We start from the raw sequence: 131,898 nt of genomic DNA, 5'->3' as shown, positions 1-131,898 counted from the left end.
AAAAGAGTGATAGTATATTTGCTTTTATCTTAAAGATGCTTAAGCCTATTTTCTTCATATCTGATAATCTCTAAGGTGCAGGAAAGGTAAGTTTATATATATACACATATGTTTATGTATGTTTATATCAGCAACCATGATATATAATTTACTACAGTAAAATGTTAAAAATTCACACCTTATCAATAAATCCCAAACTGGAAAATTTTTCTTCAGGAAATGCGAAGAAACACAAAAGCAAAGCTTCTGTTTTTACACATATAAATGATTTAGAAGTCCTTATGTTCAGATCTGACACCTTTAAAAACTGAAGTTTTCTCTTGTTTCTCATGTTCTATTCAAAATTTTTGATGCAAGTAGCTAGGAAAAACAAAAACTTATGAATCTTAGAAGCATGGAATCACCTTTGGTATCTGTAGTGAGATGAAAGCAAATATCCTTTTTGGATGCCAATTACCTTTCTATCTCATAAGGACTCAGGAGAAGGCAACAGTCTCTTGTAGAGCATTTTGAAACATTAATCATGACAGAGCTGCAGCAGAGCTATGTCCTTGAACTCAACACTGATGTTGGACTGTAAAGGACCAGACTGAAGCATGTTTTATCTCAGACATTGAGTATTGCTGCAGGAAGTGTGTGATCAGAGAGGGTCCTGCAGAGATAGGGCAGTGCTGCTCTGATCCAGCCTCCTGCTGCTCCTGGAGACTGGTGCTCAGTCCACTTCCTCACTGCTTGGAGAATTGCTGGCTGTGAAAGCACGAACAAAATGTGTGAGAAGTCTAATTTACATAGAGCCAATCACCAGGCTAACTATAAAAGGGAGCAGATCAGGCCCCTTCACTCTCTTTTTCTCCCTCTTTTCCCTGGCTCTCTGACTTTTTCCTCTTTCTCTTTCTTTGTTGCAACCCCAGCTACAGACCATCCACACAGTGCAGCCAATGCAAGAGCTAAATACTGGTCATATTATTTGTTTTCTTCCCTTGCTTTGCCTGAGTAAAGTGCAGCTACCATATTCCATATTCCATATTCCACCCCCTACTCCCTAGGGGACTTTATTGTGGGAGGGGGGACATTGTGGCAGGGTGCTGTGGCTTGTGAGCCAGCAGCGTTTGAGGAGTTTACTGCAGGAACTGAGAACTTACTGAAGTGTACTTAATTAAGGACTTGTTTGCCTCCACTCTTGTGGAAGTGTATTGTAAGAATTTTAGTGCCTGTTAACCAACATCTTTTCAGCCTAAATAACAGGCTGGTTGCTGAAGTTATGGCAACAACATAATAAAACATAAGTGTTCCCTGACACGTGTCCAGTGTCCTTGTTCAGCCTGGTGAGAATTTATATGGAACACCTCAACCCCTGCCTACGGGTCACAAAACCAACAAAGGAAGTGTTTCTATTAGAATTGGTTAAAATTGTTCCTGAATTAAGATTAAAGGTAACTGTGAAAGGAGAACATTTCTAAAATGAAACCTATCTACAAACAATATTTTTCCCCCAACACTTTCTAATGAGCAGCCTTTAATTTCCATTTTGAAACAAAGTCTGTCCTTTAGAAGTTAAAAAAATTCAGTTGAAAAAAAGGTAAGTGTTGAAAAACTTAGTGAACGGGGTAAAGGTGTGGAGGATCTGTCATATCAAACAAAGTAATTCAGGTTGACTGACTCCTCTTCACAGACACAAAACTTTGATCACAGCAGAAAGGACCATCAGAAACTTTCTTCTTAGTTTGGTAATAATAAACGAGGGAAAGAAGATATTATAAGTATGTAAAAATAAAGAAGAAATGTTGTCATGGTGCTGGCAGGGCTGGTGGGTCCATGTGCCAGGGGCTGGGAGCGTCGGGGCAGCCAAGGCAAGGCAGGGCAGGCAGTGGGACCTCTGTGGGAATGAGGGCAGGCTGTGGCTGTGATGAGCCAGGACGAGTGGAGACAGAATCCTACAACCTCCCTGGGACAAGATCTGACAGTTCCTGGGACTGGAGTGGGGTCCTGAGCAGGATGAGGGGAGATGGTCTGTGCCAGGGACACGCAGGGATAGTAGGGTTCCTGAGCACACTCAGGGTCTCAACAGACTTTCAAAAATAACGTAAATCTTGAAAAGTCAGAGACAAAGACAAAAACTGGATACAACTCTAATAAATTCTAGTTTAATCATTAAAAGGAATTAAATTCTAATAGTAATAAAATCGATGCATATATTGATTGCAAAGAACTATTTCTGAACTGATTCTTCCTCTAGAGAGGAGCATGTCCTCAAGTTCTTCCATGTGACGCTTGTCATTAGCATTTGGTTTTAATCCACAAATCTTCCATGTTAGTCTCAAAGCAATTGCCTTGTTCATGGAATTGAGCTTTACTAAATGACATAGAATAACTTCTTGAATATGATTCAGTTGGCTTTATCAAACAATTTATATGACTTAGCTATTTGTACTATATCAAAAAATGCTTTTTGAGTCTTTTTTAATCTTTCAATCCTTCTGAGAATAGACCTGATTTTAATTTATGTAAAAAAAGTTTGGAAAGCCGAGATATGGTGCTTTTGCACATATACAGATATATTGTATTCTCTGATGTAATCATAAAGGGGTGTTGACCCTGCCACTTGTGAATGTTTTGGGCTTCATTCTGATCTTAGATGAAGCACGTATCAGATACAGTTATCATCATATTATAAATATATCTCTATATTCAATCACATAAATGTCAGGCCTGGTATACAATCTGTCATTTGTAATTCTGAATCCTAAGAGATGTGTCTAGACAAGTAATATAGATGCTGAAGAGATATAAAATCTAAATACAGCTCCAGAGCACAGGCCAGTTATAGGTGTTCCCCACAGATTCTGAAGTAATTGGATGGAATGCATTAAAATGCAACTGTATTAAAATGTTCCCTGCATTACCTTTCAACTGCACAAAGACATGAAATAAGACATCTAATAAGGCTCTGAAGACTAAACCATGGCACTACATCATTTTTCACAGAAGTCACACAAACTGTGGTTAAATCAGAAGTAAATTCCAATGTGTTCTCTCCCATATAGCTGCCATCGTTGGGCCTTTGAATGTCATTTTACATTTTACTTCAAAAAGAGAAGAGGAATTAAAGGGAGCCATTAACATTTTTAATGTCAGTTTTGGAAGCCCTTTTTTTTTAATGTTTATGGTGTTCCTGTCTTAGACACTGTATAAACAAGTCTCATCTCTAACTGGAGTCCTTGCCCACATTCAGCCAAAGTCACAATCCTTTATAAATTCACTGGATTATTTGCATCTTCAAAGGCAGGCACTTGTCAATGGGTCTTAAGTTTATGCTTGAAGTTAAACATATGTTTAAATATGGTTCCAAATGAGGACCCAAATGCTTTGTTGCAGCATAATCTGTTCATGCTCCTATTATGGTGCTAAATAAATAGTAAGTTACAGTCTACCTGTTCACACTGATTTTCCATTGGTATATTCAGTGTTTAAGAGTAATGTGTATGCAAGAGATTCTTTCTCAGCACTTTGAACATTATGACAGAATTTGAAGAGCTTACAAAACCACAGTGAAACTTGTTGATGTGATACGTGGTGGTAACATGTGCAGATTCATCTCTTGCTACAAATATGATGGTTCCTGCTGTGCATTTTTAAACATGGGCAAAACCTAATGTGCTGTTTATCTGGTGGAGCTATCTTGCACACTATAAACTGTCTGATTTCCCTCATGCAACTACCCTAAAAAGAGTTATGTTAAAATTCACATCAAAGATACCCTGTTACGGTAAATATCCATGGTTAGGGAAAAAATCCATTTAATTCTTGCCCTCTTACAGCTATCAAAGCTTTACCCAACTAGCAGTCTCTAGGAAAAACATCTTAATTTTTTATTTATCTTCATGGTTTGACAGACTGCACTGCATCTGCCCAGACAGAAGAATTAATCAAATGAAGTATCTGTGAAAAGATTTGCCATCTGGTTTTGACTGCTACATGGCAGGGGAAAAGTTCTGTATAAATACATTAATTGAAGACATTTATTGCAGCTCTGCATCATCAGAGCCATGTAACAATGACAAAATCCACTGCTGAGCCTGACCTTGGAATATTTCATACTATTTTTATTCTTCATATCATCATGAAACTGTTTTTTACAAAGATCTGACTGTAGAGATCACATTATTATCACATTGGTGGTAGCCCCCACTCTATGATTCAATTCATTTAGCATTCATTACAAGAAGTCCAAAATTGTTTTGAGAGAATTTTATAGATCAACAAGTCTTAAGCAAGGTGACAGAATCAGATCCATTATATTTCATGTTATTTATTTCAATGCAACAAAAATTAATTTTGGAGGGAAAACCAGTCCCAATGAGTCATATTCTAGGTTGCCTGTCCTTCTTTGCAGATGCAGTTTTGTACCATGAAATCTATTTCCAAAAAGATTTACAAAATTATGATTCTCAATAATGTGCACTGTTGAGCAATGTCCTTTAGGCAATAAGGTGAAATGTTAGGTACATAAAGATCTTTTTAGTTTCTGTAATTTGTGAAATGTTTTCTTTTCCTCAGAGCTCATATTTTATTTGTTTTGAATGTGAGACAAAACATTAGGAAAGGCCTGGAGGGAAGTCTAGCACACAAGTGACTAGTAACAGTTTAATCTCCTTTTACTATTGGAGGAAAATATGTTTTGGTTTCTTTCTTCTTAGTCAAGTAAACAGATAAATATATTTCCCCTGGCTTCCATTACAGCAAGTTGGCAGTTACAGAAGAATCCTTTCAGTTTTGATTTCCTGTCAGCTTTACTAACAAATGACCACAGAGTACTGTATTCTCTTGGTGTGGTTTTTATAGACTGTGCCTTAAAAGAAGCATTTTTGAATGAAATTACTATATGTTCTCACTTGGAGGGCTTGGTTTGTTTTCTGCATGAGTACATTTCTTCTTTTTAATGAATGTGTGAAATTGGGAAAATGATAAGAAGGATGTGGCCTGAAAAAGAACATTTAAAAAAAAAAACCAAACATTTCTTCCCTTCATCTTCTGAGCTGGATTCAAAAGACTGGCTGAATTCAGATACAGACATAAACTGGTTCAGTCTACTTTTGCAGTTTGCCCATAGCAAACAGAAAAACCAAACCAAACCAAACCAAACCAGCTCCATGTGCAAAGGGCTGATCTCAGAGAAGTCAGTGGTGTGCTGCTGGGTTTTTTCAGCAAAGCTTGCTGAAATTTTTCCCTCAAAGTTTCATTTTTTCTCTTAGATTTATCTTTCATAGAAAGAGACCTGAAAACAGTATGGCTCATGGGTTGTGGTCAGAAGCTGTGTGGTTCCCAAGATCCTCAGTAGCCATTCTTATGGGCTGGGACCTAAAATTATTGTGCTGCTTTCTCTCACCTGAGATTCTCAGAGGGTGGCCCCTGACCTTTGCATTTGTGTCTGCAGAGCGTCTTTGTTTCACACCAGGCTTCTATTCACTATGCATGTGCAGGCAGACAGGCATCTTGAAGAGCAGTCAAAAGCCTCCTATATGAGAAACAATTCTTTTTTGAGTCTAACAATTCTTCTCTTTTCCAGAATGAGTTTTCTTTGTCTCCTCTCACACACCATAGTTGTCTTTACAGGCATGGTCTCTGGAGAGAATGTTTCAAATGTAGAAATGCCACTCTGCTCCCTTCCTTTGCTGTATTTTGTTCTCTGATACAAGTTTTCTCAAGTATCCCGTCAGTCAGGATTTTGCAGAGGGAAGATGTGCTGCAGTGAGTGCTCCGTGCTGTTGCTGAATCAGCACCGAGGGACACAGATAGCAGCACGGGAAGAGGGGAGACAAAGTGACTTCATCACTTCCACCCTTACAGGGAAGATAATGAGCAAAGCCCTTTCCAAACAGAGAAAGTGAAGTGTCTTCAAACAGCAAAGAAGGCCAAAAAAACTGCCAAAAAGGATTGAAGAGAACTTTCCAAAAAGCTGTCCTTAGCAGACCATAAATCTCACCCAGAAGACAGTTCAAACACAACACTTCCACCAGCCCTACTCTTCCCTGTTTATTTTCTTCCTGTCACCATTAAAATAGAATAATAAAGTATCAGACAAACAAACAAGACAAACAAGAAAATAAGCAAGAAAAGCCACTAGAGAAGAAAGCATCTTGGAGACCTTGTTTGTCAGCAGTGCAGAGAAGTCTCTTGGATCACTCTTTGCAGCAGCCTGTGCAGACACCCCTGCCTCACCATGTCCAATCCAAGAAAGGAATTCACAAACTCTTCTTAAATGTCAGAAATAACAATTCAGAGAACTATGGGAATGCCAAGACTATATTTAAATATTTAACAGGGAAGCACATCCAGAGGTTTTGCTTTATGCTCAAGTGAGATGTTTCCCTGTAAGCTTTGGCTGTCCAAGACCACATCAGCTTCAGCGATTCCTTCCTGCATTTAGTTGGAAATCGCTTTAAAGGTAAGCAGTATTTTACTCTTCTGAAGAATTTAACAAGGAAATGGGATAAAAAGTCCACCCTCCACAGGGTAATTTGGGAAAGATAGGAAACTCTGCTGCCAGTTTTGAAAGGCAATATACAATACATACCCAAACAGGCAGGGAAATACCTCTTTGGAGGAAGCCACACAGAGAGTGAGCCTGGGGAGGTGAGCAAGCATGCTGGAGGGAAAACAAATGGATTTCAGTTGGAAACCAGCCTGGTCTCTGTCAAACATACCAATAAAACTGACATGTTCTTGCAGACTGACTTGGTAAGATTTGCATGTCGTGATGGGAAAAAGTACCGATAAGAAAATTTAACAGCATTCATGCAAAGGCCAGTTAAAGAAAACTGAAAAGCCTATTTTTTCTTTTTTTTTCTTCCTTCTTTTATTTTCCAGGCATATGTATAAAAACTTACACAGAGAGCTAAAGGAATTAATGCTCAGGGATTAGTGCTCTGGAGTTATATGAAGTAAAAAGTGGCTAACACTAACTAAATAACATCAGAGGGGATTATAAAACAATGTTTACAAGTACAGCCTGGTGTCTCTTTTAAAATAAAAAAAATAAAATAAAGTGAGAAGTCAGCCTGAGAAAACAGGGCTTTAAAAGAGACTGCTAACCAAGTTAATTAAGATAACAGCCCAGAACGAGCTCTGGTAAGGACGGAGGTTTCTACAGGAAGAGCATTAGCTTTTAAGACAGCTTTAAAACTAAGGCCAGCCTCTGCTGATACCTACCAAAAATTAAAGTGGAGTAAAGCAAAAAAAGAAACCATCTAGAAGGATCTCCAAAGGCTTATGCACTCTTTCAGTTAGCAGTGTGGATACAAGTCAGGTAGCACTGATTCTGTTAAATGTTTGAGCATCTTAAGGGCCAAGGCTGAACTTAATTTCTAAATGTTGGGCTTTCACATGCAGGTTATAGTTACACCAAAGTGTAAAAACTAGAACACAGATGGCTGAAAATTATCCAGGTCTACTTTGCTTCCAAAACAATAAAAAGAAATCCTAGAGCTTGTACATTTTGCCAGGAAGAACAGATACATGTGTTTCTGCACACATGCTCACGCACACACACCCACAAAAACATGTGCAAACATGCAATCTCTACAGAACTAAGTGGATTGGTTTTGATCCAGCTAATCCAGAGCATGGCCAAAGGATAAAAGGTACATAAGATTTTATTCCAGCTCAGGCTTACACTGCAAATGTTTGTTATCACAAATGTGCCAAATCAGGATATCAGAGGTTCATATGTCTGGCTGGCACTATTAGGCTTCCCCTTGTTATTCTTGGTAAGTTTGAAAGTGAGATAAGTTGTCTGGTAGGACAACCTCTCTTCTCACGCTGTCCTGTTCTTTTACTAAGGCATTTGAGTTAGCACCACAAGAAGGAAACCCCCAGGTTATAATCCTTTTCCTGAAGTATGTGTGTAGACTGAGAATTGTTAATTAACTTGTTAATTAGTCAGCTAGATACCACTGTAAAGACATTTATGTGTGTTTGGATGTGTGTGATGTGCACTTGTTTCTGCATCCATGTGTAATTTGTGTCCAGTTGGTTCCAGTGTTCAGCCACCCGAGACCTCTGGCAATGTATGGCTGCTTTGGTACAGATGGCTGATGGAGCACCTCCCCAGGCTTTGCTGATGTGGGATGTGTAGAAGCCATCTAGCCCACTAGAATATTCCTTTCCATGAGTTAATGTACTTGACGGCAAGCTGGGAACATCAGGACAGATAGCTGAAGGGTGAGCTGCAATGAATTTTCACCTCCTAAAGGTATTTTGAGGACTTTTTCTGATTATTTACAAAAGAAAAACTGATGTGGGGACTTGGCCAACAGGAACATAGGCTTCAAAGAACGGAAGGATCAGGCAATAATTGGGACTCATCTGCCTTGTGAGGATGCGGAGAAATGGAAAGCAGAGGCTTTCAAGTGAATGCTTAATGAAAATCTTCCACAACTTACAGGCTGTGATCAGCAAATTTTCTCTGATTTAATTTTAAAAATTAAAAAAAAATAAATAAAAAAAAATAATAAGAAGTCCAGTGATTGCAGTTGTGTAACTGCTCTGTGAAGTGAGAGCCCTGTTAAACACAAGGCTGAACAGCAGATGGCATATTTACACCCAAGACATGAGACTGTTGTTGACATGGTTTGTAATAGCAATGTTGATGTAAATGCATATTTGCTCATTGTGTGTATAATGCTGACATTAATCCTCAAGAAAAGAAAACCATCTGGAATTTTTTTAGTCAGTATAATATGAACTGAATTAAATACTAGAAACTCATATACTGCTGAAGGCAAAACTTCTCTCTGTGGAGGAGAAGGACTAAATCCTTTTTTGTGTTTTACACTAACCTCATCTAATCCAGTGTATACCTCTAATGTTGTGTTTCTTGCCTAATTTTTTATAAATTGTTGTGAATTGAATTGTCCTCTATATAATTTTATATAGAGGTCAATACTAGCTTCAACAGACAAAACTTGAGATATCTCAAGCAAATGACATCTCTTGGACTCTGAAGTTGTATATTTTTTTTTCCCTCTGGTGAGGAGTTTTTCCCTAAAGAATTTATTCTTTTGTATATAAAAGCTACATTAATAGTAACTGTATTCATCATGGGTTTTAAGACTGTTGTTGCTGTTCTTCTCATTTTTCTTAACAATTTGTTATAATAAAATTACTGTTGTTATTGTTATTATTTAACAAAAGCATATTTGAATAGTAAATTAATTAACCAGTTCTCATCTTGAATCAGACTCTGAAACTATTTGATAGTCTGCACTTGAACTTTGATGCCCAGATTTGAAACAGAATATAAACTTTCTCCCTCTGACACTCATTAAGAGTCTCAAACACACCCTCAGCACTTCCTTAAGTCAGGATCTGAAACAATGTCAATGACAAGGTCCAAGGAGTCCAGAAGGAAGCTTTGAGACATATCCATTAGCCCTAGATTGGGCTAAATAGTGTTGTAAAATAGTGTTGTGACAGTGATTTCCATGCAAGTAGGATCAGGACCTCAGACACAGAAGCACAACTTGTCCTTTATCTTCTGTGACCATGTGGAGAAGTCATTGCATCTTCCCAAGTGTTCTCAACAAAGTGAAGTAGATTTAGTTATTAAGCTATTGTATTGCAGCTTTTCATATCATATATCCTATGCTTTAAAAACTGAGACAATATAAGAAAAAAATCTTTTTATTTTAGGGCTTATTTTGTTATTAATCTTTTTATGGTCTGCCTTTTCCCTCCCAGCTGTTTTCTTTCCTATTTATTGCACGTGGGTTTTATTGGAGCATAGCTGTCCAGAAATCAGTGCTTTTGTAGGAAGAGTAGATACACAACTGAACCCTACTAAATGGCCTGCTCTGTTTACATGAGGCTTTTTAAATAACACAGAGCAGAACACAAGCAGTGAGCATCAGTGTGGGTTTCCATCATTTATCATCTGCAGATTAGTGTTCCTGCAGCTACAAAAGATAAAGCCACAACAGAATGTAATATGAAGGCTACATCCCTTTAGAGATCTTTGTGGTGCAAATTTCTGTACAAGCAGTTAATTCTCATGACTCCCAGAAGACACACAGGTCACCTGAACATACTGAAAACTGAATGTAAAACTATAGCAAAGTATTGTTTTGACATATGGAGTGTTTATAGATTTTTAGAACTTTGGAAGCACTCCTGCATGGTTGAAGTTATTGTAAGCTTCACACTGATTTCAGGAATTCCTGATAAAATCCATTGATTTTACAGATTGATTAGAAAACCATATTTTTGGGAAACAAAAAAAAAAAAAGATGATGTTTGCCATTGAAAACCTCAGAACAAGACTTCAGACAGTCTGCGTATGATATTATTTGAAAAATTATTCACTGTGGATATAGCTGGAGCAAATATATATTTAAATCATAAAAATCACAGTGTAACCAGAAATCCTTACAACTTTGACATTTCAGCTGGATAATGACAAAGAAGAATGAACTTACTGTCCCTTATTTGAACTCACCAGAATGCTCTGATATTGCAGGAGTCTGACAATACTTGGCACTGATCTGGTGGGCTTAGTAAGGGTGTTGCTTTATTTCCTTTTCTAGTAGCTGCTGGCTGGTTGTGGTATTAATGGCAGGAGCAGCACCAAGGTTTCTTTCAAGTTATTGCTCTCCTTTGTATCATCTTCTGTACATCAGCAGTATTAAGTGATAGACAGGGGAGCCCTTTCCAGAAGTGTAAAGTGCATTTATACAAATAAGTAAAATTCAAAGCCTCTCGTACTGAAATTGTAAGGAACTAAGAACTCCTGGAAAATATTTATGTTTAGCTTGAGAAAATCCTTTCCACTGCAAATACACTGTCACTGTAATATGCTTAGACCATTCTCAGTGCAGGAATCATTCCAGAAAGGTCTTGGGAAGACTCAACAAGATCACCATGTATTCAACTCTTTCTTTCATTTTGTTTTTAATTCTGCAATTGGACACAAGAGGATCTTTAAAGCACCAGTCCTCCTTACTTTGCACATTAATTCCCTCACTGGAATTGAAACTGAGAGACTTGCAGTGGGGTTCTGACCTTGTTCTTTCAATAAGAAATGTAATGCTAATTAAGTTGTTGTTTTTTATAAAATACTTTATTAAGAATAATAAGAGTAAACAAGGTTACAAAAATACCAACTTTATTAACTAATGAAGATGTTAATTACAGAAAATTTGTATTACAAGTTATAACCACAGTGTTCCCTTTTCATTAGGCATTCAGCAAGTTGTACTTAATGGGAGCATTATTTTTCCCACTTAAATAAGAAAAAAATACTTTTATCATACACTAAACTCCACAGGCAGCTCCCTGAAGTTAGATCCCATGCAAGAAAACACCATACATAAATGCCCAAGGATATGTTTAAAAAGGAACACTGGAAACTTTTAAGGTGAAAAGCCATGTCAGTTCCTGCCAGCAGCCCCAACATTCAAAAACAGTAATATACCAGTGCACATGAGGGAGGAAGAAAATAATTGATAAGGACACAAGGCTAAATAACCAATCCAATAGGCTTCATACAGTCTCCATGGGGGTCAGATGGTTTACAACTAGCTTTGCACAAGGATGATGACAAAGCTTCAGCTCCTGCTGAGGCTGCCTTGGAGCTGAGAATCTGTGTACAAGGATCCATGTGGAAAAGCACTGAACAATTCTTAGGCCCTGCTCTTTTGACAATCATGTTCACTGAATTCAAGGGACATTTTGCCTGAGTAGATTTTGACCCCCAGAAATACATTTGGACCCTCGTCTGAAAAGCTCTGACTCAAGTGAGTAGCTCTGTCAAGTACATTGGCATTACCTGCAGGAAGGGATTGCAGAATGCCTCAGAGGATTTTAATCTTAAACTAGAGAAGGAGATTTCAGCAGTAGCAGCAAAATATGGACCAGTACATTCCCAATCAGAGCTACGTTTTTCTCTGAGGGTCATGAGATTTATGAGAGAAAAAGAGATAGGGGAAAAACTTTTTTAATGGAAAAATGTTTTCTTTAATAAGAGGAAGAAGTGATAGACAGTTCCAATGCCCAAAGAAAATAATGATTAAGTTAGACTAACTTCAGTTGCACAAGATCAGCTTTTAGGATTTAGTTCCAGAATTTTATATCCAGATATTTCACCTTTAGGACATAAAGGATTAGTTACAACAAGGAGAATAAGAATGAAATTCAGTGGAGTTTAAGAGTACTCTTAGATAAAAATTTAGGTTCTGCAGCTCTTATTCTAATCTGATTAAAATCACATTTATGAAGTAAAGTTCAAATCCCAGTTATTTAGAGGCTTTTCAGCAATTTAGATGGGCACTAGATCAGGTTCCCCTGTTATAACAGAGATAAAAATACTAGAACAATGAAAAAATATCTATAGAGTGTCCTTTCTTAAGAGAGTCCTGTCGTTATAACAGTTGCCTGGTACGGTACCATTGGTACCAACAAGAAATATTCACAGGAATAAATGAAGTACAGATTCATTACCACATATCATTATTCTTCTCTTCCCTTGCTCCTCAGGATCTCAGGTGCCCTCCATTCTGAGATAGGGAGAGCAAAAGTACCTGGTAAGCAAGTGCATACGAACTTGTTAAGTTCTGGAGCATCTACTCTGCACAATTTATTTTACTGAGGCACTGCCCAGAACAAACAGGTAAAAATCCTTACACATTGTATAACAAAACCAAATATTTTTATCATATATGTGTGTGTGTGTGTGTGTGTGTGTGTGTGTGTGTGTGATATATATATATATATATATATATATAAATCACAGTCTTCTGCACAGCAGAAGCTTATAACTAAAATATTTTAGGATTCTATTTTTTTAGATAGACATAACAAAATGCCTGCAAATATAATACAGTGAGCACATAACAATTTTTAGAATACAAAGAGTGAACATGGAATTGTATATTTTATCCACGTTCTACTTGTGGCTGAGAACAAAACTCACTTGGAGTTTCTTAAAAGTTTTTTTAAAAAATGTAATCCTTTCAATAAGATATGGTCAGTATATGATACTTAGTATGAATACACTCTTCACCTACATGACAATAATTAAGTGTAAATACAACAGGCTAATTCCTGCCCTCTTTAAGCCTGGTAAGTAAGGGAGGCCAAAGGGAGCATAAAGCCTTCAGAGGTGGCCAGAATAGATTGAGACAGACTGTCTGTGTAGCATCCACAACCTTGAATCTGCTGTACAGAGAAGTCACATCTTGTCCAAAGAGACTATTTACATCAGGAGGAATTTCAGAAGCTGAAAGACTTCTTCCTATGTGCCAGTAGAATCTGCTGCATGTGTGACACAAATCTCAGCAAGACAAACCATTTAAGCAAGGGCTGAAACTCATCCCAGCTCACCAGATGTAAGCATGCTTGAGTCCCATTGAAGTCAAAGTGCACTGCTGAAGAAAATTTGGTGAGTCAAGACGAGGCCTATCTCCCAAGACACCTCCCCTGAAGTGGTTGCTTTGTGACAGGGCAGAATTCAACTCTGCATCTTCTGCATCAAGTGTCCTTTTATATGTCTACATCATGGTGTCAGCCTCATGACTGTGCAGTTAGATATGATACACAGACCAAACACTACTGCAAACATTTACAATTTACACAGTCACAAGTGAAGCAACAGTGCTGTTACTTATGCAATTACATGTACAGTAGTAAAAATAACAATTGGATATATGTTGTATCAATTTTCCAGAAATTAAAGGGTAATCAGTGCCACCTATAACAATATATTTGTACAATATTTCCAGATATAAAACTAAATACCTACAGATGAACAAGAACTTTTCTGTGATTTTTTTTGTTCCCTTTCCCTATGAGCATAAAGGAAAAAGATTGTCCTATATATAGGCAGGAAACAAGCAACTAAACTATCAGTGATGTTGTCCATATTAAATACAAGATCATATCAATCTCTGCAATTGTTTTATTATCCTGAAAGGAATTATACAAAGGACAGAATTTTGTCCAAATCTAGTTAAGGTTTTATTAAATTTCTCAAGTCTCTGAAAAAACTATTAATGTATAACTTACTTTTTCCAGTCTTAAATCTCTCAGCCAGGTGCTAGATTCAACTGTTCTTTTTCTTGATATAAATTCAGAATTTCATGAAATAACCAGAACCAAATGAATTTTTAATACTTCTCTGTTTAGAAAAAATTGGGCATATTTGATTTAAATTTCTTTTAATGCCTAAAGTATTCCAACAGCTAATCAGGATTACTTTTTGAAATTGCATGATATGCTGTCTTTTGCATTGCAAATCCACAGTTATTTCTGGGTCAGACTTTGAAGAAATTATCAATAGCTTGCTAACCAAAATGGGGTTTGAGATATCTGTTAGATATATACAGTGAAGGAACCAAGTGCAGAACTGAAGTCTGTAAGCGCTGTGTAAAACAACATGGTAGTGACTTCTGTGAGAATTCTGCTTACAGCAGGCTTGTCAAAGCCCATCAATAATGAAAAGATTACTTACCAAAGATATTATTTTTTAACAAAATACTGAAATCTTGGACCTCTCAGAAGGGGAAAAGAGAAATATGATCGTAAATGCTGTCCTTGACAGATGCATATATCTCTCAGTAGGGCTTTTGTTATATATGAAGAGAAATATATGGCTCATAGAAAGAATAAGCTGTGTTAAGTAGAACTATAATTTGTTTCTCCTTCTAAAATAATCTGAAGAGCAGCTTTAAGGAGGTCATTTGTTCTATTTCTACAAAACCATTTATCGTCCAGTAATGTCTTAGCAAAATTGTTTATCCATTCAAGTTTCTTCAGGAGATATGTCACCATACTTGCATATACTGTAAGTCACTCCAACATTATAAAACAACACTGATAGACAAAAACACCAAAAACACCCATAAATATTAAAAGAAGCTCAACAAACTTGACTATCAAGTACTTAAAAAATTGTTGATCTTTACATTGTACATTAATTACATGCTGTCCAAAATCTTTCAGTGGGAGTTGTTGACTTTTTCAGGGTTTTCTGTAGGTCATCATAATCTTGTGTATCCACCGGGAGTAATAAGAGACACGAACAAAGATTCCAGGACGATTTCGAATGGCACATCCTCGGCCAGGAACAATGACACCAATTACTATCTTCAACCTGTTTTGTTCACAGACCAAAGGACCACCATAATCTCGCTAGGAAAAAATAAACAGCATGAGTGTCACTTCTCAAAATGCTTCAAGACACGGTTCTCACCTCTCTACTACTGAATGGTTTCTTTTGGGCTGGCAGGATGCACCAGGCAATAGTGTTCCTGCCACAGGACATAAACCAACTTCCAGTCTCTTTTCTTTCATAACCAGAACTTATGAGAAACAATGTCAGAGTTAGTCTCTGACTTTTTTGTTCCTTTCTGTGCAAATTAAGCTCTATAATCCGTCTTTAGATGTCATTCTAGTGACTTCAGACTACCAGATTTAATTCACCTCTTTCAGCTACCTGCAAGCCTAATAATTTTTTTCTGTGAATATAAACCAGATGAACAGAATTTGAGTTGACAGATAAACATCTTTGTTATGATGACAGGCTTTGCATCAAACACTGCTGACAAAGTCAGGTTAGTATCTTCCTTTCAGTCAATCTCTTGCAAGGCCCTAGGATGACAATCTGTATGTACTAAAAGGCGGGGGGAGGGGATAATAACCATAATAAAAGGTAATATTTTTAAGCATTATTTTAAGACATAATTTTTTAAACTTATATTTTTTGTTATTCTGAATGAATGAGACAGCTATGAGACACCTATTCTATGAAAATTTGGAGTATGACACACCAAGATCAGAGTTAGATACAATCACATAGATCTGGGACTTGAACACAGATGCTGCATTTTCTACCCAGGCTAAAGGTAGACTGGACTGAGGAAATCTGCTGCAAAACTAGACAGCAAATGTTTATATCAGATAGTGAGCCATTGTTTCAAAAAATGAAAGCTGACAATTAGCATTTCATTCTCCCTGGATCACCAGAGAAACAACAATGCTTGACCTTTATTTGGTTTGGGATTTTTTCTGACTGACAGCAGACTAGTTCCCACATGATCAATGAACTATGTCAATGCCATCAGAGTGGCTCATACAACACTTTCAGGAGTGGAGTTTTACCTGCCAATCTGATTTTGTTCCTCTGCCTGTTCTCTGCTGAGGAAAGTAGCTTCAAAGGAGAACTTAGGGAGCAGGAAACTGCTCAGTGATTAAGACTGATTGCTAATATTAATTCATTCCATTTCTTCTTGCAGGGGAAAACAAAGCGCAGGATCCCCAGCAGACTTCCATGCAGATGTTTCATTTATAAGCCTTGACAAGTCTAAGACCTCATTTACAATTAAATATTTTATTTTGAAGAAAATACTTTGCAATAAGAAATGATCCCATGGAATATTAATAACAAAAGGAAGAGGCCCCAGCTTTATGAAGATGACCTCTGTTCCTCCTAGTTTGGTACTAGCCTTGGGTAGAGAAAATTTTACTACATGGTTAACATTGGTGTTAGGAAATCAACAGTTATATTCCAGATAATAAATACTTAATAATATTCCTGTCTTCCCTCTTTCTAGATATCCGCAGTCAGATTTTCCAAAAATAAAATTAAAAAAAATAAAAATTGTATTTTCCTGTAATAAATTATTTACAGCTCTTCTCCTCAAATGTCTTTTCTCCATCATCAAAACCAATGCTAATCAAATCAACTGTACCAAACTACACGACCACTGAAATAGTTCTTCTGTCCAATATGGTGCTCAGACTCAGGAGACCAAAAATGCTCCAGCCTTCTGACTTGTAAAAACCTCAGTACATTTTTGGATCTTTCCTTTATAATTTTATCAGCTCTGTTGAGTACTGACTGTTATGCATTTTGCATGCAATGCCTCATCTAAATAAGGAAGTAAACTTGCTCCAGCCTTTGATTTCTACTCAATCAAAATACACAGGTATTGACACCAGAGAGTCCACTTTTGTCCTTAGTATACAGAACACAAGTTTGTCTCAGTCTAGTGAAGTGTTTTACTATATGAGTATATTTAGTATATGATTCCTGTAAATCTTTCAATGGTGTGATATCGCAGTGAAATCAATTTCTGCACTCTGACATAAAATAAAACACTAATCATTTTGTAACACTAATCATTTTCCAGTGCAAAATATTAGTGCAATGAGAATAATTATATAGAACCTCCAGTAATTAATTTTTTGGGGAAAGAAACAGCCAGGGTCCAAAATATATTAGGAAACGCAATATTTACCTCACAAGGCCCAGCACCTATGGTTTCAGCCACAGCACAGATTTCAGACTCATTCACAGTAATCTTCCCTTTGAGATATTGGTTGCATTTCTCATTTCCCAAAATAAACAGGTTTGCTACTTGGAGGAGGCCATCATAGTTAACTACTACAATTGAAAAGAAAATTTAAAAAAAATAAATTATTGTATTTTAGGGGAAAAAGTGTTTCAAGATACAGTCTAGATAAACTTATTAATGTAATTTCAGTTATTGTACTTTCTCTCCGAAACTCATATTTTTTGTCTATCACTGCTGCTATCATGGTTTAGTATTTTTGATTTCTTGTATTTTTTGCTAATGGGATCTTCCAGATGTTTGGTTTTCATGTCTGTTCATTTCTCTGAAAATATCTGGATAAGTTTTTGGTACTAGGATAAAGAACAGGTTAACTGGGCTTCCTCTACAGCACGCCACCAGCTTGCCCAGTCACCAAAGAAATCAGAAAAAGAGCCTGAAATTGTTATCACTCCCATCAGTGGAGGGAGGATTAAACATGAGTTAATGTGTAACAGTGCCAGCCATGGCCTAGGGAAGGACGTGTGACTTGAAAAACACTAGCAGAGTGGAGTTTTTCTCATTCTGTGCTGGCTCAGCTACCCTGAATGACTTTGTGCCTGCAAGGGCAGAGCCACAGCCTTGTGCAATCTCCATTCACCAGTGTGAAGGTCAGGAAGCAGGAGCCCTGTGGAGCTTACTCTTGTTCTACATGTCGAAAGACAAGCCTCTACAAGCTGTAAAGATAAATAAAGGGTCTGGACCTGCCTATTCTCAGCACAGCCATCAAAAGAAAATGCCAAGCTTGCCCTTCACTGACTTATTATCCTGTTTTCTTGAAAAAAAATAAAAATGGATGTAACACTTCTTCCTTCCCTGGCCAGGATTCTGTGAGGATTATAATAAGTAGTGCAAAAAATATAGTACAAAGTCCTTGGATGACAGATGTTATGTATTTACTGTATTACATAACTCCAGAACATTGCAAATTCCTTATCAGTTCTCTTAAGCTAAGCTTTCCTGTGATGCTGTACTGTGCTCCAGCCTGATGTCCCTGTCCCCCAGACAGCCCATGCCCCAGAGGATGGCTAATATGGACATGCTGGGAACATCAAAGCAGTCATTTGGGAGAGGGCTGGTACAGATTAATTGCCACCCACAAAGAAATGGCAGAGCAGTGGCTACGAGGAAGACAGTCTCAGAATTCCAGCCCAGCTTCTGCTCTGCTTCCAGGACAGTGTGAGCATATTAGTGCTGCTTACTCAGGGTCTGTGGCAAAACAACATTTGAGCACAGTAAATATTGGAGTAATTATTGTCAACTGGCAGCTATTAACTTTTTATCAACACATAATTAGCCAGATATAGCATTTACTAGACTAAATAAATGTCTGTTCTCCCACATATTTGTATTTTCTTCACACAAAACTGTGTTTAATAAACATTAGAATGGTTGCAAAGTCAAGTACTCAAAAGTTAGGAAATGCCAGACTTAGGGTTGCCTGTGCATCCCTAGTTCACTGTTATTGTGCATGTTAATAAAGTCTTTGATTACATGTTTCTGTATTAGTTTTTCCACAGGGACCTGCTTTGGATTACAGAAAGAGACTGTTCAAGTAGATGAACAAAGATTTGTCAAAAAACCCTGCTAACATTCTGTAAATCAATTTTGCTATTTTATTTAACATGTAGATTGGTATTTTTCTCTAATTCACTCCTTGAAATGCTTGAATCATTATGCCTGTTCCTTAAACGACAACAACAACAAAAAAGAGAGACTAGTGGAAAATATTTAATATTAAATTAACTTGGATAAAAGGCTCAGAGATTGACAAAATTAGAAAAGAAAACAACAACTCTATTTTTGAACAAGAAGTGTTGGACAACCATGGCATCAGGCAATACCCGCAGCCTCACCTATAATGACAAGAGGAAGTAAGTTCTCAACGTATTCATTTAGTTTTTAAAAATAGTTTCTTACATCCAGTGTATCCCCATCCATAAACACTGCAGCTGGTCTTCTCTGGAATGGTACATCCAGAAATGGGCAGTCGGATTATTTCTACAAAATTTGTCAATATAGCAGGTCTGAAAAGAGGAAAAAAGTAATAGATATAATGGATTTTACTTAACTTTCTAAAATGTATTTTTAAAATTACATTAAGTTTATTATAGACCACCGCAATTAAAATCTGTGCCAATTCTTTTCCTTTCATTTTCTGTCTTTGAAGAATATGATGGATTCTTCTACCTATTTTTTGTACTACAGCTGCCAACTGTCAAAAAATTCTTGAAATGCTGTCACCACAGCATATTTAACTTGGGTTTTATTCTTAAAAGTAAGCAGTGATGGCATTTCATTTGGATATATAGGTTTGTTAATATGGAGAAATTTTGAGAGCTTGTATATACACAAGGATTTCAGCTACAATCTGGTGCTTATTCTATAAATTAAAACCATATACTAGTCCATGTGGGTACTTTGTGGGCTTTCTTTAAATTTCCCAACAAACCTAAACATGGTTAACAGGAAGAATAATGTCAGTATGATTTCACAGGAGTATCATCTGTTTTCTGAGTAATGTCGATGGACCTGTATTTCTGTGTATACCAAGTCAAAATTCCTTTCAGTTGGAAGTTTACCCCATGGAGACAGCATCTGTAGTACTGGAGATAGTAGAGCAATGAAATTCCAAATCCCATTTAGGAAGACTCTCACCCAGCAGATGAAATTCTCAAAATTCACAATCACCTCTACTAACCTGCTAAGTTTCAGCAAGACCAAATCTGACCCTGCGGGGCCATATACCAACTGGGAGATATTCCGGACCTGTCTACGCTTCTCCTCTCCCTTTCCCTTGATGTTATGGACTCCAAGCCAGGCTTTGTAGTCTTTCAAATCCTTGTACCTAAATGAGGCAAAGTTGGTTATGATTTTTTTGACTGTAATAAAATAACTAAAAAACTCTGCTTAATATGATTATGCTGGAAAATCTTAACTGACGCTCCTTAGCAGAAATGGCTTCATGCTGCCAACTGCTATTCCAAAATCAACATGCTTGGATGTAAGATTTTGGCCTGAAGCCATTACATAATTTTATCTTTAACTGTTACTAAAATCTATTTTTTTTTCATAATAGTATCCAAACATTTAAATCATTGGACAGTATGAACCTTTGAACTTTTTTAGATTTACCCAAGTTTTCTATTTTATTTTGTCCAGTTAAGCAGAAGCATGAGATTATTCTCATAAAGAGGCAATTGTCTAACCGCAACACTTGGAAAATCTATTTATGCTTCTATGTAAAATAGCCAGAGCTATTTAGATTTATAGCAATAATAACAGAAAATATCAAGGTCCCACAGGCCTTTTATATCAGAAAAGCAGTGTTAAAGCCAAACAGGAGGAAAAACTGCTGCATTCAAGTTGAAGAAGAGTTGTGCTGATAAATTCCTGAAAATAGATGTATTTTAATACTGCAAAGTTACAGACTACTGTACCGAGAAGGGAAACACTGCCTTGCTGTAAGAACCCACTCTTCTTTTATTAGAGTACCACCACAGATATGCTTATTCCTGGTGGGAAAAAGAAAAGAAAAAAGGTTAAAATAAAACCCAGAACCAGTAGTAGTTTCTACATAGTCAAAAAGTTTAGTGTTTTGCTCCCCACACATTTGCTGGTGAAAAGTGGCAGACTGAAAACATATGGAAACTTGTCTCTGTCCCTTTGCTCTACAGTTTCAACACTTACAGTAACATAACATTGCAGAGCTTTACTCCAATGTGCAAAAATCAGAAAGACAAGTTCAGTTACCTTGTTCATTTAGTGGTTTCAAAGCTGAATTTGAAATAAGACACCTAATTTACTTTTTTTTTTTTAATAAAAGGGTCAATTCTTTGTAAGAGGAACTGGACTGAAACTTTCAAGCAAGTCCCCAAACTGCCACCAGATGTAAACAACATTTGGTCATTACTCATGTAAGTATTATTCAAAGCATTGACCTCAAGGTGGAGAGTTCCTATTTGATTACAAGCCCTAGGAGATTTGTGTCCCCACATACTTCAGTTGGAAACAATCTGCAGTGTATGACATCCTACATGTGATTATAGAAAACCTGAAGCATAATATATCAAGTAAAATTAAAGCAATTAGGCATGACAGTTCTTAAAAAAAAAATACTGTGGAATGTAAATTAATTAGTTTCCTTCTCTGTGCCTCCAAAATCACATTTATTTTCTGTAGCTCTCTGGAAAGTGAGTCAGAATTGTCAGCAATTTGGGAAAAACTTAAAATCTCAAAATTTATAAATTCAAATCACACAAATGTTCAAAGCTTTGCAAAGAGCTACTGGATGGATAATAGATTATCTGTGGAGTTCACAGACAGCAAGATAACACAGAGCTTTGACTTTTATTATTTTTTAATCATATTTTGTTTGAGGAGAAAAATATCTGGTCCAAAAGACTGGAGTCTTCTACATGTAGGTTCTAGCTTGTTTTATTATAAAAATATCACAGGAATATAACTATGTTCTTCCATGTTATGTTTGCATAACTTATTATCTTATACTGAATTTCATTATCTGCATTTGAAGACTCAATAGTACACATAGAAAGGTAAATTCCTCATTTAAGTGTGGGGAAAAATTAGAGCTGGTTCCATGAAACAGATGAAATCCATTTAAATACATTTAAATACACTTGGTTACAGAATCTCAGTTGGAAATACAAGACAATTTCATTGATCAGTTTAAGATTTAGAGGTGAGTTTTGGTTACCAAATACTTAGTAGTTTCTAAGTTTCACTGGACCTTCACCATTCAGACAAAGCAGTTCCATTTTGGAGTGTACAGTTAAGCTTTCTTGCAGAAAGGTCAGAAGTTATTAAGATTTTTGTTTCTGACAATGTTCTATTTGCTTCCTTGGTAACAATGCAAAATAAAACCACATTTTTATGCCTACATGTAATACTTCAAGATACATTTTGCTGCTGGAGTATTCCAAGAATCGCCTATTCATAGGAGGATCTGCAATCATTTAGGTACTCATGTTTCATAGAATTTTATTGCATATCAGAAAATCCAGGTTCAACTATCCTAAAAATAGCTATTTAAATTATAGGCACAGAGATGTGATTCACCTTACCTGCCTAAAAGTTCATCAAGTATCGTGGCTTCTTTTAAAACAGTACAAAGATAAACTTTTCCAGGGAGTGATTTAGCCCACCTGTTTGGTTACTTATCTAGGAATTTAGTGATATTCCTCTAGAAAAGTCGCCCTAAAGCATCCAATGCACTCCCAAAAAGGTCGAGATCTGATGGAACTCAGAAAATGCAAAGGTTACCAGGGATGGGTAGAACCCCCCGCCCTGAACTTCTCTAGCAATGAAGAGATGTAGAGAATATATTTTTTTATCTTTACTCCCATTTTTCATTTAATACCTCTTTTACAACATAGTTTTAAAACAGATGATGAATCATAAGCTAATAGAATTGAAATTAGTCTGGTCCAGCCAACAAAAGACCTTATTTTGGTTTTTTTGGTTTGTTTGGGTTTTTTTTCATGATAGAATATCCAGGGCCAATGCATGAGATTCCTGTTATAAACTAATGACTCACACTTCCAGCTGATGAGTTATGAACCAGAGTAAAGAACATAGGAAACAACCATTCTGTGTTCTGGCCTTTATGCTGCAGTAAAGATCTGCCATAATGTAATATGTGTGTTATACACAAGTTGTGCATGTTAGGGTCTTGTTTCACAGAATGAAAAGCATTTCCTTATAGCTCCTACTTTTTTTTTTATTGCCAAATAAATATTAACTGCAATTAAAATAAATTTTAATCCCCTATGCAATGACATAGGGAAAAGCTTAATTTGGCACAGGTGTAAATCCTGAATCCTACATTCACAATTAAAGGCTCTGCCATCAAAGTGAAAATATGGATCTGAAATTCATTTTTTTCTAACAGTCTCTAAAACAAACAGTTTAATGCTGAATGTGAAGCCAATGTTATGAAAAGGCCTGCAGTAGCTAATAGAAATTATTATTTTTTTATTATTATTATGATTGCTGTGCAGGTTCATGTGTATAAGTTAGTGATAATGAACATATAAAGTATTTCACTAGCAGAGTGAATACTATGGCATCACCTGACATTAGAGGAATGTTATTCTCTGCTTTCACAGAACTTAACTTTAATGTAGAAATATTCTTATTATGGTCACTATTTTCTACAGTTCTAAAATGAATATTCTAGTAATTGTATTGTCCTTCTAATTAAAGTGATAGTTACCTGTATGTCAAACTAACCACCCATCCTTCGTTAGTTTGTGTTGGGATTCCATTTACAACTCTCAAATGTTTTGTTGAGGCACAAGGAATGGCAGTATCTGAAAGCAGGTCCAGAGATCATATTTTACTAAAAACAGTGGTAGGAAACCATCACAGTTGCATATAAGAACCACAGGAAGGTCAATATTTCTTATATATTAGCTTTCCTATGCTAATTGAATGTATTTCTAGGCCATCAAAACTACTTCAGTACAGCTGAGTAGATCTATTTAAATATCCATAGGGAATATAAAATACATAAATTTAAATAGTTTCTTGAGATTTACATACTTAAAAACCAAACATTGACACTCATTACCAATTCACACCACTGGCAAAACATGACAGTGAAAATAGACAAAGAGTATATAATAAAGCTATTCCCCATTTTTGTCTTATAAAATTAATTTTGCTCAGTCTATATGGTGGGGTTTTTTATAAGCTTAAATAATCTATTTTTGTTTCCCAATTGGAAAAAAATGTCTAGATTGAGAAGATAGTCATGCACTGTTCATACACAAACTTACTTACCATCGAAGCTGGTTGTAGTGGGAGTTGTATCACCTTCACCTAGACAGACACATAAAATAGCCATAATATAAAATTAAAATATATTTAAAAATTAATAAAACTCAACAGCAAGTGTCATATCATTAACTTTAATGGCTCCCAAATTTTTAAACTTCAATGATTTTTTCAATACACTGTAAAATCAGTGTTCAGTAAGGCTTAACAAAAGGGCAAAATTGTATTCCAATAGAATGAAATAAGAAATAAACATTTTGTAACAGGAATGTCAAACAAGCAAATGCTGAAAAATAAAGTTATCACTTTTATATAAGCTTTAGGGAACTTTAGAAGTCATGTGATTAATTCCAAAGAAGACTGAAAGTAATTCTCAACTCCTTAAAAAACTTTGAGAGACATTTTATGTTCCTGTCAGCAAAAACTTTTTCATATCAACACATTTTCCCGTAAATTTGGTTCAGCTCTTCCATCTAGTCCAATTCAAAAAATAGTTCCAACAAATTTGCTTAAACTTGTTTCTAAATGTTTACCTTCAGTGACACATACAGAGTGACCCAGCATTATGACCTAGAGGTACAGGGGAAACTGCTGAAAACTTGCACAAGGAAAATTCAAAGTCTCATCCAATTAGATTTCCATCATTAAGAAAATATGTGTGTGTATACACACACACACACATATATAGGTATATTCATATATATATTCATACAGTTATACCCACAGTTAAATTCTTATGTGCATTTATACACAACAGCATAAATATGTGTGTATATGTGTATGCATTTGTGTGCATACCTGCATGTGTTTCTATGTATGACTGTATGTATGTGCATATATATTTATATAATATTGTAATGCTGGTCCATATGAGTTACAATTGTAAAACTGGCATATTCCCTCTCTGGTGTTTATTGCAGAAATGTACTACACACCAATTCTGGATACCCTACACATGTTTGCTGAGAATACATCCTTAGGAATTCACAGATCCAAATAATGAACTCAGAATACGTGAATAAAAAGTATATTTCTTCTGCTGTTATTCTTAATTTATATTTACACAAATAACCTTTTTCACAGTTTTGTTTACTCTTCACATAGATGCCAAAATATCACCTGAGACTTCAAATACCACTTTTTAGAGATGCTGGAGCTTGGGCTGTGAGGAAATGCAGCAGATTGCCGCTAGGAATGAGTGTAACATTATCCTTAACCTCTAGAGATCACAGACATGCATTCAAAAGTCTGATTTACCATTTAAGTGTTCTCCCAGGACATACAGCAAAGTAACTCAGAAATAAGAATTGAAGAGAAAGATTTTGAACATAAATGTGAATTGCACATTTTTCAGCATAAAACTATCTTTTTCTACTTGTCATCAGTTTATTGCTGAATTCCCTAGGATTCTTAATTCTGTTTATTTAAGCTATTTAGATTTAAACATTCAGCTTCAGAGGCATGATTTTTCTAATTCTTGCCAGGAGTTAAATCATCTCATAAACATCCAAAAGCAAAATCTAATCTTTACAGCACATATACACTTCAGCATATATATAGTGAGTTATCCTAACATTACAAAGACATCACACAAAGAGTCTCTGAAGCTTTTAGACCAGAAGATAACTCTTCCTGGGTTTCTTGAGGCCACAGCCAGCATTCTGACCACTAGACAATTCTTTGTCTCCATCCAGCCCTCATTCAATAGCTAGATCTGTTGGAAAATGTTTGACCATCTGTAATAGCCCCTTTGTGCTCCTGCTGCATAAATAAGTCTTGAAATCTCCAAGCTGGTCAAGGAAAAGAACCCCTTGTTCATATGTTGCACAAGCAGCTTCTGTCTGCTCCTTCTCAGTCACGCACAATTGATTCCTGATAGAATCACACATTTCTGCTGCCACAAGTGCCAGCAGGAAGGTGTGCATAGGCATGTGACACCGTGCCTTCACTGGGACTGCACAGCCGACAACGCCAGCGGCGTACCGAGTACTCACATCGAGAAATAGGGCAGTAATCCCAGGGAACAAGAGGATCATCTGTGTAACACCAGGGACCGTGAAAATCATCATCTGGATTGCGGCAATAGTTTTTCTTCAGTTTACTAACATCTGGTTCTCTGAATATTTGTATATGCCTACAGGGAAAAAAAAATTCAAAGTGTTGAAAAGCTTTATACTATAGCCCAATTTTTCAAAGGTTAAATGTTGCTTTGCTCCACATTGTATTATTAGCTGATTGAGAAGCCTACAGGTCAGGGTTTAGGGCTGGTTAAAATCAAAGGGAAGATGAGACCCAAGTATTTTCTGGATCTGGGTCCAACTTTCCTCTGGTTAGTATTTTAAGCACTGTGTCCACTGGGCAGCTGGGAGACTTCCAGATCTCCCACTCAAGCTAAAATCTCTAGATACCCTCAGGAGGGATCATTATACTGATTAGAAGAGTGCCTGTGATGCCCTCAGCAAATCTGCAGGCCTCTCTGGGGAGCACAGGTACCTTCTCCTGCAGGTTAACAGCACAGGGGAGCATTGAATCTACAATGCTGAATCAAAGGCAAAAGAAAGGCAGACTAAGAAAGTTAGAAAGGATGAGCAGCAGGCAAGGAGAAAGATGAATGGCTCAGACAAACTTCAGTGATAGATCACTAAGTCGCAAGCCTATGCGAAGCACTTTAGAGGTGAAATTTTGAGGCCAAAATCTGAAGTGGAGGAAGATGTTTATTTTTGGCTTGTCAGATACAAGGATACAAGCTTACTTAGCTGTACAGCTGTACCACTCCTTCGGTTCATAACCAGCCATACACGCTGCCATTAGAACATCCATAACCAGAGAAACTTGGAGTGAGACAGAAAACTCCCCAAAGAAGTTCCCAGGTGGAAAATGTGTGGGAGTAAGAAACAAAAGGCTGATCTGTGCTCTATTAGATCAATGCAATTGCATCAAGTATCCAGTAGGTTTATATTGCCTCACTCACAGCAAACTAAGACTTATCATGCTTCTCATAAAGCATGAATTTAAACCTCTGCTGCCCTTACATGGACAGCACACTGGAACATGTGTCCCCTCTCTCACCATCTGTGGGAAGAAACACGCGTTCCAGGTGATGGTAGCAGACAGGGCCACTGAAGTCTTTTGCAACATAGCCTCCCCAAAGGCTGACTTCCTGACTCACACAGCCCTTCCAAAGGAAAATGGCTTATATGTTCAGCATTGTGAATCTAAAACAAGTACCAAAGCTAATAGTGACACATTTGCATCAGCTTCAGAAACTAAAGGAAAATGGAGATATTATTTTCATCACAGCCACTAGTGTGTGATACATAGCAAAACATTTTATGAATCTCTCCTGATAATTCATTTTACTTCAATAAATAAATTAACTTGCCATTTCTACTACTTGAATATGAAGCCAAAGTAATGATGAACAATGGAAATTGCTGGTCTGTTTATTGGCATTTGACACCAATGTCACTAGATTGTAGACTAAAGAGTCAATTTCAGGCTGAAAGGAACATTAGGTGGTTTCAAGTTCAACCTCCTCCTTGAAGCAGCATGAGCTATGAGACGAGGCTGATGAGACCATTTCCTCTCATTTCTGATATCCTCTCATTGTACCAAAGTTTCAAGGACTAGAATGGGGTAAAATAGGCCAGTAAACTAAACATTAAGAAACATCCCAAAGCCCGCAATTAGTGGTTAGCCCAAAACAAAGTTATGTTGTGCAATATATTTAAACATGAAGGAAAAAAAGAAGAAGATAAAAATAAAGATTAGGAAAACAAAGATATTAAAAGCTCCAGGGCATAAGGGGCTACTTTAAAATCAATGCAGATGAAAAAGAGTTGCCATCTGGAGGCAGTATTTATTCAGGACTCACTGAACCATCTCTTTCTGTTTAATATGTACACACCTACGCAAGTCTTCAATATTTTTGTCCCATGTGGAGCAAGTTAGCCCAAATCTTGTCTTGGACAGATTCCCCATATAACTCTTGCCATTGCCACGATAGCAATCTGAAAAAAGAGTGTTGAGACAAAAAAGTAGAATGATAGTGCAACATTAAGAAGAAAACTCTTCCTTTCCATCAGTAATCCAAATTATTAAAGACAAGTGCTGTTTAGCAAATGCTATACACCATTAATCAGACAATTGTATAAGTCAGACCAGAAGAAAAATGGAAAATAATTTTCAAATTTACATACATATTCTCCTGCTTAAAACCTTCATTCCCAACACAGCAGTATTTTAAATTTTGTCTTACTTGCATATACTTGGAAAATTTATTTCATAAATAGTTGGTTTATGATTAATTTAGAGGGGTCACACAGAATATCCTAGAAGCTGTCAAAACTAAATTATACAAAACCAAGAAAAAGTGGTCCTCTATTTCTCCCTCCACAAAAAATAGGCATTCAGTTTAGTTTTGTGTAATTTCCAGATATTAGCAATGGTGTATAGTTCTAGAGTCAAGTAATTCTTCAGAAAAATGAAAAAAATCATCATGATTTAAATTTTAATGTAATTCAAAACTTACCTGTTCACTCCATCAGAAGTCATGTTTAATTCATAAGCTTTTATCACAAGCCTTTTTGAGAATTTTCAAGAGAATTGTTTAAAATGATCAGAACTATAAAGACATTTTGTATAAAGCACTTAATTTCATATTCATCAGTATTTTTACTTTTTGATAATTGATACTTTACAAGAAACACAGAATGACTATAAAAGTTTAATCCTTTCTCTGACATAAATCTTGGAACTGAAACTTTTTCAAATTTACAGAAAAATCATCTAAAATTTAAAGATGGAGGTGTTAATGTAGCCTGATGTAGGGTTATAGGTCTGAGGTGTTAGCCTCAGTTGATGCTGTGATTGACATCCATTTAGGATGCAACATTGTTCCTTACAGTAATATCAAAATCTCATGGGAAAAACATTTGTGTGAAGACTCAGAATGAACCTCACTGGCAGAGGTAGGTAAGAGCTCAGAAAATCAATCCCTTCTAGACAAGGAGGCATGTACAAGAAAATAAAATGGGGAAAAAATCACTTTTGGTAGTCTGAAATGCATTTATAAAAAGACTATGAACCAAGGCAGTCATCTCAGCTGTGGAAAAAGGCCTTTCAAACTAAGAGAAGTAAAGACAGTAGAGCCGATGCATAGATTGGCCTTGTCTAAAAATCAGATCCATTCTAATCTTTGCTGCAGCTTTCCCTGCTGGACTCACAAATTAACCTGAGAAAGGAATCTCATTTACACCACAATTAATCCCAAGCATGCCAATAAAGCCAAAGTGGAGCTACATAGGTGCAACACAGACACAACTTCTCCAGTTTTCAAGGCTTTCTATTTGATGTTTGGGACAGTACAGCATTCACTTAAAATCACACTATCACCCTTTCCTCTGTTACCTTGTTCATTTGATACATCACACTTAGGAATCTGGGAGCAATAACCAACACGGATGTTTGGGTCAGTGGTAAAGCACCAGGGTGATTCAGATCCATCTGGATTTCGGCAGTAGTTCTCCCTCAAATCCCTATAAAAATAAATATGTTAGCTCACAGCAGGGATAACCTAAGCTCACCAACATGGTTTATTGTTTTTTGTTATGAATTAACAAAAATACAGGCTCATTCAAGTCTCTGTGATACTGATCAATGTCAAGTGCAAGGAGATGAGGAGAAAGTAAGAACTCAGTGTCCAGAAAAAAATATTAATTGTAATAAGACTATGTTTGTGGAAATTCATTTCCAGCAGACACATGTTTTGATGGGATATAAGATTTCATTTGAAGATTAACAATATTTTCATTCAGGATCCTCCATCAAAATTTGCATTCAGCTGACATTGGATACACCTGCAATACATTACAAGTGCTTTTAAATACAAACATTTGCCAGAGTGCTTAAAACTCCCTGTACTTTGAATGGTTCTACTGACTTTGGAGAAACAGAAGTAGACTATCAGTAACTCATTTAAGAAACTGAATCATGGAAAATAAAAAAAGTGTATGTTGAAATTCTACACAGCTGTTACCTTTAAAGTAAAAGTTAGTCACAAGGGAGCATCTTTAAATGTCTTTTTCAGCTTGCATGAAATATTCAAAGCTCTTAAATGTAAGTTTTATTTCCCAGTCTCCTGACAGTTGTTGCCATGTTCTGTGCATCTCCATATTTCACTGTATTTTTTACATCTTCAGCACTTACTGATAACAGTAAGTTATCAGTAAGTGCTTCCATTCTATGGAAAGAATGGGCCTAATACTGTAATTCTTACCGATATTTACCCATCAATAAAGATATTTAATACAAACTGGGTTGTGGCTCCAATCTGAGCAACAAGGCTTCCCCTAAGCTTAGTTAAAAAAGGACTGAACAAACATTATTAAGGTAACTGCCTAAAATTAGTAGATTATTCACACCTTAGAAGTTTATGAACCATACAGAAAGGTTTGATGACCAGTGGTTAGTCAAGTAAAAGCAGTCATATTGATGTATCTATATTTAGTAATTAGAAAGAAAAAGGATTTAAAATGTGAAAAATTAAAGTTTAAAGTATTATAAATGTTAATTATAACAAAGAAGATTGCATTCAGATAATATTTACTGCTTATTAAATTAAAGTCAGCAATCAAGCTGCGAAGAAGTTTTCAGTTCCATTAAAAAAGCCAGTGCCAATGTATCAGCACTGCCGGGATTCAGGTCCCTGCCTGGAACACATCCAGACACTTCACAATCAAATTGGTCAATACATGCTTGAAGGAAAAGTACATAAAAATCCTAGGATTTCACCCAACTTCATCTAGAACTACTGCTTTGAGATCTGAAGGACTGATTTTTCCCAGGCTCAAATGGTTTTGAGCCTCAGCAGGTAGAGTGGATGTATCAGAACATGGGGCAGGGACAAGGGCCCTGTGGTCTGCTCCAGAGGCGTGAATTGTTAAACATTTTAAACGTTTTAAAACTCAGCTCTTTTCCCACTGCAGTAAAAATACCCACATGTCTCTACTCACTTGCATTTGAAGTTCTCAGGAGTGATGTTGTGCTGGTGAGGATGCTGGGAGTCCCACCTCTGGCACTGGACTCCGCTCCATATGGTGCTGACGGTGCCACGGTAGCCCTCGCCCTGTCCCCGAACACACGTCGTGGTCTCAGCTGCCGCCTCTGTGCTGTTCACGGAGCTTTCCTCTGCAGACCCAGACAAGAAGTGCTGGTTCATTCTCCCAAGTAGGGCTCAGGATGTCAGGTTTGAACTCCACATTACTGATGGAGTCATGGATTACATGATGTTGAAATCATGGCAATTGCAGTTCTTTGGTGAAATTGCCAATGTGGTTATGGAATAAATTTCTCCTTTTCACATTTACAACATCCACCAAAAATCCAAAATCAAAATAAATGCCAGACTTTATGCTAGTTTATCCACTTGTATGCAGAGTCTGCAATATTTTCTTGCATGAGACACCTGGCCTATGCTGTACCTTGGAGGTTAGAAGATATTCCCACTTTTTCAAGTTCAGCAAATATCATTCCCTCAGCTTTAATAAACTGAGTGATCACCCACATGCGCACTGTTAAACATGGTAACACATATTTATATAGGATTAAAATACAATTGGGTTTCTCGAAAGAATTCCCAGAATATTGGCTCACTGGAAAAAAAAAAGATGCAGATAAAAAGTAATAAAAAAATAGATCATATAAATTATTTTGCTAATTTCTCCTAGAAAGTTTGGGTGGTTTTTTTATGGTTAAAAGAGGGGGGAAAAGGCCCGGCTTTTGAAATCAAAGATCAGTATTCTCTACAGAGAGAAAAATGTTTTAACAACTAACAAATTCATCAGACTCAAGATCTCTTACAGATGTTGATATACTCTGCACTCACCCTGGTGTGGGCTGTCTTGAACTAAAGTCAGAAAAACAGTGGTTTTTAAATGACTCATCCACATAACTTTAAAGTCTCTTTTTATTTCTTATGCAATTTTCATAATTGCAAATTAATGGCACAGATATTGCATCAGATATATACAAAGTACTACAAAACTAAATACACTGCAGTAAAAGCAATTCTTCTGCAATATCCTCAAAAGTTCCCAATACAATATTTTAAAAGCAACTGCATATCTGTTGGTAATTGCTATTGTTTACAAGACTAATTTTATTAATTCCCTTAAAAGTATTTGTTGCCAGCAAAAAAGTATGTTAATAAGGTTCTTTAATTAGTTTTCTTCAAATGGTCCAGTGAATAGAACAGTATTTGTGTGTTACTCATAATGTATTTCACTCCTGGTAACTTGAGCCAGTTCCTTGAACTCGGAGAAAATATGGATCTTAAGGAAACCAAATGTCGTAACAGATGGTTTTGGCTGATTTGCTGACTGATCTTTGACGTTAAAGATCATTTCCCTGTCAGATGATAACATCAAGTTGTGCAGTTGAATTTTACATTTATCCATGCATCCCTTTTGCTCTTCATCTGGTTGATGTTTTTAAATCAGTGTCTCATGGTCAAATTAATTTCCTGTCCCTCCTTCCCTAGGCAAATGTTGTCCTATTTCAACGGGATTTTGAGTTCCAAGGTCACTCCCAAGTCAAAAGGATATGGCACTGCAAGTATCACAAGGAGGTTTTTGCAGGCTGACAAATGCACTCTTTCTAGGGGACTCATCAAACAGTCCTGCAGCTAGTAAAATATATAGACTTTTGTCTATATATAATTTTTTAAATAATTAAACTACTAAAAGATGAATTCATACAACTTAAAGTAATAAATAGTTGCAATATTTATGTTTTCCATCATAAATAATATATGAAAACAAATGCCAATATATTCTAATATAGCATCTAAGCTGATTAGAGTGAACATAACTATGCCAGATTCAAATACATATTAGTCTTTTTCAAAAATACATGCATTTCTTTTATACAGATGAAAGTGATTTGGGGAAAAACCTTGGAGGGCAGGGGAAAAGAGTTCCCTGAGATAAATTTGAGCATACACCCTGCCTTCATAATATTTCCTATGTAAATGAATAAATTAAAAGTATGTAACTCTAGCAAAAAGTCTTAAACAATACTAATAATGTACAAAAAATCAATCCCTTATAAGCTGTTGCAAAGACCTTTTTTATGCACAAAAAAGTTACTATTTCAACTGTAATGACTTGTATCAGCACCTACTGTATACTCAGTCATGCTGAAGAAAAAATAATTAGGTTAGTGTTTATATATCATTATGTGGGATTGGGTTTTTTTTCAATCACGTGCCTGAAATGAAATCAGTAATGCCTCAATTGATTTAAGCAAGGTCATGGTAAATTTGTAGAGCATTCCTTCTTGTACATCTGCAGACATATGAGTCTGGACAGTGACCTCTACCTGTAGATCAGATTTTACAACTTGGCCATGTCAAAATACACAACGTAAAGGCAACAGAAGAATTTAACTTTGACATTGTCATGAACACCTGCACAGCCAAGCAAGCCCCTTTCTGGAAAGACTTGCACTATAATGACTAAGAGAGAAATTATTTCAAATATGCAACGTGTTTATCTGCTACTACTTTGCAGCAGGTCTCATTAAGAATTCTAGTAATGAGAGGGATCACTAAAATATTCTTATTTTAACTAATAAAACAGTTCCATTGTTTCAAAAGATCCACAGAACCCTCCCCAAATTCTTCTTGCTCTATCACCTGCATCTACTACAAATATCTCATTTTGAAACATGAAAAATAAGATGCCAAAATATTTCTGAAATTTAATTCTGAATTAATTCTGAGGGCTCATGGCCTCAGAACCCATTCCCATTCTGGCTATTGAGTCTCACAGAAAACTCAAAACTTACCAATAAAGGCTTGAGAAATCCTTCATTCATCTGTCGATTCCACAAACAGGCATGATGGGAACAGTCTCCCTATTCCTGTTAATGAAAGTTGGGCTGGATGTGCACAGGAACAGGCAAGAGCTTGAGGAGCAGTGCCTGCCTCACCAGACACTGCAGATTACACAGCACTTGCCAAAATAAGAAGTGCCCAGGCTGTCCAAGCCTACAACTTACATAGATATCTCCATTCTGTACTGGTCTTGTTGTTGAGGCTAATTACTCATCACCCACATACCAAATTAACTAAATCTAATAACTCTGAGCATGAACATCAGATGTGCAGAGCAGTGGTGAAAGAGCCCTAAGACCACACTCACCAAGTTCTCTTATAAGGCAAAATCAAGATCAAGATCAAAATCTATAAAATTGAATTCCCATTCTTTTCCCAATAAAAGCTCTAAATATAAATTAAGATCTAAAAATCCAAGGGAATGTTCCAATGAGGAAAACAATATTAATTTAATTATATTCATTTAAAATCAGCAAACAACCCTTACTTTGCAGTACTTACTGATATTTCATAATGGAAGTTCCCAGGATTTTTTTGCTTCAGTTCATGTTTTTTTTAGTTTTGAACTGAGATTGCAAGCACTTTTAAGGAAAGATGACACAAAATACCACCTTGAAAAAGACCACTATTTATAATTTATGGATAAAATATCACTTGTTACTCCTGTAGGAAGGTTCATTATAAACAGAAGAATTTGGTAATTGTTGGCAACATTTTCCTTCTTTTGAACTTTGTGGGTTTTTGTTTTCTTTTTTAAATTCTGGATGGCTAAGATTAAACGTAATTCAGACAACCACATGAGGGGATTTCCCACTAGTAGAATTTCTACCTTATGTTCACTCTAAAGTCCTCAATCTAAGGGCAATAACGCAAAGATACCCTTTTTTCCCATAAAACCTCCCTTTTTTTGATACTTTAAAATACTTAACTTTATTAATTTGGGCCAGCTCATGCATTCATAAATGCTTAAGTAAAAAGATGAAACATTATCCTGAGCCTTATATGTAAAGCCACAGATAGTCTTCTCAGTTCTGGTTCTCACAGCAACGCCAGCATGAGGGAATCAGCAGGGGCCTTGAGTCATTCGACAGCTGAAGTAAGCAGCTAGATACTATTTCTGACTTTAATCCCAATGACCCAGAAGAAAATCCTGTAAAAATTTTAGGTCAGTGGTGAGAATCACACTGACTTAAAAGAAGTTAGAGATTTTGCTGGAGAATTCATGTTCTTTCATGACAACACAACCTCTGTATTTGTGGAAAAAGACACAGTTGGAAAAGAGGCAAAGTCCTAAATTATATCGTGAGGAGAATACCTGTTCTTGCTTATATTCATGCAATGTCTTTTCTACAGCGCCAGTCAACAGAAGGAAAATGTGCCCTGATTTGTAACAAAACAATTTTAAAAGTTGATTCTAAATGCGATCCATGCGATTCTGCAAATGTTAGTAAGAGAGCTGAGAGATGTTTTGAAGCTGCTCATGCTCAGTTACACTGCTTTCAGGCATCCCTTCCTTTAGCAATGGCATTTACAGTTCTGGCACTAGTTTAGTGGCAGCTCCTTCCTTTCCACATTTTCTTCAATGTACCATGACACAGTACAAGAATGGAAAAAAAACCTCACTGATTTTCAGCGTTTTGCTTTTCTTTTTCAGTAAAAACATATGAGAAAGTGAAGAAATCAATTATAGCCAAGCTCAAGAATCACAGTATGGAAGAACTCATTGTCACCTACAACCTTCACACATACAATTCATTTGTCCATGAGCACAGAGAGATCTTTCCAGGCTGTTCCAGTATCTACAACAAGGCTTTAAATTTAAACAATTTTTATTTTAAATCTATTAGAAAAAATAAAATTAGTCTCCTCACATTTAGAGTTCTCAAATTTCACTTTCAAATTATCATAGAAATTGTGAAAATTATTTGAGAAGGATCCTTTTTGAGGAAATATGGATTAAGCTGTTACATAAAGACTGAACACTGGACCTATTCTTTGTCTCCTTTTAAAGCAAGATGGAAGATAACACTTTATCAGCTACTAATTATCAGTCTCTTTTCACTGCCTTCTTTCTATAAACTTCTTTATCTTACACAAATATTAACCTTAAACAAGTCTTACTTTTATTTGTTTGCATACAATGATTCAACAAATAACTCTTTAATCAGAACTGTGCATTCAAATGGAAAATATCTATTTCTAAAGAATCAGTAATTCAATATTGGTGGGGTTTTGCCTTCCCACAGGCTGTGAGCACACTGCAACAGTTCATTTTAGATCTAGATTCTCAATTTTGGTGTTTCATTACTTGTTCTTTCCCAACAAACCAAGGCCTTTACTGAACTTCCTCAAGGCTTTTCAGGCTCTGGTCACCCCTGACTACTGTCAGTGACTACTGGGGGAAAGGCTAAATCCATAGTAAAGGCACCCAGGTTGGCTGGACATCAGGTAGGCATCAATGAAACACTGTCCTTAACACAGTAAGTCCAAAAAGCTCTGCAGTTCTCAAATGACTGATACATGTAACTTCCTTTATGGGCCTCAGCACCTCTCTAAAGCTCTTCTATAGAGGAGCTGCTACCTCTTTGAGGTTTTTTTAAAGCATTATAAGTCCCCTACTCCTGTCTTCCCTGTAGCCAGTGCTCTCATTCATGCCAAAACAACAGTAATTTTCCTTTTTCATGTTTGCTGGAACTGCTTCCATTTCTTCATTTCATCTTACACTTCTTCATTGCTGTTAGTTGTCCTTTTATCCTCTCTTCTAAATAAAAATTGTCTCAAGCCAAAACCACAGACACATATGTGAGCAACTTCAAACCAGTCCTGGGGTCCCCAAAGTCTTAATCCAAATCCAGTTTTTGCAGCTTGAGCCATCTCTAATTCCTAATTGCTCCTGTCATCTCTTTCTCACAGCCCTGGCTGTAAGCCACAATGTTTTATGCTGCATTCTGTGCTTGGAAATAAAATTACAATGCCCTCTCTCTCTTCAGTCTTAAAACCATATTTATTTTCTAAAAGCTTCCTTCCACCAACTTTTTTGCCGAAAATTTTGTATATGAGCTGTTGTCAGCATTTTGGCTATAGAGCACTCACAACATGTAGCAAAAGCCACAGGCAGCATGCTGCCTTGTGGTCACTCCCCAAAGAGAGGACACCTACATTTTTGTATATGGTCCAAGGACTTGGATTTGCAAGCATTTTTCCTAATTAGTATTTCTTGTAAATTAAATAAACAGTCCTCAGCATAGGAATTAAAAACCTGTGTGGGAATCCAAACCACAAAGCTATAAAGACCTATAACTCATGATGTTCTCTTTTTAGTGCTCTGAGATTGCAAACAGCCCCAGCTTCAGAAACACAGAGCAGCCACCGAAACCCAGAATAGCCAAGTGTTTTGGGCTCCCTGCTAGGAGGTGGGAAAACAGTTTTTTATGAGTCTCAAGAAAGATAGAAAACTGAAAGCAGAATTTTGATATTTTCTGTTAGTATTCTGGCCATCAAGATGGTGAATTAACAGTAGCATCAGCAATAAATTCCCTCACTAGGTTATAAAGGAAAGCACTGAACACTGCATAGAGGGCAATGTCATATGCCTGTGAGAAAAACCTTTTGAAAGTATCTGCTGGATTAAACTTCCAAGACCCCTACACTTTGTATTTTTTTCTCATATGAATTGCTTTATTAATTTCAAAAGAGATACAGTATACAAAGGTATTTCAAGAGATACAGGGAAAATTAATGTTTTACAAGTTTTACATGCGAAATTTCCACTGATTTTAATATAGTTTCTAACTGAAGGAAAGAATTTCTGGTTCCTTCAGTGAACTTTTGCCTAGAAATGAGACAAAAGGCTTTCATCACAATATGAAAATCATTACACTGTGTTTTGGATTTTTTTAATTTCATTTTGATCTTTACCTTTTCTTGAGGGCTCTACTATTACTTTGTAGACAAAGGTTGGCAATTCAGTAGTTTTCAGGAGATCTCCCACCTAACTATTTTATAAGGCTGAGGCCAGACTGTAGATGCTGGAAGCTGCATGGAGCGTAAGCTTACGTGACCAGCAAAGCCAGATGTGAATCCTCAGAACACTGACACATCAGCTCAGGAAATGCCAAAGGATAAAGGTTTATAAAAGTTGCATTTGTGAAACAGTCAGCTGTAACTTAGGAATACTTTTTTTCATAATAGTAACATATTTACCAGGGGAAAAGAACAGTTCTAGTATGTTACTCATGATTCATAAGTTATCTAATAATTGGAGAAGTGTAGGAAGCACAGTTTAGTTTAAAAAAACAAACCACAAACCAAAACAAAACCCAAACCAACACAGGCCAAAAGTCCAAAGCAACAGCTCCTTACTTAATGGAGCAATGAAACAATTGAGAGATGATTCAGTTGCACAGCTAAGAAATCTGTGTTCACAAAGGAGAAAGTCTGAGCTTTCCCCTTAATCAAAGATTATCAGTAAGCCTAGATACAAATACAGGAATTAGTCCTGTAGTTCACAGGTAAGACTTCCACCATGGGTGTGACTTAGTGGGTGCCTGACCCAAAACAAGCAGCAATCCTGCCAAGTTTCTTCAGTCTCTGGAGAGCCTCATTAGATATTGGCTTAAGTATTGAAATGATTTTGACTTTTTTACAGTGGAATAATTTTGATATTTTAACTACCTTATACTGGAATTACAATTACATGAAATAGAGTAAGTTAAATTACCCTACATAAGGAGGTACATAATATTCTTACTCAATCCTTGAATTTCAGAAATTGACAGATTTATTAGACCAGACTGAATCTCCAAGTAGAACTTGCCTAAGATATGAGCAGCCAAGGAGAGAAACTTCTGAATTATTGGTGATTCAGGCAGAAAGCATGGCATAATATGTTTGATAAGAATTCTAAGTGAAGGTGGGGAATCTCTCTCTAGGAGAGAATAAAGTTTCATGCCAGAGCTATTACCTCTTTCCCACTACTCATCCTAATATTTAGATCATGTCTCAATGAAACTGATTCTACCATCTGCCTTAGCCCCAGTATTACCATGAATGTCTAGAAAAATCACTTTGTGCAAGTTTTCAAGGAACGTCCAAGAGTTTTACTTTCCTCATTGTCCCCTTACTTCTCATTTAAGACTTCTAATTATCAGTGAAACAGAGTTGTCAAAGCTGTCACCAAAGTTAAGATGATCTGAGCTTTGTAGACACAACATGCTGCAGCAAGCTCTAAAATGCTAAACAAGAGCATCTCAAAGTGAGCATCCAATAAGTGTACACCTTAATGTCACTTTGATTCAGTTCCCTGTCTCTAAAGTGTGGTTAACAAACCCTTGTAGCTGATGGATGAAAAGAAATTCATTGCCTGCGGACTGCTTTGGAGTGCTGAGTAACACAGAGACACCCATGAGGAAATTAATAACTCTTATCTTCAGCACAAGACTGAATGATTTGCAGGGCCCAAGGCCTAGAACTGCAAAGCAGTGAAGAGTTGTCAGCAGAGGACACTGAAGAGGCATTGTGTATGTGCAACAAATGATATTTGGTACTCTCAAGTGATAATGCAAATGTTCAATATGGCCAAACTAATGCTGCACATGAGATCCTCATGTCATTGATTTTCCTACATTTTAATGCAATTTACAGTACATGAGACATATACATATTCCAGTTGTAAGTTGTACTTGCTCTCCAGATTAAATATAAAGTGTTTAGAGGAGACCTTCTTTGAAAGCCATGTTTTAAAAGCCAATGAAGGGCAATGAATGAACTAGAGGTGGTCCTACACTGCTTGAAATATCCGTGTCCAGATTTTGGAAAGGAAAAGGAAGTAATAAATTTTGCTTGAACTCACCACACGTTTTAATTGCACAGAACTCCCAGGGGGTGTTAGGGTCAAGAGTGTAGCACCATGGTCTCAGCTTGCCGTCAGGATTGCGGCAGTAATTATCATCAAAGCCCTTGTCAGGATATCTGCAAACCACAATGAGAAACGTGTCAGGGAAGTCTTCCTGGCAACACTGCCCTGCCTTCTACAAGGTACTTAAAGGACAGATTTCAGCAGAGGAAAACAAGAACCGGTTCCTATTAACCTTGGGTCTGATCCTGTAGGATGGATGCAAATACACTTTTAACGCTGTTAGAAGTTAATAACATATAAACACTTTCCAAATCTGCAGCAGAATCAGACCTCCACTGAGGGGACTCCCTGCTGGGCTAATGCACAGGGTACCGGATAGACTAACTCTGCTAATTGCTAAATTCTTGCTCTTGTGTCTGTCAACCGATGACCAGACACTTAAGCCACTCTTTTATTTTTTAAACAGACCAATTAAATGTGGATTATCTAAATACTGCCTGCCATTCTGGACTCATTAAGAAAACAGGTTGTTCAGTGCAAAAGCCCTGGGTTCAAACTGGAAGTTATTTTGAGTGGCTATGCTAATAATGATAGCTCCATTTTTGTAACAGAGCTCATTTTTGGTCATGCCCTCATTTCAAGCACTGGGAGAAAGAAGGATAAAAAAAGGAAATAACTTCTGTCTCACTTTATCTCATTAAGGATTGATAATATTGTGATATTTTGTTATATTTAAATGTTTCCACATTCCTACAGCCATCACTGATGATGAGATAAATATCCAACATAGGCAGGGGTTTTTTGTATAAATACGTGATATTAACATCTACAAACTTGAAGGAGCTAAATACATCAGTTTTTTTTTCTTTCTCTAGTGAGTACAAATTGTCTGGGCCTTCCAGTTTTATTGAAATGTGTTTGCAAAAGAAACAAAAATGTAGGTTTGCCTCTGAGGGAAACATATAAAGTATATAAGAGAACAATAAAGTTAACTACCTGGGAACCTGAATCCATTTACAACTAAACAGATGTGCTTCACACAAGCAGAGGAAAATATGATTTACAAGTGTATGTTTTTGCTACAATACCTTTTCTTTCAAATGATCATGCTATTGCAACCTGATCTCCTGTTTCTTAGGAAAAGTCAGATTCCTTCAACTATACAAGGGACAAGGATAAGATTTAAGTAGAATTTAAAAAACCAAAAACAAACAACAAAACAAAATGACAACAAAACCACCAAGGAGAAACCTCACAAAACTGCGAATTCAATGGTAGTGAGGAATGTGGTAATTTCCACAAGAACTAGCAGCACTAACTTGTTTTCTGCTAGGTATAAAACAAACTGTAGAGAGCAAGTTGTGTCCAAGGATTTCCCAAAAAAATAGTGGGCTAATAATACAGCAGAAAACTACATGGGTTTGGCCTCTCAGTAGGTGCAGTGATTAGCCTGGATGCTGCTGGAGCATGTTCCATGTCAAATAGCATGGAAAGTGCATGTTACCACCCAAGAACAAAGGTGAGCCCAGGAATGGTAAAATATCTGTAGTCACGTCTCACAAAAAGCATTTGAAATAGCTCTTGATGTAAAGAATCCATGTTCTATAATACAAATGTCTGTCTTTGCACTGAATGCTCCATGCTGCTTAATGTTATATGGCATGTTCCCACAGTATTTCAAAAATATCATTTGCTAATTAAAACTTAGGTAGAGATGTTCTTTCAGAATCAAGCTCTGAGTTTCTTCATGGGATGGAGTAGTGCCTGTGAGCCATATCTTTTCACCTACAGGATCTTCTTGTCCTTTCCTCAATTAAAACTAGACTTCCCAGTCAAAGGTTCTTCCCCCAGTACTCAGGGAGGCTTCTGCCTTCCTTCGTACCCATCAAGCAACAGTTGATACAAAAAAGGCCAACTAATACCTTTAAGAAACAAATATTAGCAATAAGATATGTAGCAGAGTTTCAAACTCTTCCACACAATTCAACAGTGAGGCCATGCAGGATTCCCTGAGAGCTGTCTCAGTTGTGCACACTCCTCCTTCTCCAGTACATTTGGGCATAGACCTCCTTCTTAGACCTAAGAAAGAGCCTGAGGTGTCAGAGATCTTCCAGAACTCTACATATTTCTGGTTTTCCCCCCTTTAAACAGCAGTAGCTGTGCTTCACTGCCAGAACTGAATTGAAGCATCAAGATATGTATCTGGTGTCAAAATCAAGACTTTATCTCCGTTTCTGGAGAAAAGGGAGGAGAGTATTAGCCAGAGATTGTATAAATAAATGTATTCTTTTTAAAGAGACAGATGCTGATCTCCAGCTCTCCTGGAAATAAAAAGAAACTTAGTATCTAAAACCCTTCACCAATATTTATTTTTCCCTTTGTTTTAGTTTTTTTAAAAAAACATGTAGGACTGGAAACTTGATTTTTTATAAATTAAATTTTCATAAAAGAGATATAAACCAGAGTACTAATAAAAGGATATCAGCAATTATTCACCTCCTATGATACGCTTCAACCCTACTTTCCCCCATGCAATAAATATTTTCACAGGATGTTTGAGTTTGAGCAGAAAAGGACAAAAAACTTATCCCCCTTATGTTGCTCTATGCCCAAGACATTACCCTCAGTGGTCCTCCTTCAATCCTGAGGCATAGCTGTGCCCATGAGCAGTACACAAGAGAAGTGGAATTTCAGAATATAATCCTGCATCCACTAATAGCTAAAAATAGGCCCTGCAGGAGCTGTTTGAGGATATTCCTTCTGCTCCCTTTTTTGTTTTTTTTCAGTTCACTGAGGTGACAGAAAAGTGAGTTGTGTTTACCCTGAGCCAAAAGCACTGTCCAACAACAGGTAGACTGGTGCATTTGGAAAGATTACTGTCTTTATTCCTTTTCTTCATCTTTGCAATTGACAAAGCCATAAATGAAAATAGGTTCAAATCTGTCCAGATAATCCTTCCTGGTTTCCAGGTTATTTACATTGCACCTGGATGATATACTATAATTGTCTCTAGAGACTGCTGTACTTTAATGGGTCATTTGTTCCAGACCTTTTTCTCTTATTTTCAACTTACATGACTATGAAAGAAAACCACAGCAAATAAAAACCTTCAACATTTTAAAAATGTGGTATAATCAAAGTATAATTGTTGCTACTTTTAGTGACCGTTCAAAGAGCTAATTAACATCAGCATATCAGAAATATGCTGGACTACATTATGCTTCCGAAGGCCCACACAGGTCAGATCAATCTGGATGTGTTGTTTTTTGATTAAAAAAAAACCAAACAAAAAACCCCCTTTATTACTGTCTGAAAATTCTCAAGAAGATGTTCTCAGAAGGAATTATTTCAAAGAGGAACACGATTGTTCGTAAGACTGTGGTAAGTCTGAAAAGTCATTTTGCAAACAATCAGAAATTAATGGAAAAAAAGAAATTTCCTCCTGACAGTAGAATTATTATTGTTTGTACCCAGGAGTTCTATAAATGTTTCACTCCCAAGGAACAAAATTGTTTCTGTGACTTATTGTAGAATGCACAGCAAGTGCATGGCAAAACTCAGAAACAGATTATCTTCAGTCCCACTCTACTAATACAAAATATTTATTGTGGCAGAACAATGGGATAGCCTGCTATTATTCATAAAGCAGATCATCCAAGCCAAGGGAAAAAAACAGATTATACCTCATAAGCTCCAAAACTGCAGATCCTGAATATTTTGCTGAATAATCAGGCTTTCTAAAACCTATCAGTACCCATATTTCTTAGAATAAAAATAATGCTTTATTTGGTGAAACAATTTAACATGTAAAAAGATACTTTCAGTGGAGTGTCTTCAGCATTCTGGTTCTGTTGATTCTTGTATGCATTGTCTGGCAGTTTAAGTTTATTCAAAACAATATATAAATGGAGTTAATCCAAAATCCAGAATAAAACTAAATGAAACTGTAGTCCAGTTTGAGATGAATAGAGACCCCATCCTGTGTGGCCTAACCCCTGCACACCCTCTCCCTCCCACAATACATTCAGAAATGTGTATTATGGATGACCCTTTGTAGTTGGGTGAATTTGACCCTATAGGACAAACCCTAACAGGGATAAAATTTGTCTTACTATTTCTGACTCAGCTTTTGGCACTGTAAATAATTGCCTAAATAAAATAATAATAATAATAATAATAATAAAAAGTCTAATAAGGAAATTGATGTTCATATAATGCTAAACAGAATGATTAAATATTTTCCCAGGGTGAAAAAACAAATGTAGTGGGCAAACAATTTGGTCAAACAAATTGGATACTTAAATGTGATTATAACGGAAGGTCACCAACAGCTTTCAAGTTGTTCAATATTGCAGTAGGAAGATATTGTTATTTGACAATATTGGAAGTTTATATTCACTAATTGTGTTAAAAAATCTAACAAAAAATTATGACTTTAAATCATTATATACTATGTGATTAAGATATTTAAGCTGACTGCAGCTGCATATCAATATATACAAAAATATTCAGAGGTTATTTATTTACTGTCAATGAACTAAGGAGGAGTTTTTCATCAATTAAAGCAGTAGAAACATTAGTACACTAGTCAGGCAAGTGATGTAACCAGAGCTGCACCAATCCCACCCTGCATCTCCACCATGTCAGTATCCAGCCTACACCATGGGCCAGGAGCCCAAGCATCTAAAACTGGTGAACTCTATAAAAATTTCAGCTGAGCTAATGCTAGTTTTACTCAACTGGTTCCAGAATGTGTGTAATTTTGAAATTATGACCACATGGTCTTGCTTGGGGGGGAGGAGAGGTTACCTCTCTGGACGAAACTTGTGCTTGTGTGGTCTCTGAAGATCCCAGCGCTGACACTCCTTGCCTGTCTCGGTGTGATCCATTGGCCCTCTATAACTCTCTCCATTGCAGGTCATGCATTCAACTAGGAAAAAAAAATAGACAATAGTCATTTATTACACTGATGACTTATACCACAAAAGAAAAAAAAAAAAAAGGAATAAAAAATACCCAACAACAAAACCAAAAAATCCTAAACCAAAAAAATCAACAAAAACTCCCAGCATGTCCCTGCTCTTCTATAATGATACCAACCTAAAAAGGTAGTAAAAATGGTACCTTTCTGTTGGGTTGGTATATGTAAAGCCCTTTAGAATATAATTTTATCTGTTAGTGCTAGTCCGGAGGCCTAAATTTTTTATTACTTTATGGGACACTTAGAGTTTTGAAGCAGGTAGAGAGGAGCTACTAAAGGCATTCATGTTCCTATCAGTCTTTTAACCTTACTTATGGTTAGTAAGAGAGAGAGACACATAGCTATGGAAGAAGTATTTTTTAAAGGTGATATCTAATTAAGCACCATTTATTTTTCTAAATCACTCTAATTCACAGTATAATTACAGGACAACTTTAAGTGCAGAATATTGGCAGAATCCTAAATTCAGTGCAGTACTGTATGTCTCTTTATATATCCAACACTTTCATCTATGTATGATACTGTATCTTTTTGATGATAACAGTTTTTGACATTTTAAGCTAAGATACATTTTCAGTCCTGGTTTGGCAAAGTAGGTAGGAGGTATGGGGAGTGGGAAAAAATTACCAAAGGAATTTGAAAGCATTGTTAAACAAAATTAAAATGAAAGGTCTAAAGATATAAAACAAATTCACCAGAATTAACTGTAGATAAACTTCTCAAATACTCCCTAATTAGAGTAATTGTAAGGAAGGATATTTAGAAAATATTATTGTATGGAATTACAGATATTGTAAAACATCAGCTACCAAAGCCTTCATCCTAAAGTGAGCTCCAGGTCAAATATCCTGTCTGAAGTTACATAAGTTTATCTTTAAATGATAGATTTTAACAAATTCTCAAGCACTGTGTAAATTATTCTATTCATCCTTCTTTTCCTCTCCTCCTCTCCATCTCCCTCCCTCCCTCTCCTCTTCCTTTCCTAACAACATTGCTATTGCATGTGACCCATGAGCAGGAAAATTAAAGGCATCCTATCTTGAAGATTTAAATAGATTGATTGACTGGAACTGAATTGGCTGATTAAGATATAAGAGCTTAGTTTGGAGGTTAACAGAATTTAAAAGTCAACAAATGCAATGGTGCATATAAAGTGTCTCTCAAATTCTGACTTCAAAGTCAAATGGGGTTGGATTTGCAAAGAGTTGTACTTATTTACAGTATTTATTCAAAAAACAAAATGCATGCTTATCTTAAGCTTTCATCTTGTAATCCAGTATCTATATTTTCATCAAAAAGAAGACGAAAAGCTGATTTTACCATGGAATAGCATTAGATGATTTTTATCACATAGTAATACTGAAATTGTTAATGGATTCACTATGGACTAGACAAGCAAAAAAAAGGGTCACATTTGTGTGATCAGCACAACTTCTTTGTTCAAGCTCCTCCATAACCTGAAAAAAGCTTCTGAGCCCGAAACCTTCCAGCACACTGGAACCTCACAAGATCTCTCCCTCTAACATCTTCTTTTCTTGCTATATGAGTTACTCTCGCTGAGAATCGCGTATTCTTTCTCTAAAGGCCATGAGCGAGCGATTTCTGGAAGCTCTGTGCAGCTGCTGTCAGCAGAGCAGAGGCAGCTCTCTGCAGAAGCTGTGCTGGGTTACCTTCTGAGCAGAGGGGGATGTCACAGACTTCATGGCGCATCTCTGGACTGGTGGTGAAGCACCACGGGCCTCCCTCCTCCCCTCGGGGGTTTCGACAGTAGTTTTCCCTCAGGTCTTTTCCCCGATAGCTCGAAGGCAAAAAGCTAGTTTTAAAATGACAATCATTACAGTATAAGAGCATGCAAATGTTGGGGTTAATCATACTATTTTTACAAAGTTAGAAACAAACACATTTCTGCTTCCTTCTCCCTCCACCCTGTCTAAGCAAATTCACACACCCAAATATCTGTCCGTACACAAATACACATCTTCAGTTGGGATTACTCAATTTAAATGGCCTAAATCTGGGACAATTTGTCTGGCCCATAGCGTGCTCTAGAGAGTTTTACTCCCATCCCTCAGCTGTCCAGAGCCAGCTATCTAGGGCAGAGCCAGAGGCAGTCACACACTCTCTGCCAGGCTGCGCTGTATTCTCCTTCAGGAGCTCTGGGTCCACGGGGGTTGATTGGGTCTGTGGCCGGGTGAGGCCTTTCTTTCCTGTTCATGTTGGCACAAACAACTCAGCTGGGCTCAGAGCTCACCTACTTTGTGAAACCCACAAGTAGAGAGACCTCTTTACACCCCTGGTCAGGCAGCAGCAAGAACAGATCATCAGCAGAATGTGAGTGCTGCACCTCGCTGAGAGGCTTTCACTGCCTGAAACCAGGGACTGCTTTGCATTTCAGCTCAAGAGATTTCCCCAGATGCTGTTTTAGCTGTGTTCCTTCATGTTCTGCCATGAGCAACACTGTTGTCACCTTAGGGTCTGCTACTTACAGACCTACTCGTGTATATGTTCAGACATTTAACAGCACCCCAGATGACTTAAAATGCCCAGGGTCAAGGTGTTTTCTTCTCAGGTATCTGTAAAAGTATGTGCTTAAATCTAGAGAAACCGTGTCACACACAGTGACACTTATGAGTTATATAGAGATACATAAATTTTTACACATAAAAGTAATGCTAGCTTATTTACCCCACAAATTAAGGAACAGCTAACCCCATAGTAAGGAGCCCAAGCCCAGAGCTGGTCTGTTCAATGCCACTTCAACAGCTCATGACCACGTTCAGGCTGCACATTGCAGACAAATCCAGGGACATTCTCTACCTGTTACATTGCAGCCATGCTAAACAGAAGCTATACCTCTGGAGTTAGAAAACACCTTAAAATCAAAGACCTGTCCCATTAAGTTTTTTTTTAAATTGAAATACTGGGCTAACTACATAGGGGATCATGTAAAACTGGTAATTTAACTTTATTTATTTATTTGTTTATTTATTTGTTTATTTATTTATTGAGATCTATACGGTTTATTTTTTTTTTTATCACTATTTAAGCTTTGATGAAAATATAATAAATAATGCACCTTTTATTCTGAAAATACCCAATATTTTATTTTGAGTGTTTTGAGAGAAAGAAGGAAGAAGAAAATTTTGACATGTAATATTTTATTCAAGTTTTATTCCCATTAATGAAATTCTTGAAGTAACTGAAGTGAAAATACCTCTTTTAATCACATTGTGGTTCTAGTCAATGCAATGTGGAAGCATTACACAAAGGTGCTTTTTTATTTTTGGTGCTTGAATAGATTAAATTTTTGTCATTCCTGCTGCCTGTAAAACAGATTCTGTAGTCTTATCATGTAAGTATCTTAAACTTTATTTAATTAAAGACCCCCAGGCAAACATTTTTGATGGGATATTCCAACCTGCATATGTGTTAAAATGGTATGTCAGTGCATATTAGAATACTCTATTTAACTTTGCTGCTCATTAGAAAATATAGGAAAAGGCATCTCAAATTACATCAGATATGCTGTAGGAGCATTAAAAAAATAAAAATTCTGAATGAGTAGCACTAGGGATGTGAGATGGGTCAGATATACAAATGGCCTCAACAGGTACTGAAGCAACATTCTTGAGTGAGGAAAGGATGAATTGCAGTAAAGATCTACCCAGAAATGGAAGAAAGTGCCACTCCTAAAACTGATAATTTAGTTCATCTACATTAGGTAAGGAAAAAAAGAAAAAAAGCCAAAAATTGAAGCCAGTAAAAGTAATGGTAAAAACAGATTCAACCACAAAAAAGCCATGGAAACTAGCCAAAAGTCTATGAAGCACTGGTCTGCTCTTCGACCATTTCTCTTTGAGCCCTTTTTATATTGGGTTTTTAAATATAAAATTCTCTAAGGGTCTTGAAATCTATTCTAGGATGGAAATGACAATAGACAAAAATCTGTGCTAAGATGTAGATGAAAAAAACAGGGTTTTACTGGGCATCTCTGTGTTTTGGTTGAATACAAATAAATAAAATTATAACTTGCTAGATTGAAGCAAAAGTTTAAAGTTTCAAGTTTTTTCAATTCTTCTTAGAAATATAATTAAAAATCATTAAAATACATTTATCCCTTAAATATGAATTTATTTTTTTTTTTCCAATGGCACTTTGTGATAATCAGCTGCTGAGAAAAACTGACCTAAAAAGCTGAGTCTTTTGTACTAATAAGTTCCAAACACACCACTACTGCCTGCTTCTTCCCACCTCCCTCATGTCTCTGATGATGAAATCATATTTTCTGATGTTGAAAAACAAAATTAGCATGCAGCCACCTCATTTATCCGGTGACCTTTTAAAAATTAAACTTATTGCACAAGGCAGGAGAAGAGTCACTCTCATAAAATTCATCATAGAAGAGTGGCTGTCCAGATGCATGGGATAAAACTGTGTATGCTGTGTATTAAAATGCTATTTAGTGGTAATGTGTGCTATCCAGACACTTTCCTTCCTCTAATTATATCAAGTCACATGTATACTATGTAGAATAAATGCTCATTTTTGCTTAGGGTATAATGACTTAGAATTCTTTCACTTCTGGAAGTTGAGGATATACGCTTCAAGGTGTTGAGTCTCAAGAAGTCATTGCTTTGGGATCTGGTGGCATTTATGGTATGCTCCCAGTTAACAGGTCTGGTCCCAAACTGAAAAGCAGACTCTGCTGTCCATACTGTAAGAGCCAAGTCCACTAAGTCCAAGCCTGAGGCTCAGCTTTGTAACACATCATAAGGGAACAGAACTCAACTATCTTTTGCCTTTTAATGTTGTTCCAAGATATCCTCTTGCACACTGGATTGATTTGGTCAGGACAGGACTGAGCAGTGCACAGCCCAGCTCCTCACCAGCCATCTCCAGTTTGGCTGCTCCTAAACAAATTGCTGACCCTGGGAGAACAGAGCAAAAGGCAGCAATGTGGATGGATATTAAGCTTATGGGTGAAAGGACATTTTGGTTTTGTCTCTTAAAGTTGTACTATCCACATGGCTAAAGCCAGTACAAAAATGTTTAAATAGAAGTTTTTAAAAAGTAGACTGGTACTTTGTAGCCCTTTTATTGGTTTCTGGGAACATTTGTTGGGGATTAATGTTTTTACCATTACTCCTCCTGGCTTCAGGTTTTGGCTTTCTTCTCTTTTTCCTTAGGGAATCAACTAGATTTACTCTCAAAGTGTAGGTTTGGCCTCAGTTTCTCACTGTACCAGGTCCTAAGCTGAAAAGGTAAGTCCTGTGCATGGTCCCTCAGTCTTTAGTTATTGATTGTGTGATCTGAAGGGAAAGATTTCAAAAGCCTCTTCAGTCCTTTCCATGGATTTGTCACCTGGCCTAAGTGTTCCATAGAGTTTAACATAGTCTATAAATAACAGAGAACTGACAATAAATATGAAAAATATACTAACAATATTATACACTAAGAAAATAGGTGTCTAGTATCCCCTGCTTCCTAATGTGGTTTTCAAAATTGCTCATTCCTTGGGAGTCAATTAGAAAACAGTGATGAACTTTCAGACTCTGGGTTGAAATAATGCAGATGTTTTGTTTCTGCCAGTAGCTAAGAGATCAAAAGGATATAAACAGCTAAAAAATCCAAAAGAAAAAACCCAAAAAAAACCCACAGGAAAGAAAGAGATACAGACACAGAGGCTGGCATTAGGAGAGACCTCTTTGGAGAAAGCCCAAGATAAGGATTTTCTGGGATCTGGAGAATGGCATCTCTTGGAGAAATGCAAGGATATACTTAAGAGATTTTGTTGTCTAAGGTTAGTTTTCCCATAAATTCTTATGCTTTATGGGAGCTGTCTGTGCACTATTCCCTTTGTCTCTGCTCCTGAACTCTTACCTGTGCTCATGGGGGATCATGGAATTCCAGGCCTGACACTGGATACCACTTTTGGTAACAGATATTGTTCCTTTATAGTCTGCTCCTTTTCCAATGATACAATTTCTGACATAATCTATTGAAATAGAAGAAAATTAGGGATTTGGTTAATGTATGAAAAATTAAAATTCATCATCTGTTTTCAAATAAGAATAATATATTTATTAACCTTTACATACTTAATTCTTCAAAGTGCTGTTTATTTTTTTACATGCAAGCCCATCCTTTTTTTTTTTCCAAATATTGATCACTATCTGACCCAAAAAAAAAATAAATCCTGGAAATGTTTCCAATGTATCTGATTGAAGAAAACTCCATGTCTGAGGACTTGAGTATCCTACTCATTAATGACGTAAGTAAGAGCAATGTTAAGTAATAAATAGTAACTCATACAACTGAGCTGCTCAATAGTAAACTGAAGTACAAAACTGAGACTAGTATGTATGTAGTATGTAGTGTGAAACTAGTATGTAGGGGAAAATGTAGATTGGAAAACTGACCAGCAGCAAGTATGTAGACAAATTTGCATGACAGCAAGCCCAGGATATGTGTAGATAAAACTGTAGGATACAGCTTTCAAAATGCATAAAAGCATCCATGTCCAGGATGTTCCTACAACCAAAAAATCACTGACTGACCTCAGGGGTTTTTTTTCCCCTCCCTGGCTGGAAAAACAAAATCAGTAAATAAATCAGTTACCCTTCTTTTCATACAGATCAAACGCATGGTCTTGCTTCTTTCTCACACCATTTGTCAAGCTGTTGAAGGATAACCAATGGCACCGTTTTGTAACTCTGTCATAAGCAAAGGCCCTGCAAAGAAAATCTGGATGAGAAAAAAATCTCTGTGTGGTTTATAATAATGACACATGGCCTGCCAAGGAGCATGCAATGACATCAGATTTATTTTTACTGGGAAAGTCAGAGAAACAGTCCAAATTACTATTTAAACCCACAACTGTGCTGACAAGAGCAAAGAAACAAAGAAATTAAATTGATGTGGTCATTACATTAAATACCAGTTTGGATGTTCACACTAATCTAAGAGTTTCCTTGTCATTAAAGATCTTTATTTTAAAACTTAGATAAATGTGACTGAGACAGCATTTGTGTCCTCAGTTATTCTGCTCTCTGGGAGAAAAAAAAAAGAAACATGAAGACTAAAACATCATCTTTGCTATGTTCACAATATGCCTCTGAAATAGTTAAGTATCTCACACTGATGGATTGAGAAAAATTCAAACACAAGGAATCTGTTTCTTGCCTAGAACAACAGAGACAACAGAGTTGTTTAAAAACAAGAATATTTTTATTTGTAATAATAAAATAAACTGTGATAGTGTACCTAAAGTTTTTCCTTACTTACTTTTGGTTTTTTTTCTCTTATTTTTAACTACTTCCTAGGAGTGAGTACAATGTGTGCTGAATGGACTAGATATGGGGGAGGGCAAGAAAGACAAACAAATCCACAGAGTAAAAATACTTTCTTTCAATACTTGATATGGAAAATGCAGACCTTTTTCTCCTATAACAGTTTTGAATGGATAGTCTTTAACTATAGGTAAAATATTTAAAGGATTTTAAAATCACAACTGACCACCTTGGAGGGGGCAACAGTTATTCCAATAAGGAAATTTTAAAAAAGAAGAAAAAAACTCCACAGGTGTTTTTTCCTTAATTTTTCACTTGAAGCAAATAATAACTGACATTATTTCCTCCAGCCTACCACAAAATCTACATTTTTGTCACTCATCCCATACCTTCTGAGATATTTATTCTCATCTGAGAAGGCATTTTAACACTACTTGATAATATCCAAGAGTCACACAGATTTCTTACACTTCATCCATACTTTGGCTCTGCCATACTCTTCAGTACTGCATACAAGAAGTTCCTTGATCTTCATTTAATTCACCATACAAGCTTTCTATGTGAGATCTTGCTGGCTTCAGTTAAAAATGTTACAAGATCCTATCCAATCTCCCCAGTCTTCTCTCTTTCAAACATCTTCTTCATTATCGTTTCCATCACCAAACAGATTTTTCATCCAACTGCTCTCTCTACTCTGTTGACTCCAAATGTTTCCAACCTGCTAACCTTCATCCCTCTGCCCTTGTGCAGCCTTCTGTTCTCTTCTGGCTGATTCTCAAATTTGAGCATATCCAAGTGCCTCTAACTCCATCTTCACAAAAATATCCTTGACCTTTCCTGCCTTTCCAATTACATTCTGGATTCCGCTCCTCCCTCCTGAAGTGGGAATGCAGAATGCACTGTTTACAAACTATTCTTTCAGTTTTTGCCTTTCAGTTGCCTTATGGTTTCTTTCCAGTTTGGCTTCAACCACTTCTTCATATAAAAGTTTGTAACAATCTTTTCTTGGACCCAAATTTGAAGGGGTTTTATACCTCCAAAGTCAACATATTTGAGCAAATTCTTGGACTTTCTTCTACTGATACTGCCGATCACAACATTATTTTTTTTGTTTCTCTTTTTACTGAGATAGTCTTAGATAGTGTAGATTTTTTTATCAGGTACTGAAATTCTATTGTCTGTACTGAAATCCCTTCCTGTGTAAATATAGACACTCTGAACAGATAACAAAGACAGTGACAGCTTTGCAGCTGAGGAAGGGACAGGTGCAAAAGTCGCCTGTATAGCAAATAAAATAGTACCTATATTGGCTTTTTTAACCATAGGAATTGTAGTGGGAAAAGCTGCAAGGATGTCTGTAGGAAAACAGAGGGAGCAATGGACTGCAAAGGGTGGTGAAACAAAGGAATAGAACAGTTCAGCAGCAGCAGCTTGATAAAACTGATAGGGAAGGCAGGAAAAGAGGTACAGAGATTTATGAAGTCAAAAACACAGTGTAAGTGAATCTGAGAAGTTCTTTGATGGAAGATTTTAGGAATAATGTTATGAAAAAGAAACAAGACTAGATAAGGATCTTGTAACTATGTTGGAAATGAACAAGATCTGTGCAAGCATGACAGCCAGGGAGTAAAGGAAATATCTGTTATGAAAAGTGGCATATAATAGCTTCAACATAAAAATGTTAGAGCTAAAACCAGAAAGGATTAATGATTGACCAAGAAAATGCTCAAAATTTACTTGCAAGTGATGCAGAAACTTACAATGAAGAAATAAAAAGTTGTCTAATTTCCCCCCCCACTCCAGAAAATAAGGAGTACCTGAACCTTTACAAGTCTGTAGGGCCTGAAATCTGCTACTTTCATCACTTTCTGGCAAAAAAGAAACCTAATACTGATCCTGCTTGTATACCTCACAGTGCACAGACACAGATGTTGTTGCTCCCAGTGCTATTGTCACAATTATGTTACAAAGCAATTCCATTTTTAAAAGCTTGCATACAGAAAATAAAACATCAGTGCGGTGGCCCAAGAGATGGACTGCTGCATGGATATGGAGTATAAGAATCAAGCCATGAAAATGTCAATAAACATAGGAAATTTCAAGTTTCATATTTCAGGCATTTAAAATGTCACTTTGTGTTTCTTCTTAATTTAGAATGCTCCCACAGCAGGCAGGAAGCTAATTGGTTTTCATTTAAGTTGGCAACAAATTTCACCTTGTAGTTACCATGTGCTGGTATGAAGTTAAAGACTGGGATCCTAGGAATAAAAGGGAGTAATTAGAAAATACTGGATCCTTTAAAAGGGAACACATGTAAAATGTGTGTTTACAGTAGCATCAAAGAAGGGTTCATACTACAATAGGACCCATATGAGGCCAAAAGTGAAACCACAAGAGTGTTCTGAGATTCCAGAAAAGAAAATCCCACGTGCTCTCTGCACAGTGGTAGCTCAGGCAAGACCTCATCACCTACACCTCTACTGCTAAAGCAGATTTTTAGCACTGTCCATGCTAAAAAGCTGACAGGGAAAACAGAAATTCAGAGAGTCATCAGGATCTGTAATTCTTCTCCACACTCAATGCTAAATAATTACATGACAGATTGCCATTCTGTTATCTGTGAGCAGGGCTTTTCCAAGCTCTGCTCTCAAAAGTCCCTCATGTCTCCTCTATGTTGTTGCATTGATTCATTAAAGTAGAAATTGCCCCTTAGGACATCCATCAAACACTGTCTCAAAAAAAAAATAAATCTGCAAAACAATTTTAAAAATTCTGAGAGATTCTAAATTAATTTTATTATAAAAGAGAATAGACACATATATTAACTTGCTTTTTATTTTCAGAACAAAAAACATAGCATTCAGAGCAACTATAAGTGGCTTGAGAAAGTTTTCCTAAACTGGTGCTAGAATGCAGAATTGTTGTTTGCTTGGTGTTATTCAGAATTTGTTTTATACTGTGATACTTAATTTTGCAATACTCCTTGTTGCTGCTCATCAGAACTCAGGGCTGTCTTGTACTGAATACAACCTGATCCTCTTGGCAATGACATCAATGGAAGTTCTGCCAGTGGGGAAAATATTAATGCCTGGAAATATTTTCTGTCTGAAAAAAGTTAACTCTGCTCATTATTTACACATATAAATAGTCAAAGTACAGAATGATACAAATGAGATCTTGCAACAATGGAATTAAAGGCTTATGGAAGAATTTAATCACAGTTGAGACCCTTCTCTGCCAAGGAAGAAGTTTTATTATCACATTTTGCCTAGCTTCCATTTGTACCAGTGGTCAAAACTGTTTGTGTTTCAAGTTCAGGGTCACATTTAGCCCAGCACTCACCAGTGCAGAAGTGATCCACTGTCTCCAAGATCTGCATTCATGGCTTTCATTCATTGCTCATGGTCTAGACTAAGAGAGGCCAGGGGGATCATATAAGTCTAATACTTCAGAAAAATTATAGTGATTTGTTCCAAAAAATAGTAGAGAATGTGTACAAGGCAGACAAGTGATCAGCTGCATGATGAGTTTCTAAGAGACAGCAGATGCTGAAGGATGGCTATCCACAGCCCAGGTTTGATCCCAGTGTATCAGATTCACAGCACTTGCCAGTGAACTTCAGCAGAGAGTGTATCTGTGCTCCATGTGTGAGGTTCTCGTTGATTTCAGCAGAAGTAATGTGCAAACAATGAAGACAGAATATGGTCTGAAGTGGTGCTGAAATCCTGCAGCTGTGATGTGTGACAATAACCATTTTATAAGAGACATAAAAATCTCAGAAATCTTCACCTAATGCTACATTGCAGCCCAAGTCATCTGCATCTTAATATTTTTTTCAGCTATGTTATGGAAAGGATTACATATTGGACAAGCTAAGACAGGCAACTCAGATAAAGCCTCTAAAAGCCTCAGAAAAGACTGACACATGCTGGACAGGTAGAGCCAGATCACTGAAATCAAAAAATCACAATCCTTGGGTTGTTCTTGGTACAAGCTGCCACTGATGATAACTGCAGAGACCTTTGAACAAAAGAGATCTCTTAGGGGTAAAAACAGACAAAAGAGATACACAACTTACTTGCAAGTGAAGGAGAGGCCCTTGTTCCTGCTGCATCTCTTTGCACATTGCTCTGTGGTATTTAACAGCTTCGTTTTTACTTCCAGTGTTTTGTTTACTTTAATGAGCATCAGCTCTCCTGTTTTTTTGAAGTCATGAAGAGGATTTCTCTTTTTTCCTTTACCCTCTAAATAAAGAATTAAAGAAAAAAACAACAAAATAAAACATTGTTAAGAAGAATGCTGAGAGTAAATGGTAAATGCTGAGATATGGATATGGATAACTTTTCCAAGGAATTTTAGCATCTTCAGTACCTAAAGCATAAAGAATCTCACAAAAATAGGGTATAAGCATATACTGCAGAAGAATTGATTATATTAGATGGTGATTTCCATTTTTAAAACCAAAATAGTAGGAAATATATAAAGACTAGTTTAAAATAAAGACATGCTGTAAGAGGGTAAAAGGAAAATTTCTCACCCTTTGTAAATTTTTTTAGAACCTCCAGAATATGCCCAATAGTTATCTGAGATCTTGTAAATATTTGAAAAACTCAAGTGAAAGAGTATCACTTGCTGAATGAAAAAAACTGTTCTTAAAACAATACATTTATCAAAAAGTGCAAAAAGAAGGGGATTCTGGAAGTGACACAAAATAATCATTTGCCCACTCGCTGCTCCAGTGAAGTCTCAGTGTGAGTGTTGTGCCCAGTTTAAGTGTGACTGAACTAGAGTTGTTAACTCACAGAAAAGATTATAAAGTCAAACAGAGGCCATAGCATGGAAACAGTCTGCAGTGTTGCAAAAATTCCTGCAAAAACGAACACAATGATCTCGTTTCCATTGCCTATTGACAGGCCCTGTGGAAGAGGTATAAAATAGAGGGAGGAAGACTGGTTAGAGATGTCTGGCCAAAGTGCAAGAGGAAAGGTCTTTGATATATGCAAGAAAAGTCCAGAGTTTCGCCAGTGTTTATTTATATTTTTGCATTGCATTTCATGAAAACCAGTCTGCCAGTGAAGGCTGCTCCATTGTCTGTGAAGGCAGATGAGCACATCTGGAGAGTAACTGTCCCTATTCTGTCAGATGAATAACACAGGGAGAATAAATTGCCCTGTGGATCTATTTCTCCTGTTTCACTCAGTGATCCCAGATGATCTTTTTGGCTTAGATGGCTTATCCATGTAAGGTAGGTGAATAAATTCCTCCTTAGTTTACAAAGTAGATAATAGTATTTTCCATAACTTATTTCCATGTAACTTTATTCACATCTGTCCTTTCATTTTTCTCTACAAACTGCAACAATAATAGAATACAAATTCTCCAGTTCATATTATTAAATTTTGCCAGAGTTTTTCCAAAAAAACACCTCAGTCTAGTGCTTTGAATAGATCCTCATGCATGTGCAGTGTACTTAGGCCAGTTTTTCTTGGTGCACTCTGCAGAAGCTCAGAATAACTGTAAATTGCAGAAGCTGAGGCTCTGGAAGAGTTAAATGACAGCTCCACATACAGAAAAAAAACCAAAGAGGGCTTAGGGGTGTTCCCTTTGCAGAACTTCCATCCTGATCACTGATCCATTTTCACTGGATTCAGCTAAATCACCCCTCTCAGTGGCCAGTTATCCCTAAGACACACAGAAATATAACAAAGACATTTACATTACATCTCATCAAGCTTCATCTTTAAAAAAAGAAAAACAAAACATCAGAATATCTCTGCTATAACATCCCTTCAATATAATAATCTTCACCCCATCCTCCTGTCTCTTTTTGAACTGATGAAAGTAAACTGTGCTACTCTCCAGCATCTAACAACTCACAATTTCAATCCTAATCACAAAACATTAAGAAAAAAAAAGAGTTTATTTGCTTTTAAATATAATTGTTATTATGAAGAAGCTTTTGACTGAAAAATCAAATGCTAATAATTTTGGCATTGTGTTAGGAACTTCTATCAGCTCTCTTAAGCATTTTAAGCCTTCAATTTGTACAGTACACATGCACCCAAAATGAATCACTGCACAGAGAAATGTTATTATAACTTTTTCATCTTAAGGGTCCGCATGCTGTTACTGGAAATGGTGGTGTCTACATTGAAGCTGCTTTATTTTTTGTTGTACCTGTGATAGAGCCAAAGTGCTTCAAAAAGGACTGGATTTGCCCTTTAAGACAACCAAAGGAAAACAAATCTGCTATAAAGCTTTTGTGGTGTATTTCTCAATCTATTATCTTCCAAGACATACTTGCTCATTTTGTGTTGTCTCAGCCAAGATTTTTATGTCAAATAGTGGTAGGAATCTGTGAGAAATATCAAAGTATTTTCTTTCAGTTCCCGATACTAACATTTCCCATCTACTGATAAGTGTCATTATCTTAATTCCTAATGATAACAGCTTCTTAAACTCACCAGCCAGCATGCAAGAATATGATTTAAAAAATCAAGAAATTCTGTTCTGCCTGAAAAATATGGTGCAGAGTTCTGCTTTTTCTTTTTGTCCTTCTTTCCCTAGCATCTTCCAAAGAGGATTATGGGTTTGATCTTGCATTTAGTAATTCATAACAGCCTGATTTACTTTAGCTTTCAAACAACAACATTCTACGTCTTGCTTATAATCCAAGAGGCAAAGGGCCAAGTGCATCTGTGGTGTGACTGTTAGAAACATCAGAATAATGCAAAGCACTACTTTAACAATTCTCACAACAAAATATATAAAAATAATATTCTTTTTGTGTCAAATTATGTGCCTTTATTAATAAAATGTTAACTCAAATAGTGCCTTAGGTATTCAGTATGCTATAACAATGCAACTAATTTGTGATTGCCATTCATTTAAATTTTTTAAACTTTGATTTATCAGGATTTCTGCTCATTTTGTGGGCCATGTCCTCTGATGTTTCATGTAGTTTCATATCACATTACCAAGGAAGTCTGACATTCCACTTAAATTTGAAAATATCAGCAGCTGATTCAAACACAAAGGAATCCAGTCAAATATGAACCAACATTTTTCTCTTCAACAGAAACAATCACTAACTAAAAATATTTCTTCAGTCAACTTAAAAAAAACCTCAAAAAGGTGAGGGTGATTCCATTTTCTGTTTCTTAACATGAAGTTGAACCAAAAAGAAAAGAGCTCAGTCAGTGCCCAAGGAAATTGGAAATTGAAACTGACACATCAGCTCTAGTAGGATGCAGCACTGGACAAGAGCTCCATAATTTCATTTGGGATTTCCACAGTCTCCCTGCTGGTGTTCCCCATTTTCATAAGAGACTTTAAATATTTCCTTAAGAAAAAAGATTCCTCACAGGGAAATGCATTTACCTTGGAGCTACAAGAAGTCACCTTTCAGTTCCCTTACTAAATCTTCAAATGAGATTTCTGTACAGTCTTCTGACAAGAATCATTGACTGAGACTGCTCAAACTATAGGGAACCTGGAGGAAAAGATTTTCAACAATACCTTTTCTTGGAGCAGTTCCAGTCCATGTCAAATAATTTAAATAATCAGAGATGATCAAAATTGACATTCTGCAGCATTTTTGTAAGAAAACTCACCAACAAATTGCAGTGCCTGTATTCTAGAACTTTCTTAACTTTAGTTTTTGTTATATTTATACATAAAGAACCAGCAACACAGAGAACTGTGAGAAATAGAACCCACAGTATGAATATCATAGAAAGACACTTTCTTGATTAACAAGAGAAACAGGTTTGAATCAGCAAAGGTGTTTGTATTTTGATCTCTCTTTCTCTCCAGTTATTCTGTAATCACTGGGCTGATAGAAAAATGACATCAAAATAGTTAATTTTTTTTACTTCTAGCCTCATGTCCCACACCAGAAAAGGGCTTTGGGCTCCCAAGCTGCAACATCCCTCAATTCTCAAACTACCTGATTATGTTCTGTATCTCAAATTAAAACTTACACCCTGCAGAATTAGTCTGATACTGAGCTATATGAGAGTAGAGAAATGCAGCATAAATCTAGTTATTGGTTATTTAGAGTTTAAACACCTGAGCAAATCACATTTTACACCCTCAGCTCTTAGTCTGATCACAAAAACATTTGGTTTTGCATTATCTATTTAGTAGTAAAAAACCCTAATATAGAAAATACAATACCATTGTTGTGGTAATCCCAATAACATACAGGGTGTGATAGGGCCCAAAGACCACCTTTGTTCATTATAATGAGATCAAAACATTACTTGTGTTATCGACAGCAAAATTTTACTAACAGATTACCTGAATTCATGTGCTTCATTGGTAATCCCTTTCTCCTTCCTCCACCCCTCCAGCTTTTTCTATTAAAGATGTACATTTTAGGCTGCAAAGTTATGGTATTACAGAGCACAACTGGAGCACTACAGCTGCCTCCCCTAGAAAAATCTTAATGTCCATGGACTTGTTACAGACTACAAATCTTTTATTAAATACCAGTAAGGATGCACTCAGCATGTCAGCTTCCAGGGTTTCCAAATTCCACTCTTTTCTATGCAAATGTTAGTACCTTCTTAAAGAAGCACACCTTTAAGACTCCTAATAATGACAGAAAACTTATTCCTTTTGTCTCTTTTTAATCTTGCATCCCACTTTATTATACAGAACAAAACCATCAAAACTTAACACCAAGTTTTTCAAATGGAAAGTTAAATACATTTAAATTAAATGTTTATTTTTAAATTGAAATTCTTAATGAATACTTGGTGCTTTGTGATTGAGTTTTATTTCCCTCTTCTGTTTGTTTAGACTTGAAGAACTTGAGCATTTTTCTATTTATTTGCTTTGTTGAGCTAAACTTCCAACTGTATGAGGACTTTTTATGACTTTCAGTTTTTTTAAAAATATGAACACTCACTTAAAAGCATCACTGTTCTTTGTTTGTCAGATGTAAGAGATAAACTAAATCTATAGGGAAAATAAATCAAGAAAATGAAGATACCTGAATTCCTTAGACTAGAAGATGCTGTCAGAGAACTGCAGGAATCATCTGCAGTCCTTCCAAATGGAGAATGAAACACAAAATAACATGGCATGTGGAGAAATATTTAAAAGAGGGAAATTGTCCACAAGCTGTGCAGGAAGCACAAAGAAACTGATGATTCAAAATATATTCCAGTGAAGAAAAATGGTCATATAAAGTGACACAATATTTCAGAAATATGAAACAGGCATAGGCACTTTCCTTAGTATCAACTGGTATGTTAGATCTCTGTTTAATATTTTGCACCATGTTTGTAATGCAATAAAGTCACTTGACCTTGAGCAGTTCATAGATGGACTAATTAGAAATTGACTTATTTGTGTTATAACTGATAACCAGGTCAGAATGCTAAAATGAGATTAGCTATTAATTTAATTTTGCAAACAATCATCACTGCAAGCTGAAGTAAACTGGATTTTCCCAATGAGCTAGGAAAAAAAAATGATGAGGGGAATATCATGTGATTTAAAACTTGGATGCAGAGGGTGGGAAATCAGAAATCTACCATCCTATCAAAGGGCTTTAATAAAAAAATAAAAAAATCCCCAACATTAAACACACCTGAAATAAACATAGGAAAGCACAGTTCAACGCAATAAATATGTCAAACATTTTATTAGAGGACACCATACTTGACAAAAAATGCATGGTAGCTTATGTTCATAAGTTTCTGAATGGGAAAAATGTGCAAAGCAAAAATCTGCAAAGGAATGTATTATTACAATGTCAGATATATCAAAGCAGAATGCTTATCTAAGCATAAACATTGACAATTTAATACAAAAATTAAAAACAAATCATGTTTATATGCATAAAATAGCATTGGCAAAACTTGTGTAAAAATTAAAAATCAGTGAGTGGGGTTTGAAAAAAAAGCAAGAGTTCTCATCATATACAGGTTGACACCAGTATGCAATTAGAGTGAGGTATTTAACTTGTCTATAAAATATGATAGAAGGGTTAGTTTTGATTATATTCAATAAATTATTTCCAAGACAATGTTTTTTAAAGGATATAAAACATTGAGGGTAAAGGTATTCTGGTGTGTGCCTCAGTATTATAACATAAATATACTGGCTTCATCAAGAAAGAAAGAAAAACCAAACAAACCCAATCTTCACCAGATGGTAAAAGTAGATGTTACTAAATGTTTTTGGATGCAACATGCTTAAGTTAACAGCGTGGTCACTTTGAAAAGAAAAGATGTTAAAGATGAATGCTGATATTAAGATGATTAATAGGCTCATCACAGTATTGCTATCTGTGTGAACAATTAGAAAGCACTTTTTCAATAAATACATTCAAGGTAATTTTGTTTCTTAAGTCCTAACAGGGTCACTTTACAAAAAGAATTAATGCTCAACACTTTTAATTTACTTTCATTTACTTTGACTTTTCCTTCTGCCTGTTTCAGTATCAGAAATATCCAGATTCCTGGCTAGAATGCAAAAAGTGAACACCTTTTCCAAATGACTTCTCATTTGGGGAGAGAAGGAAAAAAGAAAAAAGAAGAAAGGCAGGCCAACATAATGAGAAACTGGAACAATTTGAGCTGTGCCCAAGAAAACAACTTTGTAGACTGGATAGGCTTAAAAATGCCAGATTAAGTTTAATGCGGTTATTTATGTAAGACAATAATTTGGCGTAAAAGAAGTTTACCAACCATACCCATAAAATCTGCAGTCAGCTGTGTAGATGGAAAGTCACCAAAATAAAACCAGCTGTCCAGGAGGCATCTCTAGCTTGTCAAAACTAAACAGTTTCTCAGAAGTACCTGGAAGATGATGTGAATATTTTAACTTCTGAAATTTATCTTCTTGGCACAAGAGCCTCATGGGAAAAAGCACAATTTTTAGAAAGCAGTTTGAAAAATATATATAAAACTATCCATAGAATATCTATATATAATAGATAATGATTTCCGTATTTCTACTTTGGCTCTCAGTCTAGTTGTTGAGGAGATTCAGGAAATTCAAAAAGATATTTCTTTCTGGCGTTACATTACCACTCACATCACAGAGCCCCACCCCCTTATTAACAACTGCAAAGACTGCCATGTAACTGGGAACCCAACTTTATGCTAAGTCCTGCCTTTGGAACCCACTCCTATAGTCAGCATGAAAGCTCTAGGAGCTAAGGACAATGCTAACAACTGATATTTATATTCTAAAATTGGATGGAAGCTGCAAATGGACAGCTCTTTTTCTTCCAAGAAAAGGTTATCTGATCAGCAGGATGCTGGGACCCACTGGCAGAAACAAATGTGCTGCAGTTTGTACTCTGACTTACTGTATCTAACCTCTGGATAAATTACTGAGAGGATTTTCTCTTGTAAGATTTGTCTTCTTATGCATTGTACATATTGTGCACAAGCATTAAATCCTCACCATGTTCCATTGCACTCCACAATCTTTACAAGCACTTGGTGGCTCTTTCAAGGCACCCAGCATCTTGTGCCCTTCCTTTGTGATGCTGTCCCAGCCAACTGGAATTCTGGGCATGCAGCAAGGGGTATGGAGAAAAGCACAAGTAGGCAGGGCAGGGATTGGGCAAGACAAAGAATAACAGATGTCTGAGGGCAGCAAAACAGCCCCTGTGAGGAGTGATGAGAGCCTTGCTGCATGTTGTATACATAAAAACAGTGCTGCTGGCCAAGGCAGCGAGTCATAGGAAAAGCTGGAGCTGAGGGGGACAGAGGCAGCAGCCAGTCCTCAGCTGGGCCAGCAGCACCGAGGACTGCCAGGCACGGCTGGGCTCATCAGACAGCACATGGGTGGAGGCCCACAAGGCACTGAAAACTACAGCTAGACTTTGCCAACACATTTGATTAATCTGGAGCATGTTCCCAGCTCTGCTTCGCCACAGTGCTGCTTTGCATGTAGGTACTAACCACATTCAGGAGCAGCTCTACAGCCCTCTGAGGGCACTGCCACAAAAACCTACAGGAAAAGATAGGGTAGCAGTGAGGATGTCCTCACCTCTTCTTGCCAGCTCTTTTTAGCTGCCATGTTTTCCTCACAGCAAAGTTTTGCTTCCATTAGGGCAGCTGTCCTACTACCCTTGCTTCCCAAGTAAGCATGGAGATCAATCCTTCCTCACCTCCATAGTCAATCCATTCTCACCTCTACTTTCCAGTCTCTGCCATTCCACCCCACCTCAATGCTGATGGGGAGAAAGTGAAATTCCAACACTCAACCAGTACTAGTAATTGTAAAACATTCAGGGCAATGCTTTTCACTCCACATCACGCTTTTACTCAAAAAGAGGCCCAGTTATCCTGGTTTCAAACCTCCTTGGAAAAGTTTGAAATACTTAAGTGGCAAACTAATGTTCAGCATAAAGATCTGAAGGGAGATATTCTGCTCTCTCAGGGAGACTGCACATTTCCCTTCCAGCCCTGGCCTCACTTGAAGTATTACAATAATGACAGATGAGCTCCTCCAATAAGAGGCTTTCCTTTCCTTGACTTCAGTGGTCAATTTTCCAGTTTTACGCAACATTTTAATCTCATGTCTTTCAACTCTATCTTCTCCTGCTATGTTGCTTATGAAAATGGCATTAATAGAAACAGAAAATCTGTTAAGCAGGGTAAGTGCTGTATTACATGTGAGAGCAAAACAAGCAGCCCCTGGCACTGAGCACCAAAAGGATTCCATTAAACAGAAGGAATACACTCTTCCAACTGGCACAGTATCATTTCACTTTGTTGACAGTATATAGCATAATGATTATCTACAGCTGGGATGGGAAAGTATAAATCACATTAATTTTTAAAAATATACTTAGCTATGCAGACCACAGGAATACACAACTTTCAAAAATTGATTATGGCTATGGAATTGGATTTTATTTTTCTTTAAGTGATAATTATATATATAGGAACTAAGAGCAACTCCCACATCTTCATTAGCAACTTCTTCAGATCATCCAAACTACAGAATCTGCTTTAAATAAATTTAAATAAACACACTTGGCTGGCAGTCTTCTCACAGAAAAATGTATCTTTAATTTAAATAAATCTTTAGCATTCACTCTTTTGCAAATGCCAATCTACTTGTTGCTTTGATTAAAGAGTCATTTTTAGTTTCACTAGATGAACATTATTAAAAAGATACTTCCCAAGAATACTGAATAATAAGTATTTTTGAACAAGAATGAAAATTCCTTGATCAAGTTATTAGCTATAGCTTAAATTCTTTGTGCAAGTGACAGAGACTTAGAGAATATTGATAATAACTAGGCAAGCAGTCTATAGGAACCATGCACATTTATCTTTCATCAATCATAGTCTTATCTTTTATATATTAAAGAGAAACTCAGAAAGTGATAGCGTAGACAGCTTGCTGACATTTTAATTTCTTGTGTTTTCTTCACCCTCCTTTTTCTTTGCCCCTTAATATAACCCAACTGTATTAGTCAGCAACTTCTGTTACACAGGACATTGTCTTTGCACAGAAGTTAGGGCATGGGATTACAAACCCAGAATATTCATTCACAGAAGAAGCTATGTTCATCATTATGTACATTTGAAATTCGATTTAACAGAACAGCACTAGAAGTATGGATGTGCATTAGCAAAAGATGTTTTAATTCATGTTTCAATTCTGTTTTCATTATTTATCTTGTTTTTCATATCTGAAAATAATAATATGTATGCAAATCTTAATCTTTTTTAAAAACATCACAGTAAAAAGGATCCATTGTCCTAAAGACAACATGTATGTTTACAAAGCAATCATTTTCAGAAATGATCCAGAAATTTGTAAATTGTAATTTGTACTTCAGAAAGAAGTAGCACAACTTTCTCTTGCCTACAGTGTAAATATACAGACACTTGTGTTGAAGATCATGTATTTTTAAAAACAAGGTAAGCAAAATGGCAGCTTGTGATAAGTCCTCTTTCTTGCCAGTAAGGAAAACAACAGGATTAATTAATATTAGGGAAGGTGGAGGAGGAAAATTAAGAAAATCAGGGTTGTCAAGAAACTGTCACCATGAGAACTGGTCTGAAAACAAGTCCTACTCTGAAAAACCCTGAAGTTTTGGAAATATAATTTTTCTCCTCATCAGGGTGAACTATTCACTCCTAAACTGGAGATCCCCTTGGTTAAGGCACAACCCTATTCATCAGCCCAGTAGTGATACAGGCAGTACAGAAAGTGTCTCTCAGTGTCCCTCTCAAAATATCAGATAGGTCCAACATTCATTGAAGCTGGTAAACTACAGACCAACACTAAGGCCTACAGTCAGGGACAACAAGGACTTTCTCTCACTCAAGTAAAGCACCCTGACTTACCAGGACAGCAAAACATGACCTAGCTTCTTATGAGCTTGGCTATAGACTAGCTGTGTACCTTTGGTCCATGGAATGAAGTGTGTGTTTTTGAGTGTGTCTGCAGTGTTTATTTTGCATTTTTATTTCTACCTAGCCCATCAGTTGATGAGCTTCTGTCACAGGTGAAGAGCAAGCTTACCACAAGCTATTGGAAATGTCCCCTGCTGCATATTTCTCTGTCATTTGATTTGAGGGAAACAAACCAAAGAAATTTTCTCTTTAACAGGAATTATTTTTTGTGAAAAGTTTCAATGTGTCAGCATTTTCCAGTAAAAAAACCCAAAATATTTTCTCAGAAAATTCCTAACCAGGTCTAGTCATCACTTTTCAGAGAAGCTGCATGTCCAAAAAATGGAAATTCCAATGTTCATGGAAAAGGATTTCCAAAGAGTATAATATGACAGTGTCTGTATCTCTGTGTCACCTGCTAAAGAATGCCTGTGAAAACAATATCCCCAGTGAGCAGACTGAGCTCAGAAGCTGTAATGAGATTGATCAGCATCCTACAGAACCACATTCTTGCTTGCAGGGGGAAAACAACAGGTTTTATTGCACGTGATGCTGCCAGTTTGTTTTTGACTTGCCCACTCAGATCACAAAATATTCCACTTTGAAATCCCATTTCAGAATATTTTTTTTTATTTTTTTTTTTAACTAGAAAGTATCTAGCTATATCTTGGAAGCCATCAGCATTCCTTGCTCAGTGCCCTCAGATATTGCCCCAGAACTCAGCTGCCACAGTTCCCTGCCCTTGCTTTGCCCGCTCCTGGCAGATTCTTTCCCTGAATTGTATCTGTCCTTTGTTTCTGTCTGTGCAAAGGTCTGACCCTAACAATGTTGCCGGAAGGAAGGAAAGGTTTGTAGAAACCTTTACAAACTTTTTTCCTTAAACGTCTTCCCAGAGGGCCAATAGAAAGCACAGAGTTGGCTCTTCAGATAACCAGTCCAGGGGGGACACTTCAGGAAAGAAATTCAGCTAAAGAGCATCCAGCACTTGATTACTTATTGTTTGTTCCTTGCCCCCCCTCCATCTCCCGGATTTCAGCAGGAACATCTAATGAAATTACAAGTATTTCAGTCTGGAAATAGCATGTTCATGCTGTTGAACTTCAGCAAGGGCATTCCCGTACAGCAACGCACTATCCCGTGCTTTGGGTATTCCTCGTCAACTTCTGGTATTTAACATTTATTCTACCACTGCAAATTAAGGATACACGGTCTCGTCCTGATAACGGCCGGGAGCACCTCTGGGCAAAGATGAGGTTTCCTTCCCCTCTCTCCCGGTTTCCAGGTCTGCCCGTCCTGAGCGAGCCCCGCGCCGCCCTGGGCACGGTGCGGGCGGAGGGGAGCGGCAGTCGCTCCGCAGCCGCGGGCCGGGACCCGCCTCCCGCAGGGCTGCGCGCCCGGAGCGCGGCTCGTCCCGAGCGCTCGGCTCCGCGCCGCTGCCACCCCGCCCGGCCACGCACGGTGAGGCTCTCTCTGCCAGCCCACCTGCGGGCTCCCACCTGCGGGCTGCGGGCTCAGGGCTCCGACCTGCGGGCTGCCCCCGGCTCGCCGCCCCAGTGCCCTCCGTGCCGCGGCGGAGCGGGGGAGAGGGGACGTGCTGCGGCTGCGAGGCGGACGGGGGTCGCTAGCGAAGCGATAGAAGAACTGACCTGCCGCGGGGATGGCGGTGGGCAGCAGCAGCAGCTGGTGGAGCAGCAAGGCTGGCAGGAGGTGGGTGGCCCGCATGGTGCTGGCGGCCCCCGCGGCGGCTGGCGGGGAGGAGAAGGGGTGATGGCTCCTCGGAGGGACCCCGTGCACCGCCGGTCACTCGAGGAGGCAGAGTGAGCCGAGCTTTTTATTGCGATGATCTAAGTTTGTTGTGTGATTAACTAGAAAGATCTGGGTCCCAACTCCCTCTTACGGTAAGAAACTGTTTAACAACATCCCCTCTCTGCCTCTTCTTCTCCTCCCCTCCTCAGGAGCTGCCTCCCTTCCCTCCCACCCCTCAACCAGCCCAAGGAGAGGGCTTCCATCGCCTCATCCCTCCCTCCCTCCTTCCCCACCCCGCCTCTCTCTCTCCATCCCTAAGAGGCTCGAGAGGAGCAGCCCGGCCGGGCTGGGTCCTCCAGCTCTTGGCCCGGGGCTGGTGGCTCCTGCTGCATGGTTCCCTCACAGCCCCCAATTCCATCTCACCTGCAGCCAGAACAGACCTCTCCTTCCCTGCAGACATGTCCCTTCACAACGTCCCACGTTCTGCACCTGCCCCCTGGCCATGATCATCCCCAGGCAGCACCTCCATCCACAGCCATTTCACTGGGACTCTCCCACCCCATGGAGAATTTCACTGTAAGGAAACACCTTTCCTCTGACCTGCCCACGGCTGCCACCGGCCTGGCCTTTCCATCACCCTCTTTGGCCATCTGACAAATGCCACTTCCCCAAAATTGTGGCAGCTCTGGGGAATTTAAAGGTCAAGTATCAGCTGCTGGCGTGGCTCCATGGAGACAAGCTTCAGTCCAAAGCGATGCCTGACCTTCCTTCTGTCGCAGGCAAAGTCACTGTAATTCTTCTCTTGCACTTCATTTTAACCTCATGGAAGCAATGACATTGGGTTTTGTTTAAAGTCATGAGACCGGCCTTCATGACACGCAAGTGTTCGAAAATAAACACTTGAGGAAAAGTTTTGCTGTAATTTAAACTGTTCCTTTCTCCCATGCATCCACCTACCATCTAGGGCAGGAGTGTGTGACAGCAGCGGAAACTGTTTCCCTCCATTTTCCACAAATAAACCAGAGACCTACATGTGGCCCCGTGCCATGAGTCAGAAAAATGTGTCTCCTTCCCAGCCCGGACTCCTTAGCCCATATCGATGATTAGCACCTTTGAGTGAAACAGCTGTTCTTAAAAGAATAAGTTGTTTCCTGATCCACAGATAACTTTTAATCAAGTATTTCCAATATATGGGAGTGGGATTTTTACCCAGTTTGTGCCCCAGTGGCAAAAGTTAAAATTTCCATTTGGGAGTTACTGTCTTACAAAATGAAAGTAAGGTGACAAAAGCAAGTTGAGAGACAGTCTGTTAAGAAAATATTTTGAACATTTGGTATTACAGGAAAAACACAATAGTGTGAAAAAAAAAATACTTTCTGTTGCAGAATGAGCATTATTTCTGGGGGTTTTAGTTGATTTTTTTTTCCCTTTTTTTTCTTCCAAGAGTAAAAGTTAATTTCCAGGAATTTCTTGGAGATGTACAACCTGAGAAATAGAGAACATGTATTCCACAGGCCAACAACCTTGTGTAGAATCCTTGTCCACTGCAACTCATAAAACATGGATTTCTCAGGTTTTGTTTTCTTTTTTTCTCACTGCCAAAGATAGACATAAGTATAAACAAAAAGCAACAAAAATAACCATATCACTATTCTGAGCCCAAAATAGCCACATTCTGTTAACCAGATGTATTTGACTTCTTGTCCATGCATGTGCTGAGTGACCTTTTTTGCAGAGGACAGAACCATGGACCATTAAAGTAGAATTTTTTACCACTGACTTCCATGAGAGGAACATTGGGCCTGCATTCAGATTCCTTCTAAATTTTAGGAAGATTGCTGTGTATCTCTTGAGGACTAAGGTGCTCCTTAATGGAGGAAATATTCTCCTATATGGATTCCTATTATTAATTCTATTAATTATAATGTGGATTATTAATGATGTGTCTCAGTTCTGTAGGAGAGTTCAAGTTCTGGTCATAAGCTTCTTCAGCTGCATATATTGTGCTGGGCAGGTGTAATTCCATAATCCTGCTTCTTCATTTGTCCAATTTTGGGCCCTACTTGACGATACCTCTGCCATAAATATCTCCCCTCAGAGGAAGTCAGGGCACATGGACTGGAGGGCCAGAGACAGAAGGTACATGAGAATGAGAGAGATCCTACAGATTCTATATTCAGATGTTCTATTTGTCAGCAGTCAGGACAAAGATTTGCATCTGGATCTATGAGAGGAAAATGCTTTTTGATGGCACATCATATAATGCAAAATGCAGCATGGTTTTTTTTCTGCTTCTTCTTGCCTCATATATTTTGCAATGGAAGCATGATGTTGTATCAATTCAATCAAATTTTACCTTGAAGTGAATTTTCAATATGAAGGAAAGCTGCAAAAATTACATTTTCATGCTTAAATTTTCAAAAAGTATTCCATATTCAGTTTCAGTCTTCACATAGAGTAACTAAAAATTGAAATACAATATTCAAAAATAGTAGGCTTAATGCAATAATATTTTGTTTTCTGACCTTTTGAGGGCATGTTTTTGGACCTATTCATCTCTTTCTCTATTTCTGTTTTTTGGGGCTTATCTGAGAGTGGGGATTTTTGGGTTGTTGGGTTTTTCTAATTGTTTGGCAGCTCTGCAAACTTGCTCTGATAACCTGGCTTTCAAATCAGTGTAGCTCTGTATTAGGAAAGTAGCATAACATTGCTGCAGATGTTATCTGAAAATAAAAGAGTTACTGCACACTTTACCAAAGATATATTTGCTCTGGATTGCCTACACGAGTGAAAAATTTTGAAAAAACTTTATTTTGGTTGGAAAAGTAAGCAGACATGATGAAACACATAGAAACTGCTATTTTTATATTCTTTTTTCTGACCATAAACACAGTTGAATCTGTTTTTCAGATGTAACTTGCTATTCAGAAATGCTAGGTATTCACAGTTTGGGCAGGAATCCTTACATGTATACAAAATAATAAATCACAATTAGATTCAAAGAAAACTTTTCTAAATATACCAACATCTCTCATATGAAGCAACACTTTTGCTCAAAATTATCTTTTTTACTTCTTGATTTATCTGGTATAGGTATCAGTGTGGTAAAGTCCTACTGGGGAGTAAGCCAAACAAGTAAGTGCTTGCAGTAATTATTGTTAAACACAGAGCTGATGGATGGAAAAGTCTCAGGCTGCTGGACTAGTTTAAATAAAGCAATTGTGTTTCACATTTCAAGAAATATTAAGCTTTATTGTCTTTCTTTTATAACTTGTTCTTGAGATTAGGAACAGAAAAGGCTGTGGTATGGACCACAAGATTTGACACTGCTGGGAAAGGCAGAGTTTAAGCAGAGTAACAGCACCAAGCTCTAGGAACACGTGGTACTTTCCAAGATAATACCCATGCCTTTTTCCTGCAGGAAAAGAAAGGGAAATAAGGCGTGAAGACTGGAAGGAGGAGCAGGAAGAAATGGATAACAAGATCCACACACGAGAATTAATGTCCAGTTGAAAGCAAAGGCTCAGAAACTTCACGGTCTACTATTCTAGATTCAGTCCAAAGGACTTTGCATGTCATCATACTAAATGTTGCAGATCTGACCTGCTGGTCCCAGAGGGCAGATTCACCACACCAGTCAAGCGTGGAGAGCCCCATGTGGTGGAGAGGGAACGTGTGGCTCCTCACATGAGGCTTTGTGTTGATTCCCCACCAGGGAAACCCCAGAATGAAGACAAGCTCCAGAGTGGCTTGTTCGGGCTTGATTCCACCCATTATAATTCATATGTGTTCATAACATTCAAACATAGATAATTTACAATTCTTCCTGCACCCAGAGTCCCAGGTGTTCAGGCCCAGCTGCTAAACCCAAGCCAGGTAATCCAGCATTCATCCCTGCAGTCAGTTAACAGCATAAATCCTTTATGGTTTTCCTGCCTGGGACATATGGTAATTGCTTTTCTCATATTTGCTATATGATAAGTAAGAAGAGTTAAGATGGATAACAGAACAATTTTTAAGTTCTGGTGTGAATGTCGTTTAAGTAATTTATGGAATGGTACCCAAGGGCAGCAGATGATAATGCAGCCCATCAGAAATTAGTAATTCTAATATTAGAGAGAGAGAGAAAGAGAAAGAAAGAGAGAGAGAAAGAGAGAAAGAAAGAGAGAGAGAGAGAAAGAAAGAAAGAGAGAGAGAAAGAAAGCAAGAAAGAAAGAGAGAAAGAGAGAAAGAAAAAGAAAGAGAAAGAAAGAAAGAGAGAAAGAAAAAAAGAGAGAAAAAGAAAGAGAAAGAAAGAAAGAAAGAATATATACACCACATTGCTATTAGTAGGAATATCTATTAAAATTTTATCTGATCAAAATTTGGATATTTCCACACATTTTATTTTTATCTATATGGAGATATGCCTGCAAAATTACTATTTTCATTAAAATTTCCAGTAATATCCATTTGAAGTTTTGTGGGACTTGCTGCACTATGGTTATCTGCATTTTGAAACACCAAAAACTCCACACTCAACTCAAAAGATTTTGTTCCTTGTATATAATCAGACTTTAGGTATACTGATGAAGAATGCTAAACTTTTAATTAATATTTGTTTTTTATCTCTGCTATTAGTGTCTGCAGCCCCAAGAAAGTCTGCAGATATAAGTATCACAGTAGTACTGGTAAATAGATTCTAATGTACTTTGTATAACTCGAGGCCTAATTTGAACTGCAAACCCTTTACAATAGCTTTTTAATTATTTTTTTTTTGGTACAAGAATATAAGAAAAGATGAACCTCTCTGTGACCTTGGTCTACTAAAATTAAGTTGTGGTACTGGCCTTTGGAAAAAAAAACAGAAGCTGAGTATGTTTGATATGAAGCAACAGCCCTAGAAACCCTTAATTTACATGCCATAGTTAAAGTTATTTCTCTGAGGTTGTGTTTTGGTTCAGAAATTCATCATTGCTTTGCATGTTTAAGTAAAGTACAAAACTTGACCATGGTCAAGAAAATCTACATTTGTATTTGTACTTTTTTCTTTATTGTTGAAAAGCTTGAAATTATCCACCTAAAATATTTAACCACTAAGAAAATCTCCAAGTCATGTTGTCTTTCATGTTGTCTTTCATGTTGTCTTTAAAATTATCTGTCTTTTAAATAATTTTAATAATTTTAGTGCCTGAGGTAAGGTGTTTATAGATGTCATTTGGACAGTATATTAAAGCTTTCTTTTATATGTACAAATAATTCACCCCTCCTCCTTCATTTTTTAAGTCAGTGAAAACCAAGAATGTGCTTAAGCAAAACCACTGAACACCCCTGGCTGAATATTTGTTTTCATTTACCTGGTTAAACCATAAAACCTAGGATAGTTTTTCTGAGATCTTTTTACGTTATCACCATCTGTGGTGCTTTCACAGATCCCAAAATGGAGAATAATTTTTGCATTTCCTAGAGTATTTTTTATTTTCAGTAATTGTTTTTATTTCAAAAACAAAATAAAATTTTGATGGATTTCAAATCTTCCCTTTTTTGTTTTTTTTTTTACTTTGAAATTAAATATATATATATAACATACAATAAAAAGTCCAAACAAACCACAGTTATTCCAGGAAAATTTTGACAAAAGCAATGCAGACATGTTAATTCAGCCCCATGAATTGGTTTGTTCAACTGAAATGTGTGCTTTCAATTTGGGAAAATTTTCTTACAGGTTCGGTATAGCATACATTTTATCCCTCCTAGAGGAGGTAAAATAGTGGCTAAAAGCAAAGGATCTTTATGTTCTAATATGATACTTCTGTAAAAAAAAGTCATTGCCAGATAAACCGAGAAAACACCACCAAAACTGATGCTGAGAAATAAGATATAATAAAAAAGATAATATACAGTGGTTTAATAAAAATGAGATATTGCTATAAAAATACTATTAATATATCTCAGACTGGTATAAATTTTTAGAAGTGTTTTCAATAAGTTTAGAGTACCAAAGAATAAAATTAAACTGGTCTTTGACTGTAGATAATATGCTATGGAACAACTTCAGCAATTCAAAAATCCAGAGACAAAAGCCTTAGCTCTTTGAATTCCAGAGACTGAAGACTTCCAGAACTTGCTGTCAAAAGTAAATTCTCTAGGATTTCATATCAAAGAGGAGAATTTCTACCTAGGGTGCTGTTAAAGATTTTAGAAAGAAACCTTCACAGGGACTCATCGGTTTCCTAGCAGTCTCTCAGACATGAGGCCATATTAATAACAGCTCAGAAAGAAACACAAACAAAAAAGAAGTTATGATTCATGGCCATAAAATACTGATCTTTCCTGGTTTAAGGTTTGTAAGCCCAGAGACAGAGGGCTTTCCAGGATATCAGAAAAGATGTTATCAAAGGAGAAATCTCAGCTTGACTTCTTTTAAAGAATAAGCTTTGGGTACTTTATTTGAATCAAAGTCTCCTTGTTTGGGATACGAGCTCTGTAATGCAGCTACTGGAAAATAGTCAAGTAGGGAAAAGGGACATGTGGCTGAAGAATCAGGACAGGAACTCTCAAAGGAAGACTAGGGCAAACTGTTAAGTTTCTCTGCTGTGTCATTTTTTTTATATTTTAAAGAAAAAACCCTTTAGTCAGCCCACCTTTGTCTCCTAAGTTCTTGCCAGAGCTATTGCGATTCTGCTAGTGAAATGATGCTGATAACGGTGTGATTGCTCCACATCTGCTATGCCAATAAAACATATTCACTTTTCCAGGCTATTTTTAATATTCTATACCTCAATGCTATGCACAAAATTTTTTACTAAGTACCAAATCCCCACATTTCATGGAGTTAAACGGTTGGCCAAGCTTATTTGTTATAGGTGAAATTTGAACATGGATGATTAGGCTTCACTGCACATTAAACAATGACAAAGTATATTCTTGCCTTAGCATATTCTTCTGCTGAGGTTTTTGCTACCAATTTATGCAGCAAAAATAAGACTGAAACAGACTTTGGATGTCCATGGGCTGAAGTTACAATTCTAAAGCTGTCTGCAGCTTTGCTGAACTTTGTTGAAGTTTTGAACCTGTTCTTTATATGAAAAATAAAATGTACCAAATAAAAAAGATTTTGAATTTGGATTACTACTGCTAAGCAAGCTGGTATGATGGCCTATTTCAATTTTTTGATATATTATTAAATAAGTTTTTTTTATTCATAAAATCAGATTGATCAGATTGATGTATAGAAAAATAAAGGAAAAAAACCAAAAACATTTGCAATAGTGGCATAGAAAACACTATGGAAAAGTTTTTTGGTTTTTTTCTCTTCTGAATATCAGTTGTACTGTGCCCTAAACTAAAAGACATAATTTCTGACTTTGTATTTTTACTGGAAGTTTTTTGAAGTCTTTCTTACAGTAGTGATATACTGATTAATACTCATTGTATCTCTTAACTCCCCAGATCAGTAACACTGGGTTTTAAGAGTCTGAGGATCAGGTCGAGGGAAAAGTCCAAATAGACAAGGAATTTTATCTGACAGTAATCAGTAAAGGTTGTCTAGGGAAAAGAATAAATCCAGAACAAGTTTTCAGTGATATTTCTTTAGAATGTTTTCCAACTTGCCAACATTTGATGGTCAACCAACTTTTGGTGCTAGGAAATTAATTATCTTCCCAATGATTTATGACTTTTTTCTCTCTCTTTGCAGAGATGGTTCCCATGCAAACAGCTAAGCAAAAATATAAGCTAAATCAGCATAGCAAGAGATTTCCAAATATACAATTTTGTGAAGTTTCTTTTTCCTTCTGGAAAAAAATAGCTTTTTTCATATACTATGGAAAAATGAATATTCAGAGTTGCAATATTATTATTTTTCTCGAGAAGAAAAGAGGCCAAACCAAACCCTGATAACCTTTCTGTCCTTGTTTTTCATGTGAACCCTTGAATAAACAATTCATGTAAACCCTTGAATAAACAATTTTTAATAAGGAAGTAAAACCATCAATACAGAAAATATGTAGATTCACATACCACATATCTGATTTGCATTTCTTTGGCATTCCAATATATTTCTTAATTTATTCCCAATAGATAAACCAATGTAGTTTCACTTTATATGTTAAAGAGTAATGGCAACACTCTTTATTTTTGCCTGAGATTATTTTATACACATGTCCTTCAGTTAAAGAAATACTTCAGATAAACCACTGATAATGTTCATTGAGTACCCACAGGAAATACAGGGATATGTCACTCAGCCTGAGATGAAAAATGTTTAAACTATTTTTCTTATAACTCCTCCAAGGGAAATAAGAGAATCTGGTATGTCTTTCCCAAGATTAAAATAGAAAACACACTATCGACATTTAATCTGTATTTTATAACAAAAATGTTTGATAAAGTCCTACTGAAAGGACTGGTATAGAAACCTGTCTGTATCTGGAAATAATTTTCGGATTTTTAACAGGAGGCATAGTTTAACCAAAATGTTGGATGCTGTATATCACATTTTTAAATTACCTTGAGTGCTAATTGCTGAGGTAAACCACTTCTATGCCTCATTGTCAGTAGATACTGACACTGGATATGGAATTTAATATTATCTCTCTCCAACACAACCTTCCTTTAACTTTCTTCCTTCTTCTCTATTTTTCTTTCCTCCTCTATTTTTCATTTTCTTCTCTTTTAAAAATTTTATTAAAACCCCACAATCTTCCTGTGTATTGTTAAAATATTTAATAATTTAAAAATACATTAATCTGGGCTAAGATTTATGAATTAATTTTGGCCTATGAAGGAAACACTAGAAGAGAAGTTTACAAGAACAAAAGTTAACAAAGAATCATTACTCCAAGGGAAAAATCTAGTGGCTAAATCCCAGAGTAGGCATTTTAGGTGCATACTGAGATGCTGCCTGCCATCCTGTCCATGGTCATGGATAACTGCTGAAATGTGGTTACAGTCAAACCAAAGATACTCCTCTGTGGTAGATTTTCAAAGAGAGTTCTTAAGGAGGTAGGAGGATACTAAGAGGTTGAAATGTTCTATCACACTGGTGTATCCTAATACAGATAGAGTATCAGCTCTGTAAACAGCAGCCTGTTCAAAGATGAAGCTTTAACAGCAGGGATCAGCTTTTCTACTGCTCTCAAAGATCACATCTCAATAACATTATCTGGCTGTGACTCTGGGTGACCCATTTTCAAAGAGGTAACAAAATATGGTTACAAATATGGTTATCCTTGGTTATCTCTCAGTCATATCTATGGGACTACTAATGTTTTTAGATAGTTTTTCAAAAGAACTTTCTTGGCTCTAGGTGTATGGGACTATATAAAAATAGAAGAGATTCAAAGGGTGCTGACTCCAAAATAACTTACAAACTATTGATAAAAAACTTATACAGTTTTATACTGAGTTAAAACACTCACAAAAACAAAGATAAAATATAAATTTCTGCCTTGTAAAATCAAGTCTGAATGAATAGCTAGGTTTTATAATGGAATTCAAAGAAGAGAATGACAAGATGAAAAAATGCACATTCAAACTGAAAATCATAGGTTGTCTGGCCAGCAAAAATTCCAGTGAATTAGCACTCATGGTAAAACAAGTATTCAGTCAAATATGACATGGCTGCAACAGGAAGGAAAATAATTTTTCAGCAGTTCATCACACTGTTTAAACCAAGACTGATCATATACTTGATGAGTATCAAGACAATGATACAGCCTTCTAAGTAGGTAAAAATCTCTACAGTCAAGCAGGAATAGCAACTGCAGAAAAAGGATAAAGCCGTTTGCTTATTCATTTTTTTTAATGGGTAATAGAGCACAAATATTCTGTTTTAAATAAGAGTCACTGCATCATATCCAAATGGATTAAGTCAGTGAGAAAAATAGTATAGTTACAATAGTCTGTAAAAAAGTGTTCCACTTAGCATGTCTAAATAATAAATGCAGATGTACCATCTGTGTTTGGAATGGAAGGTTGCCTACCCACAAATCCATTTAAAAAGACATTTTTATATATACACCAGGGAACCAGAAGTGAAAATAGGAAACATAAGAAAACTTTCAGATATATTCTAGAGTCCAGGAAGCCTAAAAAAATACTACTAGACGAGAGGCAACTCATTACACCTATGATTGTCTCTTACATAGATGGGAAAATATGTATTTCTGCCTATCACACATATTTATGCCATATTATACCCTACATTTCCTACATATTTCTGCCTTGTAGCCTTACCAAAGGAAGCCCAGGTTCCTGGGTGCACATCTCCTGAGAGCTCGTTCAGGTACTTGTCACATCCCACAGCAACAGCTGTGCTGGTGGAACAGCACAAACACCATTTTGCTACTTACCACAGAGTGCACACATTGACTGGTCACAAACAAGCAAGAAAATATAAATAAAACATAATGGCTCCCTACTAAAGGATATTTTTCCAATGGAAATGTTTATGTGAGCCTCTCACTTGTACCTTTCTTTGTTCTTAATTGTGGGTTGTATTCATTTCACCTAATGCTAGATGTCCAGGGTTTGGGAATTAAAATCTGAGGTAATCATTTGTGTTTCACTGTAGAATTGTTAGAAGTAAAGAAGTATTTGGTGTCACTATCAATCAGGCTTCATAGAATAAATTTCAGGGCAACTTTTGATTGCCCTTAAAGTATTCTGGAAGTACTTGCTTCCTCATAGTCAAATGCCCACCTTTCTGAGTATCTTCAACTTAAATATTTTTAGCTGAAATTTTCTTACTGATTTTGCTTGCAAGAAGATAAATTAATAGGAAAAAATTGTAAGAATGAAGGAAATACATCCCAAGAAACAAAAAGTAGGAAAAGGACAGAATTTTTTTTTCTTTAATGCACTAGAAGTGAAATAGAAAACCATTCAGAAACCAGTGGAAACACATGAAAGCCCCATGTTCGTATGTTTGTGATGTAATATGCAATCAATAAGAATTTTTAAGAAATTAAGTAGAATAATAAAAAGCAATAGGAATTTGTAAAAAAAAAAAATCTAGAAAAGTAAAAATAATAAAAATAATTTACAGGAATAGAAATTCATTCCCTGTGTCGCTAAGGTTCTGATTAGGTAAGTCATGAGTCAAGAGCTCTAGAGGTCAATGAACCGGTGTTCTCGTCAGGAGAACAGCATCCCAAAATTATAAATAAATCCACAATTACACGTTACCTAATTTTTATGTATGTATCATCTCTCTGATGTTCTGTGATTCGTGTTGTTGGTGTAGGAATCCATATGGGAACATGTGAACATAATATGTAAATCTGGATATGCATTATGTCCACGAATACATTTCATAATCTCATTCGTTTTAGTTACTGGTTCCAACAATTCTAACCCATAACAACCAGAAGGTGTTGTGAGGCTCTGTTCATTCATTAAAAGCATAAAATCTGCTGTGACAGATTTACATGAGCAGTGCTAGAAGTTTATAACTAAAATTATGTGCTCATAGGATTATAACTCATACAAGGGTTTTTTTTCTTTCTATTTGCATAATCCTGTTCCATAGACTTAAACCATAATTTGTTCAACTGAGAAATTCCTTGTCAACATTTTAAAGTATTAAAACTATTAATGCTTCCTGCACTAATATTACAACTGACACTAATCATCTTCATATTCTTTGATTAAATAATCATATCTCTTGATAGCAATCCAGTATTTAGGAGATATAAAAAATACACTGTTTCTTAAGGACTGTCTCTGCTCCTTAGGGACAGAATTTCACTCAGAGTATTTGTCTTATTTTACTAAGATTAGAACATATTTCTCACATGCTTTTCCACTACCTTTTGTTTTCCTCATATTACTTTGTAAGCTTTGTTTTAAGGACTTTTTGTTTTGCTGGGTTTTAATTCTTATGTAGGAGAAAGAAAAAAAAAAAAAAAAGAAAACTGGGATACAAAATAAACACATCTCAGCTGAACCACTCTCATCAGGCCAGCAAACTCCTCCCTTAAACATTCTGATATATGACTACATGAAAATCAGATGGGCATGAGGAAGTGATTCCATTTGCCAAATACAGTTTTGATCCATATGGCAAACAGCTGCTGCTCAGATGAGCAAACTTCTGAGAAGCTAATTTGTTAAATCCAAGTGCAGGATCTTGCAGTCAAAGGTAAATACTTCATAACACCTTGCAGCTTCTATTTGCTCCCACCACCACTGATAATGCATAGTCTCATGTGGTGTGCTCTTTCTTTCTTTGCGAGTGTCCCTCAAGGCAGGCAACAAATACTCAACACACAGGACCTGAGTGCATGCCATGGCTGAAACATGCACTAAATAGGAAAACAGTTCCTTGCAGTCAACAAATTACCATGGGCATTTTCGGGAATTGTGAGGATCCTGATCTTGGACAGAAGACCACATAAGAAATGTGTTCTGGTTTTTGCTGTTCTTTCTTCCTCAGTGATCTAGGGGAAAACTTGCCAATTGATTTTATTAGGAACAGTTGCAAGGGCTGTTAAAAACCCCACCTTCAGCAACTGAGGGTACCTATGCAAACTGATTTTTCACAATATGTTTCACTGCCTGCAGCTTTTGTGGCAAACCCTAAATTGCTTTTAGTCTATAGCAATGTTTGCAAACCTCTTAATGAGCGCTTCCTCTCCTGGGCACAGCCCTGTCATGTTTCTTACCATCCACAGCGCTGCCTCATGGAGGGCCAGGCTGGACATGTCCAGTGTCATGTTAACTTGTGGGGAGTGCTGTGGCAGAAGGCTTTGATTTCTGCCCTGAGACACCTTCCAGACATCTAAAACCACGAATCCAAGCCAATGAATTGCATGTCTTGTCTCAGGACTTGGGTCTTGAGTGTTCTCAACACCACAGATTTATACTATACCTTCCTCATGCAATGTATATAAACATATAGCTTTTGCAGAGATTGGATTTAGCAATAGCAACAAGTTGTCAGGAACACTATTTGAAAACAGCAGCTGCCCTGATTAATATGTGTTTCTCCCACTTTTTCTTGTGACAATATTTGATGTGCAATTTTTCTCATCAGTTTAAGATCACTTAGAGAGTTCTTCTCTTTCATTATAAAATTCAATAATGGCATATGCTTTTTTCCCACAGATGTGATGCAGATATCTGAATTTTAAAAAGACTTAGACTGGATGAAAAAGAAATAAGACATTTACTTCTAAATTGTCTTTGGAATAAATCCATAAAATCTAAAGGAGGGAGAAAATAGGAAAACTGAAGCCTAAAGGTTAGCTGTAAGGTTTTCCAGTTTTAGTTTCAGCAAGGCAATATCTGACAAAATGTCCATGGATACTTACATAGTTAGGTTAGAAATCACTGCAGTTCATTTTCCTTTTGGTACTTTTTATAAACAGATATAAGGTAAGAGGATGAAATTAATTATGCTTAATTTTCATGTACATATTTTTCAAGAATATTTAAAAGTTAGATGCCTATTTAGTTTTGCTTACAATTCTACTTCACAAATTGTTTAAATATATTCCTTTATCTTTCATTCTTCAACCAGATATAAATCTGAAGGCTTTTAACCTTACAATGTGATAAATTTTTTAAGAGGCTTAAATTCAAGTGTTCATAATTTTTTTCTTCTGTGAGAGAATATTGTTCTGTGTCTTTTCCTATTATGATTTTCTGAATTATACTTTTGTTCCTTTCAGCCTTTTTAGTTCTGCTTTGCAAATAATGAAGCACTTGCTTCTTCAGTTCAATTAACATCCATTCCATGATAGGTAGAAATCATATTCCCTTCTTCGCTTTTCTCCTCTGCAGAACATGACATTTGGGAAATTTCATCCAATCCAAGCAGTTGTTTAGTCTTGCTTCATAATCTGAATTACCAGGAACGGAGATTTTTATTCACATTACATTCACACCTAAAATTCAGTTTAGACACAACCTGTAAGACTGCTGGATTTATTGGAGTCTTTGCATATTTCTAAATATTAGTGCTCCCTTAGAGTTTCTAAGCTGAGGTCAATGACTCCAAATCTGTTTTATTTTTGCCAGCTTCCTGTTGCTAGTAGAGATGGCTAGCAGAGGACAGCAATAGCTCTCTGTCCTTCACCAGAATAAAGGGATTGGGTTTTTCCAAGCAATGTTCATAAAGATTAAATTTAAGTACCTGATATTTCTCTGCGTCTGTATTTATGACTGTTGAATATGATATTTTTCTGAGATCCACATGTAATATTGTACTGTTGGACTTTGTTTTATTCCTAACACTTCAGTGCTCTAAGTCATCATTATTACATTGACAATGTTTGTATTTGTTTATATGTATATATTTATATAATGTTTATATATTTGTTTCATATTAGTAGTTCTCCTAAGACTACCCCAGGGCAAGATACAAACACACAGCAGCCTCACTTCTGCCAGATACTCAAATATCTGGGCTAGGAGGAGATGCAAAATGCTCTGGGTAGGTCACCAATGCTGACAATTAAGGAACAGGACTTTTGGCAGTTACAAAATATAAGGTGACACCCACTCTGGCTACACACAACATATTCTAATTATTGAAAAGCTCTATGGAAATATATCTACTTTTTATTCTGTAACTACTAATTAGAAATACTGAACAACACTAGTTCCAAAGAGTAACAGTGTGTCTAGCTTGACAGTTACCTTCACCACAACCTATTGTTATTTCACTTACTTACTTACTTATTATCTCACAACTCCATAATTTTATTGTAGTAAAATTAAAAGCTTCCTATCTGACATGATACCATGAAGCTCTTTGGATATGTGCACTGTCTGGAAAATAGAAAGTTTTCTGTTGGCATGCCATGATTAACTTTGATAAACTCATTGTGTATTATGTCATTTTCTGTTTATTATGAAATCTTCAATTACACTTTCTCCAGGTGTTCCATAATACAAAGGTTAAACAATTGCTCCTCAGCCACCCGAGATCTCATTTTTCATCTTTTAAATACCAATTTTTTGTTGTACAGCTTCTAGCTATAAACTCAAATCTTCAGCCTGACAGAATCTTTATTATTTCATGCTACATTCTGAGTCCATTTTCTTGAAGGTCTGAAACAATGCTTTCCAGCCCTCCCAAGTTCAGCATATCACTTCACATCACATGAACACAGAAACTGCCCAAAGCCTGTTGATGGAGAGACATGAAATTGCAGGCACAAATTACATCTAAGAGAGTTTGAGCTTTTGTTTATAGACGATTTTTTTCCCATTGATTTTAAAGGAGCATGAGAAAACCATGCTTCTAATTACCCTGCCTAAAATTTAACACTTGGGAAACTCTGGAAACAAATGCCCCTCCCTGCCCCTGGTGCAGTGCAGGATGGCATCCCAGCTCCTGGAGCTGTCAGTCCCCATCCCAGAGAAGCCAGAGCCACATCTCCAGCCCAGCTCCAACCCTGTGCATGGCCCCTGCCGAGCTGCTGTCCCAGCCTGGCCTCAGCCCTGTCCTCATGGTCCTGCCCAGCCACCCTGGTTACCCTCCCTGGCCTGGATCTAAACCCCTCCTGCTGGCCAAAGCCTGCCCATGGCTTCTTCTTGTCTCTTGGAGGTGCCTGAATCCTGAGTCTGGGGGTGCCTCAGCTGTTCTCTGGCCCACCCATCTCCTTCTTCCTTGCTCAGTTGAATGCTGGGCTCTGATGCCACATTAGATTGTCTCTTATAATGACCCTCAGCAAACAGGAGCCAGACTTGCACATTTTAGACATTTTTAGAAGAGCTATCTGCTCACCTGTTTTATTTTCCTTTGTAAAGGCAAACCCAGCTTGGCTTTTCAAAATTTTCGCTTTGTTCTTGAACTTTTTGACCTTTAAAGTCAAACTTCCCTAAATGATCGCTTGTTTTCCCATTCCAGTTAGACTCCCTGTTTACTGCTAATATCCTTTTTATGAGATAGCTGTTTATCCACTTAGGCCTTTAAAAAGCTTTCTTGAAAGTTATTTTCTCTCTGTATGAGATGTGAATCCCAGATAATTTTTGTATGTTTGACTTAGATAAATTCCAGTTGTGTTCCTTGATGCAGTTTTTGAGCTATTTGGTCCAGCTAACTTCATTAATTAATTTTCTTAATTGTCAAAGTTTGTACTTTGAAAACCAAAACAAACCCTTAGCTCCTGACCCATCCTGCTGAAGTCATTTAGAGGGGAATGAGCCCAGGATGGTAATACTTCCCCTGTTTGCACAATGGATTCGCAAAGTGATTTATACTAGTCCAGTCAAAATGCAAGCACTTCTGTTGATATTGAGTTTAATTGGGCACAGTAATGACTAGAGGCTTTTAAAGGTCACTGCATCCAGATGTTCAGCTATTAGTCACCATCACCCAACAAACTTTCTAAATAAAGATAAATAAAGATAAAATAACACTGCAACTATCAACAAAATTAGTGTCTGGGACTGGTAGGATTGTATACTTCTGCTTTCTGGTCAGCTCTCTTCAGTTCCCTCAGAACACAAAACCTTACCAAAAATATTTTTTTCCCCTAAAAGGAAGAATTTTTACTTTATTTAAGCAAGTAGGCATTACTTGTATAAGTGATGCAATTATAGTTTGAAGCTTGCAGAGCTTACAAGTCTTACAATTTACCCTTTGAATAATCAAAGTATTCTGAACACTAAAATGTGTGTAACCCCTTGACTTTTAGCAAATCCTTACTCCTTCCACAGTGCAGTTTAGGCACTAATATTGAAAGTGGGGATTTTTAGGTCTCAAAAACTCATAATTCATCCTAATGGAATGAAGCTTCATATTCTTTAGTTTATTAATAGCTAATGTATTGATCTTTTCAAATATTTTTTTACAGAAATTAAATAAATAATTTTTTAGTAAGAAGTTCTAATTAACTGACAGCCACTGATAAAATTTCTGACTCTTACATCATATGTTCATATTTTAATCTAAAATCATTTCCCCAACATTTTTCTGCTCTGTCCCTAAAGATTCACCTGGACCTTTTAGATTTCCATAAGCTCTCTATATTTCAGCTTCTTGTATTACTCAGTTTTGGAATGAAGACAAAGAAATTTTAATTGTTTAGAAACTATTGCAGGGTTTAGTGTTTGGGGGACTTAAAAAAATTTATTAAAGTTGTTTTAATTTTAGGAGAACTTAAAATTAAATTATTAAAATGTCCATTCTCAGCCTGCTCTTATAGACATAAGTTGGTGAAAATTATTCATTTAGAGCAAATGGAAACCTAAGTGGGAGCTGAAGCTGCTGCTGAACAACCATTCACCATTGAACTCTGTACAAATGTTTTTATATGTAATTAGAATTCACATAATCAAATGCTATGAGAAAGCAACATGTAACAGATCTTTTTTGCTTATCATCTCAGAACTTACAGAAATACTATGAGAAACCTGTAATTTAATCAGACATATAACATGGAACATTCCTACACTGAAGCAAGAAAGCTATTGAATCTTCCTTTCAATCCATCTTTGCCATGTTTCACCCAAAAGGCTGTGCTCCTTATTTATCAGCACTCTGCTTCCCCAGTGAGATAAACAACATTCTTTAAAAGATATATTGCCAGAATTTACAGTAGAATTCATTTGCTGAAGTGATAAATTTAGAGCTAAGACAGAATACAGTCTCATTTAATCTGAGAACATTGTCACAATTTATGTAATGGGCTGCTCTAAAGGTTAACAAGAAAACATCCTATCTCTTTTTTCAAATGTCAGCCAAATATTTTATAGATTCCTCTCCATCCTCTCTTGTAGCCCCTTTAGTTAAATTAGCACAGCTGTCTGAGAGATCAGATTTAAGGCCTTTCAATGTTCCCTTGATCTGAGAACAGATGCCTCAGGAGTATTGCCAGGCAAAAGGTAAAGTGGTCTAGTGCAGCACATTAGTTTCTGAGCATATTTTCTAGGAACATTATAAACATAGAATTGATAGGTGGGTAGGTAAAGATACATCCTCTATTAAGAGACTTTTAAGATCCTGGAAACAAGTTTGCAGTGTCCAAGAGCAGATCCAGATAAAATACACAGGGTGAATGCTCTCCTTTATTTATAGAAATAACCAGTAGTATTTTGGTTGGTTAAAACCCAGTAAAAAAAAGTAGTTTAACAGGATGACTAAAATTTAGCATCAATATTGAATGGCAATGAGTATAATTTACAAAAGAAAGTTTGTGACTTTGGGGAGCTCAGATGAAAATATGGCCCTTAGGCACACAGCAAGGAACCATTATTATATATAATGTCTTGTTATTTTACCTTTGCTGGCTGTTGAAGGAAAACTTTCTGAAATTACTCTTGTGTTCTAAAATGGAATCCAGTGTTGTGCTTTGGGCATGATGATCAAAGGTTGTCTGTCTTCTTGTGCCACCACAAATGAGACCTTCCAGCCATAGACACTTCACCAATTCATTTGAAAATAACCAACCACTGAAATAGGAGAGGACAAATTTTCTTGCCTCTAGCATATTGCTGATAAAGACTAGTTGTTCTCTAAGTTAGCTGTGAGGCTAAAGGAACAAATCTGAGTAGGAAATAAGGCCTCTTGACTGTCTGGCCACTAGTGCTAATGCACCAAGTGAAATTATATAAAGGTAATATGAGCACTGCTGACACCACCTTCCGCAGGTGGAAAGGAAATCTGTCCTCAAATCTCTGACCTTTAAAGAAAAGAGGAGCAGCATAAGTTTCAAAGACAATATTATCATTATCCTACCCCCCAAAGAGGTGATGCATTTTTTCTCAAAACCTTTTTCCATGCAAAAACCTTCCATATGTGGACCAACAATGTTCTTGGTTCTGCTCTAGTCCCGAAAGGGAGTGGTCACAGAGTCATCAGATAAAAAACTTTCTATATCTAATCTTCCTATGGAAAACCAGTCAACATAGATTAGACATGTACATGTTCAAAAACAAAGAGCTGTATTTTCTATGTTATCATGGCTAATCCTTGTTTTGTGAGCACATGGAGAAATGGGCAAGTGGAAGCACTGGAATAGATACATAAGTCATTCAGTGTTTGAACTGGCAGACCATAACCTTTCTTATTATATCAGAGATACAGAGTAAAAGAATCTTCAAGATTTTACAAGGAGTTTTGTAGGCTCTAAGGTTTACTTGTCCATTTTCACCTGATCAGAGAAATTCAAGGACTAAGAGACTGTCTGTATGTTAAAAAAAGATACCCTCTTTGTGTTTCAGATTTTATATTGTAATACTGTCTCTGTGGAATCATCAGGAAGGATTTAATCTTTAAGGATGACAACTACTAAAAGTATTTTATAAATTATTGGTATAGACACAGAAATGTTTTATTTTCATACAAACATGGGACTTTTATGAATATGAGATTATCGTACCCAAATAAATGGGAAGAGATCAATATCACAGAGTTGGAGCAGAAACACAATCTGTGTTAGTACATACTGGAACACCTACTACAGATAAAGCAGTTAAAAATGTTATTCTACAGTACTGCTGTTGGCATGAATCAAAATAAATGGAACCTACTTTACTAGGAATTGTCATTAGTTTCCCATTTGTGCTGTAAAATTAGCAACTCCAGCATTGTTGGGAACAGGGAGGAGAAGACACACTACAGTTTAAAGTTTTCTGAGTTTTAAGAATGTTTTTTCAAACACTTGGTGTTTTACTACATTAGTTTAAGCATTGTGAAACATCCCATCCACCCTTGTAATTAAGCTACTGTTTATTTGTTTTTATGGAGTTTAAATTAAAACCATGATTTTTCCTACCTAAAGGGGAGCCAGGGTTGAGCAAACATCAAGAAAATCATAAAAGAGAAACTTCTGTATGATGTTGCTTGTTTTTTCCTATAAAATATAAAGGGTGAAATCCAAGCCTATTGAAGTCATTGGGAGATTTGTAATTGGTTTTGAAAGGCCAAGATTTCACCCTTAAGAAACAAGGCTAAATTTTCCAAAAGCAATCTCTGATTTGGAGTGCTTGTAAGTGCCTGCTTGATCCCTTGACTGTGCTGAGTTTTAATGCTCTAGAACTCAGACTTGCTGATGCTCAGCACTTCTAAAATAGGCTCTCACTTGTCTTAATTTGGATGCTTAAATCATCACTACACCAAGAATTAGAAACTGCCTTTGGAAATTTTTAGCCTACTTCTTTAAAATTAAGTTCAAAAAACCATACTGTGCATATCAGAAACTTTGTTATTGCTATTAAAATCAGCTGTGTGGAAAAAATTGAGAGCAGAAGTGAAAATTGGCAAGAGATATGATCATGCAAATAGCAGTTTTTCAGTGTAGCCCTGGTTTTTGTAACCCTGCTTCACTGGACATGTTGAAAAAGGGGGAAAAAGCTAGTGGGATATTTCCATCAAACCCTATTAAGAGATAAGAAGAGTCTGAAACTAAAGAAAACAAGAAGTGACATATTTACAGAACTTACAAAAGAGAGGTAGAGAGGATGGATTTGTTTAAAGGGCACATTTAAATTTGGCAATTTCATATTGTTTAAACAGTTTCCTCATCACAACCTATTTATTTTTTTCCTTCCTGAACTCACGTGCTTACCACATTACCATCAGTCATTATCACCAATAAGCAGAATCAGATGGATTGGAAATTAAAAATGCTTAGACACTATGGGTTGAATTTTTGAAGGGGTTCCATGAGCAGTACATAACTATCTTTGCTTTGCTGTCTCCAACAGGTGCCATGAGGTTTTTCTCATGGCTCCTCCTTCACTATAAACACTGGGCATGGCAGATGAGAAAACGGGAGAATTTTTAAGGATGGAAAAAATGAGAGAGAAAGTTCACAGGACATCTGACTTCTTACTGGGATGGATTGAAATGAAGAAATTGGAATATTTCCATATCACTGGAAGCAGAAAAGTTCCAGGGCTGTACAAGTATGTTTTTCTACTGCTGGAAGTATGGAGTGTTTGGGAAGCCAAGAGGTAGCCATTGTTACTCTGTTATTTCACACTGTGTGAAATATCTACAAAGAAATCAGAAAGACCCATGAGGATGAAATTTGACTTTACTTAAAATCCAACTCCTTCCTTTTTGCCATATGAGAGAAGACAGGGTCCATATACTGGAATAGGTATATAATGACCTGATAGTTATAGGGCACCAGATCCTTGGGAAAACAAGGATTGATGTGGTTAGCTTCACTTTTGATTCCTTCCTTCGTACAACTAAGATGTAAATGGAAGTCCAGAGAAAAGCTTAAACTCATATCTTCAGCACCTTAGCAGATGGAACTACTCACTTTCCTACCCAGTCTTAACTACATTCCTATTCTACACCCCAATTGAAAAGAAAGGGTGTTTCTGGCAAGTAAAATTATATAACTTGCTGATGTTTCAGACACAGAATATTTCCAGGAGTAAAAATATACACTTTGTGGAAGGCCTGACTTGATGAGTGATTCTTCTCATGTATTTTTTAGTAGACCAGAAGTATTGTTCTGGAAAAGTAAACAACAATATGCTTAAGCTGATGTCTCTTTTTTTTTCTGAAACACATTGAAGAAAGTAATTTGTTTCAAAATTATTTCAGTTATGATGTTTACTACTCAGCTTAATGGAACATCCTCTTGGATATTATTTCTCATCTCTTAAAGTATAAATGTTCTGAGTTCTGAAAGGCAAGATTTTATTGATTGGAATGAAAATGCACATACACTATTTATCCCATGTTAAAAATTTCCACATCTTTTGTGTTCTTTATAAAAAAGGTCAGACCAAAAAATAGCTGGGGGTTAAAATTTTCAACATGACATGGAATTAGTAGACACTGTGCTGCAATGTACAGTCTTGTTCCAGACAAAACCAGATACACAACTTCAAAATTGCCTGATGAGCACTGTTGGGACTGATGTTCTTTGTTTTTTAATTTTATTTTTATTTATTTAACTTATTTAGGGCTTTATTCTTTCTCCAGTTCATTTCACAGAGTCCTAAATATACTTGAAACATACTTGCAAGGAAGGAAATTAATCTGGGGGACAATAAACCAGGGCCTTTTCTGCAAACTTTTAAGCAAAGGAAGCAAATCATAGTATTAGGTCTAAATTCATTCATCACTAAGATTTTTTTTTCAGGAATATAGAAACTATAAAGCCCCTGTGAAGACACTAGTAAAACTTTTTATCTTGAAATGTCCATTTTTACACAACATAATGAATAAAAACCGGTTTGAAATGTCCTTTTCTTATTTTTTTTATTTGTTGCATACAACTGGGATTTCCAAAAGTAAGTTCTAACTTATTTTCCCTTGAAAATGTAGACGATTTTTTTCCTTAAATAATATTTGAGATGAAGGACAATCCAACAATGAACATTGAAAAATGTTTCCAGTGTGCACTACAGGAAGATTTAGACCTTGTGTACAATCTGAAAAATCATAATCTGTCCAGTCACATGCATGCAGCTACAGCATGCTCTTGTGCTTAAGAGAAATGCTGTGTAAGATCATTAAAAATGTCTGCAAATGGAAAGTCAACAAAATTGGACCCAGGCACATTACACACTGATATATTGGTGTCAGAAAGACCAAAGCTTCTACAACAAATCTGCCATATTACTGCAAACCCTGGATGAAAATGAAATAAAAGTAAGAACAGAAAAATGCAAAATAACAAAGTACTATGCATAAATATCAGCAGCATTAAGGCCAAAATATTTTGTTATAGAAGAGGAATTTTTAAAAGCAACTAAAAACATGAGCCTGCAAGGTATCTGTTAGAGAAAATATTTAATTACATATGATCTATATCCTGATTTCTGTGTCTATCTGTATCTCTGTTTTATTATGGAATTTCAAAGGAGCAAAAGGAAAACAGGTAGCAATGCTCAAATAATGCTGACTTTTCCTTCAACTCCTTCGAAAACCCAAAGGAGTTGTGCAATCTGCTACCCTCATTTGCCTGCTAATTAGTTTTGTTGAAGACAGACAGGAATGCTGTACTGGTTTTCCATAAAGGTATGAGAAGATGACATATTTGTGACTACATTCATGTTACTAGAAAAGGTTTTCCAACTCAGTTATCCCAGTGATTGGCCAAAGAAAAAACACATCAGCAGTTCATGTCCCAAAAGAGACATAATGTTATGGTTGAATTTTTTGAACAACTTCATCTCAAAATTTGAACAACTGGAACAAATTCTGGCCCTCATTATACTGTGGAATATTTAATAAAGGTAAATTCCTTGTGCAATAGGCATTATCAAGCAGATCATGGGGCATTCAAACATCTCTGCTTCAGAAATACATATATGTATTGTCATATGTTGGATCTTAAGGACAACTTGATACTTTCAAGGAATAATAAAATTAACAAGTAGATAAACAAAATGGAATTAATATTTATATCAACATTGTGCACTAGTGGAAGAAATCAAAATTTAGTTTTAATACATATTTTAAGGGGATTGGAGTAGGAAAATGGTTATTATGGAGATAGGCTGTGGACAGCATTTGTCTGACATCTTATATTTGTAAAAACATAGGCAGATATTCTTCTGAGGCCACTACAGATGCCATTAATCATATCTGTAATTGCATTCTTAAAAATAAATTAAAATAAAATCACCATGTCAAGAATCATTGAGTGTGAAGATTTTTTTCTTCCTTTGATTTCTGATTTCAATATTGGAGTTTTAATTCATGTTCCTACAACATCACACATAAGCAACACTAACAAAACCAACTGATTAGTAAAATAAGCAATACTCGAACTAAGTTTAAAATGGCACTAAAAATACACATTCTTGCTTTGGACAGGCTATGCAAATTAATTTGCAAATGTCTGCTAAAGTCAATTCTAGGACTATATTTGGAGTTAGAATTATGGAGAAATAATGGCGCTTCACACTTTTAAAAGCATAGTTTCACTATATGTAAGGAAATAAGATTTTCTTTTTGTGCAGTGAAGTCAAAAATATGTCTACAATTAATAATATTAATTAATAGAGTTATTGGACAGATATTCCTAACAGCATAGAAGTTTAGACTTGCTTTGAAGGTTAGCTATTCTAATTAAACATTGTATTCTAGGCTGTCAGTAAATTTCCATTCTTTGTTTCTCAATAAAAAAATTATTCCCAGGCAAGATATTTACTTAAACAAGTCTGTATACTCTATGGTTTGATCTGAAATAATCCTCAGTTACAATAGCTGTGAAAAGTATCACAACAGCTGATTGTGTTTTGTTCATAAATTGCTTGAGTTGGGCATCAGTCTTCATTCTTGCAGGAAAGTCATGGCTGTGCTATATCTGAGTGAAACTGAAGTGGTATTTTGCTTTCTGATTATTTTTTCTTTTTTCAGTGTTTGTGACACTATTTTATTGTGAGAACAGAAAGACTAGCAGAAATCATAAAGGCAGATAGAGAACCAGTAAAAGGCCACTCATTTCAAAAAAACCCAAATCAACAGAGAAATAAAAGTAATAGGATTCAGGGTGCCCTTTTAGCCTTTAATTTTCCCCATGACTGGGTATCTCATGAATCATCTCTAAGTCACACAGCTGATGTCAGATGAAAATGTTCAGTCACTTTTTTTTTTTCAAAGGGGACAGAAAGAAGAGAGTAACACATTTCATTTTTAAATTTGGATAGTACTGCAGAGCTGATCTAAATGAAGCAATGAAGTGGTACAACAAAATATCAATGGAAGTATTGTCTTCACAGGAAAAAGTACCAAAGGAAAAGAAGTGTCTTTGCGTTCTAATTTCCCTTGGTGGCATTTTCCTCTTCTTTATTATGCACACTATGAGATTATTGTAATTGAATTTGGTTTAGAAAAGTTTTACACACAATTGGTGAATAGAAGAAAGAAGCAATTACCCAGAGGCCTAACTTTGGCCTAATGTTTAAGCACATGAGCAGTTCCATAAAAATTCACTTTGAATCGTGAATAAGTGGGATAGACAAGTCAGGCACTGAAGTCTTGGAGACAGAAGAGTTGAACTTCTTTTCCTGCAGATGTGTCTGCTGCTATTATACATTTCTACACAGATCTCAGATCTCACTAACTGGATTTGCCCTTGTTGAGCCCTACTCTCCATATGCTGCAAGCATATTTTCACATAGTACCATCATTGAACTTCATATTTAAGACTATGGACATTAATTAAAAGTACCTACTAATACAATTTAGTTCTTCTGTCATATTCCTTGTTTTCATGTATATTTTAGTTCTATAAAAAAACAATAACCCGAGTATTAAGTGAAACAAGTATTCCATGTACTCCTTTACTAATCATGCACCCTTCAGAACAACTAACATTCAGTACTAATGCTTGTTGAAAATTTAAATAGAACCACTACATTTCTGTTGCTATACCCTGTGGTTTTAGTTTGTGTGCATTTTAAAATTCAATATTTTTGTTTCTGTTCCCTGGTATGAAATACCTAGGGCATTGACAATCTTAGACTGAGTTTCCATTGCAATAAATCATTTCAAGGATTTTCAAATCCAAAAGGAAGAGATATTTGAAATCTGTTAGGCCAAGGAGACACTTTCTATGTAATTCATTATTAAATGTAGACCATGTCTACAGATAAATTAAAACTAAGACAAAAAATCAAACAGCAAAGATACAAGACCTTCTGGTACCTTTTCTTTCTGCCCAGAGTTCTCTGAGGTCCAAATATGCAGGTTACTTTCCTGCCAGTGAACACCTAAATCTACATGTGCTAAAAATTAGCTCAGATAAAGACTTGGACAGTTATGTGAGGTCAAGTGCTCCAATCAGTCCTTGAGATGAAAGGACCAGCAGATGAAACAACAGGACAAAAAAAAAAGGTAACTTTCATTCTGTTCCTTCCAATCTTCAAGTATGATTGGAACAAACTCTTTCCATAAAAGTTGTTCATTTCTCCTTCAGTAGAAATCTCTTTGGCCTTTCAGATATATTTGTGGCCTTCCGTCAAAGGCAACAAGGAAACAAGATTTCTGTACATCAAGTTCACATCTTCATTCTCTCATTTTCACCCTCCCAGAGTGTTCTCTTAATGTTATTGTGTCTTTAGGAGATTCACAGAATCACCAGGGATATGGAGTGCTCTTTTCCATTTGCTGAACCAGCGGCATTTTTCTTCCTTCCTCCTTATTCTGTTGTTTCTTCTTTCTCACCATCCTTAAAAAACTATTCTTGTTTTGCCTCCTTATATATTAATTTACTTTTCACTTATCTCCCAGATCAAATAAATTTAGGTGATTTTTCAGAAGAACAAAGATGATGAGGAGAGGAACCTATAGATTTCTGACTATGATCCAGCAGATCAGTAAAAAGCTTAAAGCCCTTCCTTAAAACATTGTGCCAAATTGGCCTAAGATTTCAATCATCTACTTTGAAAAAAGACAGAGAACTTGAAAGGACAGAGAAATGCTTGCAGCTTCCAACCACTGACCTATTGTCTTGTTGGTGGCATTATCCTGTAAAAAGATCCTGGTTCAAGATCTGGTTTAGAATTTGAAAATTGTTGTTTTCTAGCTAATTTAGGAGTCTCAAGTTTATCATTATTTGTAAATTTACAGCTGTTCCATCCATCATCAACTTGCTAATAGGCAGTTGTGCAACTCTCAGGAGCCTGCAATAAGAAATAGGAGCAGTAGGTACAGCTGGAATCCCTTTCCACCTCAGGAGCTTCTTAACAACATTCTCAGATGTGTAAATGATCCATTAGTAACCAGAGGGAATTGCTACAAGCATAAAAAGCTACCATCACGGAATGAGATGAACCTTTCACATTGTGATGAGAAACTGCTGGAACAGAGAAACCCTGTACACCAAATCAGTTCTGCACAGGTCTGCAGAAGCAAATTTGTAAGCATTTATCAAAAAGACAATTATCAAAAGCCACTGAACTTTGATGAAGGTCTGTTCTCTTGTATGAGAAGTTTCATGGGACCTATCCTATCTGCTTTTTCTTCTAAATCTTAAGGTCCTTATGACATCTCAATTGTTGCTTTCACTGCAGAATAACTATTCAATCCAGCACATGAGCCATGCTAGCTTCTCTCTGAATTTCTTTTTCTGGCCTGGCTCAAAGCCGATTTGATCTTCCTGTTGTTCTTATTGCATTTAGTCATTTCCCTTCTTCTTGGCAGCCAGCTTCTCCCTGGTCCCGATTGTTCACTGCTCATTTCTCTAACTGCTCTCTCAGCAGCCCCACTGGCAGCTCTATTTCCTCATTATCAACCATTACACCAGGACTCCCCCTTTTTTATGTTTACTTCTTTATTTATTTATATGGATTTTTGTCTGCCATGCCTAGACTATCTACTTAGAATTTACATGTCTGTGCTCCAGAGCTTTTAGAATTATGATCTCATTCATACTCTTCTCCTGTAGAAGATATCATCTAGAATAATTCATCCATGAAGCCCAGTATAATCAAAGCAAGTTGTCTACACTTCCTTTAATTACCACATAACCACATATCTCTAAACATTCTGCAATGACCATTTCCTCTAATGCATCCATAATATAATTCCAGCATTTCTTCTTGCTTTCCAGTCACATGTCACACAGCCATTGCCACCCTCTTTTTCAAAGTGTACATTCCTTGACAATTTCTTATAATTCTTACACTTTTTTTCAGCCCTATTCACTGGCCCCATGCTTGCTTCTTGTGTTTTTAGATACATTGTTGGAAAATCAGAGTTAATGAAGAAAAGAAGAGGAAAAACCAGGATCATTTAATATGTTCTTCTGCTGAGTAATGTATGACCTTATTGTCATTCTTTCCTTTCCCCTCATGACTTTCTGGCTTGTGACACATTGAGTATAAATGACATAATCTTTTTTTTTTATTTTTTTTTTATTTTTGTGAGAATCCTAGTAAATTCCTGGCCACATAATACATAAAAATTATAAAAGCAATTTTTCTGGTTTTAACATTAAAAGACAAAACTATTTTCAGAGACTCGTGTGAAAGTTCAGAATTAATTGGTAGAATTGTTGGCAGAGAGGTTTCATCTGTGCTATGGAATTAGGTCTTCTTTGCAGATTCATCTTAAGCAGCTATAAATTCTTAAGGACAATTGCCATTAGAAAAAAAAATACCAAAAACTCACTCTTTTGTTTTGAGAAGACACAGACATAGTCAGATCATATCACTTGATCTTGTCTGGTTGTTATTCTGGCTGGTTGCAATACCCAAGGCTGCACTTTCACTTCCTAAACATTCTTCCAGGGGCAGAAATCTGTTGATGACTCAACATCACCTCCAGAAACTACAACCATTGTTCTCTGAGGGGTTTAGTTCCTGTTCTTTTTCTTAGAAAACTGCAATGTGTTTTTAATCTAACTGATCCAACAACAATGTTAACAAATACTGCTTTTCAGGCATGAAGTGCAAACACCTCTGATAAAAGAATAATTTTTTTTATCTAGACTGTTTCAAGTACCATTGTTTTACAAATCCACTTATTTAGTTCTTTTATTTACAGAATACATAAATTGCAGAGGCAGCTTTAGCACCAAGTAAATATACATGATGTTAGAAATCTAGGTGAGATTGACTTGACTAAATGTCAGTGACTGCTTCCAAACTAGCTAGCAAGGCCCCTGGCACAGTCAGTGCAAAGCAGCAGTCATGGCACTATTTAGTTCATCATAATTTGGATATTAAGAGATCAAAGAAATGTGCCCTTTTTCCTCTATTTCTAAAAGATACGTAGAGACATTATTTTTGATGTAGACAGCTGTGATATACACATGCAACATTTACTGATAAAAATCTTATCTTTATAATTTAACCCTTTATTGGCATGGTGGGCCTGCTGGCGAGCAACAATTCCACAGATATAGATAACAGTCCCTCCCTCTGAGACCTGATTTTCTGAATACAGATCTTTCAAGAAAACCAGATGACTGATCAAATGAAAGAAAAACATTCATGGTTTAACTTTGTTTTTCCCCAAATTCACTTCACAATTATGACATAAAATGTAACCAAACCATGAAGGAAAGCCCAAAAGACACTGTCAAGCCACCATAGGACAACAGTTTCCTCAATCAGAGGACAGAGGGAGAGCTAGATGTACCTGTTTTCCTTTTCTTTATCAAAACCTGCCTTTCTGCTTCACAGCCCAGCATCACTACTGACTCAGATCTCAGAAATATATACTATCCATGCAGGAGGACATATTTTAATCTCTCATCTGTAAGTAATTTCCGAAGATGAATTCACAATAGCCATGTAAACATGAATCATAAGTGATTCTGTCATTCAGTGATAAGTTACATTCTATATGTTTAACCAAAACCCAAGTAACCTCTGAAATTGAATAAAATAATTGCTTATAGAAGAATACAGACACATTCTTGTGGTAGGTCTTTCTGGAATGATGTCCAGGTTGCCTAGAAAGGCAGTACTGGCTGAAGAATAAGGCAAACTTTCTTCATCAATTATCATGAAAAGGCTACCTATTGTAGACTCCAAAAGCTGGAAACTACCAAACAAAATTTCTACAGGCTATTTGCCATTGCACATGCTTAAATCCCTTATCTTTAAATCCCTAAAATATTTATATGTTCTGCTTTTCTTTCCATCTCTACATTCACCTTGACATCACATATAGTGGTGATTTAATGTGGATGCTGTTTGACTTGAAAATACAGTAAATCATGTTACTGTTCTGAAACTCGTTCAAAAAAGCATGTCTGCTCCACAGACTTCAGGGATTTTTAAAAGAATTTGAAAGGGCCTTCTTCTTTGCCATGGTTTATTTCATTCATTTTACCAGAATAGTGGGGTTAATGATGTCTTCTTGAAATGGGGAACAGATGGAAATAGACTGTCCATGCCATGCCAGGGAAAAAGAATAAATCATTAAAAAAATTAAAATTAGAGAAATAAACTAGGTGGCTCAGTTGTACAAGTAAACAGCCTAATTTTCCTCTTCTAGCTGCATGAGGAGCATACAGCTTCACAAATGATTCTTTCACTTAATTAAGTGTAAGAAAGATAATCAATTCCATGAATGCAGTGGGAAAAGAAAAGAGGATTTTGAGTAAAAATCCATGAAAAAATTTAACACACAATTGAAGGAATTCTGGCTATGATGCTAAGTACCTTGCTCTTCAGAGTTCAGACACAAAGGTAGTTCTGAATGCTCTTTTCAAAGTCTGCGTATCAGCTTTTTTATTGTTACTGAAGTCTTCATTTTTAAAGCTTGCACTTTTGAAAACTCAATGAAGTCCTAAATATGAATCTCAGAAGCTGGTTCTAGCCATCTGGTTTTGAAAATGTTGGTTCAAAATGTCATGTTTTTGATTGATATCTAGCTCACAGGGAGAGTCATTTGACAACACAGCACACATTCTCTGAAGGCCCTGTACAATTTTCAAACAGCCGAACATGTTTTCAAAATTAGCTTAGTAATTGGGCACATAATTTCCATTAAAATGACTATGAGTGGGATGTCCAAATGATGTGGCATAGAGTTGCAGAGCACTTATTTTCTTGGTCTCTTTTATTACAGGCAAGAATATCATACAGTTCTATCCATCAACATAATAAAAATAGGCACATTTCATGTCACCACAATCTCATTAAAGTTATCATAAAATCTCACTGTACTAGCAGTTGAAAACTTACTTTTCATGCCTAACCTGGCCATTTCATATTAATCTATTCTGTGTTCTGTCCACATCTCTTTATAGCATGTTTCTGCTCTCATGATATGCTTAAATAATAACGTCTGTGTAGGCATAATGAGAGAAATTTTAGACAAATTAGAAAAAATTTTGCATCCACACCATTGATTTTAGGGGCCTCAGTCCTTTGCTGGAAACACAGCTACTGTGTTAGCTAAAAGCTTAAGTTGTTTTCCAGAAAAAAAAGAGTATGAGTGAAGATTTTTAAAAAACTGTTTCCATAGTTTTAATCAAAATCCAATTTATTCTTCCATCTAAAACACAGTATCCTCATGGAATAAAAAGCAAAGCCCTTCTTCAGGCATCACCTACATTACTAGTAATTCTGCAGATTAAGCAAGCTCTGTGTCATTGTTTGGGGCCATTGCGACATCTAGTTTTGTATTCCTAAAGGGAATAAGCAAACTTGATTCTTGAAAACACTCATTTCACTTGAGTCATAATCACTCAAGTCACACTTACGACCCTCCACAGTGAAATACTTTATGTGGGTATTCAAGAGGGAGAGGGAGAGCTGAGAAATTCAGGATTATATGGCACATTTTGTACAAATTTGGAAAATGCTTGAACTACTTTTTGCACTTAACATTATGACTCCCCTAAGATGATTTTTTTTAGTAATTCTGATTACCTTAAGCAAGGATACTTTTGAAAACAGATAATCTATTAGAAGTTCTGTCTGGTAAGCATTAAACACCATCCTAAATTCAGTCTTTAAAAAGGGTAGAAAAATCAAAAATAGTTACATTTCTGGAAGCTTTCTGAAAACGTGGAGTGCATTTGAAAGAGAAGGAGAGAATCCTTGTGTAAGAAAGGCAGACAGAATTTAGCTGTTCCCCAACCCTTTTGGAAGCAGCTGTATGTCTGGGTATGCAGAGTACCATCCAGCTAGGCAGGCCAGATGTGCATGTCTGTGGGTCAGAACTTACCCCTCAGTGGATGTAGGACTAGAAGAGGCTGTGCTGGGGTGGACTAAGCCCCCTACATGTGCCTCTTGGCTGACTGGGGCCTTCATATTCAATATAAATGGTGTCATTCCAATCCTGGGGAAGAATGCAAATGCTTCTACTGCTTATGAAGCAGCAACAGAATCCTGCTATGAGGTATGAAATACCTGAAATCACTCCTACTAATGATCAAGAGTAGGTCACTAGATAGACCAGATGATCTAATGGTATTTCCCATTTTTAAATAACAGGATTAACATAAAGCCACTGTATGGGCCTGGGTTAGCCACTGGTGCTATCATTAACTAGAGAAGACTCAAGGATTCAGGAGATACCTAACATTTGAATTACTCAGTGTCAGGGACAGACTACTCAGACTAACTAACTCAGGTTATAAATATATTCAAGAGCACAAAATACCTCAAGAATTTTCCACGTATAATTATTTTTAAATTACTTGATTTTTCCGCTTTCAACAGTTCTGCTTATCATTGTATAGTTAGGTGAAAGACCCCTTATATTTGGACATTGAACTATCACTGACAGTCCCAGAAATCTTGCTTCTTTATGGCCTTCTTACAGACTGGCACCCTGTAAGCAGCTAAGAAAAAATAACCCTATTTCCTAATGAGTGCTTTTCAAATAAGAAATCCTGAAGGGATGTCTCACAGATATGGAGTCCAGAAAAATAATCTGCATTTTAATGATAATATCAGTAGCTGCAATATGTTATTCTCTCAGTATGTGTTTCAGACTATGATAGAGACTGAAAACTGCACATTTAAGTCATTGCCAGAAATATTTTCAGAAAATATTATCTGCTTAAAGAAATCCAATAGCTACTGCTGCCAGTTTACCTTTTGAAAAATAAAGGAAAATTTGAAAGCATACCTCTACTTGTTCACTCTCCAGTTCACAAGTGATACCAGCTTTTAAGGTTTCATCTTCTACAGAAAGAGGCAATTTCCCAGAAGTGCCTATCATATCTGTATCTGTCCATAAAAAAAGACCCTCATGATACAAAGATAACTATGCTTGCCAAGTTTGAATTTGGCTCACATAATTAGGGCATTTTTTAATTTACCCTTTCACATCACTAAGTAGCGTGAAAAAAAAAGAAAGTCGATTTCACTATATTGAGCTGAGTTATCATTCAGATAAAAGACCTAAGGAAATTCACTGGAAACGTTCTGTGTGGTTACATCACTGACGTCAGTTCAGAAGTTCTGTGTATTTCAAGAACGGATGTCAGTTTTCAAATGTCTTGTATTATAAATAAATTGGCTTTTGACCTCAGTAATGTGATAGCTGCACGTTGGATGTAAATACAATTACTTATGGCTAAACCACTCCAAATTTCCAGCTCTGAGATGTGTTGATTTACAGAAATGCATGACAAAAAAAAAAAAAAAATGGCATGGACCAAAAATATTTTTTTAATAATTTTTTTAATCAACATGGTGAGAAGTATGACTGGATATCCTGAGATACAATGAATGAAATCCTATGGCTTTCTCATTTTACCTTGTATATTTTAGTTCTCAGAAATATGATCAGTATGCTAAAAAAAGAACCAAAAGAAAACCCCAAAAAAACTCAACAAAACTCCAAAACTTCAAACCTAAAATGAAGTCATGCACTCTAGAAGAGTCATTCTCTAACCAAAAGCTTTGTCTTGGACACCTGAAACAATGCTGCTTTCCTGTCACTTTCAGGTGAATTGTCCTTTTCCAAAGATTTTAATGGAATCTTTAGTTGTCATAAAAAGCTGCAGTTGCCACAGCAGAAGATCTGTGATCAGTCAAGGGTTGTGGATCAGATTCACAAAGACTTATTAAAGTGTATCAGTCCCATCTTGTAGACTTGCAAGCCAAAAAATATGGATAATAGTGAGGGACAAAGTCCAAAACTGATGTAAAGATATTCAATACTCATCGGTGCCAAACTCTGAATGGATCAAAATTAGCCTAACTCCATCTGCCATCTCAAAATCAGATTCTGAAAATTTATTGCCATAATTTTATGCTAAGGTCTAAGTGATGATGACACCTCTGTCAGTCTTTCAAAATGGAAATGCTCAGTGCTTGCTTCTATTTCGAGCCTTGGTCCCGTATAGGGGTAAATTATCTGTTCTTAGATTTGATGGTGCAGATGAGAAAACTGCCTCCTGAGTTCATTTGCCTTACAGTCATTATACCAGTTCTGAAAATTTGTATGGATGGGAAAAAAACAGTGAGTGAATTTGCACCCTCCTGCTGAGATATTGCTTTTCCACAGTAGACTTGGCTCTTACAAAAATTTTATCCTGGAAGATGATGAATCTGTTGGTTTTGGAAGTCCTTTGATGTCCTCCTTTTTTCTTTCTTCAATGACTTCACAAGGGACTATCAGAGAAATGAACCAAATGTTTGTTGAGAAAAGACATTATTCTTAAAGCAATTACGTATCTAGATTAAATGCACTAAATACAATTAGTAGATCTACTACAAATATTCCACTAAAAATGTTTTCCTTTGAAAATAACTACTTCAAGAAGATATGTCCACGGACCTATGCTTTACAATTCTTTCTTTATTTTTTCTTTTTGTGGGTGGGTATTTTGTTTCCTATTGAAAGAAAACAAAGCAGAAAGAGAGAAAAACTGAAACCAGATAAATCAATAGGAAAGGAATAGGAAAATCTTTGTACATCTGGCTAAAATGTGTTCGCACAGACTTTCAGAGATTTTCTGTCTCTTTCTTGTCCCAGAGACAATTCTCTTTGTGTCAGTTCCACTTTTACAAGAAAAGTGAAGGAGTTTTTTGTGTAGTTCCACTTTTTCTAGAAAAGTGAAGGAGTAGATATTCCTAAAATCAGGTAAATATTGATAGGACTGATATCTTGAGGATTGCAAGAGGCTACAGAATATCATATTCTGCTAAGAGCATCAGCTCGCTGGTACTGGATATCTCAGTTCAAACCCTAAATCCAAACCCACCACCCACTGAAGATTATTTACTTTGATTAATTCTGAAGGAACTGAAGTTCTTGAGGTTGCTGAGGACCCAGCTTAATTCCAAAATATCCTGAACACCTTGCACTACCTCCTTATAATGTTCAATGCCTGAACCACTGTGTGACAGACTAATACTTGATGGAGGAGCAGAGACTACATGTACACCATCCCGTGCATAGGCAGAAGGCAGTTTAAAATATGTTGTTAGTTCATGCTCTATACATAAGAGAAGCTAATTTAGGATAAAATTAATTGTGAAAGGTGCTATAGAAGTAGAATGTAGGGGTTGTTTGCTTGAATTTTGTCCTTGGTCAATGACAGGGTATAAACTTCCTTTAACTGTGAATCTACGAGGTGTCCCTCTCACAGAAAAGAGGGATCAATAAACTATGAGCAGCTCCATTAGTGGAACTCTTTATAACTGAATTAACAGAAAAGACTAAGGGAAAGTTCAGTGTTGTTAAGTTTTTTTTGGAAGTTCTTGGCTGCTTTTGGGAGCTATAGCTGGTCTTCAACAAAGGTGCTAGGAAGTCCTAAAGGTAAAAAAGAATTAGAGAGCTATAAGCTTGGAGTGCTATTTGGACCTTACTTCACTAGAAATGTTATCTTATTTATATGGAGAAGAAATTAAGAATGACAATACATAATATATATTAACCCTTGGAAAATCCCTTTGCAGGGTATATGGAACTGACATTGATTAAAGGAGAAATCCCACATGTGTTTTTGTCCTGTTCTAAATTATTCAGGCCCTGGCAAGACAGCGTTTCATGCACATCCAAAAATAAATAAATCTTTGAAAAACCAACCGATTTTTGAATGCTGGATTTTGAAAGAGGAAAAGAGAAATTGTATGTCTGTCCACAAAAATTAGGAAAATGAATTTATTGTTGGTTGGGAAAAGATTTGTTCCTTTCTGGAAAACAGAAGGATTTGCCTTGTTATCTTAATAAATTCCAAACCTTTAGAAACGTCAGAATCACAGAGGGCTGCATTCTTCCGTTTAAATCAGTTTTAGCTTTTCTGCCTGGACTACCTCTACAGAATTCAATACTTCATATTTTTAAGAATCCAGTCATTTCCACTGAGGAAGAATAAAGATTCTTAGGAGTCAGACACCAGGTTGACTTAAAGCTATTTACCATAAGGCTGGACTAAAAGTTACACTTTTTGATTACAGAACTGCACTACAAACCTACACTTCCCCAAGAGAGTTTTCTCACTGTCTTCTGGTCAACTTATAGCTTTGTTTTTTCACTTTATTCTAACTTTAAATCATTCTCAGTACTTCACCTCTTCAAGGTGTTTTAAAGAATATCGATGAATAAGTATCATGGCATTTAAAATTACTGCAATCAGAGTAACATTTCACACCTCCAAACAGGATTGTGACTCTTCCTAGAAGATGATCACCTGCCCTGTCCAACACCCAGTCTAACAGGGCAGAGGATAGCACTAGTACTGTGTGATCAGTGAAAGGTTTCTATATGGGTAAGGGGCATGAAATTAGGAGATGTTATGCTAAAGATCCTACAGGACATCTGAGTTTGAACCAGGCATACTGCACAGAATCAATCTGAGTACAGAGTGTAGCCTGTGGCACTGAAAGCACACAGCTTCTCTTAGAAGACAGAAGCAAGCATTTTTGGGGTGAATTTCCTCTCATCCTAGAAGGAGACATTAATGATAACGTAGAAAGTGTCTAATACTTGGTAGTATTAGACACTTTCTAGTATTAGTCTAATACTTTGGCAGAAAGCCAAGTATTGAGCTCAACAGCAAACATCTATTATACAGACACAAAATTTGGGAAAATTTTGGTGGGACAGATCTGCAAACATCTCCCATGATGTCTTCTCTGGTAATCTGACACTGTGCAGTGATTTACTCTGCTCAGATCAGCTTTGGACTGTGTAAATGGCTATGGAATATGGGCCTTTGAGTAAAAAAGGAGCTGTAAGCAACTTCCAGACATGCGGGTGCTGTAGCTACATGGGAGGATCCTAATGACCAAATATTCAGGATTCTAAAGGTTTTCCTTTACTTAGTTTTTAATTAAGCAATTAATTTGAAGAATAGACATGAAGAAGCATTTATTCCAATGGGTGTTAAATTTTGGAAGATCCTAGAACAAATGCTTTTCTTAAATAAACGAAAAAATCAGTAGGGAATTCAACAGAAACCTGCATGGTTCCTGGCAGAGAAATAAGCTTCAGAGCTAAGCTTTACTCACAAATCAAACCAAATGCTCACCCTTTCTAACTCTGAGAAAACTTTGGCTAAGTTTCTATTATGTACCTCAATTTTGCCAAAGATGTAGAATACCTGAATTTTTTTTAACTAAAGATATTTTTCCAAGCAACTGAAGCCAAAATTCTGTCCATATGTCATGGCTGAACATCACCCAATTTTCCTTTCTCATCTTCATGCTATAATATAGCATAAATGGTTAACAATAGAAGAAGCTACAAACTAAAGTGTGTGTATCTAAGCACTGGTTTATTGAATTTTCATTTTAAAAGCCCACAGTCAATTTGAATTCAAAATATGCAGTAAAGCAATCAAATTCTCCTTTTAGCTTTCTTCTCTTCAGTCAAAAAACTGCACACATAGAAAACCGATAACCTAATGTTAAAAACTGATTTTTTTATATTTTTTTTTTCCCCAGAGCTTATGGGAAGTTTAATGCCTTTGCAGCCTGGTAATCTGAAATGAGAAAGCCAAAAGACTGCTGAGCTGTTATTTCAAAATCAAAATCATGAGTAAGAGTCATGAGTGCTGGTGCAGCCAAGCATAGACTTCAACAAAGTTGTAAAGATTTATACTGAGAGGGGCTGTCTTCCTGTGTAACATTGTCAGATAAACTGTCAAGCCATTTTTTCTTTCCTTATCCATCTTTCTTTTTATACCCTCTGGCATAAACACCGAGTTCTCAGAGTCATCAGGGCACTGTTTTGGATGAGGGATTTTTCCACTTTTAATGACTGATTCTTCTTCTCCTGATACTGGTACCATGCTGACGTTGCTGGAAGATTAGTGTGGATTTCACTTATTAATGGCTTTTTGGCTTTTATATCATGACTGAAGCACTTGGGTCAAATGAGATGCCAGTCACAATTTTATGATTTGCATTTTCTTCCAGGACTGCTGCCTCCAGAAGCTAAATTGCTGAGATACTGCTTTCCAAATCCTGCCTTGTGGCAACCCAAGTCAGTGATTTGCAACAAGAAAAACTTGCCTGTGAGGCTGCACTCACTCTGGGATGTGGCTGGTCTGCTCATGCAGAGTCCCAGCCTGTACCAGGCTCAGAGGAGCTCACAGCTCTCATAACTTGCACTGAAGTTTGCTCAAAGCCAGCAACTCATCGGTGTGGGTGTCACACTGCAAGTATTTATTCCTGTGGTACACATCTGAAGGGACTTAGCTGAGCTGCTTGCTTAACCTTTTCTGCTTACAATACCTGGGGGAGGTGAATGGACTTTGTGCTATAATGGTTTAATATCATCTCTCAGCTCTTGTTGTCTTTTTAGGCAGACTCTAGCTTCAGCCTCAGGCCCAAACAGAGCTGCTAAGGGACAGTCCTGCAAGTGAAGTTCACAATTGCTGTACATATTTCCAGCACAAAGATAAAGTAGCCCTAAGCATCCTGCCTGTAGATGAAAGTAGGCAAGCTCTGTGGGAAGGGAGTGCATTGTCTCAGCACTGAGTGTGAAATGGGAAACTACACTCCTATGCAAAATACGAGAAAATAGAAAAAAACAGTAATTAGCTGTGTAGAAATGCCAACAAATTCTCAGAGAGATACATTTTAACCCAGATGAGTTGTGAATATGAACTGGGAGTGTGACCCATAAATTTTAAGGCCAAAGAGTGTATTATAAACTTTTGGGTCAGTCACCTGCATTACTTAGGTTGCACTTATGCAACATGGTCACGCATATTCACATGGCTGGGTTTGGGCCCATTTTTTATAAGGCTTCTCTTGTTTCTTCCCTTAGGCTGATTGTATTAAGAAATGGGTTCAGGGCTCTGAAGTACAGAGTTGAAATATGTCTAATGTACCCCACATCCACAGAGCTTTGCAATTAGCATTTACAGCTGGATCCATCCACTAGCCTCGTTTTTAAATTCATTCTAACTTCAGAGAGTAACAAGAGAATTGTCCCACATTGGGAATTCAGCTGGTGCTACATGCCAGGTGAAACAGCTTTATCCCTGCAGTCCCACTGTGGAGGTGTACTTTCAGCCAAGGCTGTAGCCTGTGGTTAGCCACAGATAATGACTTAGGGAAATTTGCCTCTAATATAAGATTTTTTTATTGATTTGTTTTAGTGTGCAAGCTTTTGCCTGAACTAGTCTCGCCATTTAATTCCCACTTCCCCCCATTCAGTACAATTAAAAGAGCAAAATGTTTGTGGTTGTGAGGCCCAGAAGAACTGCTTCTGACCTACAGAAACCCTGCAGTGCCTCAGGTTATATAAGGAGGATGCTGAAGGGACTGGGGCCTCCTCCTCCTCTGCTGCTCCACACAGATGGCATTTTGGTTATAGACAGGATGTGACCACGTTGGAGAATTTTCCTCCTTTTTAATCTGCATGAAGCAGTTGTCTTCTGATATATCCCATAGCAACCACTCCAGCCTAAACTGCAATGATAAAAGTTGGTTTTATGAAACTGCAGAAGTTACTGATATTATGGACAAAGCAGCATCCAATAAACACCAACTTTTTGTTGGTAATGGCTCTTGATAGCTTAGCCATTCACAAATCTCACACTTGTCATTTCTAAGTCCTACACAGGTACTTTTTCCCCAGTAGGAACAGTTGTCTACACTGTAATATTTGGGAAAACATAGCAGATATGTCATAAACCTTCCAGCACAGATGTAAACCAGAAAGGAGATAAAGATCTCATTCAAAAGAAGAAAAAAAAAAACCTTTCAAATCTGCACAGTTTAGATTAGACAACATTATTTTGAAAAAAGAATTCAAAAGCACTAAGCTGATGCAAGGATAATAAATATTTTTTTATTACATACATACATGCATGTGACTTTTTTTCTTTCTGTTAACGGGAGAAATTATCAGGACAGGACTGGAGAGTGAAAGTTGACCCTACACAGCAGTTCCCTAAGTAATCTCACAGCAACAAGGTCTTAACAAGACAGGCAGGATTTACAGCCAGGCCTGGGATGACAACAAGGGAAGTGAAGGTATCAACCCATTCCTCAAGAGATAGGTTGCTACTATCAGGACCATCATGTAACAAATTAGCACTGACTGTCCTTCTGAAGAGATGTCCACGGAGGTTGGACAACTCCTGACTGTTACCACAGTCCTTTCTGGCTTTAATACAATATCATGTTGGAGTTTTGGGGGTCTTTGAAGGTTTTTTCCAGTTCATAAGAAAGAATGGTGCTTCTCTAGTGTGTGTGTGCTGGAAACAGTGAGCAGCAGAGTTCATCCTGGTCTTTGATAAGTTCTGTGAGAAGAGAGGACACTCACTGAATTTCCCATGTTGAGTATGAACCTTTTTCCTCGTTATTTTACCATAAGCAGAATATCAGCAAACTGATATTTTAAACACTGCATGTCCAAATTGACCAGATACCTGATGCCACATTTGACAAAGCTCCAGCATTTTCAAGGGAATGCAGAGGAATAATTATGAAAGGGATGATAAAATGCTGAACTTAGAGCAATGATCTCAAAAGTGTATAAAATAAATAAGAGTTTAATTTATTTGAATTGTAATTATTACTATTACTATTACTATTATTACTATTATTATTATCCCCATGCATGAAAATTTAAGAAGGGGGAGTGCTCTGACCTCAGTCTCACTTATGCAAGAACATGCAGTCCTTAAAGAGAAAGAAGCAAATTACTTTAAAGCCATTCCTGTCTCTAATGCAAGAATTTTTGTTTAGATAATTCAACAAATCACGCTCTACACTGAAGTCAGCAGAACAGCTCACATGTGATGCTCACGTGCCCTAAGTTTGCAAGATACTGATCTCATATATTCTTTATTTATATATTGTTATGACACTCTTGTTTCCATCTCATATTTGTGTTTTCCTTGCACTTTAAACAAAGCCTCTCTCCACATTACATGATTTTGCATGGAGGGCAAGATAAGTATTGGGGAATGGATATGAGTAAGAAAAATGTATCATTAATCCATGTTCACAGGTCTCAGCAGGAAAAAAAAAGCATCCATAAAAAAGAAAATCACATACGTCTTACATTACTTCACATTAGTCTTCCTAGATCAGATTTTAAATGCTGCCCTGTGGTTATTACGAAGTATATTAATTTATTTGCTAAAAAATTGTTCTGAGAAGCTTCATGAGTCACAGTGTGCAGTTCCTGGTGATCACTGGGGCATTTGTTTTTGTGACAGGAAACACTTCAACTACCAAACACAGCTGTTCAAAAAACAGTGTAAAACATGCAGGTGTATAAAGGGAAAAAAGAAAAAAAAAAAAAGAAGCTTCCTCCCCATCCCAAAAACTTTTATGTGCATAGAAAAATAAGAAGAAAACTAACTTTTAAAGCTAAGAAACCAAGTTACTGAACATCAGAGAATCTCAAATTTAGCTGATAATTGTTTCTATAAATAAAATCCACTCTATTTTCATTGGACTAAAGTACTGAACCAGCACTCAGTGTGAAAATGAATTTAGTCTAGATAACTGGACCTACCAATCTGCATAGACAATAGACTATAAATGTTTAAACAAAGATATGTGTTTTCAAGTTTATTTTATGGGGATTGTTTTTAGCTGATTAACTGTCATTAGAATAATTGTGCCTGTTATTTTTCTGTAGTGATTCTGTTCAGCAGAGGTTTAACACTACAGATATACAGATTAATATACAGATATTAATGAATGTGACAGTTTACATTTCTGAACTGGAACTGCCTTCTCTGTTTAGGTGGTGGGGGTCAGGCAAACATTTTAGAGTATGAGATGGAATAACTCTCTGATACCAGGACAAATTAGCAACCCCAAGAAAGTCTGCTGATGCTCCTATAAAGCATACCCATGTCCATCCTTTCACCTTCCTCTGGACCAGTGCTCAGAGCCCCACCCAACCTGGCTTTGAACACTTCCAGGGATGGGGCAACAACCCCTCAAGGAAACTTGTTCTATTGTCTCCCCACCCTCACAGCAAAGATTTTACTGTACAGTTTTATAAGTCCCTTTTCTAAAAACAAAATAACAAGCAAGAAAACTGGAAGTTATTTCAAAGCCTTTACCTAGCAAGTCACAAATGTGACAGCAGAGATGTCGGATACATCATTGGCTTCCCTTCCACTGCACTCGAATTTCACTTATTCTTTATCATCTTGCATTTGAGGATTACATCAGACCTCTGTACCTCATGCAAATGAAAACACATTTATTTCTTCAGATGTTATAGAGAAAACACAATTTGGAAAGTGATAGGAAGATGACTGGAATATTTTCTTTACAATCTTTGTAATTGGACTATGGAATTTTTAAAAAGAACAAAGCTCACAGTATTTCATCACAATTTTAGCTATTATTTCATCTCCCTATGAAGGTTTGATGTGTTACCAAGTGTCACATAATTCCTGAGATGTGATGTGATAATGATTCAAATAGTTTCTTATTGATAATGTCAGCATTTGTTGAAATAACTTCAAAAATTGTTGTAGAGAACACACTTTGTCCTTTTTATTCCTTTTTTTTTGGCATTAGGAAAATTACAATTGAGAGCTTAAAGTACCATTCTTAAAACCAATACTTTTTATTTATTTTTAAGAATAAATATATGTAACACTAAAAAAAATTGTCAAAACAAAATTAGCAGACAGATCTCAAGCATTAAGTAACTTCAAAAAGGAGCATAACAAAATTTACACTGTAGACAGCAATTTATAATCTTGTTAGAATAATTTTTTTCTGTGAAAGTATTCAAACACGTATTTTCTTCATCGTATATGCATTTTTGCCCACAGAAATATTGTGAAACAAGTGCAAAATTTAATTCAGAATCTTCAGTTCTATGGTTTCCAGAAAATTGCCCGCAACTTTTGTTTGCTGGAGCTACCAGACAGGCTTACTAGAAAACTCAGAAAACTTTTCTATAAACACCATTTTTGTTTCAGGACAAATATTTCTTGAATTTCTGCCACCAAAAATAAGATGAGAACTTTGTCCTTTAATTGTTATAGCATACCATTAGTAATACAAAGTGAGGAAAGGGACAGCCTGCTACATATATTCTACCTCTACCAATCACAGTTGTTGGGTCAAAAGTTTTTAATCTATTTGGCAAAATTTTATCATCCACAGCAGTATATTAAAAGGACAGAAATTCCTTAGCTTTACCCTGCTTGTGAGAAAAAAATAAGAAAAAAAAAACCCACATAATTTTCTTTTAATATCTATAATTTATAATTCTACAGACTTTAATTCATGTTTTACTAACTGAAATGTATTTTAAAAATACTTTTAGCAAGTGATCTTCCTTCTCAGGCTCTATCATGCTTTCTTAAGGTTAAGTCAACAACAGTGGAACCCAAGATGAAAGATAAATCACCTTTAAAAATATTAATCATGGATTGTAAGAAAATATGAGACAAAATATCAGTGAAGTCATTTAAAAAATATTCAGATAATTTTATTTTCTGCATATGGATCTATTTCATATAAATGCAAGTTGTACATCTATTACCTTTGGGTTAGTAACAGAAGCTGTCATGAAGTGGATCATTTTTACATATGCAAAAGTTAACAGAATAATTTCAGGCCACCCAGTGTTTCCAAAGTGCAGCTGCCTGGCTTAGCCAAAGATTTCACTGGTCCACACAAAACTGTATCCAGACACTCTAGACATACTTTTCAAATTTTATCATCTGTGACTTTAAATAAGAATTTTGTATATCAGGTTTTCTGACCAATGGTGGGAAATGCCTTCAGAGCAGAGGCTGAGGGTAACTCTGTGCAGAAACGTTTGCAAGGTGCCTGTAGGTGCTGCAAGCAGCACTGCTGGGCACAGGGGATGAAGACTGTGAGCAGTCTCAGGGAGGAGGAGAAATGAGTAGGCATGCAGGTGACAGAGAACAGTCATCCCTCTCCTAAATGACACAGCAAAGAATACTCCTGCCAGCCTCACTGGATATCAGCATGAACCTCAAAGAGTTCCTGCTTGTGCACTGCACACTGTGCATCTCCCACACAAAGCCTGGCATCTCATGGCTTTGTATTCTTAAGTGACTCTTGCTGTTATTAGCCCAGAAAAAGAGCAGCCATCCCCTCCAGTCCAGTTAATATTCCCTGCAAAGGATGGTAACTATCCTTAATTAAGAATGTCTGCTTTTTAGAAGTGGTTAATCCTTCAATCTGCTCTTTAAGTTTCTGCTCTGGAGAGTGAAATGCTAGGCAGTCTTAAAAATACAAACTCTTCCTTAAGTGCATTATGATGCAGTGACAGAAGAAAAAAACCCAAACCCAAACCAACAAACCAACAAACCAACAAACCAACCAAAAAAAAACCCAAACAGACAAACAAACAAATCAGTATGAATCAAGAAGTATTTAAATTTGGACAAGCAGACATCATGAGCAACACTAGAAGAAACTGAGTCTCTACTTACAATTTCAATACAATCTCCCTGGTACAGACTCATAGAATTTTTCAGGTTGGGAAAGACCTCTAAGAACATCAAGTCCAATTGTTAACCCAGCATCTTTCTGTTCAGCACTAAGCCATAGCCCCGAGTGCCACTCCCACACATCCTTCAAATACCTCCAGGGATGGTGACTCAACCTCTTTTCTGGGCAGCCTGTTCCAATGGTTGACAACCCTTTTGGTGCAGAAAATTTTCCCAATATACAACTAAAACTCTTCTGGTGAAACTTGAGGCCATTTCCCCTCCTTTTGTCACTCGATAGTAGATATGAAAGACTGACCCCCACCTTGATACAACCTCCTTTCAGGCATTATATAGAGAGAGCAATATACTACTGATTGAAACACTTTGTTTTTCTGATTTGATCATATTTTAAAGTTGCTATTTGGTTCAGTAAATCTGACTTGAATTTTACCAAAAATTAAAGCTATGTCTGATAACCCATAAAACTATAGCTGCTAAATTCCCTATAAAAGCAATTTTAATAAAATATTCTGTAACTATGAGAGAAAGTTTATATCCTGTGTAGTACTCATTTCATGTTGCACTTCAAAATGGAAGAGCTGGGCTTTGTTTTGATACTGGTTCATTACACACACATCATAAACTTTATAAAAAAACCCCACCAAAACATTGTGCTGAGAAATACTAATGTGAAACAATGACAAACATTGTGTTTCCTAATGGCAATCAGTTCAGACATATTTATTTTTTTGTTACCTCTTGAAAGATCTATAATCTGGGTGCTCTGGGCAGGCGGGTAATTTTAGTGGGGAAAAGAAAACCCAAAGAAACAAACAAAACAATTCCTCTTTTACTGCTGTCATCCTCATCACTGTATGGAACTTTATAATGGGATCCATTGGATTGTGTAAATCGACTGAATTGCAGGCAAAAGCCTCAGGTATGGTGAATGCAGCTCAGGGTTAGTTACAGCAGGGTATAGCTAAGCTAGAAAATAGAGCATTCCACACGATTCTGTTATTTTTAAATGGCTATTAAAGATACTAAAAAAAAAGAGCTCTCTAGTAACAGAATATCCATTTACATGAGACAAAGTCTTCTGGAAGCAATAAAGGTGCCTATCTGCACAGTGCCCAGGATAGGTTTTCATTCAGAACAGGCCTATTTTCTATTTAAGGCATTTCACTCAACTAGAGATTCTGAAAGATCAAATATCACACTACAGGTTCTCCTTCACGCTTTGCAAAGGAGGTCTTACATGCAAGCTGCTTAAAAGCACAGCTTTACTCATGTCATCTGCCAGAATAAAGCACAGTGGGCTCTTTGACCTTGGAAAGAAAAGCGTTCTGGCAGGTCACTAGAAGCCTGGGTAGCATCTAAAAGGCATAAAAATATTTATGTCTGTGTGCATATTTCCCCCTAAAATCTTAATACCTCAAAATCTACACCTACATTTCCCAAGAGGTGTGGAAGCATTTGAAAACTATTGTGTCTGACTTACAATTTTTCTCAATGAAATTTTATGCAGATAACAGCTCAAATATTATGTACTTTGTTGAATTTGTTGCTGCCAATAAATGGACACAGGGAAACAGGTATACCAGTTTGTTCCACTTAGGTGCAAAGCTCTTCTTAAAACCTCCAGAGAATTATCAGGCAGTGCTGGCATTGCTCAGCAATCACCTCATCCTGGTGGGTGCACTTTGGGGAGAGCACGAGGCACTAATGTGGTGCCAGATGTGCCCTCTGTGCAGGATGTTCTAGTTACCGTTTACTTTCCTCTTGGCCATATTACCTGCACAGTTCTGGTCACACAGAAAGTCAGGTGCTAGAAAAGGAAACTTTATGAACTGTATCAGGATCCAAGAGTTAAAGCAATGTCCAGCTGAAATACAAGCAATCTGTCACCACTGTTCTTCCATGCCACTGCCTCAGCTACAGGGTTATGCAAAGTTGGGTACCATCACAAGGGGTTAGAAAATTTTTGGATGACTGAATGAGCAACGCATTTTCCAAGCCATAAATAGTCTACTATTACCAAAACTGGGATCAATAATACTTCCTACTACTAATCCTAAATGCTTAGATTTCAGCACAGCTGCTTTCCTTGTGGGTGGTGATACCTTCCATTCACTGAAAATTAAGGATTGATTTTAAAGCTTGACACTGTATGACTTGCTAGATTAGAACTGGACAATAATATTAAAAATCAGAAAGTTCAAGGGATTGATGACATGAAACACCCTTCTCAGAAACGTCCTAGAAACACTGTCTAGTTTCAGACTCCCAAATCCCAATACAGCATTTATGTACCAAAATATCAAGTCAAGTGGGCCCCAAACACACAAAACTGTGATATCTTGCACACAGTTACAGATATTTAACCTTTCCAGAACTCTCTACATCTTCAAGTTCTACCAATCTCTTAATTTCTTCTCATTCCATACTGAAATAATAACAATTGAAAAAAACCAAAATAAAATTCCATTAAAACACCAGAAAACAAATGCTTAAAGGTGATTATCTGTTTTCTATTGCAGACACATCTTCAACAGCCTGATGGCAAGACCATTCAAGGAAGCCATCCAGCCTCTAGGATAGAAGTCATTGCTGCCTCTAAATATAAGTGCTCAGATTCTCTCTCCACTGTAAGAACAGATATTCTCAGACTAAAGGAAGACTAGAACCAGACTTTACACTTTTGAGACAAATATTATATGTGGGAACACATGATGCAAAGTATGAGTAACATCCCTTTCACCACCGCTGCTATCTCCCCTCTTCTGTGGAAGGCATTCAGTGTTGACTCAGACTGTGCTCCAACCACAGGCACCAAACAAGCTCCTCTCAGAGCCTGGAGTTTGGCATCTCTTTCACAATGTCTGCACAGCAATGGCCTTTAAAGCAGATGTAGGCCTGTGTCATTCCCTGGTAGCTATGAGCCTATATTTCACATCTGCCCTGCCTTAGGGGGCATAGACTTCAGGAACTAGGTTGATTTGTAGCAGTACAGAAGAGTCAAGTTTTGAATGAATATACCTCCCCTGTTTGGTTCTTCTCTGGATCTAACACCCTCATGCCTCAATTCCAACAGAAAGGTGTGTATACAAACTGCAAAATGACACCCAGAGGCTGATCACTGGGACAGTTCTCCCTACTGCGTGTCTACATATCATGGATCTCCACTGTCCAGCCCAGGAACACAGACACCTAGTGCTCACCTAGTGAATCCCACTGCAAACAATTTAGCTTCAGGCTCTCCAAGCTTCCCTGCATGTTATTTCCCAGACTGGTATTCCCAAAAGAGGTCAAAACCAAATCTTACCATTATATGGAGTCTTTTCTCTTTTGTGCAGACTATAGACAAACAGGACAGGAGAATGCTCCTAATTTCCAACCCACAAGAAATTAGGTAATACAGTATCTTTTTAGGCAGAGGAGACCCTCAGCATCTGCAATTTTATCTTAGAGCTCATTAATTCCTTTACATTAATTAATTCCTGAAGATCCCAGAATTTATATGGCAAACTGACTAACCCATATCATAATGTGCAGCACTTGGACTCTCAAAATAGCTAACAGGAATAATACATGCTAACCACACATACCAAAACATTGTGCTGTTAGTCAATGTTCCAAGCATGTTAATTAACATTTCCGTAGTGTACATATTACAATGCTCAAAAAATTTATTTTTTAATAATCAAGCCACAGAACGGAGGCTGAGATCACAAGAGTCTGGGTCACAAGAAGAGTCTGAAGCCACAAAAGTTAAAATGGAAATTCTGAGCGAGATTTCATTTCCAACTCCACATGTTTTGTTTATGAAATAACTAATTGAGTGGCTGAAAAAAATAATTGAAAAATATTCTTGAAAAGGAAGAGTGAATACCACTGAAATCTTATATTTCATATTTTCTTCTCAAGACAGCTGTCACAAACTAAGCAGCACTAAGAACCCATTAAAAAAAAACAACCTAACAAAAAGTAATGGATGAAGTAGAAGATGCAGATTTTACTTATGTAAACTTATGTTAATATGTTAACTCCTCTCTTTGAAAAGGCATACAACTAAAATAGCAGTAGAAATGTCTTTTTAAAGAATTCACCTTCCATCATGAATGGACTGTTAAAGCCTGGCTAGGCCTTGCAGCATGTGCAACCAACTAAACTCTGTTCACTGTACTGTAACTCAGGAACAATTGACAGCTGCATCTAGGTGAGACAAATAACAAACATGTTTATCATTTCCCCAAAGGAAACACTTGTTAGCAAGTTCAAATACCTGTTCTACACCATATAGGATGTAGACTTGGAGATCTAGTCAAGGACAGATTTGTAACATCCAGAGGAAAATCAAGGTTCAAAACCCCAAGAGAAAGAGAGGGGCAGATGCTCTATTAAAAGTGAAGACATCATTACAAGGTGGGTTTCAAAAGGAAAAATCAGCTCCTGAGAATGTGATATTGTCAAACTGACAAAGAGAGAAATTAAATATTTAAAACAATTAGAAGAAATACAGTTAGAATTTAGACTAAATCTCCTGCAAGTCTCATTTTTCTTTCCTCTTCTCCCATGTACATTTTGTGAACAAAAGCTTCTAAGAGATCATTGGAAAGCAAGACATTGTTCTCAATGTCTTTTTCCACAGACAGAGAAAATGTTGTACCATTTAGGGTGGGCATATTGTTCAGTCAAGCATTACAAGGAGGACTGGACTAATAGATGTGACAGTGAAGGTGTTTTGTAATATTCATTCTATATAATGTCTTGATTTCTGTAGATGGTTAGCAACAATATATCTGCATTGGACAATGTGAAATCATCTCTCAAAATAATACAGTATGACAGGCCAAATGCATTCTGGTTTGGTTTGCACAAGGGACGAATATAGAATATCTCACTGCAGTGCAGCCATTTCCCATATCAAACCGATGAGGTCAAATATGCTTATAAGTTCCAGAAGTGTGGGGGAAAAAAAACCTTGTGTTGTCCAAGAGTGCCTTCTCCTTTACTTAATGACTAGTGTATTGTTATACAGCAATTAAACCAAACATGTACAAGAAAGGGATTTTTGGGATTTATTTGTTTCTACATCTCAATGGCAGTCAGCTTACAGAAAACATGATAGAGTGAGTTCAGCATGTGGGGATAATCATGTAGTTAGGGAGCAATGTTTAATCTAGTTGAGGCTGGTAATCTCTGGATGTTGATGCAGTGTCATGCACTGCCTTGTAGCATTTCCACATGGGTGATCTATTGCTTTGCAGAACTAAAATCTGCATTTGATTTCTTATTCTCTTATCTATTCCTCGGGGATTCAGTAAATCCATCAGAATTTTACAACTGCCATTCTCTCTAGGCTGTGATACATTCGCAGTTAAGGATAAAAATCAGGCTTTAAAGCAGTTGCTACTTGCAGCCTTCTGCCCTGCACTTCTGACAGAGATTGCCAGTGCCCCTGCAGGAAGTCTGAAACCAGCAAAGCACCTCCTGAGCACCCCAAGCCTGGTTATTAAGGTACATACATCCACTTTTATAATAGTGCTTAGCTAAGAACAGCAGCAGTACAGAAGCTGAAGGAATCATGACTCAGTTTTGGTCAGAGGTGGGGACAACTTGGGCAGGACCGATTTGATCCATCTGATTTTACTCTACTTCTCCATGTGAATGAACTCTTGGACTTCATCAGTGTTTACAAGTTAGCAAATGGCAACCCTTCCAAAAGCAATTGTTTTGGGACAACACGGATACTTCAGCTGTCTTGGACTCTTATTTTACTGAGAGCTTTACAGACCTCAGTCTTCAATGGTTATATTTTTTCCAGTGTTTTTGTTTTAAATTTTCACAGCCACAAATGAAACAGAAATGAAGGTTTCTGTGCATCCTTCTCTGAACCCCATGAGGACCTGCATTAAGTCACTATCTTCTCTCTCTTCAGACACTTAGGTATAATTATATGAAATTCAGAAATATTATGTAGCAAATAATATAGGCTATTATTTGCATGTTTTTATTATATAGAAGGAACAATAAAATAGTTGCTGATTTTAAATGATAAACTTTTATTCTGAATATACTGTTTTTGCACAATAATTAACACAACAGTTCTAGGATTATAAATTTTTATAACATTATTGTACAAATTTTTACAAAAAATTATTTTTTTCCAGGCTTGTCAAGTTCCACAAAAGTGTCAAGAGAACACAAGAAAAGGGAGAAAGACTTGCTTGCCTTGTAAGAGCAACCAAGTCTTTTTTTGCAGAAACGCACACTGAGCATTTCAATAAAAATATCCCAGAAAGCATGATCCAGACATTCCATACAACACAAGAAGAGAAGACAGCTTTGTCAGATCACAATCTCAATTTCATGGCATCTGAACAAGACAGTATCCCTTTAGCCTCAGTGAAATATTTCTTCAAGATGATGTTTTTCTTTTAAACCATAAACAGGACAGATGCAAGTAGCTGGGAAGAGGGTGAGGCTAACTTTTCAAAAGTCTTGAATTGTTTTCAGACGCTTTGTTTTAATCTTTTTACAATAGTGTACAATGAGTATTAACAATATTAACATTGTGGTATGAACAAAATAATAATAAATCTGGCCTTTGTTAAAGGCTTAGATATCTGATGAAGTTAGGGCAAAATTTATCCTGGAAAGGAATTATTAAGATTTCACCTTAGGTTGACATTCCAAAAACACCCGAGTGCATTGCAGTGCCTTGTAGGCATTAATATATTTCTTAATAACCAGTGTGCTAGCATCTGAATTTTTGGATCAGCGGTACTGAGGTTGTATTTTGGAGTTAAGTCATACTAAGCATGTTTGTTATGTGTTAATGGGAAAAAAGGTCTTAATGTCTCTTCAGTGACAGCAAAAAGCTCTCAACCACAGCAAGTAACACTTGGGTTGCAAAGGTCACTTAAAAGGGATACTGCTTATTTGAAACCAGTAAGGCCAGGTTTTTAGTTAATAAAAGGAATATTGTAGGAAAACTTACAAATGGCAGCAACACTGTTGTTTTTGTCAAGTTAAGCAGTAAAGCCTCAAGCATTAGAAACATGAAAAAGATCATACTAAAGTCTTAAAGGTACAGGACCTAAAAATCTTGTCATCAGACCTGCTATGTCATGTTAAAAACCTGTTACAAATATGGACCACGGTCAGTGTTTTGGCAGTAATGCTGGTTGTGTAAAAGCAAAAACTAGAAAGAAACCTTTCATGTGAAGTCCTCAGATCATGTTTTGCACAGTACCATGCCGTAACAACTTTAATGGTGGTTACTTGTCAGATGAACAATACACTGCATGACTTCTGTGTGAACTGAACCAGTCCCAAAAGTTCCCTTTGCATTATTTAAAGGATTTGAGCAACCATCAACAGAGCCTTTTATCTGGCTTTAGAAGCCACAACTTTTTTACAGTAAATCATATTTAAAAATATCTTAATTTAAATTTTAGGATCAAGCTGATCCTTTCAAAGACAGGAGATGACTGTGATGCACTGTGAGAGTAAGGATACTCTTCTGCACAAGAATTTGCATTTACTCATGTGAGCTATTACTATCAGACTGGTATTCACATTTTGAGATAGCTAAAGTTCAGATTGAATTTTTTGGTTTGCATTTTGCAGATACTGGGGTATTTTAAAAGAGTCTTGACCATCACTTGGTTATATTCTAATATATAATTTCAAAGTATTTAAAACCCTCACTACTTTCTAAAGTATTAATAAAGTGGGTATCATGTTGGCTAGATGTTTATATAGAATGTTATAATGTTAGCTGGAAGGCTACATGTTTGTATAGAAGCACATATTTCAGGTCATATAGAGGGGTGAAGGAGAGGAACAAAGGTCATTTCCCTCTTTGGATTGTCCAGGAGGGCTCTGTGTCTGCATGGCATGGGCTTCTCCCTCCTTTTACATTTGAGCACTCTAAGGGAAGTGGGATGAAAGCAAAGGCCACAGTTGTTTCCTGTGAGAGCATGAATTCGTGCCATCTTTCTTTCTTTCTTTCTCCTTACAAACTCTAATCAAATTCTTATTAAGTAACTCTGAAAATAGCCTACCAGCATAAGCAAAGTGTTTGAAACAGTGCAACTTGTCCATGAAGGGTTTCTTTTGGGAAGGTAAGTGAAAACTATAGAAAACTTAGTACACTAACGTGAAATTAAAAAAGCACAACACAAACCAACTAGTATTTAAAGTAACCTCAGAGTAAAGGCAGTGAGTGCAGTAATTATTGGCCTAATCTCAGAAAACTTACTCCTCCCATAAAATGTCAATTGGATGCATTAATGAAAGATACTGGATGCAGTCGTGGCATTAGAAACACTCCAACTGATTTTTTTATCGGGTGGTAACTGGGGCTAGGGTGAACAGAACTGCAGCACTATGGTCTGGAAGGAAGTTTTTCTTCACCCTTATTATCAGTGTTAGCTCATCTTCCCTGAGGAGGACCTGAAGTCATCCAAAACAGTTGATTGTACTTTTAACCTCATTACACTGCTAGGTATATATATATTTAAATCTAGTTTTTTTCACTGAACAACAGGTCAGGATTTATTTTTTTCACTCACTGTATTCCCAAACATGAGAAAATACATAGCTGGAGCCAATGTACATGAAAAACAATGAACCAGCCATAAGTACAACTACTGTAGACATCTGATCGTTCAAGCCATGCCATGGCTTTGAGTAGCTTCTTCAGTTTTCATAGGATATTAACGCATGCCCAATCATTTCTTTAAGCTTTTGGCATGATCAAAATTATATCAATCAATTGCCAGCATATACATACCAATGATTTGCATTTTTTTATTTTTAAAAGAGCTAGTGTACTGTGCCATATTAATATTTGCATTTTGCAGTTGTTAGCAGAACTGTACAATACCAGCAGCTGCACATTCATTGGTTTAGCTGTCTTGCAATACTGTTTAGTTCTGAAAACTAGGAAAAAAAGCGCAAATCATATTTTGCATCAACACTATGCTACACTGTAATATTGTAATTTACTGCACCAACCTGTATCACCAATGAGGTTGTATAAAAACAACTTCTAGAGTTATTATTCACAATCAAGTATCAATGTGCATACATATAGATTCAAGGCTCCCCATTTGTTTATCTTTTTTCCAATTGCAGCAACCAGGTCATTTTGCTGTTAAATATGCTATTTCCATTAATAAATAGCAACAGCAGAAGTTTTAAAATTATAGGTGGGCTTATATGAAGGAAACAAAGAGGGAACCTGATATGAACCTTAGAGAACATATACTTCCAAAAATAAATGTGTTAAATCTGATTTTTATATTCTTAAAATATCTGTACACAGATTTTCATGTGAGATCACTATTCTGTAAAAAATCCACCTCAACTCTTTCATTACAATAGCTATATTTACCCTATTTTCTCAGCTTTTTCATTGCACAGTATATTCAGAGCTCTGTTTCATAATATAATTTAATATGATTTGATTGCAACACATTGCATTGTTCAATTTCTCACACAATACAAGAATCACTCTGTTATCTTTTCAATGAACTATACTCTACCATCAAAGAAAACAAACTGAAAAACAATAATATAGCATCATCATCATCATCATCATCATCATGCAAAATACCCCTGGAAACCAACGTTCAAATATCACAAAGACATTTTTTATTCACAAGCATTTTTGTTTCAGCCTTTGAAGAATTTCTACTAGCTTTATATGTAACTGCATTGTGAAAAGGAGGTGAATATTACATTGAAATTAGCATTTTTTTCTGACAGATGACACCAAGTTTAAGATGAAAATCACTTTGTTACACTCTCCAGTTCCTTTGTATTTTGAAACACAGTAGTTTTCTCCCTTCCTTACTTTATACATACAGTATCAACCTACCAAAGCTTAGCTGGCCGCATGATTCATTTTGGAAGAATTAACCACTCATCATAAAGCATTCCAATCATGGTGAACTTCTGGTAAAGACTGGCCAATATTTTCATTTTACTCAACTAGTTTGGACAAAACAGAGGTTGAAAGCAGCCATTGTGGTGCTATTAATGTATACTGGGGAGAACGTTTTCCTTTTTCCTTTTTCTTTTTGGTTTTTAAACAACTGTTCACGTAAAAGAATATAAATCTTTAAGATATCCAAAGCTTAAAAGAAATGAAAATCATATACATAAGCCGTTGTTAGGGGAGCCCTTTTACATGAAGTCATCAAGATTACAACAACAAACAAATGAATAAACAAAAGGTTTTAGATTTCCCCAACGGGGCACGTACAGAAATCTGTTTGGATGTAGATGATGCAGCATTCACACACGTTTAAGGATCCGACACTCCAACATGCAGGCATCGTGGTGCCTCGATGAGTCTCACAACGCGTGATAACCAGACACGAGCACTGCTGTTCTGCTGCTGTCTCTTAGCTGACCCTTTCGAAAATGAAACTGAGGCTATCGTTTTGGCCAGGTCTCGATTAAGTTATGCAGGTTTTGGTTTAGCAAGGTCATAACTGGCAGTGTCTGCTGCCAGATAACAGCCAAAGCAGGACCAACTGAATTGCTACCATAGACCACAGTGATGGACTCAGACCAGAGGCCCCACCGCAGTCAGCCGAATCTTCCTGTTGACAAGAAGAGTAGAAATCATTTAATATTAATTACAGTGAAGCAGCTTGAGAAGTAACCTACAGTTTAGTTTTCAATATTTTGAACTACCATCGAAGCATCCTTTTTGGTCTTATATGTTATTTTGCTAAAATAGCAGTAAAACAATTCCTGTAAGTTCCTCTGATTTTTGATAAAAAGAGTGACATTATTACTTTAACTAAAAACATGGGAGGATTAAATACTTTCAAGGTTTAGAGCACACACTTATGAACTAGATGGGATACTTACACCATCAAACAAGAAACAATATGGAATATACCTGGGGGCCCAAGTTAACACCATCTATATTCCTTAAAGCAACATTCATTTTAAGATTCTGAGTATGACTTTGTTGTGAGAAAATATAGAACAGATAACTTTTCAAGATTAGAAAGCAAATACCAAAATATGTTTATGTCCACTTCATCAAATGATTGCACAATAAAATGAATATGGTCTGCAGGTGAAGATATGATCAAAGGGAATGAAAATCCTTTCTCTGCCTCTGGTGCTCAAGTATGAGAAGGAAATTTTCTATTGCACTACTTGTACATGCTTGATACAGTTTGAAGCTCTCTCTGAGCTGCAGCGCTCTGTCATGCATCAGTAACTATTCCTTATGCCACACAGCAATCACACCACTTTTCTTCATTCCTCTCCACCATCAGTTGCTGTTCTTTGGTCCCACCTTGCTTGTAATGCTCAATACCTTTCACATGATGGACCTATTCATTAATCTGGCTGAAATACACTTGATACCTGTTCTGGAGCCTGTAACACCTTAGACCTTGTTTCTCAAGACTGATACAACTCTGACGAGTACCTAAAAAGCCAGGAAAATTTTTCCCTCACAGCTTTGTCTGACAAGTCTGAGATTCATGGTTAGCTCTGGAGGCTGAAAATATTTGGTCTTTTGTTTTCACTGTATTCTGTACCCATGGACACTTTCCATTTTCCAAAAAGATTCCAAGCCTCCAAGGGCAAAAAATCCAGTGTGGGTGGAAAGGAATGTAGGTATATTAGCAACTGGGGAAACTTCTTGAACAGGAGCAATATATTCAGGGAAGGATAGATAACTGAATATGAACAGTAACAGAGACTGGCTGTTGGCACAGAAATAATAATAATAATAAAAAAATATAACAGAAAGCAGAGGAAAGACAAAAGGCAGGAAAAGCTCCTGGTTCAGACAGACATGCCTCTGAGGCATATGCAATTAATACTTAATATACTCCAGAAAAGGCTGAGGGACGTGTGTGTGTGTCTATAAAAAGTACAATCAGGGTAAGTAAGAAAGCGCCATTAAACAACCTTTAATTTTTTAGCAAATTTCTTTAAGCAAATTTTGGTTTCCTTAAGCAAAACTTCCTTAAGCAAAGGTTTGTAAGAATAGCAGTGCAGGACATCAAGTTTACTCAAATGGGCAAGAACAAAAAAGCACATAAAAATGGCAGATCAGATATAAACAGGAAATAAGGCAGGAGGGGAGATAAAGTGGTTTTTTATAACCTCTCTGAAGAATACACTGAAATGGTAATAGAAATTTTTGACTAAATCAAAAGCACAAAACCAATGATGTTAGGGCAACTCCTTCATAACAGAGGTGTAAAGACAGAATTTGGAAATTACAGGGCATAGCAAAGGCTTTCAATGAGTTCTTTATACCAGCTTTAATGGGTGAGAACCTTAATGTTATTTATTCTCCACACAATGCATTCTTTTAAGCTGGTAGGTTTCCAAAACAGTTTGGGAAAAATATGGAAAATCAGATAAAGCAGACATAGCAGACTCAGTACATTATCAGGAGTTACAGCATTCACCAAGAGTCTCCTTTAGAAACTTGGATGTAAAAAAACCCCAACAATCCCAAGCCCAAAAAAAAACCCAAATCAGCATTCAATTTCCTTAGAAAGAAACAAAAATTCATTTTGTCCTAAAGCAAATACCTCATGTTGGCCACCATTGTTTATTAACAGTAGTGTTTTCCAGACATAACTCTGTCCTGTGTTAGCTTTACAATTTGGTTGTATAATTTTGGCTTTGGCTTTTTGTTTTGTTTTGCTTTTTGTCGTTATTTTGGTTTGGTTTTTTGTTTCTTCTTAGTTGATTGCTCTCTACAAGTTCAAAATTCCTAAGTTTTCTGGTCAACAAGGAGTCCTAAGTGAACTCTGCTGTACCAGATTTGGACTAGGATGCTAAGATTTCAAGATGCACTGAACATTCTGGTTTATTTAGTTTGGCTCTGTCACTATTTGCATCTGCATTGTATCTTGTCATGCAGCTTTATTTCTATTTAAAGTCCTTAAAAATAACTCTGTTGCTTCTTCCTCACAGTGATTACCATTAAAAACAGAATTATCTGTAAAGGTTTCCTCTAACATGAATTCAGCGAAAGGCACTCAGTGTTACCTCTTGGTATTTATTATTGTTATCACTGAAATTACTTAGAAGAGTCATCTTTGATGAAAGAGTTGAAAGCAAAGCAGCAGATTTAAAATTTCCAACAGACAGGAGATGTCTGGAGAGTATAAGTAGTAAAATGAAGGTCTTAAACAAAATTGTGTTTAATATGAGGGGAAAATTCCTTTATAGTGAAAATGGCATCTAGTCCGGACACAAAGCAAGTAGGCCTCCACATACAGAATTATACTGGACTCATCTTACACCTTCTAGCATTAGACCAAATATTGCAAATTATCTTCATAGATTAATCCTACCACCATATGTACTTGAAAACACCCTCCATTCTGCTGTCCATTTCTACTTGATCTGAGATTTTTCTAACTACACCACAATTTCTCAACTACTGTTACATTCATCAGTCACACAATGAAATATTCCTATTGGGTTGAAAAGAAGTATTTTAGTATCTTTTTCCCTCTCCCTAAAACTACACAGAGAAGTTTTTAAGGGATTCACAATTCACAACAGTAGAGAATTTCTTGGAAGCCTCATGGAGAGGCAACTTCTTACTATGAACGACACTATTAAACTGCACTATACAAAAGTATACAGGGTTTTTACACTTCTTTCAAGGTTAGTGAGATTTTAACATATTGATCAAAACCACATTAAATGTCTGAGGCTTGTAGACCAATCTGCAGTGGTAAACCAGCAGTTCTGCCAAGAAAAATTTCTAAATATTGTCTCTGGCATGAGTTAATTATTTCGTGTTCTAAGCTAAGACAAAAATAGTAGTGGGAAAGAAGGTACAGTAAATTCAATCTAAATCAATTTTTTTCAGAATTTCACTCTGTAATTTTCTTTTGAGTTTTCACTCTTGTCAAAATTACAGAACATGTGAAAATACTTTCAAGGAAAATAAAATAGATAAAAAGGGGAGAAAATCTGATTATGTGTTTATTTACATGAATCAAAACAATCAAGGGTCCCCTAGAAATAAGTGGGATTCCATCCCTAATTTAAAACCAGATTGAGATAAATGTCACTTTTGAATGGTCCCCAAATTCCATTTTTGAAAACACTTTCCCTCTTCTTGAGCTTTAAGGAAACTTTTCAACTGTTTCATGTTAATGTTATTTTTGAGATTTCTTCTGAAGTATCTTATAAGAAAGATATACAGCATCACTTTATCCTCTCTTTACACTATCTTATCTTTACCTCTTCCAGTAAAATTAGACACTGAAGTATTTTTAAGCAGTTTCACTGAAATTTTCCAGCCCATGACATTAATCACACAAATCCTGAATAACAGACCAGTGGAGATGTCCTCTCTTTGTTGTCTTCAAAATTACGTCTGCATATTAATTCTCTTTGAAGAGAGAAAGAAATGTAAAAGAAATTGGAAAGAACTGTTGTAAGCCACCAGAAGTGTGAGTAATTTCTCACATTAATCACATTGAATTCCCTTGCATGCTTAAGGTAGAGAAGTATCAAATCCAAATGTCATCTCCTTCATGTCATGCCTTACTATCACAGCTCTAGATAAGGCAGTTTTACAGCATCACATGCTATGAAAATTATTCAGCACTTTCAGAATGGAAATTAATTCTTTTATAAAACCATACCTTCATTGGTAAGTATCAAAACCACAGAATAATTGCTATATATCAGCACTTCCTTGAAGACACTGCCAGTCCAAAATTTTAAAAATACACTAGGAACTATAAATACAGATATACATGTATATGCTAAGGCTATAAACATACTTGTTACTCCTTTAGAAGTGTACTATAACTTTTTAATGTACTAACAGTTTGTTTTTAAATTATAATAATTCATCAGAACCCACTGTGCTATTCTGACATATAAAAGGGTAAAACAACATCTGCCCAAAGAGCTTCTGATCTGGCCTTCGATACCAATTGATTACATCAGAGTTATACCTTTTATAAGCATGTATTTTAAATGTTTCATATTACATGGAGAACACCTTTGCTTTTACTCAAGAGTCACTTCAAGTTTCAATACATGGTCATTCATAAATTTTGGGTTACCCTCCTTTGCCTGGACTACCAGACAAAGCTGTCAAAGGTGTTCAGACCCCCATGCACAGGCAATTCCACCAAGATTTAGCAGTGCAGGACATCAAGATCTGGGGACACAGGCAATTCCACCAAGATTTATCCAGTGGCCTCGACTGCTGATCACCCTCAAAGCTCCCACTGACATACCTGGGAGCTGATGGAAGTAAGACATCCCCAGTGGGGGCTAAAAATCTGTACAGTTTTTTCCTTTATTCTCAGGCATGGCAACCAAAACCAGTGTGCATGTACAAAATAAGAGAAAGCCTTTTGAGGCAGTGATAATGACTATTTTGTTATCCTTGATGAAAAGTAAAAAAACCTGATCAGCTGGATTGTATCAGTGCTGGCTTCAGTGATTTAATATAACTATTCAGATTAATGTCCAGAGACAACCCATTTCCAAAATCAGAAAGTTATTAAAAACAAGATGGAGGAACAAAATTACCTTTGTAACTTTCTGCTGCCAAAAGCTTATCAGCTAAAAATATATTCTGTGCGTTTCCCACCTTAAGTAGAAAGTACATTTTGGGCATAAAGAATTCAGTTCAAGGTGAGTCTCTGCTGCTTTATGTACGTTGGACAGTAGCTTTTTAATTAAAGAAAGCTATGTGCAGAGCAAATTGCATGAGCAAGAATATGAGATGTTAATCTAGATTTTAATGTGAAATACTACTGGCTTAAAGAAAGGCCTTTCACCTTTCCCTACAATCTTCTGCCATGGCTGTGCAAGTTCCTAGGTTTGCAAGAAATGTCATCATTTAAATACAGAATAAGAAACTTCAAAATTACTCAAATAATAAACTGTTAAACAGAATTTAAAGATTGTTTTTTCACTTATGTTCAAGAGATATTGGTATAACAAGATATTAATTTAATTTTCCCTTAAGTATGGAAAGATTATAAATGACTGTGAAAATGACTGTTCTAAATTTCAATTAATTACAATATTTCATGATACTAACTTTGAAAAATTCCCTGTAAGCTTTCAGTTCTGCCTCAGTTTGCTTTACTTTGATAGACATGTGAGTATCTCCCTCTAGTGGTTTTCAGAACAGCGCTGATCAGAACCCCCTTCAGTCACACATTTTTTTGCTCTTTAGATCAGCAGTTCTCTTGCAGATATGTCACTTGCACAGTAACACATGACACAGTCCCACACCATCAAATGCAACACAATCTAATTGCCAAGGCTTTACTTGTAAACCCCAGAGTCTGCACTTGGTCAATATGCAGGCGTTAATTAGAAGATATACCTCACCTTCTGCTGTAATCAGGCAATTAATATGTTTAGGTCACCAAAAATTAAGAAGTAAAGAAATATTATTTTACTGAATTCCAATTGGATGCACACCATTATCTTCCATCATTAACTGCTGTGTTCATTTGAATGCAGTGAAAACTCCTCACTCTTCTCAATAGCAACACTCACACAATAACACTCATGCTTGGCACCTCCTAAGTGAAGCTTTACTCTCACAGGTATGATGTCTCTTCTATTTGCTTTGTATCTTTGTTTCTGTGAAAAAAACTTTCTTCTTCTGTTCCTTTTGACAAGGGAAAAATGCTCAGAAGAGAAGGATGCAGACTCAAGCTGTTACATGTGTGATTTCAAAGAGTGAACCATATAAACTCAACAGGTTCCCCTGTCTTTGTATGTTCTGTGGGAGAGGCCATAGTGTTTACTAATTATGATTTATAAGGCTCCAGACAGGTTTTTTTCTTTTTTAATTTCCCTTAATATTGCAACAGTAATTTACTCCAGATTGTTGCTTTTGGGACTCACTTAATTCTGTTTTCTTTTGTATGCTCAGTAAGTAGAAAAGTCTGCTAATTTTTTAAGCCAAGAACAAAACAAAAAATTAGAGAAAGTAACTGACCATCCACACCACATGAAAACTTGCAGAAAAATGAAGATAGGAGCGGACGTCATGGCAGAGGCACGACTCGTTGTGCATATAGGCTGATCCTATTAATAACGGGCAAAGTAGCAAGTAGAGGAAAGGAAAGAAAACACAGAAAAAAAGACATACAAGATGAGATATCATGCAGATTGCTGGCAGTTAGCAGAGTTAATGTGAAAGCATCCACCCAAGAGCAAGAGATTCACAGCAAATTTTGCAAATAAACTTAACCAAAACAATCCACTGTTACAAAACACATGACTTACACACTGATCAGCACATCAAGCTAGTGAGCAAGAGTTGTACTTTCACACACAATCACATCAGGATGGCTTGGATTATTTACAATGGCTGGATAGCTTTTGAATGGGTTTTCAACTTTATTTAAACTTTGTTGGCCAGTAAGAAGACTTCCTTTTGAAAATAAAATTTGGTTACTAGAAAAATGCATTGAACACCAGTTCTCTAAACATTTAAAATACTACTGACGTCTCAGTAATTGTGCCTCATTACAAGAAAAGCAGAGAACGGACTGGAACAAATTTTGGTATACAGCAGTTATAGCCAACTAAGTGCACTGGTTTAAGACAATCTTTCCACTGCAAAAATTACAGAAATTGCATGAGGCATTAAAAATGCATGTTTAAAGTTTTTATTGTATCTAATAATAGGAAGAGGAGCTTCCTTTTTCAGTACTTTTTTGTCTTGAAATTTCTTCTGAACAACTTGAATTCAGCATAATCTCTTTTGTATCTTTGAATGGTAACATAAAAAGGATATTAAAAATAATTTAGATATGTGGCACAGTTATAATTTTTCTCTTTCAAAACTAATGCATTCAACACAGAAGTACCAAAAAGCATAGTTTTGTTGATTTCAGTAAAGCAATGCACTTTTAAACCTGCTAAGATCATGACCTAAGGGCAGTACAATTTGCAGAATTAGAAATAACATCCTAAAATATATAACATTTTTAGTAATTTAGCAGTACTTTAAGTGATATTTGGATACATTTATATAAAAATACTACTTCTAACCCAAGATTACAATATTCTTGTGCAAATCATTGAAGAGCTGAATTTCACAGCACTGTACAGAGACCAACAGTTTTACGCTCACTGATGATATTTTAGTGGGAATCATGTGTGAAAGTGCAATGGTTATAGGAAAGGCAGATAAGAAAGCAGCTGTTAAGTTTATGTTAATTGAAATAGAGTGGCTATGGTCTAGAGTGAACAGTATGTATAGTGATAAAAAGGTTACTAGGCACCAAGGTACATTTAAATACAGTTTCCACTGATCATCTAAAGCTGCTCTACAATTGTTTGTAAGGATAGTCTTAAAGTCTTACAACTTCAATTTTACCTGTTTGGCTTCATCAAAACAGATTTCAGGACCCTTTCTGTATCTAGGTTGTTTGACCATTTCACATGGATTTGGCCCTTCATCTGTTTCTCTGGTTAAGGAGTGTCACTGTTTTTCATGCATTGTACATGAGCAGGATCAATATTGTTTGCTTTTTTTTTCCATGGCAGAAGACAAGATTTATGCTAATTCAGAGAGCGCTGAAATAAACATCACTATTCACAGCTCCTTGCTTCGATTCAAGAAAACCTACCCAACCATTTAGATAAATCAAAATTACATACTTTTCTTTTTTACACTGATATAATCAAGAAAATGAACACACAATATTTTAGAATATTTTCAGAACCATAAACAAAAATAAAATAAAAGATGAGTTCTTTAACATTTTCCGCATTTTTTTTATCATTGCATAAATATTTCAGATAATGTTTCATAAGGCAGTAAACTTTCAATGGTGCTGATTATGTTACCGCTGGGTTACTCTGCTATAATGAAGAAACACAGTAAAAGCAAGGAATCTTTGGAAAAGTAATGTCATATACAGTAGCAGAGAAAGCCTATAAAAGCTACTGGTTCTATCATGGGAACACTTGTATTACCCCAAATATAGAAAAGATCATGCTGCTGTAGGCTTTGTAGTAAACCACTGAGATCCCATTAGCATTTCAGTGATGAGGGGAGACAGAAAATCCTGTCCATACTACCAGCAGAACAGCAGGAGAGAAAGGGGAAAAATGACCTGCTATTAATTAGCTAACTGAATATATGAGGTACTGCTTTAGCTCACTTCTCTGAAATCTGTAATTGCTGGTGTTAGTCCTTCACACTGTACTTCACATGTGCCACTAGCTAATGTGGGGCACAGGTCATTGCAGCAGACTTGAAAGGCATGGGTATGGCAAACTGCAAAACAGCCTTCTGGTGAAACCTGCTTATATTACCATTGAGTATGTTAAGCTTTTTTAATTCCACTCC

General features: G+C 36.5%; 2 protein-coding genes across 8 annotated transcripts in view; both read right to left on the bottom strand.

The window, feature by feature from the left end:
* Positions 1-11,094: 11,094 nt before the first annotated feature.
* Positions 11,095-68,472, bottom strand: HGF (hepatocyte growth factor). 2 transcript variants are annotated; one of them, XM_015629534.3, is made up of 18 exons: positions 68,232-68,472; positions 56,280-56,445; positions 51,531-51,643; positions 50,793-50,907; positions 46,583-46,725; positions 44,741-44,861; positions 39,926-40,044; positions 31,193-31,367; positions 29,589-29,716; positions 28,087-28,189; positions 26,174-26,313; positions 24,186-24,224; positions 23,617-23,713; positions 20,822-20,896; positions 20,083-20,229; positions 19,302-19,408; positions 17,289-17,434; positions 11,095-15,180 (listed from the first exon to the last, which is right to left on the bottom strand). In XM_015629534.3, exons 1-18 carry the CDS (start codon positions 68,305-68,307, stop codon positions 15,010-15,012), a joined length of 2,181 nt encoding a protein of 726 aa, XP_015485020.1. In that variant the 5' UTR covers positions 68,308-68,472; the 3' UTR covers positions 11,095-15,009. The 2 variants fall into 2 exon arrangements, with proteins under 2 accessions (XP_015485020.1, XP_015485021.1); XM_015629535.3 differs by having other exon boundaries at positions 46,583-46,710.
* Positions 68,473-118,565: 50,093 nt separating this feature from the next.
* CACNA2D1 (calcium voltage-gated channel auxiliary subunit alpha2delta 1) overlaps positions 118,566-131,898 on the bottom strand; it is a 357,726-nt gene continuing 344,393 nt past the window's right edge. For 3 of the 6 annotated variants that reach the window (XM_033514368.1, XM_015628094.1, XM_015628095.1), the window contains 2 exons: positions 130,921-131,003; positions 118,566-123,142 (listed from right to left, as the gene is read on the bottom strand). In XM_033514368.1, the coding sequence (XP_033370259.1) occupies positions 123,026-123,142; positions 130,921-131,003 (200 nt within the window). In that variant the 3' untranslated portion in view covers positions 118,566-123,025. The other 3 variants (XM_033514364.1, XM_033514365.1, XM_033514366.1) reach the window with 1 other exon arrangement.

Source organism: Parus major, chromosome 1A (genome assembly GCF_001522545.3).
Source record: "Parus major isolate Abel chromosome 1A, Parus_major1.1, whole genome shotgun sequence".
NCBI lineage: Eukaryota > Metazoa > Chordata > Aves > Passeriformes > Paridae > Parus > Parus major.
The sequence above is the reverse complement of the archived record's forward strand: the minus strand, read 5'-3'. Positions and strand labels throughout refer to the sequence as shown.

Excerpts from the sequence above, each read along its gene's own strand:
- HGF (XM_015629534.3), bottom strand. The coding sequence starts at position 68,307 with ATGCGGGCCACCCACCTCCTGCCAGCCTTGCTGCTCCACCAGCTGCTG. Across the intron at positions 40,045-44,740 it reads CACAAGTTTCGTCCAGAGAG|ATATCCTGACAAGGGCTTTG; the intron begins GTAACCTCTCCT and ends TGTGGTTTGCAG. Across the intron at positions 29,717-31,192 it reads CCTGAGAACTTCAAATGCAA|GGATTTGAGGGAGAACTACT; the intron begins GTGAGTAGAGAC and ends TTATTTTTATAG.